The 130,789-nt window shown below is 34.6% G+C and overlaps 5 protein-coding genes and 1 long non-coding RNA gene across 37 annotated transcripts in view; 2 read left to right on the plus strand and 4 right to left on the minus strand.

Annotated features, from left to right (window-relative positions):
- Positions 1 to 953: 953 nt before the first annotated feature.
- On the minus strand, positions 954 to 29,495 carry LOC132702482 (cytoplasmic dynein 1 intermediate chain-like). 22 transcript variants are annotated; one of them, XM_060671120.1, is made up of 13 exons: positions 29,167 to 29,495; positions 28,919 to 29,052; positions 28,259 to 28,288; positions 27,872 to 27,904; positions 26,366 to 26,386; positions 24,780 to 24,827; positions 15,947 to 16,105; positions 14,890 to 15,094; positions 11,393 to 11,593; positions 8,339 to 8,456; positions 8,069 to 8,285; positions 4,541 to 4,983; positions 954 to 1,630 (listed from the first exon to the last, which is right to left on the minus strand). In XM_060671120.1, exons 1-13 carry the CDS (start codon positions 29,493 to 29,495, stop codon positions 1,499 to 1,501), a joined length of 2,070 nt encoding a protein of 689 aa, XP_060527103.1. In that variant the 3' UTR covers positions 954 to 1,498. The 22 variants fall into 22 exon arrangements, with proteins under 22 accessions (XP_060527103.1, XP_060527100.1, XP_060527110.1 ...); XM_060671117.1 differs by having other exon boundaries at positions 15,947 to 16,129; XM_060671127.1 differs by lacking the exon at positions 28,259 to 28,288.
- Positions 29,496 to 29,584: 89 nt separating this feature from the next.
- On the plus strand, positions 29,585 to 35,589 carry LOC132702485 (folylpolyglutamate synthase, mitochondrial). Of its 2 annotated transcripts, XM_060671141.1 has the most exons (9): positions 29,585 to 29,706; positions 30,529 to 30,691; positions 30,748 to 30,860; positions 30,917 to 31,300; positions 31,355 to 31,535; positions 32,378 to 32,498; positions 32,568 to 32,688; positions 32,745 to 32,959; positions 35,323 to 35,589. In XM_060671141.1, exons 2-9 carry the CDS (start codon positions 30,596 to 30,598, stop codon positions 35,556 to 35,558), a joined length of 1,467 nt encoding a protein of 488 aa, XP_060527124.1. In that variant the 5' UTR covers positions 29,585 to 29,706; positions 30,529 to 30,595; the 3' UTR covers positions 35,559 to 35,589. The 2 variants fall into 2 exon arrangements, with proteins under 2 accessions (XP_060527124.1, XP_060527123.1); XM_060671140.1 differs by lacking the exon at positions 29,585 to 29,706 and having other exon boundaries at positions 30,279 to 30,691.
- Positions 35,590 to 42,145: 6,556 nt separating this feature from the next.
- LOC132702355 (uncharacterized) lies at positions 42,146 to 42,782 on the minus strand. The gene is made up of 3 exons (XM_060670937.1): positions 42,631 to 42,782; positions 42,561 to 42,580; positions 42,146 to 42,282 (listed from the first exon to the last, which is right to left on the minus strand). The coding sequence occupies exons 1-3, from the start codon at positions 42,780 to 42,782 to the stop codon at positions 42,146 to 42,148; spliced, it is 309 nt and encodes a 102-aa protein (XP_060526920.1).
- A 1,644-nt stretch (positions 42,783 to 44,426) lies between these two features.
- On the minus strand, positions 44,427 to 64,431 carry LOC132701849 (S-adenosylmethionine synthase). 2 transcript variants are annotated; one of them, XM_060670090.1, is made up of 10 exons: positions 64,301 to 64,431; positions 59,447 to 59,791; positions 59,033 to 59,110; positions 57,443 to 57,565; positions 55,286 to 55,398; positions 53,067 to 53,210; positions 50,214 to 50,432; positions 47,886 to 47,992; positions 47,618 to 47,827; positions 44,427 to 45,475 (listed from the first exon to the last, which is right to left on the minus strand). In XM_060670090.1, the coding sequence occupies exons 2-10, from the start codon at positions 59,556 to 59,558 to the stop codon at positions 45,355 to 45,357; spliced, it is 1,227 nt and encodes a 408-aa protein (XP_060526073.1). In that variant the 5' UTR covers positions 59,559 to 59,791; positions 64,301 to 64,431; the 3' UTR covers positions 44,427 to 45,354. The 2 variants fall into 2 exon arrangements, with proteins under 2 accessions (XP_060526073.1, XP_060526074.1); XM_060670091.1 differs by lacking the exon at positions 55,286 to 55,398 and adding an exon at positions 57,163 to 57,275.
- On the plus strand, positions 59,865 to 62,289 carry LOC132702304 (uncharacterized). The gene is made up of 3 exons (XR_009618872.1): positions 59,865 to 60,272; positions 60,335 to 60,500; positions 60,556 to 62,289. It is a non-coding gene; the product is annotated as an uncharacterized LOC132702304 (long non-coding RNA).
- A 15,513-nt stretch (positions 64,432 to 79,944) lies between the features above and the next one.
- LOC132701744 (uncharacterized) overlaps positions 79,945 to 130,789 on the minus strand; it is a 190,533-nt gene continuing 139,688 nt past the window's right edge. For 4 of the 9 annotated variants that reach the window (XM_060669900.1, XM_060669907.1, XM_060669901.1 and 1 more), the window contains exons 15-28: positions 130,083 to 130,239; positions 127,555 to 127,672; positions 127,464 to 127,496; positions 127,245 to 127,310; positions 123,768 to 123,820; positions 123,530 to 123,702; positions 118,136 to 121,936; positions 117,192 to 117,260; positions 88,028 to 88,200; positions 84,210 to 84,509; positions 83,950 to 84,156; positions 83,781 to 83,889; positions 83,551 to 83,716; positions 79,945 to 81,071 (exon numbers count right to left, since the gene is read on the minus strand). In XM_060669900.1, coding sequence (XP_060525883.1) covers positions 80,903 to 81,071; positions 83,551 to 83,716; positions 83,781 to 83,889; positions 83,950 to 84,156; positions 84,210 to 84,509; positions 88,028 to 88,200; positions 117,192 to 117,260; positions 118,136 to 121,936; positions 123,530 to 123,702; positions 123,768 to 123,820; positions 127,245 to 127,310; positions 127,464 to 127,496; positions 127,555 to 127,672; positions 130,083 to 130,239 — 5,594 coding nt within the window. In that variant the 3' untranslated portion in view covers positions 79,945 to 80,902. Of the gene's footprint in view, positions 81,072 to 83,550; positions 83,717 to 83,780; positions 83,890 to 83,949; positions 84,157 to 84,209; positions 84,510 to 88,027; positions 88,201 to 117,191; positions 117,261 to 118,135; positions 121,937 to 123,529; positions 123,703 to 123,767; positions 123,821 to 127,244; positions 127,311 to 127,463; positions 127,497 to 127,554; positions 127,673 to 130,082; positions 130,240 to 130,789 lie in introns of those variants that run through there. The other 5 variants (XM_060669902.1, XM_060669903.1, XM_060669905.1 and 2 more) reach the window with 5 other exon arrangements.

Below are 130,789 nucleotides of genomic sequence, written 5' to 3' on the forward strand. Positions count from 1 at the left end.
CTTATTTGCGAATTTATAATAAAGAAAGTCTACACGCGTGGCGTTATCACGGCATCTTCAAATTTGTTATTGCACAAGAATTCCTTATTCGTTTTATAAATATAGTCATAAATGCCGTTGTATCCTTACATTTTTTTGTTTATAACTTTTATGATGACAGTGTCCATGATACTTAAATAATTCTTTTAATGTGCTATCTGAATTCAATCTACTTTAGGACAGCAATATTTTCAGAACGAAAATATTCACAAATTAATTTTATAAACGTTTGATATTCCGCTAACGAAACAATTTAATAGATGTTCTTAAAGGAATAACCTAACACCAGATAACACTAGTATAAATCTAATATGAAACAAATTTGTTCCATAAGCTAAAACGTCGTATAAAATTGTTGTATAAACGTTTATAAAATTTGTTTTTCATTTTCGTTTTAAGAAATTCTAACAACTACCAAATAAAGAAAAATAATTCTTAAAAGTTTAGTTATTGCACTGGCAATTTTAATAGAAAAAAAAATGCGTTCGTCAAGCAATAATAAATCAATTATAAAATAAAATAGCACGTTAGTTGGGCTTTAATTGTTGAACACCAATTGCTGGTTGCTGCGCAGTATGTTTTACGGTGTAATACAAACTTTATTCTTCGCTCATTCTGCTGTTCGCTGGTTTTTCTTTTAGCACCTACGTATGTAAGAATTTTATTGTCCACCTTTGGCGGAACTGTTAATAATTATTAAAATGTATTTATATTTTATTATTTTATTTCATCATATTTTATATTTTAAAAATGAACTACCCAAAAAAGATAATTACCTGCTATACAGCGCAACACAAAATATCAGCTAAAGATTTAAGCACATTGACACTTCCAGGTGTTCTCCCAGGACTATTGCGCGTAAAAAAGTCACAAATAACAAAACAATTCAATAAAATAAAAAGCGTATATTCTCAAATGCCGATTTATTTTCAAATACTTTAGTAATATGTACACGGAGGCACAGCATTATATAAAACAATAAGTATAAAAAAATCGGTAAATCATTTGTTAATACAAAAAATAAATTAGCTATGTACATGCACAGGATCAACAAGAAAAATTAAGTAGACCTTAGAAGAGTAACTGCCGACCAAATGGGAAATAAAGGATATCAATATTTGTTTTCAGTTGCCTGTTGGAATTTTTATCAGTGCTTTCTATGATAAAGCGTGGTACACATGACCCTTTATTTATTTTTACTTTATATTTTCATTATCTATTTAATATACACAACAGCAAAAGTAGTCGAAAATATTTCCTCCCGCGTTTAACAGCCTTATGTCGTGAGTACAAATGGGAAAGGGTGGTTTCCAAACGTCGAAAGCCACCCCGGCCCGGTTTTCTAAATATTCACCCTGGACATTTATTAAGCCTAACCTAGCGGCGCGATAATAGCTTCTCGTCGAGAGGGGAGAATTGAGGTTATGACACATCATGCTAGTTAATGTCTTCTAGAACCCTAAAATGTCGAATTTAAACTAGATATTGAATAATTCAATTTTTCTAGATCCTCGTCCACTTGGTTGTTGCGCAATTCCTGGGTGGTGTAGAGGAATTTGTTCCATTCGTCGTGTCTAGGATGTGCAAAACCCTAATAGAAATAAAGTAAAGCTTTAATAAAAACCCGTTTGAATAGGAACTGAATATGTAAATCTTTATGGCAAAATTTATTAATCCAGACATAAAACTGAAAGATCAATAACAATTCTTTATAGAAATCATCGCAGTTTTTATAATTTAAAATTAGAAAACCTAAATTCCTTTTGTTCTCGTGATGGCGAGCAAAAAATGAGAAATTCCGTCTTTTTCTTTTTGGCTCTTATTTGACCACTTATTACTTTATTTGATATATTCCTTTATGACGGAATTATACTTTAGTGACAAAAAAAAAACAAATCCTCAAATTTGAGTGGGACAACTTGGAATAGATAAAAAAAAGTGGCTTAAGTCACATCCAAAACCTAAACACTTTAGTAATGGATCTCAAAAAAATCAGTGAATCCAAGTTTTCATGTTGACATATCATGAGTTATAGAGAGCTAACAATTTCGAGAACTTCATTTTTACACATTGCATCTCACCAATGAGCGACTAACGCGACGCGTTTATACTAGGATTGCTTTTTCGCGCATTCATTAGGGACTACCCTACGATGTGCAATTTTTTATTTGATATTCAAAAAAGATTTTTAGTTAATCACCTAGTAAATTTAAATTATATTTGAAATAATTCATGCTGCACAAAACCATCATTTGGTTGTTTAAATTTGGTTATTTAGGAGTTTGTTATATTAATTACAGCTAATATTGAGTCTTTCACATTTATCAGATTAAAACGAATTATAAACCAATAAGAATAATCATATTGACGAGACCCGTTCCTTAATAAAGGGTTAATGAGATTTTATATCTCCACACCTATTTGAAATAGACTTTACTATAATGTTTAATAATAATAATTGCCTCAATGTACCGGGTATTCCATTTTGGACACTTTTATGGGGTATCTCAGAAAGTTACGATTTAAGCGACACTGTGCTGCTACTTTTTTGTGAAATTAAAGATGCCGTCAACAAAATTATCATGGCCCTCTTGGTTTTTGAGATACAGGGCAAAATCTAAAACTATCGCCTTTGGGATCACCCTCCTTTCTCCGTTGTCTTTTAAGTTATTGAAGAGTTATATTTTAGACTGAACACCCTGTATATTATTTTTTACGTTAATTGGAAATCATTTAAGCTTTTCAGAAATATATATTACCGTAAATTTGTTATGAAAATTAAGCTCAAAATGTAATTTTTTCACCTTTTACTTTATTTGTAGCAGTAGGTCATACTTAATCTATTAAGAACAATATCCAAGTAACATACAACAAACTCAATAATTTAAAATTCTATTATTTAGATGTGTTTTATAAGTTATGAATTTGTCATAATTTTCAATTTATTATATTTCATTATTACATTAAATAATACGAAATAACATTATATACCTAAAACTGTTTTTCAAATTGGAGACCATTTTGTCGAACGCAAAAATCGCATATTTTTCTTATTTTTTTAATGTCATTTAAAAGAATTATTGGTCTCCTTTGTAGAGTTTCTAAAGTTAAATTGCCCTTCGAAATTCTGCTTGTATCGTGTTTTATACTTTTTTGTTTTATACTTTAGTTTGCATATATCCCCATAAAAATAAATTTGAAAGATCCGGAGATTGCGGAGGCCATGTTACAGGTTCATTGATACCTATCCATTTTTGAAGGAAGTTGTCATCTAAAAGTGGTCTCAAAAGTCCAGAGTTATGACTTGGGGCACCATCTTGCTGAAGGTATATATCATTATATTATACTAAGGGACTAAGGGAATGTCTTCTGAAATGACCTCCTTAAGAATGTCTGGGTAACCTACGTGCTATAAGACCTCCTTCATAAATTCGTTGCCAAAAAAATAAATCACGATACCAGAACCCCAAGCCGTTTTTGTTGGGCCTTTCAAAAATTAAATGGTAGTTTTCTGTGGACCAGTTCCTCGTGTTATGGCGATTAAAAATTTCAGAACTTGAAGAGTAACATTCGTCGGCATATATTACAAGTCTCCCAAGAGAATCGCTGATTCGTATTTGTTGCAAATACCAGTGGTAAAACTGCGTCCGACACTCTTAAACTTGTATGGATGGTATTTGTATTTTTTTTTAATTCTTTGGGCAGTCGATTTTGGTACGCCTACTGCTTGTTCTATGTGTTTGCTTCTGTGTAACTTAATACATTGGTTTCTCTTTGCTCCCTATTCTCCTTCAAAACATAGTTGAATAAAGGATTTGTGTCTAACAAGATTTATTTTCAGATGAGCAAATATATATCCCGTAAAGCGTCCAAAATGGGATACCCTGTGCATAATACACATGGTGTGTACGGAAACGGTTAGTATCTCGAGAACTACACAATTGATAAAAAAAGGCCAGATAAATATGGAATAAATTATTCAGCAATGCCAAAGATGAGCCACTTCATCACAGCCCATCGGTGGTGAGGAATTTATCCTATTTGTCCTGTAGACGGGTAAATGTTATGAATCTGACTTTAATACTATGATATCTTCGTTTGATGTATGTTTTCCACGCCCTCCTCTAAAATATCGAATTATTTAAAACTGGGTGTCCAAAGAAGATAATTTTTCTACGTGACCAACAGAAATGACGTCGAAATGCCATCAGCGTTTACGCTGTTTAATGAAGTCGATGTTTGAAAATAACACTTTGCGCTCGATTGAGAATATTAAATAGGTTAAAACGAAAAAAAATATTTACCACAATAATAAAGTCAGATTGGAAATTGTATTGCGCCATCTATCGAGAATCCGAAAAAAAAAACTTTGGACTTTGTGGCGTAGAATCCGAATTTGTCCCCGCCCCCGATGGATTGGTTGCCGTTTGGTGTTACTGAAGAGTTTCTTTTTTTCTGGACGCTACGTATAACTTTGGGCGGTTAAAAATGGCAAAGTTACCTCAGCCACGTCGTAAACGTGGATCCTGCCGGTGTTGTCGCCAACGGTGACGTGCAAACCGGACGGCGTCCAAGAGACCTTGTTGAGGGCCGGCGAGCCCTCGACGGACACGCTCGCCGAGGGCACCTCCGTGTCCTGATTCAGGTTCCACAGGTCCAGCCGTCCACAACAGTCGACCGCGGCGAATAACGCGGGATGAACCGGCGACCACTTCACGTCCAGCGCGTAGTCGCCATTGTCGTCGAACGAGTAGATCGGCTTCGAGTCCTTCAGGCTCCACAGCTTGATCGTCCAATCGACGGACGAGGTTAAAAACAGGTGGGAAAAGTCGATACCACCCTCGACCGCGTTCGTACTGATGCCGGTGATTGGACCCTGGTGACCGTCGTACGTTTCCGTTATCCCAGCCTTGGTCCCGTGACGGCACGCGGCGTACGCTGCCCCTGAAAGGGAAACGTTTTCATTGAAATGTTCAGGGTAGATGACATTTTTTATGGATTCAAATGCTTGCTAATATTTCATTAAGCATTACCCACGACATGACAAATAATTATTTTTTAAAAATAGCGATATGGTTTGTAAAGGTGCGTGCAGACTTGTGACAGAACTCCGTGTCGCATTTAGCGGACGTAGCAAAACACTCCCGATACGTAGCAGTAACGATTGGGAACGTGTATGTAAAGGTTATGGTGTCTTATTTTTGTTTGGGTGTTGTTAATTTTGAGATTTATATTTTTTCGAAAGTGTATCTTACTTAGAGTTTGTGTGTAGTGCTGCTGATTTAACAAGATTGCTTTCGAAAAATCGTCGATGGGCGGGGCAAGTTCGTAGCACCTCGCGCGAAGCATACTTTTATTACAAAAGGAAAGAGTTTCGCGGTTTAGTGTCCTAAAGGAACACATTGTTTTACTATCGTGCTCCTGCGGACCACTATGGAACTTTCGCATAATAGATGTAATTTAATTGCGCAGGCACCCTGTATAAAATATCCTTCACATCTCGTCGAACTTCAAAGTTACAGCAAACATCGGTAAATATTAAAATTAAAAATTAAATTAAAATTTGCACAAAAACGGAAATTTTTAGGACCTTTTAGATTTTTTGCCCATAAACGACACACCCTGTATATGATTCAAACAATGTTCGAAGTAGAGGTTATAGCCCTGGATCTTCCACGTTGCCTGGTCCAAGAATTTTTTTAAAATACTAAATGGTTTTCGGGAAAATAAGTTTTTTCTGAATCCATGCGCCGTAATAATCAATGACGTCATCGGGTCTTGACAGCCCCCAAAATGGCGATGTCAATATGAAGTTTTTGAAATATCCCGAGCAGCGTATGTAAATACAAAAATTGCAGCTCTTGATACGGCCTGTGACACTGTTTGAACCCATTAGCCATATTTTTTACGATTTTTTATTTGCGGCTAATAATTTACTCTGTAAAAGTGCAATTTTCTAGGTCTTTTAGATTTTTGCCTATAATTTGAAACCCTGCATATAATCGAAAAAATGCCTGAAATAAATGTTATTCCGCGTCTGCCGGTTAAAGAATTTTGCCGACCGGGTGAACGATTATGGAGGAAAAAATATTTTTCTGGAAGCTAAAATTACCAAAAAAAAAAAATCAAACATTATTCAAAAACACTTGGTAAAATTTGGTTGCACCCAATTTCTACCGTTTAAATGTGGACACGGATTTTTACTTCTCTGCTAAATTTGAAGTTGATATCTGCAAATTTAGGACACTTAACATATTTCTCATTTCGCACGCAAGCTTAAATACAAAAGTTTTTGCTGTCTATGCGGGCTTTATCGCAATATAAAGGAAAGTGAGATCTGAATCATAGCCGCATCTTCTGCGTCTTTTGGTTAAAGAATTTTTTTGGTCTCGTAAACGGTTTTTGAAAAGTGATGTTTTTTATAGACCCTTGCACGCGCGATTTTTATTTTTTTGAATATTTCCCGACCCCCCCAGCCCCCCGATTTTCAACAGGTTCCGTCACGGGGCGAAGATGCATATATGTGCCATATATGAAGTCGATTGCTTCAAATTTTGGGCGCTTATTGTGTTTCATACTAATGTCCAAAAAACAGTCGAAAATGTGTTATGTGCCTCGTGGAGGGTTAAAAAGCTCCAACGGTTCCAAAGTAATTCAGGAAAAATCAAAAGACGAGAACGGAGAACGGACGAAAAGACGGTGATCATTTCTGTACCAACGGCATGCCATAGGTCCTACCGTTACCGAGATATAAAATTTTCATACGAGCGTAGATACTTCGATTTCATCGATTTTCGAAAGTAACAAGTATGGATAAAGTCTTTGTTCTCTAGTACCTAGTACATCAGAAATTAGTAGAACGTGACGTTATGGATATTTTAATTCAAAACGAAATGACGGAGGATAATTTGGTCACATAGCTTTAGAATTAGCAGAACCAATTCGAATATTTGAGGATAATGAAGGTGATAGACGTCCAATACCAAAAAATTGGAAGTATTACGAAGACTTTAAGGAGTTATGAAGGGAATTTATTCTTAGAATATTTTCCAGGTCTAGCACGTTTTGGGGCAGCGAGACATTTGATATATTTAAAAGAGGTGCTAGAAGAGGAGCTAGCACACCTAGAAGTAGATATTACGGGTGAGGGTGGAAATGAGGAGGAACCAAATAGCAAATATGCTTTCATAACAACTAAAAATATGTTTTTCAATTTTTGCTGTTTTTTTTTGTAATTCACCCAATAAGTGCAACATTTTATTTCTTTCCTCCTGGATTTTTTGCTTATTTCAATGGCATTTCATAAGAGGTTAATTTCTTGTACTCGAGCTTCCTCCATATTTGTCAGCCTTCTTCGTAGATTAAACATTCCAGTTTAATTTGATTATAGACTAGCGGCTAAAGAAGTAGTCAAACCTCACATATGCATAGAAAACTGCGGCATAAGTTATAAACTCTAAAAATTGTTAGTACTTCTAATTGTAGCATTTCAATTTTGTGCCTTTTAGGTCCTAAATCACTTCAATCACATAATAGAATCACACCAACAAAAAATACAGAGTATTTTGTTAGTTGGTATGTGCCTCACTTAGGTATGGAGATATTATAGAGCCACAACCCAACTTAAATTTCCATCTACTGCTGCTAGGCCATCAAACTTGTAAAACTACACATTTAGCCATAATTAGTGTTAGGGCTGGTCAATTGCAAAGTGTTATATACGATTATTTAATAATGATATGTATTTTATATTAAATGATTATGCGTTTGTGATGTCTAATTTACCTATAACTCTGTTCAAGGGATATCCGAATAGCGATTCTGGGAACTCCAAGAAAAATATTACCTCCAATTAGTTACGTCACTCACAACATAAATAAATAAATATAAATTTCATTATGTTATTAAAAATTATTGTTATGATCGCATCAAACTGATAGGTAATAGCTTTGAATGTACTTTAATAACTGACGTTTTTAATGACCCATCAAAAAGTTTCTAAATAAACATGGCGATAAATTTAACAAACCTTCCTCGGAGCCAACGACGAAATTGTTGACGTCGGAACTGGGAAAATCGAGACACGTCACGGCGACCGGTTTGCTTTGCATCCGATGCAGATCCAAGATCTCCTGCGGTTGACTGAGCATGTCCAGCGACCACGAGCACATGCGCCCGTCCGACGAAATACTGATCAGGTTATGTGCATTCTGTGTACCTACGACGCTCATACAATACACGGGATGCTGGAAAGCAAATTCGAAATAAAAATGATCGATAACATCCAAATCGAGTTTACCGTATGAACACTAGCTGATAAAGGGGTGCGTTGAATTGGCGTCCTCTTCTGTACCCTGTTATCCCACAACACGATTTGGCCAGAATACGTTCCTCCTAATATCAGGTTTGGGTGGAACCTACGCCATTGCAAACATTTGTTAACCGATAGGAACTGACATTTCACTGCAATCATGTTACAGGTTATTTGTAACTATGACCATTATTGATTCGATATATTTGGATATTTGAAACATTCCAATATAAATGTTAAAAATTTCCTAGGCATTTTATGAAAAGCCGACAACGCGCAAGGGTACGACGAATTTTTAGCTATCCTAAAACAAAATCCGAAAAATATAAATAGTTAAGCAACAAAGAATTATACACTCAGATATCAAGAGTAGTAGAAACTTTATAATTCGATTCCATTGGTTATTACATTTCAGCAAAGGTATCCGGTATGTAAAAAAAACCTAATTTATGTTTTCATATCAAAAAGAGTTATTGTGTTTACTTGTTATATTCATTATATTCATGTTTTGCGGACATTTTTCAAATTTGGCTGAATTGGTGTAGTCATAACGAAAAATACATTGTAGGCTAGAGTTTGGCCGAATTTTTATAAAATGCCTAGGAAGTCTCTAGAAACCCCTCCTCCCCCACACTTAGTAACCGTTCCATAGTTTCATATCTTTTTTGTTGTTGATTTTACTAGTTCCGCCTGTTGGACTATTGTATAATGAACGATGTGATTGTGACTAATAGCTTCCTTCAACACAAAGAGGTACCCAAATTTACTAGAGAAGTAGAGATGGAGAAAACTAACGGAAATGATATACTTAATACAAAAAATTACAAGAGGACCAGAAATTGGGAGCGATCACTATGTGGTGGTCTCAAACATGAATGATACAATTAATAATATCGACAACACATCCAGAAAGAACCATAAGTACAAATTAGGAGACAAAGAAATCACAGAAAGATATAAAATAGCAATAAATGAAAAAAAAATGAAAACAAAAGAGAAGAAATAGAAAACGCAAGCATCGAAACTTTATGGCATTACTTGAAAAACACACTATTAGACAATACCAAAGTAATAATTTTAAGTAGTTTAAAAAACAACAATATAAAACAAACAGCCTGGTGGTTGGAAGAGATTGAAGAACAAATTAAAAAGAAAAAAGAAACATGGAAAACAAATCTGAACATCAGAACGGAAAAACAAAATGATAAGGTCTTGAAGAATATATACAATATTAATATCAATATACCAAAATAAAATTCCAGAGCCATTCACAACCAAAGCAGGATTAAGAGAAGGGGGAGGACTAATCCCTTTGCTCTTTGCAGCCCATATTGATGAAATAATAAAGAAAAGTAGAGCAACCATAAGGAAATATAATGTCCCTTATAGATACATGAGAAATGTAAAAGTATCCGAAGGAGTGTTTATTGTGATATGGTAACAATAGCCGGAAAAGAAGTAGATTTACAGAATTGCATGGCGACCTGGAACAATGCTCAAGTAGACTTTGGAAAGAAATTAAATATAACTAAGACAAAAGTAATGGTGATAAGAAATGAACACTCAATAATTAAGGGCAGAGATTTTTGAGTCCATTATAGAAAGAAATCTTCATATGAACATATGCCGTAAACATCTTAACTTTTGAGATAAAGGGCTCTAAAGTTTTCAAAAATAAAATATATTTTTTTAATATCTATAATACCACATTAGATATTTTAATGAAACTTGCCACACATGTATTATGTATAAAGAGACATTATTTACTGTACCACCACAATTTTTTTTTAAATACGCCAGTGGCGGGGGTACCTATTCACCTGTCTATTTTGGCAGACATTGATGGTACGCCACTGATTTCTCTTAAAATAAAAATTACTCTTACAATCTCCAATCATTTCTAAAGGAATTTAATTTCTTGATTTTTTCAATCCGATTACGGTTTTCACTTAAAAAAATAAAAACTGCGTTTTCATAACAATATCATTAATATGACAGCATGCAGAGAATTATTATCATTATTATTTCTTACTTAAGTAATTGGCTATCTGTTTTATAAAAACACTTAAAAAAATCGAATTATGAATACAAACTACGTAAACTTAAAAAAATAAAATAAATTTAAATAACAATCGTTTATTTATCTTGTTAGGATGGTATGTTATTTCAAACTGTAAAACTAAAAAAGAACAGTCTTCTGATTTTTTTTTCTGAAGGACAATTGTTAGTAACTAAAAACTAGATATTTTGTTTTTCACAAAAAAAGTTCTCGATTTAACCAGTGCAAACTAATTATTAAAATCTTATTTGTTCATGTCAATGTCGCACGCACGCACAGTTTTCACTTAAAAATTAAAACTAATTCCTCTGCATGCTGTCATATTAACGACATTGTTATGAGCATGCAGAGAAGGTTTTTATTTTTTTAAGCAAAAGCCGTACATCTGCAATTAAATTTCTTTAGAAATGATTGGAAATTGTAAAAATAATTTTTAGTTTGAGATAAATCATTGGCGTATCATCAATGTTTGCCAAAATAGACAGGTGAAATTCTGTACGCTCGCAACTGGTCTATTTTTAAAAAAATGTGGTACACTAAATAATGATAAATAATAAATAAATTTTAAAAACATATTTCATTTTTGTAAGCTTTATCACCCTGTATTGACATCAAATTCGAAAACACCCTGTATATAGAGTTGGAATATGTAATGAAACAGCAGACCACGAGTTTCAATTACTTAGGAGTAAAAATAGAGAAAGGTTTTTTTAGAAGCCATGTAGTTAAAATTTGCGAAACATTTGTTAAAAATTACTCGAGTGTCCCGTAGTGTAAGTAGAGAAACAAAGGGACATTCAACCAACATAACCTCACTTTTGTCATCTTCTCGGCTGCGTGTATAAGTGCCCCCCACCCCGCGAGGCCACGGCAGTCAGAAAGGGGGGTGGGGGCACCTATACACCGAGATGACAAAAATGAGGTTGTTGGTTGAATGTCCCTTTGTTTCTCTACTAGTGTACATTAGCCTACAGACTATATACCTGGCAAAGCACGTTGACAGTACGGCACTCTGACAATGAAAAATATACTCCGGGGTGGTTTTCTTAAATTTCGTGTTCCATACCAACACCACCCCGTCGGGATCGTTCGGTGACTCGACATTCTCCTTATAAGCGGCGAGGAGCAGTTCGGGAAACTGAGGCGACCAATCCAGGGCGGTTATCGTGCGATTCTTAGACCACCTAATCACATTAAACATTAACCTTCATCGTACCGTGTGGGGTACAAATGTACCCCAATAACTCAATTTTCCTAATATCTTTTTAAAAACTTTACACAAGGGTTCCTCAATTTTATTTATCGTCATTTAGTATTCACAGATTTATTTTCTGTATATTTTAGTTATGACGTGCATCAAAAAAGTCAACAAAAAAAAATATTTTTAATGTGGGGTACCCCGTATGGTATGCCAAGATACTCATTTTGATTAGTCACGGTCATGCGCAATACAGTAAATATCAGCTGGTGTCAGACATTTTTAATTTTTGAAATCATAACGCTAGCGTGAAATGTTACCCAATGTCTGATAAAATAAATATTCGCAATCCAAATAAATTAACCGATTTAGAGTTAGAACAATTACTGAATGACGATATCGATGATGCTGACATAGAACTCTGTGATAGTGAAGAAGATAGTGATGATGTTGCGGAAATGATAGTGTCTGAAGATATGATTATAGAAGAAGAAAATGACAGTGATGCTGTGAGCAGTATAATAGAGACTGACGATAGTGAAGAAATCTTAGAAGAAGGTAGATTATTTTATTGAACCAAAGATAACACAAAATGGTATAAAATGCCACTTAAGACAAAAACGACGAACAGTTGCAAATATTAGGAAAAAGCCAGGACTAAATCAACACAGTATCAATATTGCTTCAAAACTTGATTCATTTAGACTGTTTCTGTCAGACGAAATTATAGAAATAAATGTCGGGCATACTAATGATAAGGCAGAACAGGTAAAATTATTGAATTATATATGGTATTTTTCACTAAGAATACCTATCCCTATACAATTTTTGAGACTTTCAAACTTTGGAATGAAAAACACCCAAATCAAACACAATCTCTACAACGCATATGGAAACCAACAGATGCTGCTAAAGGCATACATTGGCCTCATTTTGATCTTACGTGCCCTTCAAACTTCAAAAGAACCGATAGTAATGTTGTGGTGTACCAAGAGAGATTACAATAGACCAGTTATTCCTGCAACTATGTCTCGCTCACCTTTTCAATTGTTGACGAGTTTTTTTGGTTTTGACGATCCCAAAACAAGGGAAGCCGGTAAGAAAACTGATAAGCTTGCCCCGGTAAGGGAAGTTTTCAACATGTTTGTGGACAATTTCAAAAAGTGTTATAATCCCGGAAGCCATATTACAGTAGATCAGCAACTAGTTGGATTTAGAGGTCGTTGTTCATTTAGAGTTTATATGAAAAGTAAACCAGACACACATGGTCTGAAAATTTGGGCGGCAGAAGATAATGAAAATTCGTACGCTATAAATATGCAACCATACTTGGGAAAAATTAATAATACAGCAAAAAAGAATCAAGGCGAAAGAGTCGTCTTAGATCTTGTCGAAGATCTAGGAACCGGATATGGCATAACCACAGATAATTTATTTTCAAGTTTGTCCCTAGCAGCTATTAGAGAACGAGAACGAAAAAATAAATATTTTATTTACGAAGAACTCTTGCCATATCCTCAAAAAACCATTTTTTTCTCAATGTTGTCCTCTTGTTGTCTACGGAGCATCAAGATGAATCTGTTGCGGGAGAAAATATGAAATACAAGCATGACATAATACTTCATTATAATAAAACAAAAGGTACTGCAGACACTACCGACAAAATGGTAAAAGAATATTCAGCTTGTCAAATTAGCAATAGATTCCCGATGGCAATCTTTGGACAGCTATTAGACGTCGCGGCTCTAAATGCATTTATTTAATGGAGCGCAAAATTTCCAGACGAAAAATCAAAAAGTAAAGACAGCAGAAGAAAATTTCTTTTGAACTTAGGAGACTCATTGATTAGGGCAAATGTCATAAGAAGATTTAAAATAGAAACAAGAATTTCCAACAGTGTAAAATCATATGTGCTAGAAATGGTTTCAGAATTGGAAAAGCACCATGAAATCCATTCCGTAGAACCTGCACGACCTGTTTCTGGACCATGTTATTTCTGCAATAGAAAGAAACATCGCAAGTCAAGTCAATTTCCATGCACTGACCATAGTGTATAACAGATAATTTGCAGATTATGTATGGAAAAACGTAAGAATTAATATGAGTAGAGGAGTTCGTCTAATTTTTTTTTAACATTTTTGAGAATTATTTATTTTGTTCAACTTTTGCAATACATATAATATGCATTATACATATTCTATTTGCATTAACTATTTAATTTTGTTGTTACAGTGTATATTTACGAGAATTGTCGCATAAAATATCACAAAGCATTCAAATTAGAGTGGGGTGCAACTGTACCCCACATGGTGTTCTGAGTAACTTTTTGACCGCGGTACGACGAAGGTTAAACGGATTTTCAATTAGTACCCAGCATAGGAAAAAACTATTAAAAAGTAGGGGTACCATTATACTGTGCCTGTAGCGCCACTCAAAACGTTCCTCATTGCAACAAATCGAATTACGACTTATGTAACCATTTTCTTAATGCGAAGGGGTAAATTTGATTATCGTAATTGCAATGATAGTTTTCTGTATGTCGGTTTTTATTATTATACATGATTATAATTATGAAAATAATTGAAACTCCTTTAGTTAATAATGAATGTTAGAGAAAGCAATGAAAGATTTCAATTGCTTCTATAACATTCGTAATTCAATAAAGGAGGATCCCATTGTTATCCAGTTTGCTTATTGCCAGTATAATTGAGATATTAATTACTCAAATATCAAATATTTATAAATTAAAATAATAAATATTATCAATATTATCAAATATTAAAAAATGAACTATTTAAAATACAACTTCATTTGTAAACATTGGAGTCTTCTATTATTTCTCAGTTATATATGTAGCTATACTAATTTATTTAGGTTATGTCATATTGGTTATTAGGTTAATTGAAACTATGGCTTTAAGGGAGTTAACATGCAATTGCGTTGCTTTCCAATGAAAAATTCATACTATAGACAAATTACTAACACAGAATATAAAAATAAGCTTTTTTCCCGAATTCCAGATAAATACCCTGGACAATTAGTCCTAAAATAATGCATTTTGCTGAATCCAACAGAAGAATATATTTTTTCTACTTAATTTTATTAATAATTATGAAATAAAATAAATTTTAAATTTAAAATTTTAAACCTAATCTAACGTCAGAAAATTAGTTCGTTCTGTAACTCACGGTGGCGCTGGCGCATGCGGTTCCGATATTTACCACGGAATCTACAACTCTTTTTTTATTATTTTTCTGTATGGTACCATTATTGAAAAGTCACCTTTCGTCGAAGAAGGTCCTGTTAAACGATATCCTCTGGTGGCACTTCTCATCCAGCGCCTCTTCACCTATGCCGGAGTAATCCGTGTATATGTTAACGGTCTCGCACAGCGCCCTCTCCATTATACGACCCGCTCTGTCGACAAACTGCTGGAAATCCTCCGACAGGATGATCATTTGCTTCTCCTCTTCGCTCAGTTCTCTTACTGGACATCGAAATAGAAAAAAAAACGACAATGAGTCGTTTGCATTCGGGCGGCCAAAGGATCTTATTCAATGGAATTAAATTTAAACCGTGAACAAAAACACACTTCAATTTCAATTTTATAATGCACAAAAAATGTTTTAAATAATATCTTGCAATTGTAGAGTGTTTTTTATCATTATTTAATGATAATATGTATTTTATAATAAATTATTTCAAGTTTGTGATGTCCAACAGACCGGTCAATTGATACAAAAAAATTTAACCGGTCAATTCCACAACCCTACTCATGTATAACAGTTTAAAACAGTCATTTGAATGACAATTTTAACGACATTCTGGGATTTCAAAAATTATAAAAATAAATAGAATTGCGTTCACATATCTGCATTTTAAAAAATATTTTTTATTCACGTGGAGAGAATAGCTAAAATAGGAAACACGAATCTCTTTAGTGATTGTTCATGAGCTAGATAACTAAGCAACTTTTTTTTATAAATTATATATATTTATTATTATAATCAAAACTAAGCAAGTATCAACTAAAAACATTGAATGCTGGTTTTATCTGAGTGTTTCAGGCCATAAAGAATGTTGAAAGCTAAAGTTGATTTTCGTTTTCTGATGATAATTATGTTTTTGTTTGTTTTGCTTTGCGCTAGTTACAATGCCAATTGTTTCATAATTTGGTACTCGTCAATAATAAAAAGCTACATTTGGTCATTGTTTTCGGTTGTGGTTGTGGTTCAAAATAATCACGCTCCAATCGTGGCCCTCTTCAGCCCAATCTTTCCATACATGTTAACATAGTTTGTAGTTCATAGAGTCAGACAAAAGTCGGCGATAAACTTACTTTCTTTTTCCTTCTCCTGCTCCTTCTTGGACTCTTGCTCGACGGCGGTGACGGCCGGTTGGACCTCTTTGACCTGGGGCAGACCGTGGGGCAGGATGCCGGGAGGCAGTTTGCTCCCGTATACGCCCATATGAGGTAGCGAGTTCTCCTCGTCCTCGCCTTGCGGATCGTCATACGTCAAAACTGAGAGTGAATTTTTGGAGGGATCTTTTTGCCGTACATGCAGATACGCATATACGAACCGGGATAATTGCTTACACCCACTCACGCGCGCAATTATCGTCATATGTTTCGCATTCGACAACAATAATGGGCAAATAAAATTGTTTACTCTCTATTTATAACTAATTATTTCTATTTTAAAATTCATCATTTAAAATCTACTTTAACTGTGGGCAATCAGCAAAGATCATAATAACAATTTTCGAAGAAGCAATAAAAAATAAAATAAACCCTCACTTCTTTTTCTATAGATTTATAAATACATACTATATGCACAAAAATTCTTAATCTGCAAAACACACAAAAAAAAGAACGATCCTCCATATCGGAGGTTTTTAAAGGTCAGAACTTCTAAGATTGAATATATTTGATTGATGATTGAAAATTTGGCAAAATTACTAAACTCTATTGAACCTCACTCTTTATGGACGGGGTTGGGGAACCATGTTTTCCTTTTTTTTAGTTTTTTTTAGTTACTGCTGTAATTTTGACATGGTTAAAAACCAAATTTCGATAACTTCTAGATGTGAAAGTGGTTGAAAAATATCAAAGACCTGGGTAATTAATTTTTTTTATATTGAACCAAAGTTTTTAAGAACAATGTAATGATATGGTCTGTTCGTAGATATAAGAAAGTGACCAAATGCTTTTGAACGGATTATCCAAGGGTGATCATTAACATACAATGCAACAAGATTATTATTATTATTATTAAGATAATTATTAATTAATAATAATAATAATCTTGTTGCATTGTATGTTAGTGCAACAAGATTATTATTATTATTAATTAATAATTAATAATTATCTTAATTAATAATAATAATCTTGTAGCATTGTATGTTAATGACCACCCTTGGATAATCCGTTCAAAAGTAATACCCTTCGAGTCTCTGTATTAATGTCTTGCCTGCATATTCCAACATGGAAGCAGTTAAAGCAAAACAAAAAGGCTATATAACTTTTGTTTGCACCTACAATTTTCTAGGTCCTAACCTGGAACAACTCAGTTTTGCTTAGTAAAACTGGCTTTCTTTACACTGAAATATAAAATATAAAACGAAGAAGTTTTTTAAATTAAATCATATTAATTTATAAAAAAAAATAAATGTGAAAAATTTAATAGAAGATGTAACTAGAATGCAGCGAATAGAGTGAAATATTACACAATAAGTAAAATATCATCTGAGGAACTATTTCCTCTTTGATATTAAGACATTCATGCCACCCTATATTTTTCTTCTTATGCTATTTACTTTTTTTTATATAAATAAATTGATCTAAATAATAATAGGCTTCTTTTCTCTTTTTATCTTCTTTTGTGTTGCTTGTTTTTTAGTTGTATATTGTAGGCGCTTATTGCGCTTAATATACGAGAATTGTAGGCTAAGTGAGGAATTGTCACTTTACACACAATAAAGACCAACACGTTTAAAGAAAATTATAAATATGTCAGTTAAGGTTAATAGATTAGATAAATATAAATACGTAAAATATGATTAATTATACAAGGAAACTAAACAATATATATTGGCCCACATTGTATTAGAAACAAAAAACTGCATTCGCTGCTCAAACAATTTTTGGAAATTAGGCGCACATTATATTGTCAACAATTTTAATCTAATTGTGCACTGACATTTTTCGATGGCACGCTGGAGAGATAGTTACCAAAAGAAGAAATTAGAAGCTATATCTTTTTATAATCCTTAAATAGGTACTAAACCAAAATCTGCTTATCTAGATTTAGTTAAACATAACTAACCAAAACATAATACCCTAATAAAAAAAAATCGTTATAGTTCAAAAACATTAGATCGGCCTACTGAGTCACTTGTTGATAAATATTTAGAAACCGCTTTATTGACCTATGATAACGCTCGCTAAGGTTGATAAACTGATTTTGAGTTGCACTTCTTTTGGCCAATTTTTGCTACACGGTCCCCACTAAAACTCCATTCGCCAATTGCCTCAACTTTTTAAAATTTTACTATATATATAAAAAGCAAAAACTAGCTGAATCTACAACCGATTTTCCAAAATATTAAAAATGCGGAGAACGTGTGCGTGTTCGTAATCAAAAGAAGTTACTTAGTATTTTCCACTAGATATTGTTTGTATTGCAAGGATAAAAACTAGGTGAAAAACCTGTGGATCGTGCTTTTGCAAATTTTTGAGTAATTATTCTTTATTGAAAAGTACAAAGTAAAACTGGACCACAAATATTTATTAAACACTTACATCATAAAAGATAATTAGTAGAAAACAATTAATTAGATATAACACGATATAGGAGGTACAAAATGTGGATATATTGGACAATTCAATAAAGGTAGAATCGGAATTAAATGTGTCAGAAGAACCCTATGGAAGTGTCAAATAGATAGATTACGAAAACCAAGTCTAAACGCAAAAAATGCGCTTTTTCAAGGACAAGGTCAATTAATAAGTCGGATAAAAACTTTGGTTTCACTCAAATCATAATCGCAGAACAAGACAGACATTAAATAAAAGTAAAAGGATTACCATTCGACACCCGACGTAAATATGGATGGAAAAAGCATAAAAGATTCTTCTTGGATGGCCACGAAGACACTTCTGTTGAATTATTTTAAGATTAATACGAAAACAAACTAAATCCATAAAGGCATTAGTATCACGCTACACTGTAGTAAGAAACATTTCGGCCAAATTTGACTGCTTGTAGCATAATTGTATGTCGATTTTGTCACTATTGAGTGTCTGCCAATCGTGGCGGTTCAAGTTAACATAGTGATATGTGACGTATACAACTTTGTGAGAAGAGAGTAATATTTTTGTTTATTTACATACCGTATTGTATTTGCCGGCCTGTATAAACGGTGTGTTCGTTGTTCGTTAATATTTTTTGCCATTATTATTAGTAAAATTAAGTTGGAGGTAAAAAATCAGTTATTTTGCGAGGAATACATTTCTATGCTGTTTGAAGTTAAAAAACTTACTTTAAAAAAATTGTATTTTGGTAATTGATTCAAAAATTTGGATTTGGATCTGCTATATATTGAAAAAATGGAATCTATAAGGTACGTTTTTATCATTAATAGCGATTGCACGTTTTTTCTGATTTGTTCAGCATGGTTATGGTTAATGTGTGGCAATTATTAATTTGGAATAGAGTACCTACTCTATATAGGGTATTCTCCAAATATAACATTTTTGTATATCAAAAAGAATTATACAATTATTTTCTGCTGATGTCGTAGATTTCCAAGGGTATGATTCTGATGAAGATCCCGAATATCTACCAGCAGAGTAAGATAGTGACGAGGAGTCCAGTGATGTATCCGAAATAAATAATTCAAACATTGAGTATTGAGAGAAAAAGAAATCCAGATTTGTGGCAATGTAATATCAGAAAAGCTGCGCATACTGAATTTAAAGAACATTTATCCGTAAGAAAGAAGGTCGTACCAGCAAAAATAATAAAAACCGCGAAGGACTATCAAAGCAAGTGTTTGTATAAATGTCAACAAATTATTGGTGAAGATGAAAGAAGACGTATTTTTGATTCTACAGAACAAGGGAAAAAGTAACTTTTACTTTCGACAACTATAAGATACTTAGTGTTGAATGGCACAGAAAGGGTAATAATCACGTAAATAGCAGAAGAATGCAGCCCTTCAATTACTATTTCTCAATTGGAACGCAGCAGTTCCAGGTGTATAAACAATTTATCTCTGCACTTTGGCAATAAGCCAAACACCAGTATATACTGTACACTGGAACAAAGACATAGTCACAAATACACCTATGATTACTCAGGATAATCATACCAAACGTAAAACACCCGAAGAAAATCTTAATTGAGTCGTTTCCACCAGTTGAGTTGCATTATTACAGACATCAAATACAGCGAAAGTACTTACGAGGTTAGCGCTAAAATTTCCCGGCCTGATATAGATGCAGCTCCAGTATCACGATAAAACTTTGTCTTCTTTTAAATCTTAGTAGGCTGCGAAAAAAAAAATTGACAGCATTTTAAACAAGACCTGTCCGAAAAAATGTCGCAACTAACGCAAATTGAGTATAGAGCAGTCATAAAGTTTTTGACCAGTGGAGGTCATAACGGAAGATATTGTTGCGATTGTTGAAGAGGTGGTATTGAGTGATCGACGTTTAAAGGTCAAGGAAATCTCAGAAACTACTAAGCTTTTTGACACAGTGTTCGTCGAATCCTGTATATCATGTAGGTATGCATAAGGTTAGTGCGCGGTCTTTTTTGGAACTCTGTGGGTCGGAACCGAAGCCTGTGGTAGAAACTATTGTGACGGGAGATGGAGCTATGGTTTTCTATTATGACCCTCTATCGAAAAAATAACCAATGGAGTGGTTTCGTAAGGGTGAAGCACCTCCAAGAAAATTCAGAGTCTGCCAGTCAACAAAAAAGGTGATGGCCACGATCTTTTGGGATTGTGAAGGAATTCTTTTGATAGATTTTTAAGAAAGTAATACCACTGTCAATGGTAAATATTACGCAACATTGTTACATAAACTGTGAGACTTCATACGTGTAAAATGTCGAGGAAAATTGACCAGAGGCGTGCGTCTTTTGCACGATGATGCACCTGTCCATACTGCTGGTGTTGCACAAGCTGCCATTTTTGAGTGTGGGTTCCAACAGATAGATCATCCTCCCCCAGACACTATTATTTGTTGGATATTATTTGTTTGGATATTTGAAAAAGGACTTACGTGGACGGCGGTTTAACGACGAAGTTAAGTTAAAAGAGGCTGTTTCAACTTATTTTGCAGACAAACCAAAATAATATTTTTTTAAAGGGATTATATTGAAAAATAATAAAAAATGTTACTCTACTCTGTTTCTTTCATATTCAGGCCGGGAAATTTTGGAGCTGCCCTCATACATCTTTTTTTGAATATAAAGATGTATTAACTCTATACTGAGCTGTGTAAATCCTTCAAGATAAAAACCAGTAAAAGATTCGTTGTATATGTTGTGTTAACAGCAGTACTTTCGAGTACCCGCCAGGTATACTATTCATTGTGGAGTGAATCTCTGATGGGAAGAAGCGGCAACGATAATGTTAGTGCCCTAATCAAAATTTTGGAAGCACTTTTTGCTGACAATCCTCAGTTGACAAGCTTGATATTAAGGAGCGATAGCTCCGTTCCGCAGAACAACAACTCCAAACATTAAATCAGTCACAATGAACTTTTCAACCGTTCGACATTCCTGTAACCAAGAAATAGATGCTGCCCACAGTTGTATTACGATGGTGTTGAAAAAATCCGAGTATTACTCCCCACTTTCTCTCTTGCGCGTACGTTTGAAGGTAAGTATAAGTAAGGTATGTAAGAAAACACTAGAAAATAATGCAAGTGGGTTGTAACGACTTTCTATATTATAAGAACTCAGCAGCTATGTATAATTATTACAAGTTGGTACCTTTCACTCACCTAGTTGCACTTAGGTTCACTCATTAAGCACCACTCGAGGTAGACTATAAATTCAGCCAGTCTCAACAAGAATGGAACAAAGTATATATTCGTGAGTATAGAGGAAAACGATCAGACTCCAAAGGCACGGAGGGTTTAAAATACTTTAAAAACACCAACTCACGTATCTGTGTCCAAAACACTTCCTCAAAATAAGGTATCAGAAATAGGAAGCATGTACCAATGAATGCCAGTAGTAGACCAAACTTATTATAATGCAATGTTATTTTTAATATGAATTACTAAGTATAATATTTCGTTTTGTTCACTTTTTCTACCTGAAAATAATGTTTATTTTTGCATAGAATTACTTTTATACAAATTTACTTACTCTTTTTCTAGAAATACAAAGTTATATGTTACATTAATCCAAATAAAATGTGTTCAGTGTTGTAACGTAGTTGTATGTTTTTTTCTCAAAATATAAATAATCGAAACAACAGTTTTTAATGCAAGTTTTACTAAAACATTGCACACCCATATGACAAAAAATTTTAACAGAAATTTACAACAGTGTCCATTTTCAATTACGGCACCACAAAAAGGACCATTTTTTTGCGTTTTTCTCAACACTATACTAATTATAAATAGGATAGTGTAATTCTAGGATAGCGATCTGGCAAGCTGTATCAAAATATGGAAAGAGAACTCTTTTTTGGATGACCATGAACGTAATTATTTGTAGGTTGGTCCGAAATCAAACTAATTCCAAACACATTTTTAAACGGTGTTATTGTAATGGATAATTGAATGATTTGATAATTATTTCCACGCAATAAAACAAACAAAATTAAAAACTTAGTATGGACGTGTTTTGTCAGTTTTGCAGCTGGTTTACTAAGGATTAGTTGGTGACCATCTAATCTCGTAAAAGCCTGAACTTAAATAATTTTACCAAGTTAGCGGGAACCCTGTAGTAACGTTAGGGTCTCATTTGTGCCAATGACTCTCAAGAGTTTGTGTTAATGGTATCGCCTAGGCACGAAACATATTCAATAAAACACTCAAAACTCCAACGTGCTATCGAAAAAGACGTCAATTGTGAATGAGTTAAATCTCGACTTGACCACGCAAGTAAATCATTTTTTTAATTCATTCACGATCGGATAACTAGAAAACATACGGCTTATAAGCAAATGTGGTTACATTTCGGGACGGAATGCCAAAGGAATGTAGGAAGACGGTGGTGAAAAAAACAACAGTCTAAATCGCCCTACGCATGCTCCAATTTTATACCGACCCCCAATACAGTTTTAGCAAGGCTATGTTCCGATTAGAAATTAGTAACACGGTGGCTATAAACTACAATAATTAACAGAACAAGCGACAGGAAAAGCCTACTAAAAATTTGGCGTTTTAAATTTGCCCATAGTTTGCTGAGTGGTCTCAGTCAGACGTGCCTAAAGAATCCAATAAAAATGATTTTAATACAAAAATTAATAGAAAAGTGTCTGTATTAAAGTAACTGTGTAGATTGTGGATGATTGTCAACGGCTTTAAGAGATAGCGAATGGAAAATTTTAATTTTGGAGAATAAAAGTCACATTGGGTGTTGTTTGAAAAAAATTGATTAACTTTAGTCTTTAAAATTAAAAAATCATTAATTAAAGTCATAACAATCAAATTTCAAAAACTTAATGTCCGGTGACACACTTGAGGTGACCTAGGATAACAATGCGAGATATATATATGTAAGATATGTAAAGATAGATTTGCCACCCCCTGAGAACTTTTCTTCCATTGGCGGTCAGTGTAGTAGTACGTAGTAAAGAGAATAAATTAGAATGCATGAGAATAAATTTATAATTCAATTTTAGATTTCTAAGGAGTTTGAGACCTTAGAATAGAACAATTTGAAATCAAGAGTTATTTATTAAATATTTAATATTAATTTTTGAGACTTCCGCTATCATCTCAATTGTTGTGAATCGTCTCGTTAATATATTTAGTCAAAGAACATTTATGGGAGTAAAATAATGTTAGCGACGTATATCTCTTTTTGTTACATTTCTCCGAGTGTTCATTATTTTTATGCTTATATCCAAAGCAGATCGCGATAACTCACAATAACTACCGAAAATGTAAAAATTCCTTTAAAATAGCACAATAATAATTTATTTATTAATTATGGTTGCTAATATTTGTCACTTTAAAAATTCTTATCAATTAGAAATTATACCTAGTTTCTTAATGCGAGAGAGTAATAAAATGTACATTTGGAATGGCATGGATCATTAAACAGGGTGGGCAACTTAAAGGCAATGGATAGCTTCCGAAAAATTCCGTAGTTTAGTTTTAACAGCTACATTCCTAGAGTCGTTACTAGTTTAGGGTCACAATTAACTTGTTTGGTGAATGACAGCGGAGTTACCTTATTACAATAATTAGTATAATAATAATAATTCAGAGAGTACTGTACCTCTTGTGACTTGGCGACCTGATGGAACTAGGTTTACTTTTGCCAAGTACCGCAAAGTAAGTATAATTCTCAACCTACCAAACTACCTGTCCGTCTACCTTCCACTCTCGGGACCTTTGACAATCATCATAGGTACAATGTCATGCTTAAGGAATACGGCTAAGATCACTAAGTTTTTAGAACTCTCTCGCATTAAAAAACAGATCATAATAAATGTACGTATTATGGTGATGTTTGTTTGGGAACCTTTTTGCCAAACAGCACGAATAAAATCACTGACAGAACTGACAAACGTCAAAACGCGAGCGGTGGCTACAGTACAGGAAATGTCCGAATTGCCTCGCAACAATAGTTATTGCTTCATTACTACGGAAATAATGGTTTAAGAATCTTCTTGTGAACGACTCGTTTGGTCTAGTTTGGATATAATATAACTGACTGAGAGTTTTTGGTGGTCGTTTAATTTTTCTACTATTCTAACTAAATCATTTATCTTGTAAATGCAAGTTAAAGAATCACTGCTCATCGATATAAATGTACACTGCGTCACCAAACTTTAGTCTTGTGAAATATCAAATAAAGAGTTCACTATGCGGGTGTGTTAGGCCGGTGAGAAATGCGTGTTAAACAAAGACAAAAACGGTGAGAATAGTAGAGGAGACGTAACACGACACAAAGCGATGCTTAGCCACCTACCTGTGAACTCATCTTCCCACTCTAAACCTGGATTTAGGTTGTATTCGTCTGTTGTACATGGTGGGAGTAAAGAAAGAACAATTTCAGATTAGGGGTTTAAAAAAAAAATCTTTTTAAAAGAGATGTGCTGCACATCATATACTATATCATCATAAAATTTGACCGCGGCATAACCGAATTACAGAGATGTATATAATGTGCACCGACACAATTTAAAAATTCAAACTATTGAATTGCAGCATTTTCTGTCGTTCTAAAAATGTCCACAAATGATGGCTGCAGTGAGAACATTACAAAAAAAAAATCACATAAAATCGGTTAGAACATGCTGTTAGTTTGTTAATTTCCAGTTAATAATTTCGGATGCGACAATCACTGAAATCAAATCAATGTGATGCACTAAAAATGGTCAAAATTAAGACTATAACTGAAGAAAAGAAAAACACACTTACCAAAGCAAATAAAAGGAGACAAAAAATAATGTGAGGAAGTACCATACCATTTTTTAAGTGTATATTGTATATAATAACATTTTTGGGTTCAACAATCAAAATTTTCTCCTAATAACACTAGTATTTAAGTATAACAATAAACCATATTTCGTGTCCCAGTTATAAAAAAATTCCCATATCTTATGCAGGTCATCCAAAAATTTATTGTAATCTAATAAGAATTTTAGTTTAATACAGAAAAATCGAAACTAAGGTTTTTCGTACTATTTGTATTTGTAAATGTATCCGTAAGTGGAAGAAGGTAGCCTACACTACGGTACTTAAGCCTCGGTAGGCCCGTTGTGCTTCCTCCTGGACAGAGCACTCCGCTTTACCTCAAGCCTAGTTGTTGTTTGTTAAATAAGCAATGACCAGTAAATATACCTGCGATCATAGGTAGCTTTTTCCTGGGCACAGTCAAGTACTATTTGGTTGCTGTTTCGTTTGGAAAGCTGAATAGCTTTCTAGCTCGCCAACAGTTTTCTTTTTTACTGTAAAGTTTTGTCCGAAAACCCCCTACTTTTCTGAAGACTTATAAAAGTCTCGTCTCGTTATTATTCATAGTTATTGTTTAGATTAGACGCCTCTTTTTTGACTAGACACCCTGTATAAGGTATGAAATTGTTTATAATTGAGATATGAAGTATAGTTTATTATACGGCAAATATCGTTTAGATAATCTGATTACTTATTAAAGAAATTAAAAGGTTAAATTTAAAAAAAAATATATTTAATTTTGGAAGATCCATTTTAAATGCACCACACGTACGTACAACTTTGAATTTCGCAAACGACAACTTGTTGTGCCGTAAAAGCCTTGTATACAATTTCCAACCCCCACAGCCCCCAGAAAATTTTTATAAAAGTCTTAAATATTGAGCGAATAGGAATAACTACAAGCCCGGACGCGCGCTAAAAAGTACGCCTCAAGGATTCGAAGCCAGACTAGGTTTTGTTTTTTTTTCTTTAAGGGTCAAGTGAAGAATATACGAAAATATACATATATAAAGGAGGGAAGATGTTTCGTGATGGTATATCTAGTGGCCAGAAGCGGAAAAAACTAAATTAAACATACGCAGGAATCTGGAAACTTACCGTAGTAATCTGTGGCGTGCGCTTTCGTTTGCAAAAGGAAACAAAAAATATTTTATTAGAACATCTCATCAGTGCTTGAAATACTATAAAAATAAGTACAGACACTACATTAAACATATTAGGGTGTATGTAGTATTTTTTAGAAAGTTACATTATTGTTGGTAATTCTGTATTATGCATGTTGCTAAATCCCATATTTTAAGATAAAATTTCCTAAAATTAAATCGTAAAAAGAAAAATATTCAACCAAATAAACCCCAACAATGTGAAAGTTGAGTATTTTCTAAAAAAACTTATCTGGTCAAAAAATTCTTACATTTAAGCAATAACATTTTATTAATTATATCTGAGCCCATGATGATATGCAAAATTATTAAGTAATTTGTTAAAATAACTTTGGTTTGTCGTAGCAGTTGCACTTTATAACGGATAACTTAGTAAAAAAAAGCTTAGCTCTTTTCTTACACGCATATTTTTTTACATAATACTCTCAACTCGACATCAGATTGCGCAACGATATTTATTTTACTGATTTATAGCACAATCTACGCCTTAAGCTACTTTGCCTAGACAACTTACCCCAAAATTAATAAATATTTCGGGTTTAGTAATTAAATTGTAATAATTATGGGAATACATAAAACGTTAATCCATCTTTCCTGACCAGATACAGTAAACATTTAAATTTAAATTTAGTAAACAATTAACACAACAATGTATTTTCATAACTGCCACATCAGTGGGGTTATTGATTAATGTGTTTGCACCAAGCGTATACAAACCCTTAGTCGCGAGTACAATTTAATAATGGTGCTGCTGTCTAGAAAAACTGTATTCCACTTTTATAACCAGCTATAATGTCTAACTTTACAAAAGATCAAGCAAAGTTTAATTACAGTGCAAAAAATTTATGGAAACTGCAAATTAGAATATTAAGTGGTTATGGTATTGTATAAATAAGCAAAATCTACTAAACAAGGTGACCTCAACATAAACTTTCTCAAAATGCAATGCAGTTTTTCATGTATACGCCCCAAGACTCAGCGTTCAGGCGTTAAAGCAGCTATCAAGATCTAACTACCTCGCAATTATAAATTTAGTAGATATTTTTACTGCACTATGTTCAAAATTACCTTGTTTGCAGTAATAGTGGTGCAAAGGAAGTGCATGTGCAGCTATGTACAAGCTGGCAAAATAGACAAGGTAAGCAATTGCATCTCTGAAACCATTGGAAGTCCTTCCGTTCAAAAAAAAAAACCTACCTCAAATTTGCTAGGGCATGGAATCGATATAATTCAGAAAAGATTCAATCGATCTATTAGCAATAGGTGTTAACATTAAAAAGTTTTCAGAGACTTCTCTTACTGCCGAATGAAAAATATATGATCAGCTGCAGCTGCTTGCCTCGCACATTGTTCACCCTGTACAGCACGAAATACGGTGAGCCTGTGAGCCAGATAGAAATAAAGCGATATCGAGACATCCGTGCAACACAGAGCATCGTACCTTTGCGTGGTCTCCACCAGTCCTCCATATAACCTTTAAGCGGGGACGATGAAGTAGAAGAGGACAATCCTTGTTAGCATTTGCGATACAAAAATAATCTCTCTTACTTCTAATTTTTTAAATAGTTCATTAAAAATTTTTACTCGGCTCAAAGATTTTTGGTTTATTGCCGTTTTTTATTTACTGCAGGTAACTCCGAAGGCGTGTTCGCTTAATGAGAGGCGGAGCGAAATCAAGAAAGGTGTCAAAGATAATCTTAACGATAAATTATTGGAACCACATGCCGAAGTGTCAAAAAATACTACTCAAAAGCCTTCAACTAAAATGAATAACATCGAAACAACTAAAAAGGATGCACATCCATAGAGAACATGGAAATGTACTTACAGGACCTTTTCCAAGAATATCCAAAATAGTCTAAGGTTGAAACAAAAACATGGTTACATAATCATTTCAGTTAAAGCCTTTTATTTAAACGATAAACCTTTAGAACAAGCAAACCAAAAGCAATATAAAAAAACCGAACCATAAAAATCTACAAAATAACTTGATGTTAAAAAAAAAACAGAGAGCTATAGACTATTTGACAGGTTTCCGGAATTTTTTGGAGCACAAAAAAGGTGCTTACATTTTTCATTAGTGTATTCCTGATTATCCCAATCCCAATACACCAAGGAATATGAAACAAATGATATCAATTACTTATTTACTGATGTCATCACTGCAGAAAAAATTGACTCTTTCCATTATCCATTATTTTATAGTTTTCTTTGCCACTGTCAAATAAGCTACTCAAACTGGATCTTGTAAGGTTCAAACTACCACCTCACTTTCCAAACACACTCAATACTACACCGAACTAACAAAAGACTTACGTTAGAGAAAAAGGATTCAAGTTGGTGGTAATTTTTACCTTGTAAGTTTACAACCGCACTGCAGTGCTTCAAAATGGCAACAAATTAATACAAGCACTAGATCTGTTATGAATTACCAACAAATGAGCCAATAAAATTAATTATGGAGTGGTAAAAATAAATTTTAACTCACCATCTCGAAGCTCGTGGCCCGTGGCTGTGGTCTGCGTTTGCTTAGTATAAGTAACTATTTCTTTGGGAGGTATATTGGTAGATTGCACTGCCACAATGCTCAGTTGCGGAATTTTCTTTTTTACTGCAATCACACTGCAACAAATATGAAAAAATTGGTCTAAAATATCCATCCAATCTGATACACAGTATGTTGACAGGAGGTTAACTTATGTAGAAAATAAAAAAATATTTTGCAAAGCAGCTTACTTGTTGGGTAAACTGTTCATCTGCAATGAAGCATCGGGCGTGTGATTTCTACTTGGTTCTGGAGTAAGGGAATTTATACTTGATATACTGGAATACACCTCCGAGATGGTTGGTATGCCAATTTCCCTCAACATAACATCAACCTCTTTTTGATCGCCGCCAGCCGCCAAAACGGCCCTGTGTGCAGCCTCTTCCACATCTTTCTGCTCCTTCTCGCGCCTCCGCCTTTCCTTTTCCTCCCTTAAAGCTTGCAACTTCTGTTTTTTCAGTTCCAGTTCTTTCCTTCTTTCGGACATTGTGGATTTAGGTCTATCTGCAAGTAATTCCATGTTTTCCAAGGATCGGTAACGATTTTCGGCGAGATTTCCGCAACACCAGAACTAACAGTGAGTCATTGAGATGAAAAACAAATAAAATCGTAAATGACAAGGGACCTGCGTTTTCCGGAAAATCAATGAATTCCGTCGCCAGTGTCGTATCTTGAAAGTCGTGCTTCACAGGTTAATTTTCCATTGAAAATCGAAAAAATTATATGAAATAGTACGTCACTTTTCGATACCGTTATTTTAACACTTTCGCAGCGAATTTGGCAAAATCAACCTTTCTCATTGATAACAATCTCACCTTTGAGCTTTTATGATATAAGCGTTCTTTTTTGCGATATTGCACGGGTGTCTTCGATAAAAGAAAGAAATTGAAATTTTGGAATACCCTGCCACAATTTGGGCTTATTTTACTACGCCCGATACATCATCTACACCATTTTTTTCGCTCACTGCTGACGTAATTGACGTTTCTAAACCGAATAAATTAAATTCAAAGGTGATTTAAATAAATTATTGGGGCGTACTTGAGAACCTTGCGGTACACTATTATAACAATATTTTTAATAAATGATTCTTCAAATATTTTTTAAATCTATGTTTCATAGATACTAAAAAGAATTTTGATTCTTTCACTATTCAATCAATTAAACCCGATTTATTTTGGAAAATTCAGTTTGCACAATTCTATTTCTTATAAATGAATTTAACCAAGAATTATTTAGTTATGTCACACCCTTTTGGGTAAAAGGCCATTTACGACTTGCCCATTTGAACAAAAATCTGACATATCACAAAGAAAGTAAACAAAACGGTGGCGGTCTTTTTAAAAAGATTTTGTTAGCATTCTTGGAAACAAATTTTTCGGATTTGTTAAATATTAACCAATGTTCAGGAAGAAATGTAAAAACGATTAGAATAGTTGCAAGAAATGTTCAGAGAGAGTACTATGATTTTTTATTTAGCAATGCACACACTCCAAATTCTAATCTGAATTTCGCAAGACAAGTGGTCTAATTCTTTACGATAATATCTACAGGAAGGACATTAGCGTATTAAAACGTGCGCAATTACAAATTTACTTGGAAATTGTAATTAAATAGCTAATGATAGGTTATGTAACTCCATCATTTTTTGCCAAGAGGCAAGTTTACCGTCTACCACAACAGATTCATGCTGAAAAAGTAATGGATATTTATAAGGTAAAGACATTTTTTGATTTGATCTTTTTATTTTGATGATTTTATGCTGGTTCTAGGGAGCCATTGAATCCTTGAATAAACTTCAAAGCAATGTTCAGTATATTCAAAATGCTAAAATTAAAAACAACCAGGAAAATAACATGTCCGAAATGAGCAAATTTCTCGAAAGGTAATCTCTATAACAGCCGTTAGTATAAGCTGTTTATACAGACATCTTCAATGTAGATCTGGAGTAACTCTTGAAGTTCTTGACACCCTACCTATTATTCACGTTGCGGGCACCAACGGCAAAGGTACCACATGCTCATACTGCGAGAGTATATTGAAAATTCATGGTTTCAAAACCGGGTTTTACTCTTCTCCACACTTACTCGAGGTGCGTGAACGTATAAGAATTAATGGAAGGCCAATATCTCAAGAAAAATTTGCTCGCCATTTCTGGAGAATTTATAACACACTCGAATCCCAAAAGAGTACTCCTCACGATATGCCTCTCTACTTTCGGTTTTTAACAATTATGGCTTTTCATGTGTTTTTATCCGAAAAGGTGGATGTGGCCATTGTAGAAGTTGGAATTGGAGGAGAATTTGACTGCACCAACGTTATCAGGTATAATGTAAATCACACAATAATATATCATTTTATTAGCTTTTTATTTATCAGGAAAACTGTAGTGGGGGGTATTACTCCTCTTGATGTTGATCATACTACCTTGTTGGGAAACTCCATTGAATCAATAGCTTGGAATAAAGCTGGCATTATGAAACCAGGGGGTTATGTGTTTACTGCGCCCCAGCCGGAAAGTGTGATGAAAGTTTTAGAACAAAGGAGTATAGAACGCCAGGTCAGTTTCAGTTTTCGTTGTCTTTATAGGCAATTTGACAAGTTTATGGAAACAATCTTAAATTATATAGAAGTTTTTATGCAAATGACACAAGGTGTAGTTTTCATTCATTTATGTATTTATTATATGTTTTATTCAGATTTATCCTGGTTTGTTATATTTTTTCTGCCAGCTCCCTCTATGAACTTTACTTGGGTAAAAGTCAATTGTCAAAAATTGCATGTATCCAGTTTCCGTTTTTTAAGTTGTCTGTTCTGTTATCTCATACTAAGAACAAGAATGAGTAAATGAACAAAAAAAACTAAGATTAAAGAAATAAAGGCATGAAAGTCAGGCTTTTTACTTAGTCCATTTAAATATACAATATAGATAAACTCAAAACTAGGTATTTATCTGTACAAGAAAGCCTTTGTTGATGTTTAAATCAATGCATTCATGAATTAACGAAAATACGCTTAATTTTTTTAGTTCTTATATTTGTCATAAGGAAAAAAAACGTCTTTTATTTCCAATATTTGAACACAGTGTATCTGTATTTTGGGGCATAGGTTTATCTCAATTGTTTTAATTGTTTTTTTGAATTGGTGAATATGTTCTTAAAGTTTCTCCATTATAATTCAGACCATCCTGTATCACTAATTTATCGTTAGTAAGTTCACTATCTTTTAATACAAGCTCTGTAGGATATCTTTTATATTCGAGTAACATAACTTTTATTAACAATTTCAACAATTAATTTTTGAATTTTACTGGTAACATATTTTACTTGTTCTCTTCAGTCTCAATATAAATATTATTTACAACATTTGGTGGACCACGTTGTGTAAATATTGATTTTCCAGTGTACTCTCAATGTGGTGAGGGACCTTTATCCAAATTCAGAAGATGGTAGAATTCCGCAGCACATTAAAAGAGTAAATGCTAGTTTGGCCCTCGCTCTAAGCAGGAATTTTATGAACATAGGTTGGTAATTAGTAATTTAATTGAAATAGATTTAATGGGTACGGAAGTTTTAAGTTTTGGTATTTATAGTTTCAAGGAATAATAATAATAACAATGTTGAGGACGTATTTAACATAGAGAAAGCCCGGAAGGCTATAGAGTCCACTAGGTGGCCTGGTCGATACGAGGTTATAAAAAAAGGCAAAATAAGGTAGGATTTATTTTAAAAAACTTGTTTAAGTTTCGTCTAAAAAGATAGTTCTTTAGGTATTATTTGGACGGCGCTCACACGACGCAAAGCGTTGAAGTATGTGCCCAATGGTTTGTGTCAAACGTCTCTAAAAGTAATAGCAATAATCGTGTTTTAGTGTTTAATGTAACGGGTGAACGCAAACCCGACGACTTAATGAAGTTGCTGTTAAAATGTGGGTTCGCAACAGCTCTGTTTATACCAAATGTAGGCGACGACAACGACAACGATGGTACGTGTGACCATAGGGGGGGAAGGAGGGTGTAAGAGGGAGATAAATCCTTATTAATTACACAAATTAATTGAGCTAACTGCCACCAATGTCTCACCTATTATAATCAGATCTCTGTTTATTCATATATAAATATGTAGTATATTTGAGTTCATATATACTGGGTGTCCGCGGAAGACGTGGGTATTCTCTTCAATCTATGACAAGTTCCTACATTTTTTTTAACTTACAATCGCTTCCGACGGAGCAATAAGCACCTAAAGGATGCTCTGAAAATTGTTTTATTTTTAAATAGTTGCCTTAAATTTATTCCAGTTTATTATTAAAAAGTTTGTTTTCTGGTTTAAGCTCCAAAAACTTCAATAATGTATTGACACAATAATTTGTTTTTTGCACCATTATCAAAAGTTATTAAATTAATGAATTACACAGGTTTACAGTTATTTTGATGTTTGCCTATTTGCATATTTTTGGGGGCCCCATTTTTCAGAAAACGTCATATTTCTGCTCTATCACGTCATATTTTTCTATAACGCTCTACATCTTAAAAATGTTATTTTATTAGTATAAACACCTATTACATGAACGTGTTGTTTTATGAAATTAAATGTGATTTGGCAACACTGTATATTAGATTTCTCTGCAAAGCGCAGAAGCGTCAATACAGCGTTGTAACTTGCTTATGCGCAGTTTGGTTGTATTGGTCGTGGTGGTACTGTGTTCGCGATTGTTGTCTTCGTTGTTGTGTATTTCTAGTGTTCTAGAACGTGTAAATATGGAAAGAGGACATTGTATGAACATTCCAAATAACTTTTGTTATATCTGTGGTAGTTATGTCGTAATAAAGCAAAGGCAAACTATAACTTCTTTTAGTGTAAAAATTGGCGACTAAGACAAGTTTGCGTTGAAGCATTAAGAAACTGGCAAAAAGGTAGGAAGAAATGTTTAAGCTTTGGTGTTCCTATAGTATGGCGAGAGCCTAGCACAGTGATGATTGTTATTTTTTTTACGTGTATTGTTCAAGGATTCAACAGAAAAAATAAGAAACAAATTGTGTATCCCAATCTAGACTCTGCTCTTCGACCAGTTCCTCATGGACCAGAACTAAAAAGTGTATAACCGGAGCGAATTAAATAATTTAATCAGAAATTTGCAACTCCCAAAGGATGCATCTGAATTGTTAGTGTCCAGACTTTATTAATGGATGCTTCTAGGACAACAGGGGGGTTATATTAAATTTCCATGCTTTATTTGTGAGTGGGATAGTCGGCAAGAAATATACATTGGACTCAAATAGAATGGCCCTCTAGAACAAGTCTTACACTTGGTAGCAACAATGTAGGTTAGGTGACCCAAAAAAAAGTTTTACTGCCCCCCCCCCCCTTCATATCAAACTTGGTTTAATGGAGCAGTTTGTTAAAGACCTCGACAAAAATGGATAATGTTTCAAATATTTGTGTGAGAAATTTCCAGCTATATCTGATACCAAGATAAAAGAAGGTATTTTTGTTGGGCCGCAGATAAGCACATTATGCAAAGATTTTCAAAACACAACGACTATTGTCGAGAAAAACGCCTAAGTTTCATTTAAAGAAGTAATTGATAAGTTTCTTGGGAACTCTAAGGACGAAAACTACGAAAGTTGTTCAAAATATGTTACAACACTTTTATCGTCTAGGTTGTAATATGAGTTTGAAAGTGCATTTTCTGTTTCCACATTTGAACTATTTTCCTGAAAATCTTGGAGCAGTTTGCGAAGAAGAGGGAGAGAGCTTTCACCGGGATATTAAGGAAATGGAAAGACGAAACCAAAGCAGAGCATAACGATGATAATGGACTACTGCTAGATGTTAAAACGGGATATGCCCTTAAAAAGACACAACCGAATATCCCGACAAAATAAAAACATTTGTCAAAAAATTTGCTTTTATAGACAAGGAGCTCCCAAAATATGCAATTATATGGATGGCAACAAAAATAATGACATTTTTATTTTATTATTAATTTTGGATATGTCAAAATATGTGTAGAATTTTCCCGAAATCCAAAAAGGCAATATAAAATATGGTTTAATCCAAAATTTTCAGATTTTTGCTACTTATTGTTTTCGCATAACATATTGACGAAGTTCCCGGTATAAATAAAATCAAAAATAGAAAAAACATGTAAAAATTTCAGGAATTTGTTATTATAGTAAAACATGTTATATAACAACATGCTAAATACGCTCTTAATCAATTGAAACTCCACCTACATTAAAACCAAGGTGAAACATCACTTTTAGATTTATCTCCTTCTTGTACCCCGTAGTCGCGACTGATTTTTGAGTTGATGGTAATTTGCAAAACATTTTTCTATTATAGACAACAAAGATGAGATCCTAACCGTAAAACGACAGCTAGAGAAAAGCGAAATCAATCGCAGTATTTGGCTGGGTCTCGATGGTAGTGCGGATGCGAGAGCATTTCCCTCGTTCGCAAAAGCTATAGCCCATCTAAATAGTCAAAACAAAGAGTTCGACGTGTTGGTGACGGGGTCGATTCATTTGATCGGGGCGGCAATGTCACTCCTCGACCCCACTTTAGGGGGACTTTTGTAAAATTGTATTTGTCGAAATAAAACCGGGATTATTCATGATTTTTTTAATATGTTCCTTATTTTTTGTATCAAATTTTGTATTGATATAGTGGCAGAAATGCTATTCTTGAAGTATCCCACTTTTTTTGAGGAAGACTTAAAGTTGGAGTCAATATTGGATATTTACAGAATATTGTTGTATCATTATGAAGATAAGAACTACTCTCCGTCGGCAATCGAAAAAAAACATTTTTCCCTATTTTGATGACACTTGGTATGGGATTAGGATTTACGACTCGACATAGCAACAGTGAGAAACGGGGCGTCCCTTCTTGTCGATCAACAAAGTTTACGTTTTGATGTTTGATATTGCGTTGTATAGTTTACATTCATGATGCGTTAAAAATAGTTCGTTTGATATCCTTCGCAATTCTGTGCCTTTATGGATTGATCCGAGTGTTCGACATTAAAGGAAAAGCTATATAAGCATATATATCGTGATATAGTATATTTTAGTATCTGGTGGTTGGGGCAAATCTGGAAAGTCTCTAGCCCTACAGAGCAATAAGCCTCTAATGCAAATCTTTGGTTAGTTTTGGTTAATAGTCTTAATTCACTATTAAAACCGGGTTTCCTCCTTTAAATTACAATTTTTTTTTAATTTTTGTTCAATAACGTATTAAAATGAAACAATCATTTGTTTATAATTTTGCACCATTGTCATACATTATCCTGTCATTCCATTGAATTATGTATTATAGTCATATTTCAAGACAAGGAGGCAACATGTATGCCATGTTAATTAACGTCACGTAAAAAATATTAAGTAAGAATATCATAATTTTTCTACCCACCTAACATATTTGCAAGTTAGGGACATCCCAACTTAACAACTGGCCTATTATACTTGGCATTTTACAATATTTAATAGGATAAAAATAGATCTCGTCGCAAGATGTTCTGTTTTCCAGAAACCACACACCAAGAAAACTGATAACAGAGCCACAAATAATGTTTCATAACATGTACACATTATGGAATATTTCTAAACTCCCACGTCAATGTCAATAGAGTTTTGCATGCTACAAATAATGTAAAATTTGAAAAATCTCTTTTTGGGGACCCCAATGTGGCTGATTCACATTATAACAGCATATTCATCTGGAAAAAGCTGTAAAGTCAGTTTGATTTTACTATATTGTAACGGAAATATTTAATAAAAACTGGACACGTCAGATGTCAGCCAATTGGTCCTTAATATTGGCTCCACCCTTAAAATTTTTGTGTATATGACGTCACTTGATCCGCGGTATTAGTCTGTATCATTCTTCATCCTGTTGGCTTTCGATGGACCGTCCCCAGTAAAACTTTAAAACGATGTGATTACCTATTGTTATTGGGCAAAGCCATTACCAAAACAATTATTCTTACTTGAGTGACAAGGGGGTGAGGCAGGTATATTTCTTTCTTACTGATATATTTCTTGAGTGTTGACCATTTGTGACAGTCGTTTTTATTGTGTGTTTCGAGAAAGTTATTTTAGGAAAATATAACAATGCAAAACAAATTGTAAAAAATGTGTATGAAACATAAATCAGAGGACTTATTAAATAAGCATTATAAGAAATCTGTCCACTGACAAAAACTCCAATATCGTCGATAAGGGATATTATTAATAGTAGGGAATTGAAGAAAAGGAATGATAAAACTCGCCGTATAGACAACAGTCATCAGGACCTAATAAGAAGGAAAATATTATTATTATTATTACTAAGCATAAAGTGCAGAGGAAAACCTATTATGCACATTGATAGTTAGCACCAACACATATAATAAACATTTAGTTATTGCTGTTAAACAATACACTGTCCAAGCGACATTTAAATACAGACAAGTTCGGCGGACACACAACATCTGGGGGTAAACTGTTCCAGTAATTGAAAGTCCTGTTACTTATAAAATGCAGGCGATGTGAAGTCCTGAATTGTTCCTTCCTTATTTTAAATGGATGACCACGTAGGCGTTCATCATTGCTTAAGAGCACAAGGGGCACGTCAGATGGAAATTGGTCATGCGCAAACCTATACATTTGAATCAGATCCCCTCGCAGCCGACGCTGACTTAATGTTGGCAGACTAAGTATTTTGAGACGGTCATCGTAAGGTGTATGTCTAAGCTGAAGTGGCCAGCGCGTAGCGGCTCGTTGCATTTTTTCCAGAACATCACAGTCACGCAATAGCCATGGGTTCCAAACTGGGGAAGCAAAATCCAGGATGGGGCGAATGTAAGTGGTGAGAAGCCTGCAAGCGATGCGAGGACTAGGATTTTTTAAAGTCTTTTTTAAAAAAAATAACGCGCAGTTTGCTTTCGTTGCAATATTTGATACATGTGCAGACCACGCAAGATCTTTAGTTACTGTCACACCTAGGTGCATCTGAGAATCGACACTTGACACAAAGTTTCCATCGATATAATAATTCAAATCGGGATTGTTCTTGCCAACATGCATCACAGAGCACTTTTGAGCATTCAGCGGCAATAGTCAAGTTGAACACCACTTGGAAATAGTATTCAAGTTTCTCTGCAATACGTCCGCATGTGTTGAAGGATTTCCAAATAATTTAGTGTCATCAGCATAAGCGCTCACATGAGAATCAATGCTGGAGAGCAAATCCACGGTGTACACTAAGAATAGCACTGGTCCCAGCACCGAGCTCTGGGGAACACCACTAGACACGTTTTGTGGCAGTGAAAAAGCGTTACCAATTCGAACTCTGAACGACCGGTGGCCTAAGAACGCCTCTATCCACTCTAGCAGTTTACTCCCCACTCCAACCTTTTCAAGTTCGAATAATAAGCGTCGATGTGGCGTCGAAGGCTTTGCCGAAGTCGAGGTAAATAATATCTACCGGATCACCTGAGTCGAGAGATGATGTCCAGTGATGCAAGCATGTCAATGTATTTGATATGACAGATCTGCCGGGAACAAAGCTATGCTGCGATGTAGGTATAATAAGGCAGTCGATCAAAAACGGTAGCAGCTGATTTACTGTAAGGTGTTCAAGAACCTTACATGTAATACACACTAGGCTGATAAGGCGGTAATTTGAAACATCGAGCTTATCACCCTTTTTATAAATCGGTGTTACATTTGCGGATAGCTAGTGGGTTGGGAGTGTGGCAGAGTCCAAAGATTTTCTCAAAATAATATAAATATTCTCTGCAAGCACAGGGGCACACGCTTTTAAGATTTTACTGGAAATTCCGTCAGGTCCGGGAGCACAATATTCTTTTAACTCAGAAAGAGTTTTCTTCACGTCCTCTTGGTCAAAGTGAATGTCTTCTAATAAATTTGAATTTATGGGACCCTCATAGTGACATGGTAGATTAGCTGGTTCATCAGCAAAACATGAAGCAAATTCATTTGAAATGAAGTTCTGGTTATAGGAGACCTCTTCCGAGGTATCTCTAGTGACAGGAAGGGATAGCTTAGACGATACGTGTTGTCTGTCGTGTTGTGTGTAATAAAACGCTTTAGAAACTCTTCTGTGCAAAGCATAATCGGAAGCAGAGCCAGCCTTAAATCTACGCCACAGACCTCTCTTATGTTTTATTTGTTTGAACAGATGTTCAGTTAACCAAGGTTTCTCAGAATTGAACTTAACAAAATGAGTTTTGGAGCTTGTGGCTATGTAATAATCCAGAGTAGACAGAAAATATGTCCACGCACCATTAACGTCGGTATCAGGAAAGTTCCATGTATGGTGGGAAAGGTCTGCAGCTAATCTTGCATAATTTGTCCTGCGTAACATTTTTTGCGATTATTGACCTGCTTGGGATAACATAAGGCTTCCGATTGGGGAATCAAGCTCCAATTTGTCAAGTAAGTTGGGATCCGGAGTAATCACAAGATCAAGAGTTGACGGAGCGTCGTTCTCTCGGAAGCGCGTGTGTTCTTCAACAAGTTGACTAAGATTACAATCTGACAAAAAAATCTAGGATTATGTATTCCATGGAAGTGTGGACAAAGTCGTTTAAAGTAACAGGCCAGGATATTCTTGGGAAATTAAAGTCGCCAGCAATAACAGGGTTGACGGAATTTGTGACAAAATTGTTCATGGATTGTAAGAGCTGAACATTAGAATCATTATCAGTATCGCTCGGTCTGTATACACAGGCGAGTGAAAAACTAAAATCAGAACTGGTAAATGACAGACAAACAGCGTCCACCATCTGAGCCATCATTAAATCTAAGAGCTTGATCCTGTAAGTACCGGCAATATGATCAGCAACGTAAACACAAGCGCCGCCACCTCGCCTGCTAGGTCAATCGGAACGATAAATTGTATATCCTGGAATAGATATGGTGCAATCGGGAATGGAAGGCTTTAACCAGGTTTCGGTTATTAGAATACAGGCAGGTCTAACGGAACTCACATAAGCAACAAGAAGATCAAATTTGGCAGGCAATGAGCAAATATTGGTGTAAACAATAGGCACGGAAACGACGCTTACTTTTTTGGAGCCGAGATGTTGACGATTGAAGGCACACCTTTAATATATTTGATTGTTAACTGCTTTTCATCTCTCTCGTGTCTGTCCTTCAGTTCCTTCAGTTTTGAGATGATAATATTACCAGAGCGTTTAAGGTGCTCATACGCTTCGGATAAGATCCGCCCCTGTAAGTCAGGGTTGGGAGGAGAACTTATTCAGCTCATCCAACTGTCTATCTCTTGTCTCAAGTTTTTTAACTAGTTGATCAAGCTTGTCCTCCTGCTTGCTGCATTTACCGCACATTATTCTAAAAATTTTTAGTTTGCTGCGCGTCATACAAGACGCTGCTTGCTTCGACAGCCCCACACAGTCGGCATGCAAGTCCCAGTCGCAACCATTGCACTTAACACTGGGCCTTTGAGAAGACAGCGATGTATTGCACTCCTTACAGGACATCGCGTTTTATATTGATCGGTCCTGGTAGCGGCGAAAGTGAACGGGAGCCAGAAAAAGTTATACCTTTTTTGAAATGATGAAATATATCGTCTTTATGAACGCGAAGTTTTTCCTTCCTTGGATAAACTGAAAAATAACCTAGAAGATGAAACCAATATGAGCCGTGACACCCTCAATGGAGTTGTTTATAAAATGGGATTTAAGCACCGTGAAATAGACAAAAGGCAAGTAGTAATGGAACCACACAGATTACGCACTGGAGATTTAATTACCTTCCAGAAATTAAAAGATGTAGATTAGACAACAGATCCATCTTGATGAAACTTGGGTCGATAGACACGATACTGTATCCAAAGGAAAGGTTGATTGCACTCAAAACTGTCAGACGAAAGCGCCTTCAAATAAAGGAAAACGCGTGTACACGTTGGGTCAAAAAATAGATTTGTCTCAAACTGCTTGCTGTTATTAGCAAAGAATATTAAGGACTCTAGCTTGGATTATCATGGGGATACAAGTACCGAACTTTTTGAAAATTGGTTTCAAAACAATCTTTTAAAAAAAGTTAAAAAACTGAAATCCAGGAATATGTTAGAAAATGATATTTATTTTGAATTCAGTTATAAAAAAGGGCAACTTTTATAGCTTCTAAATTCATATGCAATTAAAAAAACAGTATGCATACTGTTCTATTTATGGAACCAAGTACACTCAAAGGTCAGAGACAATGTTACTCCTACTTTAAGTCCCAGTGTTATAAATTTGATAAAAAATTTAATTGAGACCTGGAAAAATTCAGTACAACACTTTATTAAAATTAAGCACTCTCACATTTCTAAACAAAACAACATAAATCTTATTAAATTAATCTCAATGACCATGATAGCAAAACAGAATTAGATTTTGACATTTACAACAAAAATGTAATTATTTATAGATGTCCCTAGCTATGAAATTATCGCATATAGTGTCATTGTTTTTTTTAGTGTAATTTAATAAGATTAAACCCACCTAAATAAACAATAAATTTTGTATTACTACCAGAACCTTTAGGAGTCCATCCCTAATGTTCTATGCTTTAATACCTTCCGGACGCGAGTTTTATTGCCGTCGGCAGGTAACTTTCATAATTGCAGGCAATAGCCAGCACTATGAAGATAGAGAGGCTATACCCTAGGTAAAATTGGATATTTAGGCGTTTATTTTGGGAATTTCTTACATCGGTCAATTAAACACAGTATTTGCCAGGATGAATATAATTAGAGTTGACAATTGAACGGTACGGTACAAATGCTTGCAAGTCAAAACTCAAACTGACTGAACCGTTCTAAGGGTAAAAACACTTTCCCAGCGAAAATAATCTGACAACCATAAATCTCAACTAATAGGTAAGATATATAGGCGATTCGGCATTTCCAACACTCGAGCGACAATGACAAGTATCGGGCATCACGGCCTAAAACACCACTTAAGAGGGTTACAAGTATACATTCCTCGATATGCCGAAATTCGTCCCGACGTTCTACTATAATTAAGGGCTATACATTACGCAAACAACTAGAAGAAGCATAAGAAGGAAAAAAAATAAAACATAACTAAACGTAAATCTAACAACAATATGAGACTTTTCGTAAAAATGGCTAAGATATGTATGGTTTCATGTTATCCGGTGCTACCATTATAAGGTAACTGTGTAACCTGAAACCCATCTGAATCTTCAATAACGTATCTGTCACAATTAAGTATTTTTTTGAGAACATACGGCCCCTTAAACTTAGGAATAAACTTTTTGTTAACACCTGGATCATTACGTAATCTCCCTCACTATACACCATATATTTTATATATATATATATATATATATATATATATATATATATATATATATATATATATATATATATATACTACTTTTTACATAAATTAATTATTTCTTTTCGTTTTGGACTTATTGGCGTGCGGAGTTTTAAGTGAAAAACCCTGTATATATATATATATATATATATATATATATATATATATATATATATATATATATATATATATATATATATTCATATTCATTACTCTTCTGAACTTTTGTTAATTGATCGACCGCTTTGTCCCGAATTTGCACTAAATCGCGCGCTTTTCCACTATTATCTTACAATATTAATCTAATACAATCATTAGTTTCACCAATTTGGTCAATTCCGAATAATAACTGACTTGGTGTATTATTTGTTGCTCGGGATACGGTGTTATTGCAGGCAAGTCGACCTTTCCCAACACGCGGTCCCAATTTTCCAGTGAATCGCATAGTTTCGCAACCATTGGGGTTATAGTTTTATTTAGGCGCTCGACCTGGCAATTTGCACGTGGCGTACCTACGGCTATCAAAACATGGTCGATTCCTTCTGATTTCAGCAGACGCGGAAGATCCTGTGCAATAATATTTATTTCAGGCATTTTTTCAATTATATACGGGGTTTTCAAATTATAGGCAAAAAGCTAAAACACCTAGAAAATTCTTCTTTACCATTTACTATTTTCAAAAAATTTTGAGAACAGTAAACGTGGAAGACCCAGGGCTATAACCTCTATTTCGAACATTGTTTGAATGATGTACAGGGTGTATCGTTTATGGGCACAAAATCTAAAAGATCCTAAAAATTTCCGTTATTCTGGGCAAATTATTGGTGATAAATGAAAAACCGTTAAAGATGGGATAATTTTATTTGAACAGTATCGTAAACTGTGTCGAGAGAGAGTTTCAGGTTTCGTCAATTATACAGGGGGCGAGATATTTGAAAAAATAACATTCGACAACGCTATTATTTGTGCAAATTTTAAAATTTACCGATGTTTGCTGTAACTCTGAAGTTCAAAAAGATATAAAGGACATTTTATACAGGGTACATGCGCAATGAAATTACATCGATTTTGCGAAAGTTCCATAGTGGTCCGCAGGAGCACGATAGAAAACCAATGCGTCGCTTTACCACACGAAACCGTGAACCTCTTTCCTTTTATGATAAAAAGCTGCTTCGTGCTAGGTTCTACGAATTCCACGATTTTTCGAAAGCAATCTTGTTTTTAACTATGTTGTGTAAAAAACCTTATTTTCCTCCACGAGGCGAAAATTCAATACAGCGTAAACAATTAGCCATATATTCTTTTACTTACAATATATTTTCAAAGTATTATTTACTACCTTATCATATCCGACATGCCCTAGGTTATCATGGCAAGTGCGAATCACATTATTTTCCTTTTTTTATTTTTTCGATATGCGAGACCATCGCGTAACTCGAAAAATTTATCGTGCTCATGCTCAAATACACTACGGATTTTACTTATTTCCGCGTCACGATTTTGACAAATTGCAAGAGTTTGATCAAAAGTGTTGGACTCGATAACTAAAACGCTGACACCGGATCAATGCGTCAACATGGCTCAAGTTCAAAACTATGATACTTTGGCTCCGCTGAGGTAGTGTGTTGGCTGAAGTGGAAGATTGGTTTGAAAACGCTATCTTCTTGTTTTTGCAATAATATTGCCCCAAACCCAGAGATGCTTGCATCGCAATGCAATTCGGTCAGCCGTTTGCGATTAGATTGCTAAAATAGGTTTACCCGCCAGGCGTTCTTTGAAGTTTTGGTAAAAACACTGTGCTGCTTAGCAGTGAATTCAAATTTGGCATTTTTTTTCTTACGACATCGTACAGGGGTTTAGCCAAAATAGAGAACGATTAGTGTAAGGGTATGTCAGTATAGAAATAGATTTTAATGGGTGTTAAATTAGAAAGGTTCTCACGATGTTTTAGTAAATGCAGGTTCCTAAAGGGTATAAAACGTAAGCTTATAGTCATCATGGGCTGCACTTAATGCCGAGGGAGTCCGCGGATATCCCGCGCAGGAATCCAAGGTAAGATCTTTTAACTTTTTTTCATTAAAACAGAAACTTTTTATTGTATATCTTTATTGGTAAGACGACTACAATTTTGTCTCGAATCACATAAAAAAAATATTCACAATGTACAAAGGGTTCTTTTCGGGATAAAATTTCAATTTCAACAAAGATCCGGTTTCGACATTTTTTTTGGTAAACCCTACACTTGATAACTCCATAAAATACGCTAGAACTACAACGTGGAGCGTTCCGAACGTCACTGTGAGAAATTGGGAACCCACCGACTTATCCATAGATTCAAACACCCAAACCATAAAAATCGATTATTTTTTTTTGCTTAAAATGAACACCGGCTCGTACGTAAATTTTTAATACGCGGCAACGGCGCTGACGTAAATCCGGCAACGTCGCATGGCGAAAACTAACCCTTTCGTCCCAAGAACGCCCGGTGTGGGTACGACACCGCTCTTTTCCCGTGTTTGTTTGTGTTCCGGTCATACGCACAACATAACCCCGACGTCGAATTGTTTTTCTTTCCTGATTTTCCGGCAAAGAAAAACGGTTCTCGGTCCGGTCGGTTACAACTACGATCGCGGCGCGATCCAGAGCGTGCGCATTCTTAACCTCGACGCGAGTCGATAATGCGCCGGCATTTTATTAAATGAGTCCTCGCGGTCAGATGTGCAAATTTTCACGGGAAGGAAAACTTTGTGCGGGAAGACGATCGCGCTGGCCGCGCGTAGCTGTGGTGTTTCCGAGGAAAAATTCCCGTTTTCGCCATGAGTCCGGACTCTTTCGGGGTCATCACAGAAAAAAATAAACTCCCAGATGTAGTTTTTTCACGCCAGACTGCGTCGTCTCTGTTCTCCAAACGTTCTTAAATTAAATTAAATAAAACAAAAAAACAACTGAGAGCGTAAAAAAGAACACTAATGAGGGGAGAAACGGATGGGGGGAAAATAAACTGCTTCGGACTACGATCACTTCTTCGTGTACGGACCCAGCACCAGCGGCTTGGGCTCTTCCCAGCTGAAGCCGTCCCTGCCAAAGTGCCCGTATGTGCTCGTTTTTTGGTAAATAGGTTGACGCAGGTTCAGCTCCCTGCAACGAATCGTAATGAGAGCGCCCTCAATTTTAATGTTGAAACTTTACTTGTATTATTTAAGATATTTAACTGTATCTAATCGGTACATTTGAACTACTTTATATTTCTTAATCGGGCTTGAGTAATTAGGTGCAAAATTTAATGCTGAATTGTATCGGTGGACCAATTAAGGAAAAAGAAAAGTAATTAATTTTTCAGAGAAACTTCCACAGAATACCTCCTGCGTTGGTGGTTAATGCATAAGCAAGTATAGGGTAGGACGCAAGCCAGTTTCAGTTAAGATGTGAAGAAGCCGACAAACGTCAGCAAGTTCGATTCACCAACAACCGGCGCAGGAAGAATCCAAAAGATTTGTAAATAGCAAAGATAAGTAATTGTCGTAATGATTTGGGGTGAAAAAACTTATGACTAAAGCTGACATCTCTTTTATTGTAACAAAACATAGCCACATAAGAGTCTAATGAAAACAGCAATAGGATACCTCCTTCCTAATCTATAATGTTAATAAAATAAATAAAAACAAAACAATGTGGCCATCTTTGGGAATATTTTCGGGATATCTACCATTATTACATACTAATTTTCGTTCTTTTTGCAAAATATATACAAATTGACAGTTAAAACGCTAATATTATATTTAAAATGTGAATATTAATTGATACATTTCCATATGATGAATATTACAAGACAATATTCTACAAGAATGGAAAACAACACTAAAATATTTGTTTTAATGCACGATTTTTTATAAATGAAGTCAACCAAATACCCTCTAAATTGCTGAAATCTAAATAAGATTGACACTTCACCACCATTATAATTTTTGGTATTTTGTTTTTCAAAAATGAGATTTAAAAAATTTCAACTATTCAACCATATGATTGTCATTTTAAATGTAATGTTAGTATTTTAACAGTAAATTTATACATATTTTGCGAATGTACTTTTTTTTTAATAATTTCATTTGTAGCACGTAAGACGCCCTCTAGCGGCGATAAGCGGACAGATTCATTCCCGCATATATAAATGGAGCTCGTTTGTGATTGACTTAGAAAACTTTGAAACTTTACAGGTCCCAAGTCACGCTCACTTAACCTCGATCAATATCGCGTAATGATGTATGATGTATAAGTTTTGTTCTATGTGATATTTAAAAAAAAAACATTAACGGCATCGAGTGATTTGGATCAATTTAATGAAATTCTTCACATTTTGTTCCTACTAAAACTCAAATCTCGGTTGCGTAAGATGTTTTCCTCGATTAAACGTTAAAATAAGATTCTTTCCTAGAAATATATGCCCCAATTTTTAGCATTAATTATTGTTTTAGTTTAATCAAAGCTTTGACACCCTGTATCTCGAAAATGAAAAAAGAACTCCTAAACGTTTCATTCACTTGGACCATCGCGTAGAATCCCTGTTACAAATTGATAATAAAATTACCCCCTTGTTTCTACCTTTATATCATATGCTCTGGAAAGTGTTTAATATTTTGTACATTTGAACTACCGCCACTTCGCTGCTTGAATATAATTATAAATTGTATTAAAACTTCGAAGAATACTGGGGTATAATCTTTGTTAACAGAGGTTTCAAATAATATCCGCAACATCTATAAAAGTAAAGACATTCTACGTAAGCACAGACATAGACATTCTAAGTAAGTACATGTTTTGAGCCATCTAAATTACTGTGTATGGACCCTGCTTAGATATCTTGTCTAAATTTAAATTACAAAAAAGTACAAACTTATGTAGCAATATAGAAATTTATAACCTCAAACAAATAGATTATTTAAGTTAGTCAAGAAGAACTTGCTTATTTTTTTTACAAACTACTTAAAGATGGATGTCCCTTATGTAGAAATTGTATTAAATGTCAGTATTACACACTCTAAATTAAAAGGACCATGACTAAAGGCTCCTTCTTGCACTGCTTAATCAATATCTTCACCTAGATAATTGAGAATTTTCCTTATCTATTATTATGATTACGTGTTTTTTATTTTTTGTTTGGTATCTGTATATGCGTATATTTTTGTAATGTAAAATTTCTATACCAACAGTTAGGTTTTGTTACTTGCTGGTTAGGTTAACTGCCCTTCGCCCAGCTCCAAATAAACGCCTTGGAAAACTCACTTGACAATCCTGCCGGGCCTCAGATCGAAGTTGTTCTGCACTATTTCGAGCAACTGCATTTGGTTCAGATGCGAAGTACCATAGTCGAATACTGCGATGGACAATGGTTCGGCGAGACCGATGGCATACGCGACTTGCACCAGGCAGCGTTTGCACAGCCCCGCCTTCACCAGCGATTTGGCCACCCAACGCGCTGCGTAGGCCGCCGACCTGCCACGAACGGAGCCCTTACGAGGGAACAGTTTGCCACGCGGGTTTCAACACGTACCTGTCGACTTTTGTGAAATCCTTTCCCGAAAATGCACCCCCGCCGTGGGCCCCCCAACCTCCGTACGTGTCTACTATGATTTTGCGTCCCGTCAAACCGGCGTCACTCTAAAAAATGCAAAATATTTTCATGGTAGTTCTTCTTCCGTGGCCACATATACACTAATGTTACACCAGATCAGCCTCAGTGCTGTATCCAAAAAATATTGTCAAAAAACATAAGATATACTGCCCAACAACACGAAACACGACCCCCATCCCATCCCAACCCATTGGAGGAAGAGAGCGGCAGCTTTGGAATCAAAATCCCTATTTTTTATTATATATTAACATTATATGCCACAAAAACGTCAAATTTCAAAGGAAGTTTTCTTTTGGATTCTCGGTAGATGGCACTGTGCTCGGAAGAAGGGTTGATCGCATTTGTCAAGGAACACTCGGGGAAATGTTATAAATTCGACATTAGTGTTACAATGCCTTCGTTTTCAAAAAATTATCCACACACTATGTTGTCCTGTGGCAACTGTTTAAATTATGCTACTACTGCTTGGGGTAATTGCTCCCGATCGCATGGAATATTTTTGTTCCAAAAAAGGATTATTCATACAATGCTCTTTAAACCGAAACATTATGATATATTTATTGAAACGCAAATTTTGACATTTTCCAGTATATACACATTGAATTCGGTAACGATGGTGAAATCTAATTATAATGAGTATATATGTAGGCGTGCAACCAATGAACATTATAGTTTCAGACAGAATTGTAGCCTAGATATTCCAAAACAAAGATTAAGTTCGGTAGCCAATAGCTCAATCGTCCTTCCTATAAAACTTGTTAATAAATTACCACCTGGAATGAGCCGGATTTCGGGCTGCGGTCAGTTTAAGGCTGAGGTGAAACGATTGCTTATCCAGAAGGCATTTTATTCTGTACAAGAGTACCTGCAGTGCACTTTTTTATTCGTGTTTTAACCAACGTTTGTCCATTTCAAATTGTGTTTGTTTCTTATAACTCTATGTGTTATTTTAAAAATGCTGTGTATCTTTGTTGGTTGTGTAGTTTGACATTATAGTATACTTACAATGTAAGTTGTATGGAAATAAAGTATATTTTTATTACTATTATTTTAACAAAACTTGTTATTCTTTATCTGAAATACTCATTTATAAGAAAGTTTCTGTAAAAGTTTATCCACGTGCTCCACAAATAACTGCCTCAAAAAGTTTATCAACGTGTTGCGTACTATACTACACCATTAGTTTTTGGTTACATTTTTGCAAAAGAGTGGCGTGCGACGTGACCATCAGAACTCACGTTTTAAACCGTGACTATAGAGCGTATGCTTGAATTGGCTGATGTTTTAAAGTGACACTTTGCGACCGATAAGAGAAGGGAGTAAAAAACTTGGTTAAAACGAAAATCTGGGTATTTCGATAATACGAAGAGTATTTTTGCGATTAGAGCGCCATCTACCGAGAACCAAATGAAAATTTGGAGAAAACTGGACGTTTTTGTAGCAGAGTTCTCTCCACCAACGGGTTGGAATGGGGACCACGTTTGTTGTTACTTAATACTTTTTTAATCAACACTTAAAGGCATTTCTTTTGTATTTTTGATCAATCGTGTAATTATAGAGATACTCCAAAATTCCCATACTTTTTGGACATCCGATTTATCATATAACCATTTTGAAATCATTTCGTTTAGATATAACGGGTGTTTCCGACTAATGGTACGAATCCATATCCGATTTTATGACGGAAAGTTAAAATAAACTTATGTCATAAAACCTTTCTACTTTTGAGTTATATGGTGTTAAAAGTTTACAAGGAAAAAATGTTTTCTGTAAGCTTCGTTGCCCACGTTGCGAGTTTAAGGTACCCTCTGCTAGCGCAAAAAAAAAAACTAGCGACTCAAATGTAGTTTATCAAACCCATTAAGAATTATAAAACTACAAACACTCCTGTGATAACGGGTTTTCACAGTTACCGTTCCTGATTTTGCTATTTCCGAAGCGATTTATGAAATAGACAATTATATAAAACGAATTTTACGCTGTTATATGCAATAAATTGACCCACGGGCTGGAGGCAGTTTGTCTAGAACCAGTCCGGTAAAACTCATTCTATCGCTATAAGTAACTGATTCCTATTTATAAATGTTTATGTGTGTCGAAGGTTTCAATTAAATGAAAATAACTTTTAGCACAGCAAAATTGGGGTATATTTACTTCACATACCAGCTATTTCTAACGGAAGTCGTGTGGATGTAATGTGAGCTTCCAAATGAGACGGCCATCACATTTCTAAAAAAGAATTCATACCTGAGGTCCACCGATAATAAACACTCCGCAGGGGTTGATGTGGATGACGGTCCTTTCGTCCAAGTACTTCTCGGGGATCACCTCGTTAATAACCTTGTGTTTGATTTCGGCCCTGAGCTCGTCCAAGGTAATCTTTTCGCTGTGCTGAACGGACACGACGATCGTGTGTACCCGTTGCGGGATGCAAGCCCCTTGGCTAAAGGTGTATTCGCAGGTAACCTATAAAAAATATACAGGGTCATCAGAAAACCGCGATGATCTAAACTGGAGTGGTAACGGCATGGTTCAAATTTTACAATCTTCTATATTAGTTATACGTTTATTTCGTTATCAGTTGTATTCAGGCTATTTCACAGAGTTCGTGGTCATTTATGTATAGTGTACTATTCAATAATTGCTTGTAAAATATTAAAATTGGAAATGGAACAACGAGTATTTAAATGAAAATTAAAATATTACAAACCTATTTGACCATTTACATAAAAAAAAAGTAGCTCTTGTGGTCAGTGAATTGTTCAGGCATCGAGATTACCTATCTAAGTATTTACTCTAAAATGAATATTTGCAATATATTTTTCTGACCTGACCAGAGGTATATATAATTCCTGCATGGGGAAAATGAGGTGTTCTCGTTTCATATGACTAGACATCCACGGAAGACATATACAACCAGTTGGGTGACCCGCGGTCAAGTGAAACATTGAAGATTGATGGATATAAATATACAATAATGCTTGTGTCGTTCTTGGATTGAGGTTAACAATGTGGTCCAAGAATCTTATATATTATATTATATATATGTTGACTTTAATGTATAGGTTTATTCTGCGCTGCTAAGACTTTGTCTATTTTCAGCACTAAAATATTATTATAAGAAAGTTAATTTGAGTTTTTATTTAGATTATGTTATTAAATTATATTCAATCTTTTCTACTATTGCCAATTTTTGATAATTATTCTCTTGCGGGTAAATTTTAGTTTCCTTAACATAAATTTATGGTTTATTAAATTTTCGTGTTGTGTAGAGCAGTTCATTATATATATCAAATTTAGAATGAATATGCTTTATTTACTTCTTTTAGATTTTTTTGGATAAATTACATATGTATGTATATGTTTGTATATATGTATATATGTTCGTGTATATGTATATGAAAATTTATAAATGTTTTTTTTATATTTTCAATAAACATTTGTTTTCCGGTACGATCTGTTAAACCAAAAAGAGCATTTTTGATATAATTAGAAATATAAATTAGATATCTTCCTGACCATGTATCTTGGTATACCATTTTGTTTTAATATTCATATTCATTTAACATTCATATTCAAAATCAGAGGGAAACACACAATTTTGTTATAAATGACAAGTAATATTTACTTTGTCAATAAAATACTCTTAACGCCGTTGTTTCATTTTCAATTTTGGTACTTACCGAATAGTAATTACCTTATTGATAAATAATCAGGAAATCCGTAAAGTCTTTAATACTTTAAAAAGGCACAAACATTGAAATACCTGTAGAAACTTATAGGCTAACCGGCTTGTTTAAATCCCCATTACCAATAAAATGGCCCCAGCTACATCATTACTAATATAGCGTATACCAAAAAAGCTACCAAAAAAATGGGGTCTGTCTTTCTTTGAGTCAATTATAAATATGGATGGAGAATGGGGCCTTCTTATTATTTATTATTATTTACATATTGTTTCCAAAAAAAAAAACAAACAAACAACTAGAGAAATTGAGAAATAATCTGACCATTAATTTTAGCCTGAAGATTTGTGATATATCTAAATCGTTTCATAAAACATGAAATAAAAGGCAGTTGTGTGGAAAATGCGTGTTTAAGTATTCAACAGCATATTACGCAAGGACGTGCAGTATCTACGTGTTGCGTATTATCCTTTTTCTACGCCCCTCGTAGTTTCAGGGTACGTTTTGAAAAACTGTACTAATACATTTAGAGAGTGACATGTGACGTGGCTGACAAAGGTCAAAATACCGTCAGTGGTTAAAGTTTACAGAAAATATCCGGTCGCTCCACGGTGACTAAAGTCATTAAGGCTTAAATCGGACATGTTCCTTAAAACAGCGAATTTTCAGAAATGAAAACTTGCAATTGCCAAAAAAATCAAAATGTAACTAGTATTTTAAAAGCCAAGCAATTTTATTATTTTGTTGTCGTTTTCTCTTTTTATTTATTTTAAATGATCGTCTTCAGAAGTGACACAACAATATTTTTCTGCAACCCACTAAACATTTAGAAATGCGTAAAATTAATCCACTAACAAATATAAACTATAGACAGATAACATTGAATAAAGTTAAATAAAAGAAACAATATTTTAATGATATTTTTTTTTGAGAAGAAATAAACCTTTTAACATAAAAACCGACTGATCAATTTAAGGTATCCAATTTAGTATTAATAAAGTATTAATTAGAGACTTTTTTCCTAAAATAATCTTCTAAAGATTAAAAAAAACTATATCTCTTTATGTAGAAAGATATAAGTATATTTCTTCTATTATATATTTCTGGCATTTGGTTGCAATTTTGAAAATGTGTTTTCTTTACCACCCCGAAAGTTTTTAATGTTCTGTTTCATATTTCTCTTTCATTTATAATGTTTTACTTGGCGAAACAAATCTTTACCATATCTTTTTTAGTTTTACACACCTTTGAAAACAGTCCGTCAATTTTTTTAACATCTCATTAATAGCTACAAAAATTAAATAAAACATTTATCTGGAAGAAGACAATCGCCATTACTACGCGTCTCACTCTAAATAAAATGTCTTTCCAGTTCGATTAGGTGCCGCGAAAGCAATAAGCCTAATTGGTATACCTGCGTTTTGGTGTCGGGCCTCGCCCACCAGAATTCCTCGGATCGTCTCAGGTCGGCAATCCTCTGGTTCAATTTGTGGGCCAGCACCACCGTGAGCGGCATACATTCTTCGGTTTCATCCGTCGCGTAGCCAAACATCAAGCCCTGAGAGATTACGTGTCGAAACAAAAAAAAAAAAACTACCCAAAAGTAATGAGATGAAGCTCGCGTACGGTACACGAGGCCTGGTTGAACTTCTTGAGATTTAAGCGAAAACGACAAACCAGGCGAGTTTAATGGCGGCCCCTCACATATTAGGAAAATTATTTTTTAGGACAGACGTCACAGTATGTTTATGCGGGCATGCACTCGAAATTGAAATTGTTATGTATATATGGTATAAGGATCCGCCCTTCAGGTAATTTCCCTAACTTTTTTATCCCACAGTTGCCATGTGAAGAAATTGTAGTACCACGTCAGTTTGCTTCGTTTTATTGGGCGATTTTCTTGCAATATGTGTGTTAAATTATATTCATGATAATTAGTTAAATATTTGTCCCACTTGCACCTACTATAAACCAAATAGAAAACGTTCCAATAAGTTGAAGACGCATAAGCAATGACATATAAACAAATTTGGATTTATATTTTATTAAAGCGGATATAGATAAATAAATAGACGTTACACAAACAAACCTAACTGTAAGTGAAATATTTCTTCTACTGTGCACACAAATGCAATTCTATCAGATCAGCTAATTTTTTTTATACTCAGAGAAAAACTGATCTGATATCCGGCTTTTATGCTTCAGCAGTAGGATTTTTTTTAAATTTCACTACAAACGTTTGAATGCGTTCATTGATAGTTTGTTTATCACAATATATAATAGCTAATAAGTGATAACTGCGATAGAGCAGTAATAAAGCAGAATAATATTTGTATTATTGAAAACAAGGAATGAGATTTAAATTCCACGTTTAAAAACGTGTTTTTATTTAAAACCTTTTTGCGGTTATTCTTATTTTAAAAAATTACACTCTTTTCGCGTCAGCAGTTTCAAGAACCTTTTTTCCTTAAGCACGTGTTACTACTATTACCTACTTTAAAACCTGAATCGAATTAGTGTAAAACAAATATAACGACTTTGAAGTTTCTTGAAAATTTTATAGGAATGGGTAGAAGCGTAGACTAAACAAACTTAGATTTCCACTCCCATGCTCGTTTTGTAAATAAATGAATCATTTATGCAGGGTACAGACAGCGATAGAAGATGCCACAGGCGGCATACATGACAAGGTATGCATGTATAGTATTTTCTCTTTGAAAATATTATTCCTTAGGATACCGCATATTTAATATTCTCACATTGGCAATTGAACCTTACAATGAGCATGCAACGATCACAATACATACTCTACGGTCTTGCCATGATCACCAGTTAAAACAAAGCGGGATTGAATAGACAATTATTTTTATTTTGCGATTTCAGAATTTTTGATACCTGCAATGCATAGAATAGTTTTTATGTCGTTTTAAAAAAAATGATTTTGGTGGCTATACAGTGCGATTCAAAAAGATGCGCCAAATCTGGACTGGAGATTTGTCATTAAAAAAAAGTTCATATAAACGTAGGTCGAGAAAAGATTAGTTTAAAATATACGGGGTTACTTATAAAAACACGTTCAATTTTGTTGAAATATGGCAACGTCATTTACAATGATAAAGGACTAATTTTGCTTCAATTAGATTAAAATTGTGAAGTCTAGTGTTATTTTTGTGAATATAATTTTTTTACCATTTGGTCACAATAAACTTAGTTCTGCAAAATTAACACCAAGGAAAATGTTGACAATTACCAGGCGTGTAGCCTATGACGTAAAGATTTTAATATTGAACCATCTTGGAAACTAGGCGTTTATTTGTAAATACCTTGTAAACACCAGAAAGGCATTTGCCTTCAGCTGTTTTTTACAACATAATGCCTTATTGAACTGCTTTATTGAAAGCGCGTTTTTTGACCTTTCGGTCTTGAAAATGGACGAAAAACATTAAATGTCTAAAAATGAAATCTAAACCTATTTAGTCTATAATTCTTTGAGACTTATCTAGATGTTTATTAAATAGCACGGACACGAGTACAAAACGAGGCAACGTTGCCTTTGCCTCAACTACGACCGGTGTCCGCAAATACGCCTGGGAGCTATAGAAAATCTACGGTCTGCTACGATTTAATGCTAACCTGGTCTCCAGCCCCAATTTCATCCTCGTTACGATGTTCGTGCACGCCGGCTGCTATATTGGGGGACTGTTGGTCTAAGACCAGCATTACGCAACATGTCTTGTGATCGAACCCTGCGGGTAAATGAATAAAATGATAATGAATGCCCGGTGATATTTTGAAGAAAAAGATGATCCACGTCAAATTCGAACCTTCGACTGACGCATCGTCCCAAGAATTGGAAACAAGACTTCCATCCAAAGCGATACAAATATTCCCGACTAACAATGTTACTTTATAATTTCAAGTCTACTATTTAGTTTTATTGTTATTGTGTTATAAATTTGTTTCGTACAACTTGCTACAGGGAGCATTTTGCTGTGCGTACCATTACGTCACATAGCTTAGCATTAAAAAAAAAGCAAAGTTGTAAAATCTCTTATAGAACAATATTACAACTATTTCACGAACGTTTATAACAACAATTCCTATAAAACACTGGGCAGCTAAAGGTTTTGTGGTAATATTTGAAGGTGCTTATTGGTTTTATAATTTATGCTTTACAGTAGCTCATATAATATTATTAAACGTTTGTAATGGTAGAGATTTGGGTGATAAGTTTAATGAAGTAGTTGATTTTACGTGGTTAACAATCTAATTACCAAGACAAAAAATGGATATATCCTTTTAAAAGTAAATTTATTCTATAGATATTTTAGTAGTTCTTTAATAGTGACAAGAACTGTTGGTTAATAAATTTTCTGTTGTTAAAAATTTAGAGAGAAGTTAAAAATAATTTTTAGAACATTTTACAACCTCGGTCCTGTTATTATAATAATAATAACATATTGTATCGGGCCCTGGAGTTTCTGCTTATTAAAATCAATGATTATTTCTAAGACTACATTAGAACTTGAGAAAATGAGGTTACCTTTAGCATCAAAACTATTCTTTAATTTACGGATCCCCAACGCAATAAAATAAAATAGTTCAGTTGTTTTACTTTTCTTAAATACATATGCAGAATTTAACACTATCTGATTTTATAAAAGCCCTGTTATAAGCTTTATCACTGTATAGCTACAGAAACATCATTTGCTGTTTAGTTGTCATCTAGCCCTATTATTTTGTCTTATATTAGAGAAAAATATCATTCGATAAAGGTTTATTAAGAACGATACCAAAATGTAACTAATATAATTTTAAAGTAAAAGTGTAGTAGAAAAATCGACCTCCCTCCTATATTATATTTTTCTCTTAAATCTATAGAGCAACTTAATAATAAATCGGTGACCATAAAACTGAAAATAAAAATTTTGTATGAGTTATGAGCAAAAAACTACTTTGCTATAATTTATATTGTTTTACGCTATGTGTAATATACATACCCCCTCTAAAAATGGGTATAAAACTATTGCGTAATGACTTAGTACTACGTTGGTAATGATTTTATACACTTTTCTACAATTATGTTGTCGTAGTCCTCACAGACCTTAAAGAATTTAGTAAACAATTTAATTTATAAGTGCTGCATAAACATTTTTAGAACATTTATATAGAGAATATTCTTTTATAAAAAATGATCTATTCTTATTCACACAGCTTTTATAAAGTATCGAATTGTTAGTTGGGACCGGCTCAAAATCAAGCAAATCATAACCAAAAAGCAAAAAGTCCGTCCGACGCTAATCAAAAGAACTTTACGTTCGTTTTAATCGCGCGTTCTTTCAATTCACGACGGACTCGAGAAACGACAAGCACAAAATAAGCGAAACGAAAGATTTTTTCCCCATTCTGAAGCCCCGTGTTAACGGGAGACAAAATCTGACGGATTCGGATTTAAGCGAAGAGGCGGACAAATTTTGTCTTCCGCTACCGACGAGTAAAGATTCCTCTACCTGGTCCCCGGCACCGATATCTTGTTCGACCCTGTTTTCATGGACCCCTTCGGCGATATTGGGCGATTGCTGCTCTATAGCAACGAGCAAGTTCAACGTTTTCCAGTCTAAACCTATTTCATCAAAACGGGGAAAAGTGTACAATTTCTAATCGGTCCAACCGCACTTTGCTGGCAGAAATAATGAAGAAAAATATAATAAGAATTTGCAGCGGACAGAAAAGCGTCAAAAAATAAATCTTGGTACATATTTACAAACCGATCACAATAAAACGGCTCACCTTTGGATGAATCGTCGTAGCCTATATGTTTCACGGTTTCCCTTACAACTTTCTGGTAGTCGATCACTGCTTTCGATGTTATTTCTCCGCACAGCAAGATCATTCCGGTTTTGGTCACCGTTTCTGCAAACGATTTAATCGTGAAATTATGCACTCAATTTTTAAAAAATCCAAGCGACGAATATCTATGGTTCGATCAACTTATCTTGGCATCGAACGTCACGTCTATACCAACATGAAAGAACCCACTTTAAAGAAATAATGTATGTAACGGCCACGGACCATGGATAATCGTGACGGGGGACAACTGTCAGCCGTCAGACAGGGTATCTTCGGTTCTCCATGCCTTATGGAAGTTATGTTATTTCTTTTGTCTTACTGGTTCCTCATTATGTAACATTTTATTTTGTTTTCCGACATAAATAAATTTGATATTAAACACGAATGTGTAGTGCGACGAGTTGCGTTTTCCACGCTGCAAGTATTTGTTAATTTGAGTATGCATTTATGATTTATTATTTGTTAGAGATGAAAATAAAGAAGAAGAAATGGAGAGGCGCAGACTGAGGTGGTATGGACATACCATTGGCAAATTGGCAACCACTATACAGAAGAAAGAGAATGAATAAAAGAAATTCGAAAGGATATACAGAAAGGAGAAATGGAAGAACCGGATTGAAAGTGATTATTATATATAATATTCCAAAAAAGTAATCGGCTATCTATAAAAATTAAATCCAAGGAAACAAAATATTTGTTGGCTTAAATAGAACTGATAATAAACGAAAAAATATAATTTTTGAAGCAATAAATATTTATTATTATGGTTGTTGGATATGCTTAAAATTATGTTATAGGTTAAGTAAATATCAACAAATTTCAGTTCATGTAAAATAATACTACATGAATCGTAAGTGAAAAGAATTGTAGCTGAATCGGAGTTTTGGTTAGTTTCGGTTAATTAGTGAGACATACAAAAAAGGAGGGTTGAAATGAAAATATATACTTGTTTTTAATGGCAAGTATGCGATTTCGGAGTCGCTTGGGGCGTGTCTAAGCGAGTCTTATAATGTTTTCCTTGACAACCACAACACAACTTATTGACACCTTTCCTCAATAATTTATATGTTAAAGTTATATGAGATAGACAACGTTGTTGAAAGCCTTCGTTTCCCACACTTGTTACGACTTTCGCAGTAGTTCAAGTTTTCGACGTAGGTGGAGCGCAGGGCGGATAGAAAAAACAACCGTCCTGTCAAGTGACGTCAGCAGGGCGACCAGAAACACACATGCAAAGGCGCGTGGCGACTCCCTCAGTTATTACGGCGCAGTTTATTTTTTAAATAATCAAACAATGACCGAAATACTTGGTCTTATCGATCGCCGCGCCGTCGAAACTCATTCAACAGATAAAATTGGCACGAAACGACACATACATGTGGAAAACCTGGCAACGTTGCCGCGTCGGCTATACTAATTTCGAGGCGGATCTGCAATAAGTTGTCAAGAGCCATCGCAATTAATTTAAAAATTGCGAAACGATGCAACTAAAATGCCGGTTCCCATATTCGAGGTATTGATTTGACTTACCGCAGGCGACTTTTGCGTTGGGATCTTGCTTGAGGTGTGCGTCCAGAACTGCGTCGCTTATTTGGTCGCACATTTTGTCTGAAAGCAAGGCGCAAATACTAAATGCGTTAAGCTAAACAAGAGATGCAAGTTTAACGAACGCTTCTGTCATCCATATAAATTGACTTTGACATCGACAATAATTTAACTTTCATTTTTAACGATAACAATTTTATTTGATTGAAAATGTAGCGCCTCTGCTGTTAGCACGTGTCCGCACAGAGGTTAACGTAATTAAATCAACAAACGTTAACGTAACGCACGTTTATTTTAAGTGTGCAATAAAGCCGTTTCCAAAAATAAGTGTACCTCGCACTAAAACGGCATCGAATCGAAATTTTGGCAGTGGCTTAAACAAAAACAAACGGGGCCTACCTGGATGGCCTTCTCCGACAGATTCGGACGTGAAAAGAAACACAGATCCGTCTTCCATGTCGTAGGGCTGCACGTGCCCGTTTGTGTATCCATTGGTTAGGGTGTCCGGCATTTTTCCTGTTTGTTTTGTTGTCGCGTCTTGTGCGGCTCGGCGGCTTGCAGAGTTTAGCACGAGGTCGTTTTCGAAGCACCGAATGGATCGAACCGAAGCAGTAACGACTCTTCACCAAAACGTTTTAGTTTGGGAAAAGAGGTCGAGCCTTGTCTCCCACTGGTTTTTATGAACGGTGCGGGTCACGTGATCGACTGGCGCCGGCTTAGAACGTGCACGAAATAGCTCGCAACCTGGAACGAGATGATTTTAGTTCCGATTGGGCTTAGAAATATAACGCAATTTGTAGCTCAAGACTAGCAGTTCGATACATGTCGTGTTTAATTAGATACATTGTAAAATTTTATTTAAAATTAACGATCGAACTGAAGTATATTGGGTTGCATACCTGCGACGTCCGCCTTTGCTGAATAATTAATTATTGTTTGTACTAGTACGTTTATTAATTCTAAAATTGAAGCGTTCTTGTATATAGCGTAGATCACTGTGGATGGACTGTTGGAGGTATTTGGGGAGAACGAACCAATGGATTTATTTTAAATTATTGCTCTGGATAGAGCAAAAAGTTTTGCATAATTTTGAGGAATTTATTTTCTGCTTAATTTTTGTATCATTTGTTTACTCTGTTAATTGAATTTAATTTGAGTTAATTTCCGTAAAATTTGCCCATATGCCTATATCGACCTATATCTTCAAGTGTATAACCTACTCAAGGTATCTGAGTGATTTGTAGAGATTGTATAAATTATTTAAATAAATAATATCTACACTTGAAGAAAAAACTGATTGTCATCGTGCATGTGTGTTAAGAAGTCCCTTTAGGCGTAAATAGAAAACTCACCAGTAAAACCCTTAAAACTATATAAATTGGGTAATATTTCAAATACCTGATGAACATGGATGAATAACTCAATTCTACAGGGTGTGATGAATAAAAAACCGGTAACATACAAAAGTCGTAGGATTTATTTCGTTATATTAATTACTTAATTTCAAGGAAGATGCTGGCAGCTCAGAATTGACCAAGTTTTTTTACTCCACATCATTTAGTTTCTATAAATATCTACACGAAGGTTTCAAAGAGAAATATTTATGTAGGCCTCGTGATAAGAAAAAGGCCCAACAGAAATCGATAGACTATTAAAAATCAATGAAATCCGGTAAAGGCTGCCAGGCTATTTTTGTTTATGGTGAAACATTTCTTATCGGTAAGGTCGCGAATCATTTAAAAGTTCACGATAAGGTCGGGCTCATCTGAATATCTTTTCTCGGATTGCACCAGTTTTACATGGAACACTTCGAAACGTTTTTAAATGCCGACTCATTATCGCCTATGTGAAAAAAATATACAGTTTCGTCACACTTTTCGTATTTTGGGTATTTACCAACAGATGCTGATGGAGACAACAATCAGTTCAGATTGCGCTAAATAACACGAGCGATTTTCGCAATTGCTGTTTTGTAGGTTTATTGCAAATAGCTGAGACGAATCAGCACATGCGTTTGGACAAAACAATTTGGTCATTTCTTGATGATGTGCATTTATTGCATCTGAAAGCATATCGGGTGTTTCAGTGGAAGGAAGGTCGCTTGGAATCAAAATATCTGTTCATCCAATTGTTGATAATATTTTATTTTGCTTTTCATTTCTCATTAATGAATGTTGCGTTCCATCAGAAAAACTGAGATAAATGCCATTTTAGTCACGAGTTGGTTTGGTTAGTTACGTGTTACGTGTTACTTTTTGTGCGATCATTAGTTTTTGGGTACATTTTTGCAAAACAGCACGAATATGTTCAATGTGTGAGTTGTGACTTGAACGTCACATATGCTAATGCCATTACGGTAAAAGGAAGGACTGTTAATGTAGCTGATAATAATAACATTGATACCTAAAAAATACATTTTTAGGTACAACGTTTCCACGTATCAACGTTCCAGGGAAAAATGGCAACATTTTACATAACTCATCCTTGGATGATATTTCAGGATATTAAAATTTCAGTGACCTTTTTAAGGAAATGTTGATTTGTCATATTCACAAAAATAAGATAGCTAAGAATTGATATTATAGGTGATTTAAAGACCATAGATCTAATGTTGGAGAAGTAAACATAACATTATATTTAAAAACTGGAAACTGTGAAAATATTGTTTTAGATCCGGCACTGTTAGTAAGTCATCCCGAATCAGTAAATGTTTTAGAGTAAGAAACAGACAAATTGTATTTTCGTAGCCTGGAAAAAAATCGCTTAATCGCGTAGCAATAATAAGCAATTATAAATAAATATAAAAAGACGATTTTGCCATAAATTAGCACAGATTTAGAACAATAGCATAGAATAATAAGAATAGACTTACCCCAGCTGAAAATTCATACATATGATTGCTTGGCTAAAAGATGCCATTGTTTGTGCCAGTCGTCAATCAAAAATTGTTAATATCAAGGTGTTTACAGAGGCTCAAATTTGAAATATGACTTTCATATTAACTACATGGTTAACAAGATTAGAAAAGCGATTTACAAATTCTGTCAACTGCAAGAATTCTTGCCTAGAAAATTAATTAAAATAGTTTATCAAGCACTGGTAGAATCTATTTTGCGGTACGGGATGACTGTACATGCGCAAGAGTAATTAAAACATTATTTATTATTTATAAAAAATTATGTAAATAGTACTATTAGGAATATAAAACCATAAAATAAAATAAAACACAACTGGAGTTATATTACCCATAAAATTTGTTTTCTGTAGAAAACCCGCTTATATTGTTTCCTTACTTTCCGTAATCATTTTATTTGTATATTTACTTCAAGAATGTTTTCACTATTTTTAAGCATAAAAGAAAATAGAAAACTTAACAAATGAAGAATTTAAATCTGTACGTTGCTAAGAATACTTATGAAGCTTTATGTTACATTTATTTTACTTTTAGTATATTTTTAAATTACAGCTACCTCACAGCTTACATAGCTGTTTAATTTAATTGACTTGTATCTGGTTATATTATGTACAGTTCAACAACAGTTCAAACGATTTAATGATTTTGAGTGGTTTTCACTCTTGTCAAAAACATACATGTTTAGTATATTCTGAAAATTGAAAGACAAAAATGTCAGTAAACAATAAATAAAGATTATTTCGTTTCATTTTTGGTCACCATTTCTGAAACACCCTGTATACAAAAGTGTTACTAGAACAATACCTAAGCATCTGGAATTCGATCAACCTTCTCATTAAAATCTAATTTTAACGTAATATAATCAAAACAAAAAAAAGATAAGAAGTGTCGCAAATGACCCAGTCTTTTTAATATGTGTGGTAAACGGCAAAGATCTAACACTAACGACAGAAATATTGCCCCCACTACTTATGTGTTGCGAAATGCTTTTCGCGTTCGTGACGTCACTTCATCAATTGATGAATCGATGGTTTCTATATCTTGCAACAGAATAACAGTATATGTGCCGCGAATGATGCAACATTGCATCAATCAGGCTGAGATGGTGAATATCAAATTACGCGTTCAATGAGATGAGAATCTCGATTAGTATTGTTGTTGATAATATTAAAATCGTAATGAAAACTTGGGGCAGAGCGTTCGCAAAATTTTGCATCAAGAAATGCGTTACTAGTGTAATTTTGAAGTCGAAAAATGCAGATTTTTGAGTTAAATAAAAAGCTTTTCATAAAAATAAAGACATTTTTCAAAAAGCCAAAGGTGATGATGAAAATTTTTAAATAAAAGCGTTATATAGAGGTTTTTATGTGAGACACCCTGTATACATTAACACATTAGACCTAGTAATCATTGAATACCGTGACGAAAGAAATAATTATTGAAAACCATTAAACATTGAAAACTCAATTCTTGTCGTGAATCAAATTGGACTAGGCCTGGAATGCAATTCTGCAAAACTAGTAAAAATAGTTTTTTTTTTGCCGAAATTTCTGAAATTTTGTGAAATTTATTAAATTTTACATCATGACGGAAAACTGTGAGAGTTTCGGTATTAAAAAAATTACATTTTTCGGTGCTTAATTGCATGAATAGGTATTTCTTGAATGTTCGATATTTTAAAAAATCTTTTGTCTTTTCTAATGAAATTTAAGTTATGTCTTTATTTATAACGATAGTAATAACGTTTTTTAAAAATTACTTTGTACCGTTATATTTATTTCTTTCAGTAACTGATTGACAAAACGTAATTCTACAGGTAACTTAGCCAGGTTTTGATTTAGTCCAACTTAGTTTTGGGTATCGCTTATATACAGGGTGATCGACGGAGAATTTCCCAAACTTTATGGTTGCGAAGATATTTTATTAGTAGGCTTGTGGTCTAAAATCCTCGAGTTTTTTATATTATTGCCTTTGTAATATTTTTAAGAATTTGCTAAATGGATATTTTTACTTTTTTTTCTGTTTCTGTTTCTCTACATTTTGTGTATTTTTAGTTTGTAATAATCAATCGTGAGTTGATTTATTTAAATTTATTATTTTAAATACATAAAATGCAATTACGCGAATTTTACTGGACAAGAACCGATGTTCACAAATGAAGTTGGAAAATCCACTTGCATTGAAATGCCAAATAATGAAAGTGCCTGAAGTATATTGAGGTTTAATTACATCTCTACATCTTGGTGAAATCGACAATAGTAATAAAAAAATCTTCGAAATGGGCTAACTCTCCGCCAAACAATTTGTTTTTGGAGTGAAACTTTCTTAAGGGTGTTTACCTAAGCTCAGCAATTGGCAGCTCCTATTTGGACCACCCCGTGTATATCTTGGGCTTGGAAGATACGGAAAGCAATGCCTAAAGCGCCTTACACCGCACAGACGCTGAAGCGACGACCAAAGCTGCTCGACTGATACGCTTTCCGAAATTATATATAGATTTTGTTTTCGACGCTATCGCAAAAGTTATTTCGCTTATGAGATGATGTAATTATTATTATTGTTATCGAGAGTGACAAAGAAGGAATCGATACTATATCATACCATTTCGCAACACGTCATATCTAATCGATTCTTGTTATTGGTTTTTCGATGCGATCTTCAACCAACAGCGTGTTAATTGAAATTAACCCTTTTTATCGAAAAACGTCGATGCTGGAAATGCTGCCAAGTCATTGCAAACTTATTGTTAAATTCATTCTTTCTCTTAGGGTAGGATCTCTTAAGAGTGCGCGATCTACTAAGTGTACGCAGCTGTCAAATTGCTACTAAAACATCTCTAAAGCAAAAGGGAACTGAAATTTACTCAGGATCTATTGGATGATGCAGTTAATCGTATTTCATTAGGTGAAAGTGAGAAATCTGTTGGAAAAGCTCTAGGAGCTAATGAAGGTTAAAAAATGTAAGCTAAGAGAGCCGTCATCTTTGGTTTTGTAGGGCACGGTACCCGGTATTTTGAGTAGATTCAAAACAACCCTCCCAGGGTCAAGAGTAGGAGTTGGCGGAACACATTCGAGAGGTTGACTTAAGATTTTATGAAATGTGCGTGAAAGGCGTCAGAAGTTTGGCTTATCTATATGCCATCTTGATCAAAATTACACATAGGTTTAGTGCTACCTCATAAATGGCAGGGAAAAAATGGACTTGTAGATCCACCATGTAGACTGGGTGATCCATTTTATTGGGGTATAATGTAAATGTTTCTTGGAACATTCGAAATCTGTTTACCAAAAAACAAAAGCTCCTCCGCACAGAATATTCAACATAGACGAGACAATAAGCGGAACGCGGGCAATTGGTTACAGCTGTGTGTTGCATAAATACAGAAGAAGAACTGTTTTATAGGGCACCACCAGGCACATTGAAAATAATCGCAGATTCGGATTACATGAAGTCCAAACTATTTTTAACTTGGCTTCGCTGAAGGATGATCCTATCGTTTTGATTATGGGCAACCATATGTCATATTGCTAGCCATTTTGTTCGTAAGGAACCACTGTATAATTATTTTCACCTTAAGTGACAAACAACAGAGAGTTGTTATTTTTTGCGTCCTTGATAAAACTGAACTGTCATTATGCATTGTTGATAAAACATTTTTAGGTTGCGTTAAATTTTGCTTGGCTTAGGTTGATTACTTTTGTTATCTATCGTTTACCGTACATTTAAGAATTATTCCTTTAAACATCTTTTCGTAAATTCGATTGTTTTTTTGAATATTTCAATAATTGTACGAGGTGTATTCAAAAAGTAAGGACTTTCAAGTTTTATCAAAAAGTATGTATTTATTTATTTAGCAAAAATATTGCTGTCCCCTTCAAAGTAATCCCCCCAGATATAAAACACTTGTGCCAACTTTTTTCCCAATCCTCGAAGCACTTCTGGTAAGCACTTTCTGGTTTGGCCTTGAGTTCTTCCAGCTATTCTTCCTTTATCTGCTCAATCGTTATAAAACCTCCTTCGTTTCATAGGTTTCTTGAGTTTTGAGAACAGGAAAAAGTCGCAGGGGGCGATATCCGGTGAATATGGTGCATGAGGCATGATTGTGGTTTTGTTTTTGGCCAAAAAGTTAGACACAAACAACAATTGTGATGGAAAATTTATTGACAACATACCTTGTGGTAAGAACTCTTGATGTACTACGCCACAATAACCGTCATCGGCGTGTCAGTGCAAAGTAGATTGACCATATGCAAGTGTTTTGTAGCACTGTGTTCCATTTTTTACGCAAAATTTTATTCCATTTTTTTACAGGAGAACACCGCCGAGCACGCAAAAGCACGTCTAACGCTTCTGTCTAAAAAAAAAAAATGTAAACGTGCAAACTGGCTGAAATTGTGAACACATGTTAGGGGCATGCGTACCAATATAAAAAAAATAGAAGATCGAATTTATGTTGGTGGCCCAATTACAAGTCACCTTAATTTTTGAACGCACCTAGCATAATCAATGATCATAAAATTAATTGCTCCAAAGAAGAAACTCGCTTTAAAATAATAAAAAGTTTTGGTTAGTTTAGTTAGTTAGTTGTATGTAAGGAGTAAATTAAAGTAAATCTATAATATCTATCTATGAAAATCATACTTCTAGTTTGGGGAGTGTCCTTTATTACTCTAACTATTTGACATTGACAAGTGAGACGGATTTGTTTATGTGTGAGCATGCTGTATAAACGTCTTAATAATTACACAGACTATCCATCCTTATAGGAGAAACCTTCCTATAATTTCAGTGAATAATTCATGCAGTGCTGACCTTTCTTGTATTTTTGAAGCGAGGACTAATGTTTAATGTTTATTTATAGACCCTAAATACAAAACAGAACAAACATAAAATTTACAACTCAATCGTCAAAAGCATTGTAACATATATTAGTGAACTTTGGTCTCTAAAAGAAAGGAGAGAGAATGCTCTAGGTTACAGAGATGAACTTTTGGAGAAGGGCTACTGGAAAACGAATAAAATAAGAAATGAAAGAATACGGGAAATAATGGCAGTTACACAGAACGTCATAGATAATATAAAAACAAAACAACTCGGATGACATGGCCATCTGTAATGAGTGACTACCAAAACAAAATCTAAGATGGACTCCTCACGGCAGAAGGAAGAGAGGCGAAGTTATATAGAAGGAATAAAATCAGAGATGATAGAAAGAGAACTGGAAGATGAATTTTGGAACGATAGGGGAAAAATGGCGATTGGGCATCGGAAGAAGTTATGAAAACGATATGTATATATCAATACAAAGCATTGAAAAAAAATCAAATAAAAATTTAAAAATCCACAGAAGCATGTATAAATGTTTGAAACTGGAGTTTTTCATGAAATACAACCGGTTAATACAAAATCAGTGTGTATGCGCCTAAAATTTAAAGAGTATAAAAAGTGAAAAAAAAATACAGATCAGATCAGATCAGATCTTTGAAAACAACTATCTTAAATTTTGTGTTTATAACAGCAATACGATCCGGAAGCATATAATATAGCCTCCCTCATTAATATAAAAAATAAAGGTGCCGCATGTCTAGTAAGATTACTAGGAATAGATACTCTCCCGAAACAAAGTAGTAACCGAAATCTTTCCTATATATTATTTTACTATCCATTTTTCTAGTATCTCTACGTTATTTAAGTGATATTGGGCAACTCAAGCAAGAATTCCATAAGACAGGTGACTGGACAAGTGCAATATATGTACAGTCAGTCAAGAAAGTCTTTTGACATAATAAAAAAGTTTTTATTTTACACTTCATTATTGATTTCAACAATAACTACTGCATTTTTAAAATTTTTCTTTATTAACTCATGTTTAGTCATATATTAGCTAACAAATAACGACAACGCGAAAAACCAAAAAATTTAAGATTAAGAAATAAGATCAAAAATCAAAAGGAAGTCTAGAATTTAATTGTCAAGAAAATGTTTTTACATACTAATATAAATTGCAAAATACGGGATGCATATTTGATTCTACGATGATCAATATTTTGTGTGACTGCCATTAGCATCAATCACGGCTTGAAGACGGCGTTTCATCGAATAAATTAATTTTTTCACATATTCTGCTGGTATTTTATTCCATTCCTCCAGAATTATAGCTTTCAACTCACATTGATTTTTCGGAAGTCTTTTGGCAATGTTTTTTTTCAAATCATTCCACAAATTTTCAATTGGGTTTAAGTCTGGACTCTGGGCAGGAGTATCCAGTACTTTACCACAGTTGTAAAGAAGCCATGTTCTCACTAAAGGAGCCTTATGTTTTGGGTCGTTATCCTGATAAAACTTAAAATTTGGTTTCTGATTAGAATAGAACCCAAACATGTTTGCACTGCCAACAAGATGAGACTTCAAGATATGCAAGTATTGATTGGCATCCATGGTGTTTTCAATAAAACAAATATCTCCAACTCCTTTACTAGATATGCACCCCCAAACCATTACCGAAAGTTTTCCAAATTTTACGGTTGGAATTATGTTCCGACTTTCCAATGCAGTTAACGGTTTTCTCCACACTCTATTCGGTCCGTCATTATAAAAAAGCATAATTTTAGTCTCGTCACAAAATATAACGTCATCCCAGTATTCGTTAGGTTTTGAAATATGCTCCACAGCAAAAGACAATCGCCTCTCTTTATGTTGCATTGTAAGAAGAGGTTTTTTTCGAGCTATTCTAGATGAATATTCGTTCTTCTTCAAAACTTGTCTTACCGTTTCGTGAGAGACTGTAATGCCACATTCTTCTTCAAGTTCATGTGCAAGCGTTCGAATGGATACCATGGGATTTTCATCTACTTTTCTTCTTAAAACACGTTCTGTTCTATCCGAAATCTTACGTGGACGGCCAGTTGGAAGCTTTAATGACAATCGTTTCTCGTTTTCAGAGCGATTTAAAATATTGTACACTGTCTGCCTTGTTATGGAGAACATTTCAGACAATTCTTGAACCGTTTTTCCTATCTGCCGGTTATAATAAACCAACTGGATGACGTCCATGGATGTTCTTTTGCCGGGCATTTTAAAATTTTGACAGTTTATTGTTTTTAGTAATAAAAAAAAGACACACATTGACTAAATAACTTTCAACGATTGCTTGACTAAGATAAATTGTATTTCAAAAAGTAGAAACTGCCCAAGGTGGAAAATACGGATAAAAAATAAATTGTAAAAACATTTTCTTGACAATGAAATTCTAGACTTTCTTTTGATTTTTGATCTTATTTCCTAATAAAAATTTATAGGGGGTTTCCGTTGGTTAGTAAATATGTGACTAAACATGAGTTAATAAAGGAAAATTTAAAAATGAAGTAGAAATTGTTCTCATCAATGATGAAATGCAGAATAAAAACATTTTTTACTATGTCAAAACATTTCCTTGACTAACTGTATAAGCTTTTAAGTTGGGAAGGAGAATGGATTAAAAATTCTCGAAGGTATCTGCAACGCAGCAAAGTTTCCCTGATATTTTTAACCACATTCTGTGTGTTCTGTGTCTGTCTCATTTGAGATGATTGTCAATAATTATTCCCAGATACTTTACGGATTGTTGCTGTATAACATAAATGGAAAGTATCCAGTTTTACGGTATACATCAACGTACTGACTTCTGTTAGCCAGATAACTTTTTAGTATATTGTAAATACATCCTCTAAACCCATAATATCTCATTTTATACAAAAGTCTACAGTGAGAACCGGTATCAAAGAGAAATCCAAAAATGCAGATATACTATCGAATCTAATTTACCATAAATTTGCGCTGAAACAGGACAAATTGCGTCAAATCACCAATATATCAAATGTACCTAAACTTACATATTCAAATTTTTGCTACTTATGGTTTTAATTATATGTTATACAAACCCTAACAACTAAATGTTCGGACGATGTAAAAAATGATAAAAAAGACATTTTTATATCTATTTAAATTTTTTTTTTTTGCTTTGTCGATTGAATAATCAATTTACGCACATTTCGATAGCACAGAAATTGCAAAAAAATTCAAATAACTTGAGTATTGCAAAATCAACAGTCGGGGATATTATAAAAAAGTATGGAGAGACAGCTAGTGTCAGCGTTCGTGGTAAAAGTTCAGGCCGACCCCGTAAAATCACTAACTAGCAGACGAAGCGTCTTACGACAAATTCAAGCCCAATGGAATCACGAGGCAAACTGAAATGTCTCCAGGGAATGTTGTAGACAATGGATGCATAAGTCTGGTTTGAGTTTTTATAAGGTAAGTTTACAATTTTTCCTGTTTCAATATAAAAATTATTAATATTCTATGATCTACTTTTGTTAAAGGCAAAGGAAAAACCAGTATTAACGTCTATTCAAAAGAAAAAAGTTTGGATTTGGCAAAATCTAAAATATCCTGGACAAGGGAAACGTGAGGTAACGTTATCTTCAGCGACGAATCAAAATTTGATGTGTGTGTAGGCGAAAGATTGTCTAAAGCGCACTGTAAAATTTCCCCAGAGTGTTATGATATGCGGGTGTATGAGTGGAAAAGGGGTTGGCAACTAAGAGTTTATTGATGGTACTGTAAACCCAGAAAAATACCAACAAATTTTACCAAGAAGTTTGATTCCATCAATAGAACGAACTTTTGGAAATGAAAATTTTATATTTCAACAAGACAGTGCGTCCTGCCATACTGCGAAAACAACAAAAAAGTGGTTTGGGGACCATAATATGAAAGTTTTATCGTGACTTGAATATTATTGACACTTTATGGCATCGGATGAAAAAGACTTTGCGTAACCATCCTCAGCGTACAGTTCCAGCATTAAAGGCAAAAATCACCGAAATTTGAAACACTTTCACCCCCAAATATTGCAAGACTTTGGTAGATTCCATGCCAAAACGCATAAAAGCTGTTATTGCTGCAAAAGGTGATGTCGGTATGTTTTTGATATTTTGTTATGTAATTTATGTGAAATAAAACAATAATTCATTACGATAGCACTTTTTGGTATAAAAATAAGTGCGTGGTTTCATTTTTCAATCGAAAAGGCAAAAAAAAAATTTAAAATAAGTATAAATATATTTTCTTATTATTTCGTACATCGTCGGAACAATTAGTTGTTAGGGCTCGTCTATTGATACCTATTAAAGACCTTTATTGTTATTATTGCCACTATAATAATAATAATAATTATTATTATTATCATAAATATTATTATTATTGTTATTATTATTATTTGTTATTTATTATTGTTATTATTTAAATACCACCAATTATTTTTGTCTTTGATTTTCTGTTTCGTATTCCGAATTGGCAATAGTTCCTATCGCACGTGTGCAAACAATGCTGACTGTTTAAATTTCCACCTTGGCCTTAGCCATGCTATGCTCCCGCCTGTCTGCGTCAAACGCTTCTTTGTTTATGTTATATTTTTAGTTCGAAGGCGCGCATTTTTATTGTTTCTTATCTTTTCTAGTCGCTTTCGTCGGCGGTTCTTGGCCGCCGCCGACACCGCCATTTGGCCTATTCAATTACTGATTCGTTTGATTGTCCTACTATATGTATCGAATTTCCCGTAAAGCTTTTCGCCTTTGGACTGCCTATAAATCAAATGAGTATCGCTAGACGCCAGACGGTATCAGTTTACCGTAAATTTAATAGTTCTCAAATGTTGTTACTTCTCAAGCGTTGTTTAATCTAAAGAATGTTTTTTTTTGTCTTTTAATGTCTCCGCACTTTAACTTGTTCATTTTAAGTGTCAAAAAAATCATTGGTATGGTTATGTGGGTAAAGAAAAATACCAGTTAGCTATGGGAAAAAACAGAAGTGTTCCAATTGATTTAATATTGTATTAAAATTTTAGTATAATATAGACTATGACACAATAACACAAACTCGCATCTTGGCTTGAAACAAGGTCCGATCCAAACGCACCAATATTCTTACTAATTGTCTTTTATTTTATTACCTAAAGCTAAGTGAAGCCAACTATGTATGATTGTTCGTTATATTTAAGTTGAGCGGTTTAAAAAGTTGGGTTTTATTTCTTTTCTAATGCGTGTTTAATTTTATTTAATTATTCTGCTAGGTCATCATTGTCATATTCAATTAAAGAAACTTTTTTTTAAATTTATTCTCAATGAAAACATATTCTTGTATTGTATCGTTGTAAATAAGAAAACCCGTTATTGCATTGCATTTGCTAGAAACTAAAAAAATCGAATTTTATAATCCACAGAAATAGTACATTATACAACAAGTGCGGTAAACGGCATTTGACTGACGAGTTTATTTGACACGAGCGGAACGAGTGTTAAATAAACAAGTGAGTTAAAAAGTTTTTCTACTTCTGTCTGTAAAATACCTAATTACCCACCGATCTAGCTTGCGGGAAGCGTCACTTTACCACGTCGGTTTCGTTTCCCACGAATCGGAGCCACTTCGGACATTTCCGAGATTTTAACACACGGGTTTGGCAGCAATCGGATGTTTTCGGAGACATTTTGACAGTCATGTCAGTGAATGTATTCGTGTTTTGCGAAAATGTACGCAAAAACTAACGGTCGTAGAAAAAGTATAGTATGCAACACGTTCGGTAAACTTTTTAACTCACTCGTTTATTAAACACTCGCTCGGCTCGTGTCTAATAAACTCGTGAGTCAAATGTCGTTTACCGCACTTGTTGCATAATGTACTATTACCGAACGTGTTGCATACTATACTTTTTCTACTACCGTTAGTTTTTGCGTACATTTTCGCAAAACACGAATACATTCACTGACAAGACCGTCAGAACTGACAAAGGTCAAAATTCAAAGCTTGGGAAATATCTCCGAAAATATCCGATTGCTCCCAAATCCGTGTGGTAAAATCCCGGAAATGTCCGAAGTGGCTCGGATTCATGGGAAAGGAAACTGACGTGGTGGGTAATTAGGTATTTTACACACAATAACAAATGAACGGACCATCACTATAAATTGTAAGGAAAATCCTGTTATATGTGTGTCATTATACTTTGAATGTTTTTCTTTTCAATTCAAATGCAGACAATACTTTTATTGTAATATTAATAAGTGATAAAAATTATCATTCACATGCTAATTTCAAGAAGGCATTATGGTTATTGGTTATATATTGGTTACTGATTTATTAAAAATCACCAATGAAGCAAAATCACATATGATAGAATCCTTAGCGCTTTTTTTAAATTTTACAATGTTTTTTCGCTGAGTGTATGAGTAAATCCATTTAATATGTTTATTTATATGTATGTAAAGTAATAGTGTCGATCTGTATGACAAAAATTTTAGTTAGATTTCTGTTCGAGCGTTGATATACCAGTTTAAAGCCTATTTTGTAATAAATAATAATTTTGTTTATGAATCTTTATCCTGTAAAGCCCCTAGGTTTTATTTTCAATAAGCTGGTATGTGGAGCGGCCCTTGTGGCCCTTATGGGCTTTATGGCGATGATACGTTAGGAAATTCGACACTTCAAGGCATATTATATAAAACCCATGTTAGGTCCCGTTCATAGATGTTTGCGTTCGTTTCAACTCCTTCTAAAATTTCATAGAAAATACCTTTAAATATTCAAGCACTTGTCGAGCAAAACCAAATCTGTCTATATGGCATATCAGACTGATTTGGATTTGCGAAAGAAATTGCCAGAGAAGATATTAAATTATTTTCGAGAAATTGTAAATATCGCGCTCCAGTAAAATTTTGATCGAAGAGATAAGGTCCAATAATGTTGTTATTCAAAATCCTTCCTCAAACATTTATTTTTTGTGGATGTTTTGTCGGATATTCTCTCACCCGTCCGTGATTATTTCTACTCCAATGCTCACAATTTTGTTTATTTACCGTACAGCTGTAGTAAGTAATGTAATCGTGTACGCAACATACTTTTCTTCTTTTAATATACTTAACCCTTCGCACTCGTGCGTCGCCGTAAAGGCGTCTTATCATTACAGCAGGTTGGCTGGCCTGTCATCCCCTAAGCTCATTTCTAATATTTCTAAATTGCTTTCTTGAACCTTCGCTGAGGACATCTCCAGCTGTTTACTTACTTACTTCAGTGCACATGTGCACCATATTTGCATTTTCAATATTTCTCAGTTTTATAACTAATACGAATTGAAAATGATTTGCAAAGTAGTGACGATGAATTTTATGTTGACGCGCATAAAAATCATAAATTGGATAGTGATAATATTAGTGACTCTAGTAGTGGTAGTGATATTATAGTTACAAAAAGACAGAGAACCGTACCTTCACCATCAAGTTCTAGCAGCAGTGGAGAAAACGATAATATAACACAACCAGCTAATTTTGGTCCATGGAGAGATATCGGTAAACGAATCTGTTGTTGGATTTAAGGGTAATATTAGTTTTTTAACTTACACAAGCCTACGAACTGGGGGTTCGAATTTATGTAGGTAATGGCAGATGCCAACACCGGATCTGTTTATTCAATTTGGCCTTACTACGGAAGCTTGACATCGGAAGATTTAGTGATTTACCTGTAAGCACAAGGACCGGGATGACGAGCATATCATTTGTATACCGATAGATACTAACGAGCTGGCCACTTGCAGAAGAATTGTTAAAACTAAATGTTCATTTGACAGGTACTATTCAAATCAACCGAAAATGTATACCTGATTCTATCAAAAAACCAACAATTGCGGAAGATAACACATTTGCATGCAGATCAGGTAATTTGATTTTATTGGCATATTCCAGGAACACAACCTATCAAAAGAAGAGTACGTGGAGGTAACTTACAAGTTGTAAATAAGCCAAATGTCAATTAAAATAAATTTATGGGAAGTGTTGACCGCACAGACCCTTATTCAGCGTCATACTGTTTCCTGAGGAGGTCTTTAAAACGGTGGAGAAATTTATTTTTTTGAGGACTTGAAATGTTTAGTGTCAATGCATATTTATTATAGAAAATTTCACAACGGGGCTAAATCAAAAAACCAACGACTCATCTAAAGTTTGTTCGGGAATTGGTTGTCGAGATAACAAAAAACTTTCGACAGGGATCCAAAATTTCTGGCAGACCATGATCTGTAGATACAAAAGGGCGGCTAAATGGTAAATTGTATATTTTACGCCAAAATGATGGAAATAAAGGAGACTGTGCGGTTTGTTCTAACCGTAAAGTACAAGGCATCAGGCGCGAAACTAGGTATATTTGTGACACATGCTTCCGTACACATTGGTGACTGCTTCGAACGGTACCATACACTACACATTATAGGATATAATTTTTTTATATTGTGTGTGAATTTATTTAATAATAATATTAGTGATTACGATAATAATAATAAAATATTTTTTTAAAAATCCGAAAGCGATTTTTTTTTAATTTAAGAAAAACAATATAAAAAAATCCGAGTAGACAGGAAAGTAAATATAATAATAGTTCGAATATATTGTACTCGCGAAAGGACATATATACGAGTGCAAAGTGTAAAAGCTGTTTGTTAGCTAACATCACAATTTTAAGCTACTTCTTCTACTACTTCTAATAACATGTTAAATCTTATGTTGTCATTAGTTTTTTAACTAAATGATAGAAGACAATCTTTGAGATACCCGGTTTCTATAAATGTTCTCCCAATTTTACTCACCTTTAGATCTTTCCGGATATTGTACTTTAAACAAATTACAAACTTCTTGATTTTTCATTTTGCCTTGAATCTCCAATCGAATTGGGCAGTCAAAACCACGTGAACATATATGACCGTCTAGGGCAAACAAGTGTTGTACATCATGGAGAAAATCGTTTGTGTGGTGAGTTTTAATTTGTTCAAAATTTTGAGATGGAGAGTCATTATTTATTCATTTATTTTTTTGAAGAGGAAATGCTTTATGCACACCACGCACTTGGTGGTTTGCATCGTGGTAGTGTGGGACTCTCCGCGGTTTCGGACTACCCACTAAAACCCCCTGTTGCTCCAATCGTTACACCCGGAACCGTTATCGACATATCTTCAGGTGCAACCAGCAGTGTTTGTTTATCCTTGTTCCTGCCTTGTTTGTTTTTGTCTTTTAAGTTCGTCTCTCTCTTTTACGCTCAAAATTCTTCTTACCATATCTTTCACAACCCGCCAATTTTCTGCGCTTTCCACCATCTTCGGTAGAAAGGAATCTAGATCTAGCATACAGCCTATTTCGCTATATGTTTCCTCGCTCAGCTCTCTCCATTTCGAACACTCGAACTGGGTGTGTTGGGCGGTATCAACCTCGGAGCAGTATATGCAGCGGTCCGTGCGCGCTTAGGGCCTGTGTTAAGTAGTAATCTGTACTACGATGTTTGCAATCTAGCCACATTTTCAGGTTCGGTATACGCTTTTTGGTCGATTGGGCCTTTAGAGTCTCGTTTTTCCACCTTTGTTGCCAGCTGTCTAGTGCATTTTCGCGTGCAGTAGCCTTTTTGATTTGTTGGTCTCCGCCTTTGTGTTCATTGACCATCAAGTCAATTGGTAGTACTCCTGCAACAACCTGCAGTGCTTTTAGGGATACAGTTTTGTAAGATGATGTCACACGCAAAAGCATTTTTCTTTGTGTTCTTTCTACCTGACATTTGTATTTCTTGATTGTTAGCACTTCACTCCAGACCGGAGCACCATACAGAATAATGTTGTGCATAGCGCTGCACAGTACTGCTCTTTTTTCGCTCTTGGGTCCTCTTGCATTAGGCATAATTCTGGCTAAGCTTTCACAGTTATACAGTCAGTTATGCCTAAGTATTTCACTGTTTTAGAGGGGATCACCCTCGCTCCTTCCAAGTTGAAGGCTATGTGATCTCGCTTACGTCTTCCCCTCAAAATGACTGCCTCTGTCTTGTCTGGTGCTAAAATGAGTTTGTGCGTTTTCATCCAAGAGGTTATTCTCTCCAGACACTCATTTGTACTTGATCAGAGTCCGCGCCTACAACAAGCGCCAGGTCATCGGCAAATCCGATGATCACGGCATCCCTAGTAAGTTCTAAGTTTAATACGCCGTCATATAGGACGTTCCACAATGTCGGCCCCAAGACACAACTCTGTGGAACCTCGGCCTCAGCATCCATGGTTTCATTTTTATCAATAAGTATTTTTCTGTATTTCAGATAGCTTGATGTGATGTTCACAAGGCATTTTGATATTTTCTTTTTCTTTAGTTCCTGGATAATTAATCCGTGGTTGGCCGAATTGAATGCATTCTTAACATCAATTGTTAGGAGAACGCACCAGAAAGTCATTATTGAAAGAAATTATTATAAAAGAATCCCGATATTGGTGAACGGTATCAGATAACACTACAATTAGTAGATGGTTTAGATTCATTTATTGTGGACATGGATATTTAAACTATTCAATTAATGGAGTTCCACCAGTCACCAATATTACAAGTTATTTGATGTTTTCAGACAGATTTCTGAGTGTTGGTGGAGATTAAAATATTTATATCAAATCTGCAATATTGCGATTTTGTTATATGGTCGCCGAATATATTCTTTAAACAATGAATGTGTGCAAGAAATATGTAGAACATGTGGTGTAAATTTAGAAACTGCATCTTGGTATTGCAACCAATGTTCTGATTCAAAATAGAATTTTAAAAATTAAATATTTTTTTTAGTAAAACACTGGTTTTGTTTTTGACTTCTACCTTTCATTAAAACAGATGTGACTATTCGGTAGTTGTTTGTTATACTATTATAACTTGTGTGTAATGGTTCAAATTGGAATAACAGACATCATTGTAATATTAATTTTATTTTACATAAAAAACTTTAGTCTTTAGATGATATGCCAAATCTTTAATGTGTGGATTCAGTCTTTATAACTGATTAAAGCAACTTAATGCTGTGGTACTCCTTTATGCTTTCAAATATTAACAAATGAACCATATTTCCATATGTTTATATTTGATGTATCAATAATTAATCTTCATTAATTCATTAATCTTCAATTTTTTTGACTTCAAAACTAAAAATTTTAGAGTCAACGTTAAGTCCGTTTGGGTAGATTTTCCAGTGGGTTGATTTTTATCTATTTCTAAAACCAGCCCTGTACATTTTCACTTTACTGAAAATCCAATACCTGATTTTTAAATAAATTTGTTCTGTAATTTGGCAGTTCACTGTATATCGGTCCGTTGTAGGCCGCAAGATTTATTCGTAGGTGTTTTGGTTTAGGTAGATCTCTGTTCGAGGGTTGGTATCCCTGTTGAAGGCTTATTGGTTTAATAAGCAAATGGTTGGTTAGTTTCAGTTATTCGGTTGTTGTTCAGCATAGTTTTTACGTATTTAGTAGATAGGATATAGATATCAAAATTATTAGCCGGCGCAACCATAGTTCCTTATAGTGTTTTTCGTCTCTTGTTGCCAAATATTCAAATATCATTTCTTATATAACACAGACCAACAATTTTTAAACTTTTGAAAGTTGATTTTGATCTTTTTTTGAAATAATCCTAACTAAATAAACAATGGATTAAGCATTGGCACCGAAAGCATTTTAACTGAATTGTCTAATAATAATCTAATATAATATGTTCGAGTCGATGTATTATTTCATTGCATAAATATTTTTTAACTTTTCAACGAAAATATTAAAAGAAGTCTCATTTTTCACAATTTTACGCAGAGACATTGGTTATTTTGATGTTGCTTTTAGTTTTGTTCTGTGCTATTTTAAAGATAAATTTAGATTGTTCAAATTCAAGGTTAAGTTCAAATTTTAAATTACAATCGGATTAATTGGAAGTGAATGATACAGCATTTAAGTGTGCATTTTGTAATCTAAATTAAATACAGTTTTAAGGAAAATACTGCAATAAGATATTTTATAACCGATAAGAAACACGCATTATAAATTTTATATCTTGTATAACGCAGCAACTAAGGGAAATATCTTGTTCTTTATATGACTAATGTAAGCATTCCAATTTAGCTGCTCGTCAATTTTAATCCCTAAACATTTTATTTTATCAACTCTTTCCAAGGTAAAATCATTTATCGTAACGCTGAAGTTATTTTTTTTTAATTTAATATTGTGCAATTAGAATTTAATTTTTTCAATGTTTATTTTTAAATTGTTATTTAATAGTCAGTTGTAGTACCCCATTGTTTGCTACATTTACCAATACTTCTGAATTTTTTGATGTATAAATTAAGATCGTAACATCTGCAAATGTATACTATTGAGCTTCCAAAACCCCGCACTTCTAAATTACAGAAAGGTGGAAATGCAGGCGACTTGCATTAAATATTTCAAAAGAGTATGCTACAAATTAAAAAAGTAAAAAAAAAAGGCATAAGTCAATGCAATAACATGTTTAATTTAAGTAACATAATTCGAAAATAAAAAATTACTGATAATAATCGGGAGTTAAACAGCATAAAACTCTATTTACAATTCATTTTCAAAATGCCCACCGTTCATTTCTAAACCTTTTCTTATACATTTTAAAAAATGCTTGTGAACACGAAAAAATACTTCTAACCTATTTCTAATGATTTCGCAATCGTATATTGTTTTTTGTCGTATAGGTGTTTCCTACACTAAAAACTTTAAGTGCCCCCAAAAAAATAAGTCTATCGGATTAAGGTCTGGTGAGCGAGGCGGCCAAGTTAGAGCTCCGCCCCGACCTATCTATCAATGTTCAAATGGCTGATGTAAATACCTTCGTAGACCCAATGTAAAATGGAGTGGAGCGCCATCTTGCATTAACCACATGTTTTGTCTCCACTCTTTCAGCAAAGGTGGTAGTTCCTCTTGGAGAAATTGCAAATACATTTCCCCCTTAAGCGATCCGTTAAAGAAAGATTATCTCCTATAATCCCTGGACATACACTTAAATAAAACCGGCGCTGAAAGTTCATTTTTACCTAGCCTGGTCATCCTGCCCTGCCTTTTCTTTGCTAGATCACAGGACAACGAATAGAAACAACAATCTAGTTTATACGCAATCTTTATTTAAACAAATTATGTTACATCGTGTAAATGAGAAAACGCGCGTTCCTAAGCAACGCCGAAATGAAACGTTAGGTCATCTAGACTAACAAAACAAATCGTCTCTATAGCGATTACAAAATCTGCAACAGAATTAAATAACAAATAACAGGTTACGACTACTACGATATAATAATATATACCCGGTGTTAATAAAAAGTATTGTATTCTCAAAGGCACTCTTCTAGAGGAATAAGTCTTACACGGGAAGGGTGTATGGTTATCGAGTTAAGGAGGAACACGCATCAACCAGGGGACGCCATCTACGCTCTACGAATACATGGAAGAACAAATTTCTTTTCCTGTACACGCGTCTACAGGCGGTCTGAAAAATATTTGGCTTCGGGACGTCCTGTGTGTTTGAGGCCTCTCTATCCTGTTTTACGATTAATACTAACTATAAATTACAACAAAAATATATATGTATACGGGGCGAATTTGGTGTAAATAAACTTCTACGATCGGCTAATGACTAGAACTCGCTTAACTATTTGCCTGCTCACGGGTGGTTCACTTTTTGGAGCGCGTAAAAGCTAATATTTTTTCCGAGAATTTGTTAAAAAGAGAAGAATTTGAGGGCAAAGTCTGCTAAAAAAGAGTGGACCACCCTGTACGGTTACACTACGGGAAAGCTATACGAGGGCAACTTCAAACTGTCTTCGAAAATTTGCAACACATCTTGTTTGTCGTAAGTGTTCTATTTATAATTAATGGGCGGGGCGAATGCTACGATCCCGTCAAGTGTTCTATATATATGGCAATGCTTTCGTTTGTTAGCTCGGTCGTGTTACTCAGTGGCGGCGGTTGCAAATTTTCCATCTCCAAACTCCGTTTGGCAGTTAGTAAACGTTAGGCACTCTGTGTTCGTCGTCCAAAGGCGATTTTGCGAGGCTCGTTGGCGCTAGATTTTTTCGACATAGTTGCCGGGGAACGTGCCGAAGGCGCCGGTCCGCACGCTCGACCCAACGTACCACCCGTCGTCGCATTTTTCTAATACGTAGACGGTGTCGCCCTCTAGCAGCTCGAGTTCGTCGTCGTTCTGTGGGTTGTACTTGTAGAGGGCTCGATATCTGAGAAGAGAGAAAAATATCCTATTGGTGGTGCGGATAAAATCCTAAACAAATATCTCAAATGTCAAGACGTTAGGAAAAGTTGGGTTAGCATTTGAAAACAGGATAGACAAATAACAAGGCGAATAACTCTGAGTTTACGTTCGAAATGCCTAGAATAAACGGTTGTTCGTATGAGTAGCTATGTGTCGTGAATCTTTTCAGTTTCTTCAATAAATGTTAACATCAAAGATGTTGATGGGTCAGTGTGGGTGTTTAATACGAGTCCGTGTTCTAGCCTTATCAAATGAAATCGCGATTTGTGAAATGTCACCGGATTTTTGTCAGCTTTCTGGCTGTTTGTCCAACTTGTGAACTTTAACTTACTACAAAGGCTTCATTTGGGGAAAACGTTTATGAGTTTGAAGAAATATCAGTTCTTCCATATTAGGTTCTATGTCATAAAATATAAATAACAAATATCAAACATTGGAGAAAGTTGGGTTAGCTAACTAAAACTGAACTTAACTAAAATGTCTTTATTCCAAGTGAACTCGTGAATATTGAAGGTGACCTGCTAGTAGTGATGGCATTTTAAGTTATTAATAATGTTAATTTTTCAAAGAAACTTCCAAAGGCTACTACGAACTAGCTAACGTTTCGCCAATCATCGTGTTGGCTTCTTCAGAGCTTGACTGAAACTGGCTCTCTTCTCTCTAATAATTTAAACATTAAAGATAATTAGAGCTCCATCACAAAATACACTTCACCACAAACTTCCAATAGCAATGAAACCCAAAGCAATCCCACACTTCCCACTGTTGTCCTTCCTTATATTCAGAACATCACTGACCACATATCAAAAGTTCTAAAGAAATATAACAGATTTACCACTTCTCCAAAAATCTCAACATCTTCGATCCGTACAAGACAAAATTCCATTTGAGATGCCAGGAAATTACAGCATTCCATGCATATGCGGGAAAGAATACATTGGAGAGACCGGACGAAAAATATCAACTAGGCTCAAAGAAAGTGAAAGAGCCTTAAGATAAATAAACTCATTTAGCTCTCCTTCCCCCAAACAATATATAAGCAGATACAGAGTACCGGATGATTGGCGAAACGTTAGCTAGTTCGACTCAACAAAAACCGACGCAGGAGGAATCCAGAAGTTTTATAAAAAGTATTAATAATGTTCTTTGGAAAGTGAGTAGCCATTGAAAAAATTTCCAAAGAGCCAATTAATTGCATTAATTGTACTATTACTGATTTAACAGTTTATGTCCAGAAACTGGATTTATTTTAACTGACGATGATTTTAATTTTGTAGGCGCAGCAGTTAAAATAGAAAAATTCCGCTTACGCTCTGGCGGACATCAGATAGAGTCAAAGCATTCAAGGTGAGACAGGAATTATTTTTAAAATAATAAAGAATCTATATATACTTAGAGTACATTTGTGTGACATACTTCTTCGGAGCCGTGTAAAGGTGCTGTTTGGAAAGTACTGTACACTTTCAAAAGTACAAAATTATTCCAAATAGGTGTGGGAGGAAAGATAAATAACCGCACCGCACAGTAGCCAAAAGGAAAAGAAAGAAAGTTCAACATTTAATTAGTTATTTATGAAATAATTAAATAGAAGAAAAAAGTTGTATAGGATAGATGGCACCTCAACCATTTAATTTAATGAAACAATCTATTTTATTTGTATAATTTTTTTTGCCACCCTCGTATATATTTCGTATTAACTCATCGACAGTAATTTTTACGTTTACAATTAATTTTAAACGAGGCAAATAAAATTGCGTTTTTGCAGGGTGCATAATATAGAAAAACTTAGCCATTTACTTTTCTTATATTTGGCTATACGAAAAGCCTTTAATGTTTCTAAAAACCTTAATCCGATCTGGATGACTTCGGAGGTTATCTTGAAATGCACGTCGCTTCAGGAATAAAATAAGGTATCCTTCAGACTAACGACCTTGAAAGTGTTTTTGCTATTCTCATTTGATCGGGTTTTGACGTTCGATACGGCAACGCAAAGCCACAATACGATAAAAAGTTTTAAAAAAATGCTGCGCTATTGTAATTACAAAAAAATGGCGGGTTACTAAAAAAAGTTAAGTAGGAGACGGCTCTTATCTACATGAGAAATACTCATTGACTACTTAAACAAAATTGTCCCATTTGACAACTGCTGGAATAGAGTTCTACAGTATTTCAGAATGAGATTTTTGAGACCTGGTTATATGAATGTTCAAACTGAAATATGGATTTAGAGAAGCGAATATTCGAATAAAAAGCTTGTAGTTTTCTACCCTAACATCTCCCCGAGTAGTTAGTTAGCTGCGCTAATTATTTTTCGGGTCTGCTCTCTATCTTAAAAAATGAAAGAGTACCTGACAATATTACCCAAAGTGGGACATCCGGTGCAAAAAAATACCCCAGCGACTTACTCATCGTAAATAACTCACAAGTGTGACATTAATACTTACGCTACGGGTTCAGACTGAGTCTCGATATGAAGAGCCTGACTCATGGCACCTTTGCTTGCCCTGGGCAACGTGGAGTATGTCCCGTTGCCGGTCAATTGGACGGGTTTCGCGTGGTAACTTGCCGACGTTTGTGAGTTCGAGATGTTCGGGGTGTAGAGGTGGCTCCCTGTTCGAAAAAAAAAATTCAAAACCCTCACTTTCATTAATTGATACTATTCTTAATTTCTTACCCATGGATTCCTTGCCTTGCGCGGAACCGTTCAAAAGCAAGGAATGAGCCGCGGGTGCCGCGACTGGTTTAGTGCTCGGCGGTGGAGGATCGCTGGGATCAATCAGAACCTGAAACCAAGAACCGAAATCCTGCAGAGCTTGGGTTAGATGAGAGGCTGCTCGACGTACCTCGACGTACGACACTGGGAATATACCCTTCCGACCGCCGATTTTTCCCTCGTACCAGTTGTCGTCCACTCGTCTGGTGATCGTCACCAGTTCGCCTTTGGCCAGCGACAGTTCCAAGTGGGTTTGAGCGACGAAATTGTATTTGGCTCGCGCTTGACCCTCGTGGGCTTTCCTGGGTGTGCTCTTGGCACCGTCGTACGGGACGATCTGCAAAAAATACTTTAGAAAATGACACCTCGAGGTGGTCTGTTGAGCACAACCTCGACGTAGTTGACCGGGAACAGTCCGACCATGGCGTTGAGTTCTCCTTCGTACCAGTTCTTGTCGACTTGTCTCCGAACGTAGATTAGATCACCTTTGCGGAAAGTGAGCTCCCTAGCAGTTTGGCCGACAAAATTGTAGAGGGCTCTAGCCACTAGTCTAGGTTCCGGAGACCTGGGTCGGACTTTGGGTGCGTTGGTGAGATCGTCAAAGTCGTCGTATCTATTTAACGGAATCGGGGATTTCTGGGAAGGAATGAAGTTGTCCGTATGCCTCCTCGACTTCATATCTTGAAGTTCCTGGAATAAGGAAGAGAGCGAAGGTTACATGAGGCGTGCCGTGAGGTTAATGCGTTGGTCCATTGGATTGCTAAACTATTAATCTACCAAATACAGACCTTATAGTGATACATGCGTTGGAATCGCGAAATATACGAAAGAGAGAGTTTCGTTGCTACGTTGAAATTTTTCTTATAGACGGGTACATAGCAGATAGAAGAATGTATGGTCTGTTCATAGATATAAGAAAGTGACCAATTGCATTTTAATGGGATTATCCAAGGGTGGTCATTAAAATACAATGCAACAAGATTATTACCTAAAGTTTCGGAATTTAAATTCAGGTAAAATTGTGGTCCGTAATAGAAAATAATTGTATACCTACCTGTGTTTAATATTCTTTGGTTTGGTATACTACTTAGTTCAAGTTTATTAGTAATCATTCTTATTTCGTGTGCAATACAGCGTGTGTTGAATCGTGTGCGAATTATGCAAAATATTTGCGAGTCTAGTGCATCTCAGGAGATGCTCCCGCCCAAATGTAGAAAACACTATTCTATTGAGACTAAGGAAGTTATAAACAATGTTTACTTGACTCTCATTGAACGTGGTGCCAGCAGCATCTTTAGAAGAAACGGCCACATTGAGGCAAATTCCAACATCCACTGTATGGAAAATTGTGAATAATCCCATTTCAGCGAAGAAAAAAAGAAGCGATGCTAACATTTTCTCGAGTGGAGATGAAAGTGATCAGTTATACGAGGAACAAAGAGTGGTGTTAAATGTGGCAGAACTACCTTATGGAAGTGTACTCAACACATGGGTTTTAGATTTAAAAAAATTGATAAAAGGTAAGTTTTAATGGAATCTTTTAGAATTCGGAAATGGCGACTGGAACATCTAGAAAAAATTAGGATTTACAGAGAACAACAAAGGCCAATTATTTACTTGGATGAAACCTTGTTCGACACTTATGATACCCCGCAAAAGGGTTGGGTTGACTCAACTGATAAATGTAAAACAAACGCGCCATCAAAAGAGGTGCATGCTGGATCTAAAGATGGTTGGATTCCAAATGGACTTTCTCTGTCGGCGAAAAGTATTAAAGAATCTTCTCTGGATTACCATGATTACCACCGCTGATTTATTTGAAAGTTGGTTCAAAAACAAACTAGTTCCAAACATTCCTCCTAATAGCGTTATTGTAATGGACAAGTTATTACAGTAGACAGTTGACTAAAACCCCTTCTTCATGTGACACAAAAGCAACAATCCAAAACTAAATGTATAATAACGACATTTATTTTCACGAAGATTATGCCAAAAAGCAATTAATTGAGGTTCTACAAAGCTTGAATATGTTTGGCACCAACTGAAATCTGCCATTTGTCGAGACAATGTTTTTCTCCGTGTTAACTTCAATGTCCTCAAACTTATAGAAACCGAAGTTTTTAACATCCCTCCACAGAGTTGGGCAAATTCTGTTAAACATATAGAAAAAGCAGAACAATTGTATATCCATATTGCAAATAATATAGAACAAATAATAATTAGAACAGGGGATGATAGCGATAGTGATACTGATATATTATGTGAATAATTTTAAGTAATTTAAATAGGTAATAAAAATAATTTGTAATTTTATTCCTAGATTTAAACATAATTACATACATAAATAAATAAATATTGTTTAGTATCTTTCGTAACGAAACCCCAAATAATTAAATTATAAGCAAAGTACGGTGCCCGGGTCTTTCCTTAATTCGTATCAGTTAGTCACTTTCTTATATCTATAAACAGACTTTACCCGGCAATTCCTTTTATTCTGGACGTCCATTTCGAATTTTTAAACTTTAAAAACTTTAAGACTGAGTTTCACTTGATTAATTGACACTAAAAGGTGAAAACTTGTTATAGTTCACTCAAAGGGAAGAGGTAACTGAGGTCTGTAGGCAATATCGCTTTGGAATTTCGCCACCTCATTCCTCTGTCTTTCATGGTTTCTGACAAGGTAATGCACGCAGTACCAAGTGTATTAGTTTCATGGTATCTCAAGATTGATGCTACACTAAAGCTCTAAAATTGTAAAGTTTTAGATCTCATTATCTTGAAAGTTGTGTTGTGCTTCTTCTTCAATAAATGTGAATGTTATCTAGGTCTCCATAGTGTCAGTATTCTGATGGTAAAACATTTGTCTATTAGAAAATTTGATGGAGTGATGCTACTCTGAGTTTTCAAGACATATTGTGATAGTAGTTTCTGTTGGCACATCCAGTTGCTGTCAGTACTGAGACAGCTTATCTTATTACATGAAAGTACCAGCAGTTGATTAACTAAGACAGGAATATCGAAGCAAGTATATCGTAGACAATTTTTTACTGAAAAATTCTGATAGTTTTGAGCTCAAGACTGCAAATATTGCAAACTTGGTAGTTTGTATATATTACATAAACAAATTAGGAAGTTGTAGGTCTCTTCTGGATTTCTCTGTCTGAAACTGGTTTCAGACAGTTTTATGTTTGGAGAAATAGAGTCAACATCTACAAGTACCTACAAGATTCACAGCCTACGGAAGTTTTTGAAAAATTAAGTTAAGAAGTTATTTGAATGAATACGGGAGTAAGTCAGTAAATGCCAATATCGACAATGTTAGCTGCGCATATTTCATGGTATTTAAGATGTTAATATTGCCATTATGGCGCGGAAGGAAATTTTTATAATAGAAGCGGAAAACTCCAAACAATTAGTGGCAAAAAGACACTAAAATTCTGCCGCAATTTGTTTAAGAATGAATGTTTATTAAAAATTAAGAACTCAAAGCACATAATACAATTAAACTTAGAAATTACAAGTTAAAATGGCAAATAAAATTCAGACAATCTTAATTTCAGTGAGAAAAATTTGTGAAATTTTGTGCTACCGATGTATTGGGTAAATTTGTGGTTAAGAAAAATCCGGGACAATGTAATAAATATATACCCGTGTCTCGATTTATCGTCAATGTCTTGTTTAACCTTGCATTGTGGTTGGTAACGTAAACAAACAAACAAGAAATAATTATTTAAAGATTAAGCAATATATTGATTGCGCAACGCAGTACCTTGAGAGTTGGATGAAGCTGCGGATCAGGTGTGTTAGGCCAGATTGGGAGATGATGCTTAATGACTGTAAACATTTTAATGGAATTTATAAGCCGTAGATAGTCTCTATTTTTGCTATTATTAACTGTGGATATCAATACTGTTGTTTTCGGTCAGTGTTTGATTTGGCCAAACGAAAAAGCCAAGAAACAAGTGAAATTCATTGCTGAAGAAAGAAATTGTATAATAAATGCTTTATTTCCTAAGTCTTATTTCACAAGAATACTTCAAATAAAAACCGTTGCTAAAAATAAAATAACCACCTTCTTAATTGCGCAAAAAAAAACATCAACCTTAAGGAAAAACACACGCGTCAGCCTAAGCATATTAGAATTGTAAGCAAATGGCCAGCCAAAACACCACACCGATCCGAACCCCTTCGACCAAATCCCAACTTACTTCTTCGCTAACCTGTAGATACTTTCGTTTTCTCTCTTCCTCGTAGATCTTCTTCATGGCCTCCGCCTGCCTGTAGGCCAGCTCGTCCTCCGATACATATTCCTTGATCTCCTGACGTACTGGTGTCTTGTAGTGTATCGTCACTTGATTTTCGACGTATTTCCTTGGCGATTCTGCGAAATAAACGACATCCATTGTATAACGATGTGGCTCAAAGAGTTTTTTTTATTTATTTAAGCGTTTATCTCCAAAAATGACCAAAATAATAAAAAAGTATAATACTGCTGCGCTAGATTTTTACAAGTTTTGTTTTAATTACGTATAACTATAAAGGTTCGATATCGAGAAAAGATGAGACTGATTCACTCTGTTTATTTGTTTTCAAACACTTAATTAAGCATATTCTGGTAAACCACATAAAAATAGTAATCGAAGAAACAACCAAAACCGTGATTGCTAAGCTCTTTAAGATTCTTTGCAGACCGGTAGAATCGGGCTTTCCCCAGCTTCCACCATTTTTAATAAGATACAAGTTGTAACGGTCGTTCAGATTAGAACCAATTGATTTCTGAAAGCGTCAATTAACTCAGCTACTTAAAAAATTATATACCACTGAAACCAGGATCGAAACAACGACCATGGTATGGCAGGAATTCCACTAGAAGGTTTAAAAGGAATTACGGCGGTTTACCTTTCCCAACGCACTAACACTGTTCACTTTCCGTGAAAAATGAAGACAGAATTTTTAAAAATAAATAATCTAAAATAATTATTATCTTTTCAAATACTCATTTTATCCCTGCCCAAGCCGCTGGTAGTGTAAGCACCCCTTTTTAATGCAGCCGTCAGGCCAAAACGAGTTTTCGTTGTGCCCTCTTATATATACATACATACTTTGGCTATCAACTTTTTGGGCACTTAACACCGCGCTGATCATCACTTAAAACGTCTAGGCAAACGTCCGTCCTTATTAAATTTCTCTGGGTACTGTTAACATGCCATGCACTTCGCAGAATGCGCGCTGTTTCAGCTTTCTTCGCCACTAACTGCCAGAAGAAAGTGACCATAATATAAATGAAGACATTGAAAAAAATTAGTGGTAACTTGGACGTGTTGAAATCCTGCAGATAATAATTGCACGGCAGCGTGCTTGCTGGGGAGCTGCGTTGTTCTTAATTGCATTTTTCTTTAGAGTCGTTCGGGGTCGTGTTAATGAGTTTTTATAAAATTTAATTAGTTAATGTATAGAGTTTCTCGAAACTATTCGAATTTTACTGAGAATGGAAAAAGGTGGGAAATTTAAATTTGAATTGCGGAGGCTATTCTAAATATTTGGAATTTTATTTTTTTAAGTGTATAATATAACATTTTTAGATTATATGAACAATTCTGGGAGTTTCTGTGTGATATATATTTGTGCTATACAGCTCTTGATATATGCAACAATTTCAGCTAAAAATATGAAGATTTGATTAAGCGTATACATGGATTTTAAAAAATTACTTCAATTCCATTTCATTAAAACAATGAAGTGCATAGTTCTGGTATTTTAAAAGTGGAGATCAGTAACTCTTTGCATGTCTTTTTCTATTTTTCGCGTACATTTAATAGCCCACCGAGTTTGGAGCACTATGTGGAGTCCTGAAACAATGTTTGTTTTATTTATTTGTAAGATGTTTTTTCATCTAGTCTCATTTTTAGGTAGAATTTTTGTGATTTATTGGTGGTGTCAAAATGTAATTTTGCATTATAAGATAAGATAAGATACATATATAATATATACATACATATATAACTTGGTAAACTATGTACATAATACAAGTAATTAATAAATAACCTAGTTGTTAAAGAAAAGAAAGAATTCTGTTTTTTGTTGTGTTGTGTTTATGTGTATTTACTTTGGTTGCTTAATTCACCTTTAAATAAAAAATATTTAAAATATAAATTATTACTCAGTTTTAACCTGTCTATCCACACAAAAATTGTTTATAGTTGAATGATATCAGAATATTTCTTTACATTACTTTAAAATAACGTATAAGTATATATTTTGTATTAATTATACTACAAGTTTTGTGGATAAATTCAAGCAGTTTTGGGTTTTAAGCATCTGTTAAGAGTGTTTAAAGCCAATAACTATTCATTTAGAATATAGCTATGGATATATCTGATATATTTGTCTGCAGAATTTACAAAAATAGAAATGTCACCTGATACAGATATGGAGTAGTTAGTCATATCGATAATTCAATTGTATTATGTTATATACTGCAGGAATTGTTTATTTGACTTCGAAAAAGTATGTTCAGTGTTTTGGCGTTTTAATTGTAATTAATCTAGCAATTAAGGCGTTAAAAGCTAAGAAGCTAAAAAATAGTATATAAAATTAATATTTACATCATTTCTGCACAATACACTTAGCATTTTTTGGATATTAATTATTATTCGAAATTCAGAATTAACATTGATTAAACATTGCTTTATGTCCATATCTCAACAATTGAGCTTCGAAGGAATTGTACCCACAAAAAATTTCTACAGAATTTTAATGTGCGCAATTTCGATTCTGTGTGCTTTCGAAAAACGGTTGATATAAATATGCAGATGTTGTTTTTTGTCAATAAAATTTGGCCAAGCGTTGACAATTTTGGCTATTGGGAACTTCACTCAGTAATATGCGGGGTGATTCAAGTTTTACGGCACAAACTGAAATGGGTGTTGGATCTGGTCACTTTAGCTAAAAAAGCTGATATAAAATCTACATGGTAGAGGTTTCTTTAACCTCACAAACTTTTTACTAGTATGCGCCTGACAGCTTCCAGTTACCAAATTGAGTGATTTGTTCAATTTAGAAATTTTTCTTGCTATTCAATTTTTTTCAACCAATGAACCGTTGTCGAGATTAATAAGAATATCCGTTCAAAAATAACTTCATTTTGCCTGTTTGCCTTACTCAAACTTTAGTTTCCTCTTTCGCTACTAATTTTATTTATATAAACTTTTTTACTTAAAATGATGAGATCCATCATCCGTTTCAGTTTGTGCCTTAAAACCCGGAATCACGCAGTATTTTGAAAACGCACACACGTAAGAAACACTAAAATGATCGGCGGAAACGAAGAGAAAATGTCCGGGCTAATGGAATCAAAATAGTGAAACTGTCCGGTTTCAAATTAACGATTATTATACAAACACACGCACCTGTCGCCGTGAGACAGTTGGACGTAGTAAAATGGTATACAAAGTATGTCACGGCCCGCCGCGGAATGGTGGAAGTGGTCGTGAATGGAATTAGACGATTATACACGATTATCTATTTGTACAGGGACTGATCGGTATATAAGCAAGCGTTATTTGACCCACGGCTTGTGATTCCTATTTACAAGCCAAACCATATCACAAATGAATAGTAATAGTGACAACAAAGATACAAAAAGAACAAATAAGTCGAAAATTGCTTCTTTTTTCGCCCTTTCTCCCTCTTTGTCGTCATTCAAATATTTTCGCTCGCTTTCTTCTGATTCTCTCTTTTTCTTCTGTTTTTCTGTTTTACTTCAATCGCCCATGTGTGAGCTGCATATTACTGTTGTAATTTATGAAACAAAACTTATCAATTATTACAACAATTATTTAATATTTAATACACCCGCAAATTGGGAAACTCGAGATATAAATATATGTGAGAAACAAAGTTCTAGTGGATTATGAAAATAAGTGAAACAAAAGCAATCTAGCGAATTACCTAGCTAATTAAATTGATCTGAGGGATCACTATATACAGCATCTCAATATAAATAATGGTGCATGGAAAAATGGAAATAAGTAAATTTATATGCAAATAACATAGGTATATCGGAAACATGGAGTAATATTACTGTATTATTGTACTAGCACTCAGTTCTCCGTTGTCCAACATACTAGAGGGGAACTTAAAGTTCAAATATATATAAAAAAATTATACCATGTGAAATCTCACTTAAAAAAACGAATACAAAGGTTTTACGGAAACAAGGAAAACGAAAAGGACGGGCGATCAAGTGATCAGCAGTATCAGGAGTCAGAGTTCTCCCAAACAAACAACCGAAGTCTTAAAAAAACCAGCCTATCACAATTCCTTATTAAGAAGCTTGCTACTACAAATTCTAAAGAGGGTAAATAATGTGCTGACTCAAAACGAACATGTGTTTCATGCGGTTGGTCGCTGCAGATGTCACTCCAGTCATAACCAATTCTGATCAGTAAATTTGGCTACATTGGAAAGAATTCAAATAAAGAAAAGTATACTGAAATGTTTTATGGCTCATTGAATTAAATACTGGGTAAAATGTTGATTGGTTTGCAGGGTATTAATATAATATACTGCTCAAAAAAATTAATGCTACATATTTCACCATTTCGTTTTACACTTTTATAAATCTCGCCTTCTCTTTCTTTTAGTTTCTATGGTTTCTTCTCTTGGAAAATCGACACTTTTTCTGTCATTTTAATCAATACGTCCCTCTTTGTCTTCATTTCCATACTTATACCGGACAATCAACTTTCTTTCTCTTCATTCTCAATTTCCAGTTGCTTCATCTGCTCAGTTGCCGATTTAAAATTAAATCCAAATATTGAACAATTGTCAAAATACTTTTTTTTGTTAAATTTTGTTTTATTGCCACATGAAACGTTTGAAAAATATCGGAATGTATCGCTGAAAACACCGACACCAAAAATCAAACCAAGACATAAAAGAAGTTCTAAGAATGTTATGACGAAAATGTGTTACCAATAGATTTTGTAACCCCTAAAGCCGGTTTTACACCCACAATTTTTCATATATGAATAAAAGTGATTGGGGAACCGGGGGAGAATGTTTCATAATGCAGCAGGATGCAATTCTTATGCAATTTAGGTCTATCGAATTATTTAGAAGTGCATAAATTGCCCGCGGTGAGTTAGGAAATGCAAATTTAAATAATCAATGTAACCTGATATTTGTAATTTTAAGTATTCTTTTAATGATTTTTAATTTATCGACCAGACAATTGTATGGATTCGTTTATTGGCGTATAAAAATCATGGGCTTGTGAATGCTTTTAAAAGTTTCATCCCATCAACCCAAATTATTCAAAATTGTGTTGCCGTTTTTTCATGTGTGGAGCATACATTGTAATTTCTAAATTTTCCACTAGCCATCTTTATGCAATTGTCATCATAGGCTTTCTTCAACAGTGTTAATAATAAAAGTACACATCATTTAATAGGAGTGGATGTTATATCGAATGGAGCTTTCTCAAGGTAAAAATAAAGAAAATTGGCTCCCGAAATCGTATATTATGCAACAAGTATAATGTATACTATATATAAAAAAGTAAAATTAAAATGTATGGTATTAAGTATAGGGTGGGCCGTTTATCTTATTACACTACCTTATCTCAGAAACTATAGGGCATGGAGCCAAAAGTTATATACAAAAATTAATTGGGAGATTACAAATCTTCAATTTATTTGAATGTTTTAAATGGTGTTTCATTTTTCGTGAGCAAGTATCAAATTTCTTATTTTAAATGAAATATTACTTTATTTTTAAATTCTATACAAAATTCTAGATATATTTTAATTTTAATATGCTGGTGCCATATAAGTTCAGTTAGTGTAAGGTGGCGTTTAAACAAAACAAGCGCTAGGACGCTGCCTCCTTCATCCTAATTCAAATTCAAATATTTTTTGACACATTACTAATTTATTTAATTATCGTTTATAAATTTAATTTATTCGCTGGCTTGGGTATCATGTTTACCACAGAGAAATTCTATGATATGTTACATATGTTACATATCGAACAATAACAATCGGACTCTGGTTTTTAGAGATTGTACAACAAAATTTCCATTAAGAAGGTGTTCAGAAAAAAAGATCTTCGACACGATTTACCAACACTTTAGATTAGGAACCTTGAACAAAGAAAAAAATAGGCGTTTTCATAGTTTCAACTTAATATTTTGTTGCATTTTGCAGATACTCCTGAACCCGAAATGCGTCTTTAGATCCAGATGTCAAAGGAACGACGATTTGAACGTGCCTTCAAATAAATTACTGGAAGTCCTATAAATTCTGTTCAGTTCAGAAATTAGAGCAACGGGATTACAACATCAGGTTTGATTTTTGCAAAAATCTTGTGGAAAGACACTTTTCAAAAAAATATATTTGCTAATATTATTTGGATAGATGAGTCCATATTTATAACCTCAAAGTATGGTGCGCCATTTGGAGGTTCAGAATAATGGGTCTAATATTTTTTGATGAGAACTTAAATTCCCAACGCTACTTAGAGCTTTTAAATATTATCCATCCCTTTGTTGAAAATGAAGTGCCTGAAAGGGTACGACGAAATTTGATTTGGCAGCAGGATGGCGCTCCTTATCACAGAAGTCAAGAAATTTGCACCTATTTAAATGCAAATAGAGAATGGATTGGGGAGAATGGTAGTTACGCCTGGCCTCCAAGGAGCCCCGACATAACTCCATTAGATGTTTTCTATGGGGTACATTAAAAGCTTTAGTTTATAAACACAAACCGTCAACTGCCGAAGAATTGAAACGACGGATAAGAGAAGGTTTCGGATATTTAAATGGGACTGAATCTGTTAGAAATGCCATTATGTATTTAGAAACCCGTTATACCACTTGTGTTGCTCAAAGTAGATGACATATTGAACAACTGTTACAATAATTATTATCCTTTTTAAGCTATTAATTTTTTATTGATTGTTCCTTAATAAAATATTCACCAACGTTATCTCGTATCCTTAGCCTTATTGTGTATAAATAATGCATACATACATTTACATAATCTTTCATCATACGCGCATCGGCAAGATTATGGTCGACTATGACATGGAAAATCATAACACTTGTTTTGTTCAAACGTCGTCATAGCCACCTAACACTAACTGAACTTATATGGCAACAGCATATTATTTGTGATTGACAAATGTTTAAAAGAAAATATTTCAAAAGGTAAAAATATTAGGCACATACAACTTTACATAAAATTGCCTTAATTTTTAATGTTAAATGACAAGATTCTAAAAATGGATAGTTTCCATTTAAAAAAAAAAATTTCGCAATTTTTTTAATTTGATTTTTAGTTTTATATTTCGCGTACCATGTATTAATATGAATCGAAATTTGTTATGAAATCCGTTATTCGATTCTTTTGTCTACAACAAAACTTACTCAAGTGAAACAATAAATGGCAAAAATTCGCAGATATTTTAAGTCAAAACGGTCAAAACGGTTAGACTTAGGTATAGGACATTATACACAAAATATGTCTGGAATTTTGTATAGGTGTTCCATTTAAAATAAGAAAGTTGATACTTTCCCAAGGAAAATATACAACATTCAAATAAATTGAAGAATTGTAAAACCCCAATTAACTTTTGGATATAACTTTTGGCTCCATCCCTTATAGTTTCTGAGATAAGGTAGTGTCCGAAGATAAACGGCCCACCCTGTACATTTATTTTAATATAACTTTTTCAATGACTGAACGTCTTTTATTTCAGCCACGTACATATGTCTTCATTGATAATGTCACATTTCAGATGTAGATGTAGACGAATTAATGCCTTGTTTTTTTCTAGCTTATATGACCCCTTTTTGGAAGATTCTTTAAAAAAGTTTAGAAGATAGACATACAGAGTATGTGAGTTTCTTTTAAATCTCCGTAATGAGTTGGTATTATCGGAAAATGTAGTTTGTACGAAAATTCTGTATGCAATGCAATTGGTAAACATTATATTGGTTATTTTATAAGCTTACCACAGTATTTATTTACTCATTGATCTCTTATGATTACAATATTCAATACTTTACTAGTTAAATAAACTATTCTGCAAAATTTAACAAACAAAATTGTTTCCACTATGCACAAATACACCATTTTATATGCTCTATGTGGCTATGAAATTAAGTTAATTATTCAATGTGACCCCGCATGTTTTTCTAATTAATGTCTTGCTTTTTCATGGTTATTGATTTGCAGAATCGTTTTGCAATGTTTTACTCCAAGTTATTGTGGAGTAAAAGTACATTTTGACGATTCTTTATTCTAAAACTTTAAAATCTTCATCAAATAACACTTGGAGTCCCGAACTGTTTTCGGCAAATCCTTTATCAATAACTTAAAGAAATGGGTCCAAGATTTGATCCTTGCGGAACTCCAGAACTTGTCCCACTCAGCGCATTTCTATTTTTTGAAAAAATTAATAATTAATAAAAACAAAAGAAAAACTGTTTTTGTAGCTCAACTTCACAGATGGTATGTTCTTCATTCCACAAAATTAGACATATTACAATGGCTGGAAAGCTCCTATATATGTATATATGTATTATGTAAGTTAAAATTTAAATTCAATAGGTTTTCAAATAATCATGAATCTCCAATACCCGAACTTTCCGAGTTTTGATAGAACGAAGGCATTTTTCGACATTGGTTTGTAACCAAAACTAATCCAGTTACGGAGATAAATTGGTTAAGGCTTTCGCGGTCCGTTGATAAGCTATTATCTTGATTCGGGTTTAAAGGCCGTCGTCGATTGGAATTACTTCCTAACGTTTCGCTAGCACGAGTGGCGAGCTTCTTCAGAGGTCCTTCTATCTCCGATGTTGGACGTAGACTGACGATTTCTCCTGCGCAGGTTGCATTTATGGTGATTGGTGGTGGGCGGGGCTTGTTCCGCTTCGGTTGGTCTCGGGATATCGATCGGTACTGCTCGGGCGTTCCTAAGGATCGGGTTCCAGATTTGGTTGAGTCAAAGGGTCTCCTCCTTTCGGTTGAAATTGTGTGGGTGTTTTTGTATCTCAATGGTTTCCCTGACTAGTCTGTTGGAGATGGAAGGACCTCTGAAGAAGCTCGCCACTCGTGCCTTTAAACCCGAATCAAGATAATAGCTTAGTTACGGAGATTTTGGTGGATTTCTTTTCAAATCGTGAATTGTACGTATTACCGGGGTAAGATTTACTGAGAGGGGGGGAGGTAGTTTGAAGTTAAAAGAAATATTGTTTTATTTTAAATATTTAACTGCAGCAATATTTACGCGAGAAAAATACAACGACAATTTAACGCTACTCACATGGGTTTTTTCGCATCTCAAGCAGTCCGAAACACTTTCCGCGATTAAAAGATGGACACTCTGTTGTTACGCGAGAGCCGAATGACTAGTATTAGCTATATGTGGCGTTTGTACGGAGTTCGGCACGTAAAAATACAGTTAAAACTACTGCAAGTGACACGACTGTTGTGCACGACGACCAAGAGAAACATTAAAACTGCGGGAATATAACATTGGATTTCAATTGCGATTCGTTTAAAAGTAATTTTACGATTTAAGTGGGACAACTGCTAGGCGCACATACCGGCAGTAATTAGTGTCATTAAAATGTACTCCATTTGGAATAGATGAGGCGAATTTAGAAATTCCGTTGGTAGAACAATTCGTTTAAGTATATTTGATCGCAAAAGTAATTCTTGATTTAGTTGGATTCATTCTGTGAGATTCCTACGATATACAGGGTTGACTGAAGCATTTTTGTCTCGCATTTCTCACAATATGAAACTGCCATCAGAAGCTCTTTGAAAATCGGAAAATGTGAAAATTTACGCTTGATATAACCTATCTACATAATTCCAGCTACGACGATGAGCCTCTCAATCCTTGTTGTTTAAGACGTCTTCCTCTTTTTTTGTATACCGTGTGTTTCAAATTAGACTCTCACCACTAGAATCTCTGGAACGGTGACCTAAATTAGGGCAAAGTTCAATAATGTTCCTTTTTGAAATTGATATTATTTTTGTTACCTCCGGAAATATGGAGGAAAATCTGAAACTTCTGTTTTTATTTTTTTATGTGTTTATTTTAAAAGTTAGCAAAAATCTGTAAATACATTCCCATTGGAACTTTTTAGGCTTTACCTTATGACCAGGCCAAAAATCCCTTACGACGTTTCGTTTTTCTCAAAGTACTTTTACAAATTGTCGTCAATTTTTTGACGGCACTCTGAATCAATTTTTGACGTCAACGCTTAAAGACCATTTGGATGATTTACCTATGATTCACTCCAATAGCAAGTGATTTCAGTAAGATGGCGTCTCGTCTAACAACACAATACAGGTATCTTATCATCTTTTTATCATATTTTTGGTAGGTACCAAATATGAAACAGCTCCAAAACATTAGAGAGTTTGGGAGATGCAGAGAAGAGTAGAACTGTGTTCTTTACATATAGCCATGTTTATCGTCAACTTTTATAAAATATCCTGAAGTTTCTCATTAATTGTAATAATTTAAACAATGTTCGATGAGGTTGTCGTCTTTCAGAATACATGTTCAAATATACTTTCGATGTCTTGACACTGTTTCTATCATTTTACAATAAAGTTTTTCTTCATTAGTAAAATCCATTTTTAACGACAATGACGACAATGTCATAGTTGTAATACACCAATAAAAAGGTAATAACAATGGCTGTTCAAGAATGCAAAAATCCAATATGGCGGTCAAAAAAAAAGTTGATTATGGTTTGAGAAAATCGAAACTTCGTAAGGGATTTTCCAAGTGCCAATGTATTTACAGATTTTTGCAAAGGTTTTAAAATAAAGAAATAAAAAGATAAAAACGAAAACCAGAAGTTTTAGATTTTCCGCCACATTTCCGGAAGTGACAAGATTAACTTCAATTTCAAAACGGAACATTATTGAACTCACCGATGCTCAACTTTTCCGAAATTTAAATAATTTTATTGTTCCTTCTAGTAGCCAACCCCAGCTAGCAACTACGCTAACTGTACGATAATTAAAAGTAAAATTGTGGAAAAAAAGCAAACAAATCTGTTAAATGTAAAATGCACTGCTGTTCACTTGAAGATTATATATAATATAAACATAATTTTTGACAAATATTTTGACCACACTTTAAGAAATTTAAATTTCGTATTGCAATTAGTTTTATGATATGTTGATTCAAATGTCATGTGGTAAACATTTGCAAAATAATTCAGTGACTGGTTACTTTAGAAAAACCGCTGAAATCGAATTTTTACTCAATTGAATATTTTTTCAAAATGCGTAAAAATTTTATTCTGGGCTATTTTGGGTTCCGAAAAAAAAACCTCAAAAACCATCTAATCCGAACAGAAAAGGCGGGAGGATCAGGACTATAGTTCGGTTATTTTTCAAGTAATGTACAGCGTGTCAGTTTTGGGAAAAACTGAAAACTGACTTTTTCAACGGTTTTGGCCAGTCTTACAGGATGAGCGGGATATTTAAAAAATCCTACTGCAAATCACTATCTAGAGTACACATTACACATACACACACACACACACACACACACACACACACACACACACACACACACACACACACACACACATACGATGTACCCTGTCATGCAAAGAAAAATTTCATACATAGTTTATTAAACGGTGGCATGTCATAATTAGAGTTTAAATTAAACTTAAAACAATTGTATAATAAGACGGAGAATTTAACATCAGAAACCCCAGATACAGTAATAGATGAAATATTAGAAATAAATAGTGAATAATTGGAAGAAGCATTTAAGAAATTCAAAAACCGAACATCGGCTGGCAAAGATGAAATACAGAATGAATTATTGAAGTACGGAGGTCCCAAGTTTAATAGAGAACTAACAGCGTTTATAAACAAGTTAATACAAAGATCACAAATACTGGAAGACTGGAGGATAAACATAATGATATCACTTTTTAGAAAGGGGTAGAAGACTGATCCAAATACCTATCGAGGAATTAGCCTCCTATGCACGACTTTGAAACTGACAATAAAGTTTATTACCAACAAAATAACTCCACTTGTAAAACTCCCTGAAGAACAACAAGGTTTTAAAAGTGGAAGATCTTGTAATGACGAAGTATTTGTAATTAGACAAATATTAAAACGAATATTCAGTGTTGTTATGGTTCAAAGACTTCAAAAAGGCATTTGATAGAGTGCAGCCTCAGGACGTGATACTCATACTTCACAACAGAAATATCCCATTTGATATAATAAAACTAATCTAAAATATATAGAAAACAAATAAAATAGACGCAAGTAGCTATAGGTATATTAAACGAAATAATTAGATAATTAAAAACAAAAAAAGCGTAGCGTAAAAAGCGGTAGCTGCGAATGAAGATGATTTGCGTCAGTTTAATATAAATGCAAAGAAGTTTAACATGAAAATATCGGATAAAAAACTAAATCACTAGTAATCTCTAAAGAACCAATTAGATGTCAACTGATTGATAACCAAATTATAGAGCAGGTAATGAACATCAAATATTTAGGAATTAGATTACTATATGATAACATACAGGATGAAATAAGAGAACAAACTGCAAAAGTCCAAAAAAAAATCCCGCATGTAGTTCGACCAGTCATGACATATACCGCAGAAACAAGACCGGAAACATCTAAGACTCTGAAATGCCTGGATACAAATGAAATGAAAACATTAAGGAAAATAGCAGGGAAAACACTCTGGGATAGAGAAACAAATGAAAACATAAGACACATATGTGGAATTGAAAACATTAACACCTGGACAAGAAATAGAAATGAAGAATGGAATCAACATATAGATAGAATGTCTGAACAACGGTCGGAGGAGAATAGGACGCCCACGAAAAAAGATCGAACGACAACTTGTGATAAAAATTACATTGAATCAAAACAGGCAGAAGTGCCTAATATAGAAGAAGAAGAAGAAGAAGAAGAAGAAGAAGAAGAAGAAGAAGAAGAAGAAGAAGAATTATTCACAAATGTTCTGGATTCCTCCTGCGTCGGAGGAGGACGAGGCAGGAATACAGAAGATTTGTAAATAGTATTATGGAAGTTTCTTTGAAGAAAAAAAGTGTTTAAATTGTTTAAAGGTTCTAAAATTCCAATTGAATTTTCGGAAATGTAGAAACGTGTTGGGCATAGACCCATCGGAATAATCTAAACGCCAAATAAAGTAAAAGTGATACGCTTCGGGGTATACCAACCGGCGAGACCTGCGGAATCTAATTTCACTTTTAGCTTTTCAAAAAAGGAAAACGTCATTGGAGGAGTTCCGAATCGCAAATACCGGTTTGCGATCGCGCGATGTCGATCCAATTTGAATTACACTTATGGTAAGCGGTCCATAATTTTCTAACAAATGCGCGAGTTAATTTTTCTCATTCTTTTTTGAATAATTATAGTTTTGGATTTCAAGTCTTAATGATTTGCAAAGGCGATGGTGGTCAAAATTCTGCGCAAATTTTTGTATTTTCATGATTTTCATGACAATTGATCCGGTTTTGAGAATATCCACTAATAATTTTTACATTCTACCTTAAACGACAATCATATTTTTCTACTCCCGTCTTTAAAATAACTAATTACTCATCGATCTAGTGTGCGGGAAGCATCACTTTACCACGTCAGTTTAGTTTCTCATGAATCCGAGCCACTTCGGACATTTCCGAGATTTTACCTCACGGATTTGGGAGCAATCGGATGTTTTCGGAGATATTTCCCACGCTTTGAATTTTGACGTTTGTAATTTCTGACGGCCATGTCAGTGAATGAATTTGTGTTGTATTTTGAAAATGCGCCCAAAATCTAACGGTCGTAGAAAAAGTATAGTATGAAACACGTTCGGTAAACTTTTTGCACTTGTTGCACAATATACTATTTCTTAATCTAACTGTTTTCCAAGGCTCCATCGAATGCGAATTTGTATTGACGATATTATTTGGGAGCAATATACTAATAAATTAATAAAATTGCATTTATGTCTAGTATCCTCAGAAAATACAGCATTTGCCTTTCTGACAATAATGAGGGATAAGTGCCTTAATTTTCTTTTGTCTAAATTATCAAGAAATGGTTCACTCTATTTTGGTGTAGTTTGATTTGATCAAACAATGGCACAATATGGTGCAGATGATTTGTAATTTTCTCGGTATTTTCGTAATTTGGAGAACAGTTTCTTTAATTTTTTTTATTTTTTACCATAAGGATCGTAATCAAACTGTTTTGTGAAGCTTATTCCTATGCGTTTACTTGAGTAAAGGTTCCATATATTTTAGTGTGACTTAAGACAGTCAGGTACTACTGAAGATGCTGCAGAGAAAACCGAATATAAATTTTGAAATTGCTCAGGTCGCAAGTTATGTTTTAACTAACACATTTTTCTTAAAGAGTAATATCATAACGGTAAAGGCTTAAGTAAATACCCTTAGCATTCATAAGTTCATAGTCATTCAATTAGGTATGCACATTACTTAATAGTGCTTAAGAGTGCTCTTAATAAATTAAATATCAATTTATACAATACTCTGGAGAATCGCTTCAGTAAAATCGTAGAATATGAATTTACGGAAACTTAAATACTTTAATAAAAATTACCTTAAAAAAAGATCGCTCACTAGAACTTCCTATATTTACTATTTAGGTGTAATTTTTCACAATATACGAGAATTCTGTGCGAAAATTTATCTGTACATATATAATTATTTTCATTTTTTTTTCTTTTGTTTATATTTTATTTTTCTTTACTACGGGTTTTCTTGTTACAAATTATATTGTTAAAAAGGTGTATAAGATACAAATGAATTGTGTTGGGTTAATGTTGAGTACTTGACTTAGTCAGCTAGATTTCGCCTTTTAGGATTTTAGTATCGTATACTGTCTATTATTATGTATCTCAATTCTCAATAAAGACTATTATTATTATTATTATTGTTATTAAATATTTCTTGAAGTAATATGCAGAACCAACTATCATGGTGGTGTCATGTAAATTGTCTGTCATTTCTATCATCAATATTTTATAGCTTTCCTGTCAGTGTCTAACGACCACTATGTGGATATTTGAAAGTTTCAAACTACTTTTGGGATAAAAAATACGGGGTGTTCCATATTAAAAATAATTTCTTTGGCCTGTTTGTTGATAACAACACTGGATTTTACCTAATAATATCTACATCTTTCCTTCTCTTTATCTTACGAGGTGTCTGCAAGACAACACAAAAACAATAAAACTTTACGGCAGTCACAATTTACCTAACTGATTCTAGACTTCAAATATTTAAAATTATTATTAAAATTAAAACTTTTAATATGTTGCAAGCGACTTACTGTAAGGTATCGGTCCGTATATCATCGGAAAGTTGGCGATGGTGTGACGATGAGCCGCCAATTCATTTTTCCTGTTTTGATCCCTGCTTTTCGCCCTTAAAACCGTATTAGCGGCCATAACTAGTTACCGGGACACCTTAAGCAAAACTCCAGTAAAAGTGATACTTCCATTCGAAATATTTACATTGTGATGCTTCGAAACACTATACAAGGCGTAACGTTACGGTTGGCACTGCGTCAGGTAACAGGTTTTACAATATTTTGTTACACTTAACGAGAAAAGGACGTTCGATGATAACAATCGTTTGGTTAATTCGTGGCTCGTTTGTCATATCCGTCATGGGTTAAGAGGCGATTCGAAAAATAGGTAAAACAACGATCGAGTTTATCTGGTCCCTCACGTATCGCCCAGTGGCGTAGTATAGACTTCGCGTGGTATAAGAAGAAAATGAAGATAGGTAAATAAGAAACAATGCATCATTGTCGCATATAACATCCTGTATTAAATAATAAATGTCAAATTTATTTCTAGTTTTGAACAACTGCAATTTTATGCGGAATTAGGTGGTGGAAGGTTGATTAAAGTCGCTCGTAAGAAAAATTAGCTATCATAATTTTACAGCTACTAAGAACCACAAATTAAAGTCTGTGGTGGGGGTAGAACCGAGAAGGAGCTATCGCTATTATTACAGCTATTCACTTTTATCATAATTACAAGATTTATTCGAATATTATACTTAAAAAATTAAAATGTTACTCACCACATGTTTATACTTACAGTCGGCACGATAAAAAACATTAGAATCATTTTCTTTTTTTATCTCATTTCGATGCATATTTGGAAATCTTTTTTATAATTGTTTTTTACCTTAAACGCCATCAGAAGATCTGGGATAGGGTTCTGGTTTAAGAGCATCTATCATCAAACATATCCATAAGCTCTTCGTTTTGGTATTATGATAGGGCTTTCAGCTGACTGTATATATAATTTATGGAATAACTATGGCAAATTAATTAATAACCGACGAAAAATATCAAATTAAAAAAAAACTCAAAATATGGTAAAGATAATCACTGTAATTTGTTTTCTCGTTTTAAAGTAACGTATTCGTTTCACCACTCGTCATGAAATAAATAATGCCATTTCAAAAAGGGCCATAAATATGGGACAAAGTTTTGTAAATATCTATCAAGTGGCCCGTTTGTTATGGAATGCCACCTTATCTCAGAACCTGTACAAAAAATTAAAAAAAAAACATAAAATATGAAAATATTAATTTTCTCCATTTACAACAACTTGAAATCGATCGATTTATGCTATAGAAAGCGTTTGTTTTATACTTGGGGTTGATTTACTAATTTAGCGGTCTATATTGACATTTTGCAACTAAATAAATACAGGATGGCCAATAAATAACTGAAGAAGTAAGAAGAGTTAAATCAAAAAATCATTCAGTCATTTTTCTTCACTTTGTATAATGTTTCCTCTTTCAAAAAGTTGTAGATTTTGCAACGTTAGCAATAAAATGTTTTCCTATTGTAAGAATCCCATATCGTTATGTTTTGTTGACTTTCTGTAAATTTCGAAATTAATGCTTGTCAGTTTTATGCCCAATTAGCATATTAATTTCTTATTGTTATTATGATTCTAATAAAAAATAAACTCGTTTCTGTACAACGTTTTTCTGACTAAAATGTAAACGGTGTAATAGTAAATAAAAGAAATTAAGAGCACAGTATATTATTTGCGACAGACATTATGGGTACTACCAAAAATATGTTTAGCTAAACTTTGGAAAATGTGAATTGTGTTTTTATATTCTTTAAGAAAAAGTAGAGGTGAGTGGGGCAAGGCGGCTCCCCTTATCAATTTTTTCTTCTTCTAATAATTATAAATTTTTAGCCCTTTGCGTAATAATAGGGGCAAAATGGACCGCATAAAAATTCAAAAAAAATTTTTTTCCATATTATTATAACCGAATTATAATTAATTTATTAAAAGTGTTATTTTATAAATACCAATAACAAATTTAATCGATACAAAAATAGTTACTAATCAGTAACTTTTTTTTTATTAATTAGTTTTTAAAAAATAATTATAATTATTATAAAACAAAATTATAAATAAGGGTGAGTGGAGCAAGACGACCAAAATTTGGGTAAGTTTAGTTAAAGTTAGCCAAAAATAAATCGACTCGATGGTTAAAAGCCACAAAAAATAATACCCGAGTTATGAGTATGTATCTTTAATGGTTATCAAGATACTTGAACAAATCAATGAGAACGATATCGAGATCAGAACTGAAAGATTTTTTTAAACACCCAAAAATCCCAAAGGGTAGAGTAATAATAGCGATAGTGCGTTTTTATAATGTAAATATATCTCCCTATTGGTTGGTTTTTCAGCCAACGTCCCCCAAATGGTTCCAATTAAACAAAATTGTTTATCTGTATTCTGAATACTCAACTCCTATATCTACATTTCAAGACTCCATGTATGTTTAGTGCTTACTCCTACTTATTGTTACATTTAAATGCTGAAATATTATTTAAAAAAAGAACTAATATCATCGATGAACTATTTAAACTAAAACACGAAACCTTAGAGGCTGCGCGCAATTCAATTATTATCATGCATTTTCATTCGTAAAGATGATGACGCATCCGTCGTCCAATATTATTTGAGATTTGGCGTGATTTCGCGCGATGTGACAGTATTTCGCGTAATGATTCTCCCGTTGATCATAGACAAAATATTTTTATCTATGCGGTCTATTTTTGACGTAACTAGATTTGAAGTTTGAACTGTACGAATGTCAGACATAATAGTAATCAGGGATAAAATACCTAGTAGCAGAAAAGCCACGCTAGTTGGCTTGTTCATCTCTTGGGGGATAGAATTGTCCCGGCCAATCAGGTTATATTTTTGAAAATAGAGGCGTAACTGTTTCCATTTTACTTCATCACATTCCTTATGAAAACTGAGGCTATAACGAACGTTTTTAAAAAATTACCTACCCCTATCAGTGGTCTTAATTTATTAAATTTTTCAAAACTATTCCAGATAATAAAGATTTAATACCGTCTAGGTCACGGACTTTTTTTGTATTGGTAGCTCGTAAAGTTACACTTTCTTATTTATTTATTTATTTTCATTTATTTTTCAATCATATTACCTAGAACGTCAAGACAGCATTGTAGTTACACATATACTGGACTTGCACTAATAATATGCAAAAAAAGCATTATACGTTATGTACCGTTTAAAACCTTTCAAAAAAACATGAAAACAAAAAAGTCGTTTCGAATCACTTGTACTTTTAAAATACCCCATTGTTTTGAAGACTTTCTGGTTTGTATTTTTTTCGACAAATAACAACTACGTATTTCGTATATAATAATCCATTTTTGAATTCTTCCGAAGTTTCTAGATACTGGGAGCCTTTGTTATATATTTGGTTTTGGTTTCCAGATAGATCTATTTTAGTGGCTTGTGTTGGTATTTCAAAAACAAATGAATGGAATTTTGCGAAGAATTAAAAAATTATTTAATCTACAGTGAAGTTCGTACTTATCCGCAATATCCGGTATTTTAAAAATAAGTGAACTCAAACAAATTTTATCCCCAACTTTTTTGATATTTTTTACGCACTCAACCCTATTTCGAAAAGTAATTGTAAATATTTTGTTAAAAGAATGAATATTAGCATTTAATAATGCATTCCTAAATATGCGACATTATTGCGAGTTTTTGTTTTTTATTATAGCTTACAGTTAATGAAAAAGAAAGCGAAATACGTTTTCATTAGCTTTTGCACTATCTTTTGTTGAAATAAAAGTGGTATCATTGCATTTTTAAGTTCCTTGACAAAATAATTTTTATTTCTAGTTCAAATTTAAATTTAAGCATGCCACTCAATTTGGCGCCTACGCCACTGGAGCCGTACAAACGCTATTGTTTACATTGATAATCCGACGCGAAGGTTAACAGATTGGTTAGATTGCGCCAATCCTCGATGTTTTCATTGATTTCCCGATTAGGTGTTAAATAACTGCTAAATTTAGTTGTGAAAATCTAGATATACAGGACGTTCCAAAAATAAGCGAAAAGACTGCAAAGTAGGCACATTCAACAACACAGGTGTTTCGAAAATGCAAACAGGTTTTGATTGATCAGAAGAAATTTTAGAGTGTGATTTTGAAAGAGTGAATTGAATTATTCTCTTTGTTTATGGAAGTTTAAGTTAACAGCTGTCAAAATATCTGATTTTGAAATTGTAGTCAGCAGGTAAACATATCACTATACTGATTGTTATGGATATTTCAGAAGTGGGATGAGAAACGAAAATTGTATCCGACGAATCCGGTTGCAGATGAATTTAGACATATTGTAGAGCTGTAGGTGCTATCTTTTCAAAATATTAAAGTTCTAATATGCTTAAGATCCTGAAAACTGTTCTCTTTAGTTTTTTAGACCTTTGCGTTATTCTAGAGAACAATGAATTCAAATGCAATTCGTCCATTTAAAAATTGTTTGCCGAGATACCAAGAGACGTTATATTTTCATATTGACTTTCAAAAAGCGTTGGCGTGTCATTCTTTGTTTTAAGGAATTTCGGATGTTTACCCATATCTACGCAAATGGTTAGCTTAAAAAGAGCTTCGAATATTGGAGCTGCAAATTAGGCACATTCAACAACACAGGTGTTTCGAAAATGCAAACAGGTTTTGATTGATCAGAAGAAATTTTAGAGTGTGTTTTTTTTATTTCATTGAAGGGGTGAATTGGATTATTCTCTTTGTTTGTGGAAGTTTAAGTTAACAGCTGTAAAAATATCTGATTTTGAAATTGTAGTCAGCAGGTAAACATATCACTATACTTATTGTTATGGATATTTCAGAAGTGGGATGAGAAACAGAAATAGTATCGGACGAATCCGGTTGCAGATGAATTTAGACATTTTGTAGAGCTGTAGGTGCTATCTTTTCAAAATATTAAAGTTCTAATATGCTTAAGATCCTGAAAAATGTTCTCTTTATTCGCTTCGAATATTGGAGCTTATTATTACTTTTGCATAGTTTCAATGTGATATTTTTAGGCATTTCCTGTGGTTTAAAAAACCACGAATTTCTTGACCCAAATTCAAATGAACTTTTTTTTTGGTGATATTAAAAGTTCTATTGCAATAAGTGATGAGTTAATAGAAATAATAGAATTATTTTTTAGACCATCGCACTCTAATGAAGAGACATTACTTTCCCAAAAATATGGTTTGACAATGAATTATGTACTAAAATAAATTGTAGATAAAAATTATTAATAGAAATTTGTTAAAGCAATATTTTTCTGATATGATAAGTGTTTATTTGGTATGGAGATAAGGGATAGGACGACTGATTAAATTTAAACATACTGGGTGTCCTCTGCTTTTGAACGTCATATAAAGACATTTTAGTAACTGCTTATTAACAGACAATAATAAGTTTGACAAATAGACGCAATACAAAATGAATATTGAACATTTTCGACAAATCTGACATGGAAGCAAACAATAGAGTCAATTTAATCACGAAGTTGGAAAGAAACGATTCGAGAAGATGGTGGATGAACGACATCAACGACCAACCCTTAGACTGATTTTTTAATTATATGAATGAAATTCGAATAGATTGATCATACATGTGCTATTTCTATATGGTTGTAAAAATAAATAATGAAAAAGAGAAGAAAAATAAAATACTTCAAGGAGGAAAAACAAAACAAAAAGTTTACCAATCAATATTGAGAAGCGAACCGACTAAATGAGAGTGTCTAACAGGATTATGTAATAAAATAAGTGTAACCTTACTATCGAAAATGTTGTAAAAATGTAAAAAAAAAACAACCAAAAGGGCCGACATTTAAGGGAACATGCGATCTATATGAAAAAGCGCATCTCACGTTTTGGAAAAGTGGCCTTTTTGTTTAGGGAATACCTTGCCCCAGTTGTATTTAGGGTAAAGTGTCAGAAGTCGAAAAGAAGAAGAGTTGGGACGGTGAGATGGGGTACTATGGGAAGTACCCAATACATAAAAGTTTAATTTGTTGTGGTTAGTTTTGGTTAGTTTGGCTAGCCGCCGCAATACAATGTGACTGGTAGCATTTGGGCCTGTATTGTTACATTACTAGGTAAAGTTTTAGGTAGTATTATGGCGAAGATCTCGATGATACCAATAATCAGCTGAGGTTGACAATAAACGTTTTGAAGATATCACACGCGCACCCTCTTGCGGCTGGTTTACAACCTCTTATTTACACTTTCTACTCAGCACTAACACTATAAACAGACAATTCGATCACTACTCTCTCGTTTTCATCTACTTTCTGTGCGCACACACTCTTCTTCACGGGACGTGGCCCATGACTAAAGCGGAATTCGGATTTTTCGCGTTCTTCACGTCAAGTTCATCGGGTATTCCAGAGGAGTGCAGAGATTCGCGCATACAATGCCCGATTAATAAAAGATGAACGTCAAGGTTATTATTATTAACGTTTGTGTATAGTGCGCGACCCGAAGCGTAATACATGCGAAATTGTATGGAGTATTGTGCGAGATAATTACCTCAATTTTATTTTGTCTTAAAGTAGGTCAGTTTGTTAGCATAAAAAATGACAAACTACGCACGAAAGGATAAATTCATACGGGATGTTTTCGAATAACTGCCATCGACACTCGAGTGCTAGATACAAGAGAAAACTGTTTATAATTTTAACTCCCTGGTGGGACACGTTCACAAACCAGGTTCTTCTAAATCATACTATGGTAAAAATCGTTATCTGGGATCGCTTAATTCCGAATTACCTTTACCTTTTTTGTTAATAAAATGAAACTTCAAAATCCAATTTTCCGGAACAAGGTGGAGATACTGTATACAAAATTATTTTACAAGTTGGGTCTGAATAGGATTTGTAGAATCATCGTTATTGTTATTATTATTGGGTAAAGCCATTCCCAAAAAATTTATTCTTACTGGAGTGACAAGGCAGGGATGGGCCAGGTATATTTCTTTCTTTCTGATATAGATCTTGAGTGTTGACCATTCGTGGCAGTGTTGAAAAATCGTTTTTACTGTGCATTTCAAAGATATATGTATATGAAACTTTATTCGGTGCAGGACAGCTTTTTATTACAAAAGGAAGGAGCTTCGCAGTTTCGTGTGGTAAAGGAACGCATTGTTTTTCTATCGTGCTCCTGCGGGCCACTATGGAACTTTCGCAAAATCGATGTTATTTAATTGTGCATGCACCCTGTATGAAATGTCCTTCACATCTCGCCGAACTTCAAAGGTACAGGAAACATCGGTAAATATTAAAATTTGCACAAATAATAACGGTGTCGAATGATATTTTCTCAAGTATCTCGGGCCCTGTATAATTGACGAAATCTGAAACTCTCTCTCGACATAGTTTACGATACTGTTCAAATAAAATTATCCCATTTTTAACGGTTTTTCGTTTATAGCCAATAATTTACTCACAAAAACGGAAATTTTTAGGATCTTCTAGATTTTTTGCCCATAAACGACACACCCTGTATATGATTCAACAATGTTCGAAGTAGAGGAATCTTCCACGTTTCCTAATTCAAGAATTTTTTGAAAAAAGTAAATGGTTATTTTTTTCAAATATCCCGAGCAGCGTATGTGATAGGCGAAAACCGCAAAGGCAAAAATTGTAGCTCTTGATGCGGCCTATGACACTGTTTGAACCAATTAGCCATATTTTTTAGGATTTTTGATATGCGGCTAATAATATACTCTGCAAAAGAACAATTTTCTAGGCCTTTTAGATTTTTTCCTATAATTTGAAAAGCCTGTATATAATCGAAAAAATGCCCCGAATTAATGTTATTGCACTGGATCTTCTGCGACTGCTGGTTAAAGAATTTTGCCGATCGGGTGAACGATTATGGAGGAAAACCTATTTTTCTGGAAGCTAAAATTACCAAAAAAAAAAAAAAAAATTCAAACATTTTTAAAAAATACTTGGTAAAATTTGATTGCGCCCAATTTCTACCGTTAAAATGTGTACACGGACTTTAACTTCTCTGCTAGATTTGAAGTTGATATCTGCAAATTTAGGACACTTAACACATTTTTCATTTAGCACGGAATATCGGAAACACCCTGTACAATAGGTGAAAACCTTAAATACAAAAGTTTTTGCTGTCTATGCGGGCTATATCGCAACATAAAAGAAAGTGAGATCTGAATCATAGTCTTTTAGTTATAACCAATTTTCAATAATATAATATAATATAATAACCTATTTTTAAGTTATTTTGAATTTGCGGCGCACCATGTATATTTTTGAAAAATTGACGAGAATGGAGTATCTGGTATCTTCTGCGTCTTCTGGTTCAAGAATTTTTTTGGTCTCGTAAACGGTTTTTGAAAAATGATGTTTTTTGTAGACCCTTGCACACGCGATTTTTTATTTTTTTAGACTACTTTCCGAACCCTCCCCCCATTTTCAATAGGTTCCGTCACGGGGTTAAGCTGCATTTATGTGCCAAATATGAAGTCGATTGCTTCGAATTATCGTGTTTCATAGCAAAAAGATGGATACCGGCGTCGGATCAGGGCCATTTCTTTCTCATGATATTATGTGCCTCGTGGAGGGTTAAAAGGTGGCAAATTTTAATTTTGTAGCTCCAACGGTTCGAAATTTATTCAGGAAAAAAAAAACAAAAGACGAGAACGGAGAACGGGCAAACAAACAAAAAAATTTTCTTTCGGCGGTGATCATTTCTGTACCAACGGTGATCCCATAGGACTTACCGTTACCGAGATATAGAATTTTTATACGAGAGTAGATACTTTCGAAAAATTCGATTTTATCGATTTTCGATAATAACAAAACGTTTTCAAAGAAACTTGCCTACTTATAAAAATGCCAATATCGTGGATAAGGGATACTAATGGTGGAGAATTGAAGAAAAAAATTAAACGTCGTTATTTTCAAAGTCACCGTGCAGACAACAGTCATCAGGATCTAATAAGAAGGATAATATATCGTCTTTGTCAAAGCGGAGTTGTTCCTACCTCGGATAAACCGAAAAAGAAGCTAGAAGAAGACGAAACCAATATAAACATAAGCCGTGACACCTTCCGTAGAGTTGTTTGTAAAATGGGATTTAAGTACCGCAAAATAGACAAAAGGCAAGTAGTAATGGAATCATCAAGGCATTAAAAGATATAGATTACATTGATGAAACATGGCTCGATATACAGGACACTGTATCGAAAGGATAGGTTGATTCTACTAACCAAAACTGTCAGACGAAAACACCTTCAAATAAAGGAAAACGCATCACCATAATACACGCTCGGATTTGTCCCAAACTGCTTGCTGTTTGAAAATTGGTTTCAAAACAATCTTTTAAAAAATAATCCCAATAACTACCACAGTCGTCTGCTATGCAAAGCACCAGCCTCATTCATTTCAAAAATTGAAATCCAGGAAAACTTGTTACAAAATGATATTAATTTTGAATGCAGTTGCAAAAAAGCCGCACATTTTCGAAGTCCTAAATTCATATGCAAATAAAAAACAGTATGTATGCGATAATTTGATTGAACAGGATGGGCATACTGTTTTACGACTTTCTCCATATCATAGCATGTTTAACCAAACAGAGTATTTGTGAAACACAGTAAAATTAAAGGTCAGAGCAGAAAATGTTACTCCTACTTTAAGTCCAAGTCTTATAAATTTGATAAAAAATGTAATTAATAACATACTCATTGGCAGCTGGAAAAATTTGTTTAGTGGAAACTACTGTAATTATCAGGTAATTGGTGCTATCTCTGTCGAGTGTACGACATCGGGGCGTAATAAAAAAAGGAAGAACACTAAGAGGTAAATAGGTGGGTTTTGCCATTTTTATTATACGAGTGGAGACAGGTAAATATACTGAGGCATCTTCTCTCTTGTTTTTATGAGCGACTATGCAATCGCAAATCGTATAGTCTATCGCAATCTTCATCGCGCTGGCTTTTGTCCGCAATTATGGAAGTTACCAGCCAAAGCAATAAAACTCGGGTCCGCTAGGTATTGAAGGGTAGAACATTAGGGACGGACTCTCAAAGGTTTTGGTTATAATATTTTTTTTTTATTTGTTTGAGTATAATCTTACACTAAGAAAAAACCGTGACATAAAATATGTTCATTAAATTCGTAGCTAGGAATATCTATACATAATTAAATTTTTATTCTAAATGTCCAAATCTAATTCTGTTTCACTCTCAGAGTCGTTATTGAGACTAGTTATAATGGGATTTATATTGTTTTGTATAGAAATGCAACATTCCACAACTTTCATACTAGAGCACATTATTTTGAATTGAATTTGTCCAGCTGGTACATAAAGTAGGAGTAAAATTTTCGGCCCTGATCTTTGAGTTTATCTAGTCCCACAATTGCTCTATGCGGTTAAACATGCAATGATATGGAGGAAGACGTAAACCAGTATACTATTTTTTAATTGTAGATTAATTTAGGACTTCCAAAAATTGCGCATTTTGTAATTGAATTCAAAATAAATATCATTTTTTAACAAATATTATTGAATTTCAGTTTTTGAACGTGATGAGGCTGATGCTTTGCTTAGTAAACAGCTACGGTAGCTTGCGTTATCCATAAAAATAATATTGTTAATGGGAATATTTCCTAAAAGATTGTTTTGAAATCAATTCTCAAAAAGTTTGGCACTTGTATCTTTATGATGATAATCCAAGCTAGAATCCTTAATATTCTTTGCTTCAACAGCAAGCAGTTTGTGACAAATCCGTTTTTTGATCCGGATAGTATTATGGTGATGCGTTTTCCTTTATTTGAATGTGAAGAAGTTTTGAGAGGAATCAACCTATCCTTTGGATGCAGTGTCTTGTGTATCGAGCCATGTTTCATCAAGGTAAATTATGGATCTGTTGTTTAATCTATATGTTTTAATTTTTTGAAGATAATTAAATCTCTAAATGCGTAATCTGTGTGACTCCTTTACTACTTGCCTTTTGTCTATTTTGCGGTACTTAAATCCTATATTACAAACAACTTTATGGAGAGTGGCACGACTTATTATTATATTGGTGGTTACATCTTCTAGCTTCTTTTTCAGTTTATCCAAGGTAGGAACAACTTTGTTTTGATATTTTCCTTCTTATTCTGCACTGATCACTCAGGTACTGATCAGGTTTCTTTTAAAGCTTCTTGTTTAATAGGTCCACTACTGATTAAAGTTTCATACACACTTTTCACAACCTCTTCCGCATCAAACGATACATCATTGACACTGCCACACATGGTCAACACTCAAGTAAAAATATTTTTTTTGTTAATGGCGGACACTTCTTTATTCGGATTTGGAGATACTTCAGATATCGAACTGCACTAGAATAGTGCTGTGAAGAGAACAAAAAAATATTGAGTTTGATAATAGTAGAAAAGAAGACTAAATATTGCTCAAATTCCAAGGCAAGTCAGCTTCCAAGCATGGTTGTTATCCTAAATTTTTTTGTTTTTTTTTTCATGAGAAAATAAATTTCTTTAAGTTAAAGTCGATTTTTCAATTAAAATAAAAATTTCATCAAATATGTGGATCTTACCAGTTACGGGTTAATATCGCTTTACATTGTTTAACAATCAAATTTAGTACACAACTTTTCAGCATCAAACGGCATTTTCCGGTACTGAAGATTAAAAAAAAAACCAATGGCATCCGTAAATAGTTTAGACTATTTTTGAAGGAAAAATGTACACTAGCAGTATCTTCGAGAATTTATATTATTCTTGAAATTCACATGTATTTCCTGCTTTTTTAGTAACTAATAAATCCATTAAAAAAAAAAACAAAATTTTGGACATTACTTTTTGACCATTTTCCATTGAAATCGGTTACTTAAAAAAACTTTTTAATTCTTAACTAGAATTATCAAAATTACTAAAAATTGTTAATTTTTCTTTTTCTTCATTTATCAAAAACAAAGCGCTTGCGGGGCATCTTTAATTACAAAATTTATCTTAACAAGACAGGTCAGAAAGAGACAATTTAAAGTTGTACAAGGAGCGCCACAAAAGTATGGTGCGAAAAAGTAAGTCACTTTATTTATGAATTCTATATGTTACTATAAATCTTTTTGATACAGTTGATATTGGGTAAACTAGTAGTGGTTTTACATGGTGCTATTTTCCTATATTAATATTCTTTTTCTTTTTTCCAAACCGCTTTTGCAGGTTGAGTCTGACTTTCGTTAACATAAAAGGTCTTTTATCAATCCGCATTAACAAAAAATCTCGGTAGTCACAAAATAGAACCTCTAGAAGGCACGTAGGAAATAGTGCGACCCAATATAGACTCACAAGAAAAAAGGTTCGGTATATCATCGACGAATGATGGCACAGAGTCTTGTAAATGAAATTATGTTTTATTATGACTATTTACGCAGTACATATTGCATTTAAAAATGTATGCTTTTTCAAGCCATACTTTTGTGACATTACCCGGTATAATCCTAAATATTTAAAGAGTGTTAAATTATTTTCTGGTTCTTTTCAGATATAAAAGTTCCACTTAATAAAAACATAGCACTCAAATTAAAAGCAGAAGATTTATAGTATTATTTATATTTTGATAACTATTATATTTTTCAAAATTTGATGATGATGGTCATCCCGGTGATTCTTATAAGTTTACAAATTTTACGAATTTAAATATAGGTACCTCGCTTTTTTAAATAATACAATCTGTTTTCTTATTTCTCATTTGCCCTATCAAAAGAATTCGATTTTGAACAGTTTTTACTTTCATTGAAAATTGCGTGAAAAGTTTTAAATATAAAAATCACAATTATTTTGAAAATGCAGTAACCGCTGTCTTGTACCAATTTTTGTAATGATTTTAATTTATTTATTAGGATTTTTGTAATGATTAACCACTACAGTTAGAAAAAAATCTGTAAAACAAGCCCTATATAAATAAAATTATGTTTAGTCAACATTAAAAAAAAAATCTATTACCGCAATGTTAGCCGTACGTCTTGTTTTTATTAATATACATTTAATATAACACATTTTCGTAAAAAAATCCTTAGTTGCCTGTTTGGCCACAACAATTCATCACCTTGTCAGGCACAGTCGAGAATATATAAAGATTTTATTATTTTTATATCCGCATTCCCGATTATTATAAAAAAGTTCCTTTTTTAAATTTAACTTGGTTTTATTTATAGTGTAATAGAGTATTCTAAAAGGAAGTGTTGTCGCTTGCCTTTTTAATTATTACTATTCTTATCATTTTGTAATTGCTTACTTGCTTGATGCCAGATTTCTCTAGAATAGTTTGTATTACACAAGAAGCATTCCTATTCAAGATTATTATTATTACCAAATTTGACATGGTAGAATCCAAATTGTGTTACGTTCGAAATTATAAATGAGACGATTTAGGAAAAAGTATATTAGAAATGATATATCTGGGCAAAGCATCAGTGCAAAAGTTCAGTTAATAATAATTTTCGAAAAAAGTCCACGTCATAAACAAAAATATTTTGGGCATCGCTCGCAGACGATTCCAAACTAACGTAGCAAAGGTCTACGGGGAAAGGCAACACATATTCAAAACAAAATTGTGTTTAAGAAAAAAAAACAACGCGTGACATTTATGCTTACTTGACTTTAACAGAGGTGAGTTCGGTTAAAACTGAATTCGTATTTACGTGGAAAAGTTGATAAAATCTAAACATAGATACGGCGTAAACTGGCACAGCCCGGCTCTTATTATAGTTACGTTAAGTAAAATATCGACTATTTTCGTTACAACATGGCACCCCACTCTCAACTGCCGCTATTAAACAATTTTATTGTCGTATGGTAAATAAGGCAAGGTTTTCCATCTCTAGATAACATCGGAGCGGGCGATAAGGTAGTTTTACTAAAAGCGCATGTTACCTGACAGTTCTTGGCTTCTTACTCCTCCCTGTCCTTTTGGGGGCGGCGGTGGTGGGGGTAAATCTGGTTCTAATCGGAATCACAAAATGCAATCGTGAGTCATTCGCAAAATACACTAATTTGGAGAAAACTAGTAGTAAGCTGACGTCACTTGTTACATGACTTAAATGTCACTTTGACTGCAACCTATTGCTAGCTGTCCTCCATATCGAACACTACGTAGCAAAGCGCATGCACCATGAAGCTTGGTGTGTTTTATGTAGGGTGTACGACTACGGTATGTGAGGGTGATCGTTACCTTCTTCCTACTTGTGCCGAAAATTGGTTGACTGAATTTCCAAAATTAGGTTTATCAACGACCAATAGCTTTCCAATCAACCGTAACCGGTATACATTGCAGAAAAGGGTATCCTTTGAGCTTGTGCGATCTCATTAAAAAAAAAAAAATAATAGAAGAATATTAGAAGAATAGGTAACACCTGTTTCAAGAAGTAATATCTAAATATGTTTCTTTAAGGCAGTAAAAACTATTCCAAATCAGCCAGAGCTGAACTGAAACGAGGCGTAACTGTTTGCTAAGAAGGAGTAGAAAAATCTCGCATAGGCAGGTAGTGCTTGAAATATTTGATCAAACGGCAAAGTTGCCTGGTTACATTTAATAGCAATAGGCATCGGCAATTAGGACCTATGGAATATTCCACGGACACGAACGAAAAAAGCTTTTGAGGAACGAATTTCCTAGCATTATTATTATGGATCTGATTAAGACTCACTAACTTAACAGTTAGTAGACTTGAATAGTTCCATGGATTAAAAAGGCAATAAAGGTTACATAACCATAGCACAAACGATACCCTTACACTTCTACATTGTTGCGCGTTTAATTTGGTGAAGAAATTCTACCACAAGAAAGTTCGAAATGTAACTGATCCTCAAAACCCCACCTTTAGAATACCTTACTGGCTCAAACCTCTTCAACTTATCATCGATTCTCTGTCCGGCTTCCCTGCGTTTAAGAATGGACTGTCCCTTTTTACTGGGAGACGTTGAACTGGACCGCAGTCGATCTCTTCTAACCAAAGACATATCTCTGGAAGCCAAAGAAGTCTCCGGAGAGGACAGCGACCTAGTGTTGTCTTCGGACCTAGGATATTTGTGAGCGATCCAGTTGGCAGTAAGGTAAGGGGTAATATCCCTCAGCTCTTTCAAACTAGGCGACGATGTATACATGTGTCCAATGAGCGAGATATCGTCCTGTCTCTCTTTTAGCCTATCAAATTTCTCTTTCATTTTCTCCACCTCGCCCACCGGACATCCAAGAATTTGAGCCAACTCTTCGACGTTCCGAGTCGATTCCTTCGTGTTCTTTTTGGTACGAGAATACAACGTGGCGATCTTGCTAATTATGTTGATATGGGGCATGTATCTGTCCTCCGCTCTCAAGTAAACCGGAGACACTACTCCTCCTCTTCTGGTTCTGCTCCGCCCCCTTCCCGAATGTGCCGGGTATTCGTATTTCCTCCGCATATCCTCAACGTGACCGTACATGCCCAGATCATTCTCGCTCCGCGATCTCTTTAGACTCCTTTCGCCAAAGAAGTCTTCGAGATACTCGAATTGCTTTTTGAGCCTGCTCACTTCTCCTTTTTTAGCTAGTGCCCTCGCCTCTTCGGAAAAAGGAGACACGGACCGACTTCTAATGAGGCTATCAAACGAGTTAGCCTCCGAAATCGTTCGGATGGGGCTCATGTCCAAAGATCGTAGGTTGGGTTTCTTGGTGTAGCTTTGATCCGCTTTTCTAGTGGCAGCCAACGGTATGGTAGCGAACTTTACAAGATCCGTCTGACCGAAATACTCCTTAAGATCTTGGCAAGAGTGGGAATGGACAGGCGACGCTGTTTCTTGGTCCTCCGCGGAGCTGCGGTCTTCATCCGCCGGCTTGTATACAGTGGGAACATAAGCTTCGAGTTCTTTGGCCTTCTCGAAGTACTCGACCTTTTGCTTGATGTCTTTGTTTTCGATTACGGTTCTCGTGGACTCGTCCGTGCTCCCGGACTCTGTCTCGCTCGCCGATGGTTGCCTTAGGGCGTCCGTTTTCACTAGAGCTCTCGGCGGTTCTTGCCGCTTAGCGGCGGGCTTGATCTTCGCTTCTTTGGCAGCCACAGCGCCTAGAATTTCCTTGCCCACCACCAAAGGCAAGGCGATCTTATTTTCCCTCCTCTTCGTCGCGATTTTCTCCAAAACTTCTTTGCTCAGAGTGTGCGAGATCAGTTTCTTCTCGTCTTCCGACATGAGATCGGGCTTCGCACTCTCAGAGTTGCGTCTGACCGTGAGTTTCGGTGCGTACGCCTCTCTCTCAACCCGCGGCACTTCGACGATGTAATCGCGAGCTTTTGGTATTGATTCCTCGCCGTAAATCTCCTGCAGCTGTCGTTTCAGGTTGCTAACCTGCTGGGTCGATAAGCTACTCCAAATCCGACTCCCGAATCCGTTATTTAGAATGCCCTCGTCATCTGCCAAGTGTTGCTTGGCACTTTTAATTCTGCCCTCGGAAAGGCTTCGCCTTTCGGTGAGAATACTTGCGAGGCTCAGAACCGAATTGCCCCGCCACAAGGGTTTGTAAGTGTCCTTGCTGTAAGCTAATTCACGTCGCCTCGCGTTTTCTCTCTCGCTGTCCTCTCTTTTGATACGTTCGAATTCCTCCTTGATGTTCTCCACAGACTTCTCCTTGATTCTTAGCCCGCCGTCTAATTCCCGTCTCCATTTGAACCTGTCCACATCTTTCGGGAGGTACAAGAAGCCCTTGTCTTTCTCGTCCTGTTTCAGGTGGTTGTACAAATGTCTAAGTTCATTTTCCGCCTTTTCCCTCATTCGAACCTCCATCCACCTGTCGTAATCTATAATCTCGCCCTCGCACCTTCGACGTGGCTTTAGCGAGAACGTCTTCTCCAATCTACCGACCTTTTCTATCTCGCTATAAAAATGGTTCAGGTCTTTAAACTTCTCGCTTGTCCTGGACCCGCCGAGCTCTCTCATGTAAATCTGATAGTCGTCGCTTCTGAACGAATCCAGAGACGTGGTGCTATAGTTTAAGGCGGGGCACGTGTACAAAGTCAACTCGCAAGATTTCTTTTCATCGGTAAGTTGCTTAATTTGCTTAATTCTTCGAGACGATGGAGACCGCCCCAGCATGGGCGATACGGGCCGGCTGGTTTCGGAGAAGAACAACTTCGTTTGGGGACTGGGACTTCGTTTAATGGTGACCAAGTTGTTCCTGTTCGGAGATTTGGGTTTCCTGGTGACAACGGGGGACACCGGCCTCGAGGTTTGCGAAAATACCATTTTTGCCGGTAGACTTTTGCTCCGTTTCGCCGCCACTGTGTCGCTGAACGTCACCGACTTGGGACTCGCGCTTCGCGACCTGATGACGTCTAAACTGATGAACTTGGAATCCGTGACCGGTTTGGTGTGTTTCAAGTAGATCTTCATCGCTCCTATGCTCGGCTCGGAAACGGAGTTCCTTCTCCTGATGAGTTGGTTGGTCCTCTCCGCTATCCACGAACTTCTCGGCATTACGAACGAAGCGGAGGGATGGACATTTCGCAGGAACAAGTGCCTGAAGAAATGGTCGGACTCTATAGCTTCTTTTTGCTTGACGATCTCGGATCGGTCGAGCTGTTTAGCTACTTCAGCGCCGGTCGCTTTGCTGAGGCACTTTGCGTCTGTTTTCTTGACGAGTTTCTTGGCGGATTCGGACACTTTTTCGATTTGTTTCGCAGCGGTTTTGGAGCTCGTCGGATTCGACGTTTTCAGCTTGCCAGAAGTACCTGCGGAAGGGCTGGGAGTTTTCCTCGTAGTCTTAGGAGAAAGCGAGACGGCCCTTTTCGTAGAAGACTTAAGTATGGTTTTACCTTTCTCGGTAATTCCCACCTTAATAGGCAGCACGTTGCTGGAGGACAAGGGAACAAACGACTTCTTGTAGTACGCGCTCGAGGGGATATTTCTCACGGCTTTCTGCACCTCCGTAGGCGACAAGAGCTCTTCCGAGTCGCATTTCGCCAATTTAAATTTGGAATTGGGCAAGACGAAATCGAATCTTTTCTTTTCGCTGCCGAACGTCTTGACGGGAGTCGAGGTACGAGACGATAGGCTTTCGGCGCTGCTCCTCTTGCTCAAACTGTTGAGGGACGAACCCACCGACTTGGTTCGCGTCTTGGAACCGTTGCTCACTTTCGTGGTGCTCTGAATTTTCCTCACGGACGACTTGGCGTCTTTGGAAGTGGTCAAAGTGGACGTTATTTTGGACTTTAGGTCCGGCGAAGCTGCCACCTTTTTCACCACGCTAATTTTTTTCTTGCTGGCGGGCGAAAGCTTGCAAGTGATTTTATCCCTGAGGTAATTCACTTTGGTTCTGTCGTCGCTTGGGCTGAAGCACGTTTCGTGTCTTTTGCACGCGGGAGACTTATCGGTCTTTACTCTCATCGTGCTTATAAGCCTCAAGGTCGTGTTGTTTCTCGAAGACTTTCGCTTCGGCGGCGAGGGGGCTCTTTCGAGGGGCGGCGTGGCGATTTTGGGTATCGTGATCGAAGATGGCGCGAGTCGCTTGTAGCTCGCGAACGTTTTGGGAGCGTTGTGTTGTACGGTCACGGGATAGCAGAATATTTCCTTTTGGGGGACGATGTTCTTATGGATCCTGATGCGCGTCAGAGTAGGCGACAGCGGGAAGAACTCGACAATGTCCGTTTCTGCGAAATACCCACATTTTTTTTAAACGGAAGCCTCTGGTTTTTGTTAGCCGTGCGCAGGTGCACCGTCCCGTTCGGATTGTGTGATGGTATGGATGTGAGTGACTATTACAAACCTTTTCGATTAAGTCGCGCCCACCACCTTAGCACAGGGTTGAGTAAAAAACCAAAAACCGCATGCTGTTAATTGAAAACGGATCGTTATCTGTTTTTAATTATTTTGTCATTATTTTATATGGACCTTAGATCATAGATGCGTAAATTCAGGACAAACACGGCTGTGTGGTGGAAGTAAAATTTAAACATTATTTAGTGAGCTATAGGCTATTTGGCAATTGGATATTCATTAATGTCCTGAAGGCTAATGGGTTCTGCATTATTAATTGACATTGGTCTAATTATATTTATAAAGAATTATTTATTAAAAAGAAATAGTTAAAGTTGCTGTCACGTGACCGAATAAAGATTGAAAATATCAATGATTATCAGGAAATAAGTTTCTAAGCATTATTATTATTATTATTATTATTATATTATATTACGTTATAAAATTAAAAAAATACGCTAAAGATTTGATGAAAATTAAATATGATTTCGCCTCATTGGTGCTTTTCAACAAGTCAATATTATTTTATAATATATTCTTGTGCATGATAATTTTTATTACTTATTCTTAGTAAAACAAAAGTATTGTATACAGCTGATTTGAAAAGAAAATCATTTAAATTATAATGACACAGATAATAAAATAAGCGTCACCAAATATTGTTTTAAATGCTTAAAATAACAATTTAAACATGTTTTAGATTCAAAACGAACAATTATAAATTCTAAGTAATATACCTTTTTCTCTTAATGCTCTTCTTAGAGTAGAAAGCCTTATTTTTTAGTTTCAGGAACATGCAATATTAATTTAGGTTTTTTTACAACGTACTGATTTTATAATCAAGTTTTTATAAAATATAATGATTGTAGAAAAGAGTTGATTTATTACAAGGTGATTTTTTGTTCATTTTAAAACGCATTATTTTTCTGAATACAGTTATAAAAAATCATGGTGAAATTAAACTTGAAATAAGTAACTCTTTTGGTAAGTGCCACAATATTAAGTTCAAATAAAATGTGTAATGTAAGTATCAGGTTTTTAATAAAACACTTATAAATAATAACACGAATAAGAATTTATATTAAAATCAGAAGCAGTGTACTAGATGCGTCAGCAAGTTTGACCATATTTTGATATTTTTTTTTAATTTTATATTAGACAACAAGCTGACTTTTAATTATTAACCATTATTAATCATTTGGATGTCTTTTGTTAGCAACATAACAATTTGAGTTCATTTCCTGCAAACTGCCAAATAGCCCATAATTTGCATCATAATGAGTAACAGAATATAGTGAATAAGTAGTGAAAAAGAAATAAATTTTCAGAAAACTGGCAACACTTAGACCCGTATTTGTTACTGACTTTCGTGTAGATAGCGAACAACAATATTTCGCCCTATACTTTGACGTTAGCAGAGACATTCAATGTTCTAAGGTACAGACAATCAATCTGAGATGGGGTTCGTCAAAATTCCGCTTTCTTACCTTTGGGTCTTTCCGGAGCTGGCTTCCTGAGGCCCTGAAAAGGCACGTCGCCCCCTTTCTGGATGATTTTGTAGGCTTCTTTTTGCTCCTTCGGGCTCAACTGGTCTCCCCTGTCCTCTCTCCTTCGAAACACCAACGTGGAATCGCTTTCATATCCGGATTCCTTCAGAGCTCTGCGGTAAAAGAAATGTTACACTTGGACTTCGGCCTGGCACTTGGAAAATATTATATTGCTTACTGATTAATAAAACTCCTTGGTTTGGTGGGGACTCGTTTTTGTTCTTCCAAGTGCTGCGAAAACAACGTATTTTAATCTGGGATAATTTTGATGGGGCTCGACGAACGTCACTAAAAGTTCCATTTTATCCATTCTCCACAAATGTACTTAGTTTGTGTTGAAACTATGAGGTTCATATAAAAATATTTTAGTTTTGCTGAGCCTGGTGCTAGGGTCGCCGTCAGACTGATCAAGAGAAAAGAAAAATATGTACATATTTGCAGCATTTGTTGATAGATGAGCTGGTAGGAGGTAAAAAAACGTTGATGTTTTCGCTGGGTGACGTCCATCAATACCCATTATAAAGAAAAAAACTGCAAGTATTCGTACAATAGTTATTCATGCCATTTACATGCTGTGAGAAGTGAGGAACCCATGCGAATTGTTTGAAATCTTTGAAATTATTCGATTTACAACTGTTATCATTCCGTATCTATCTTTAATTATCAAATATATCGTTGCTAAGGTCGGTTTTGTGTAGGTATTGTCCGGTTCAAATTACATTGTATATTTTAGATAGATAGTGCCTTAAAGTAGCATAATTTTGCGATGCTCCTTTTCAGCGTTTTCTGGAAACCATAAAAAATATTTTTTTTGGTTATATTGAAACCCAGCTTCTGATTTTACTGTCCTTTTTTAAATGTATTTTGCATGTCTATTTTTTTAATAACACAATAATTTGAAATCATTTTGCGATAAAAAAAATCAAAATAGTTCGTCGACTATACTTTAGCGTGATCCTATTTCACAAGACTTCGACAAAGGCAACAAAACATAAGATTTCCAGAAGAACTTCAGAATTCTTGGAGAAAAGGAAAATTTATCAAATGTACAAAGAGGCTAAACACTGCCAAAACAAAAATGTGTTCCACTCAGTCTAGTTTAAAAATAAAATGGATCTTAAATGTTATTGACAAAAACCTATACGTTTTATTTTTAATTACATATTAAAAAATAATGGCTCATGTCTCATGTTTCCAGAAAAGGGAAAAATTATGAGAATAACCAATAAAATAGTAAATAAAAAGCGACAAAAAGAAAACAAAATTAAAGGGTTGAGAAAAGGTATTTAAGAAACTTTTTCATTTCAAAAATATCTAACGTTTCGCATCATAAACGATATGTGTATCGGATGATTGCTATGGACACGTTTCACATGGAAAACTGGCAACACAGTTTTCGGGCAAAGTCTCTCATACCAACACAATAGTTGAACCGTGCAAGCATGTCCCAGCATGTTTTTCTTACGGTATACACATATTTACTCGCCATTAACCACGATAAGAAGAGACACTTTTCTTCCCCATCGATGTAGTTAGATTACACAGTTCGATGTGTTTTAAATCTCGATGGCAGATATTTTATCTACTTTTACGAGGGGTTCCTATATTCGTAACGCCGTCTCGTCTCTGTATACGAGGGATTTTTGGTGTGTTATTTTATTAAAACTGTAATATTATTTTAAACTCGTTTTTCAAAAACTTACGAATTGTACAGGGTGGCCCGTTTAAGAGGGGCCCTTATCTCGGAACCTACGGGGTTGCAAAAAAAAGTTAAATACAAAAATTGTTTCTATTAAAATGACCTTTATTTTTCTATTTTCCTTACCATCACTTTTTTATTTACAGGGTGGCAAAACAAAGTTACATTTTTTAAAAATAGAACAACCTCCATTTGATTGCATTTTTTATGTTTAAACCATCATTGTTGGGTTGCTTATGAACTTTTTCAACTTTTTTACATCTATTATTTTTACGAAAATAATGCTTTTCTGTAGGCAATGATCAAATTTAAAATATTTTCTTAAAATACGCGGGGTTGCCACGTTTCGCAAATTTGAAATAATTTCTCGTCAAAAAAATGAAAACAGTTCGTCGACTATGCTCTAACGTTATTACTTTCACAAGACTTCCACAAAGGATATGGCAACGAAACATACGATTTCCAGAAGAAATTCGAGATAAGTAAAGTTTATCAATTGTACAAAGAGGTTGTTGAGTGTTGCAACCATTTTAGTTTAAAAGTAATTTTCCTTAAAATGACTTTATGACATAATCATGGTAGTAGCTTTGAGAACAATAGTAGTTCTCTGTTGTAGTAATAATACTGCTTTTTTTGGCAGGTATCAATGTATTATAATATTTTAAGCGTATTTTTTCGGACTTCCTCTATTGTCTATTTATCTTATTAAGTTATGAAGCATTTTTGTTGAGTCTATTTTATATAATGTATACGACGGAGGAAAAAGTTGACTTATTAGAATGTTACATCGCCAATAACCAAAGTCCGGCTCTAAGATGAACCACACTTCAAACATGTTTAAAAATTAACAGTTATATGCCATTTCAATTTACACCAGTACAAAAACTACAAGAAGACTCGAATTTTTTAGATAACATATTTCAGAATATAATTTGGACCGTTGAATCAATATTTACTACGTCTGCGGTGTTATTAAATAGAACAAATGCGCGTTATTGGAGTTCAGAAAATAAAAAATGTGTTTTTGAAGTAATTTTGAAGATCCGTGAAAGTATGGTGCGCAATCTGGAGACCTAGAATTTTAGGACTTTTATTCTACCAACAAAATTTAACATCCGTACGATATTTAAACTTATTAAGGAATGAAATTCGGCCACCTATACATAATAATATTCCCCAAAGAGATGGTGCTCCACCTGATGGTTTTAAAATTTCAGAGAGTAGATTGGACAAAACGGAACCATCTCCTGGCCGGCGACGACTCCAGATTTGACGCCCATGAACTTTTTTTGTGGGGCAGATTGAAAGATATGGTTTACAAAGATAAACTGTCAACTGTTTTGAATGTGCAGCAACGCGTTTGAACGCTCTGTGTTAACTTTTAGTAATCATTGCACGTAGACATTTAAACGTAGAAATAAGTAATTTGCTACTGGTAGCTCGCGATCGGCAGGTTGGCGACCGCTGCTCTAAAACGATTGTGAACAAGTTGATAAGGAGCTGATTCCCAGTTTCATATCTTAATAATTTAAATCTTATACCCAGTTTTTAATTTTATCCGCCAATTAAGCCATAACGGTAAGTCAGAGACCAGTACTATGTTATATAATTGAAATTGCTATTAAAGTGGCTATTCGAAAATACAATAATATACAGGGTGTCTCATTTAAGAAAATTGAGAAAAGTATCATTTTGCGAAACGTACCGCGTACTTTAAGAAAATATAAGGTATAGGCCCCTTTTAAACGGTTTACCCTGTACATTATATGAAGTTTTTTAATGCTTACTGTCGAGTTCTAAGAAGTGCTATTATCGAGGGGTGTTCTTATCGCAGTTAATTGGGTAAACATCCACGGTGTAAGAATAATACGACTTCTCCGACCGCAAAATAAGTTTCAAAAATGGAATATATTATTATGCCATTTGAGCATGCTCGGTAAATATCCAAGTCCTTACAGAAACTGCCATAGCCGTTCGGAACATGACGTCGTAGCTGGGGAGTGAAGAGTTGGCGTCTAACCACTTCGAGAGATAAAAAATGATGCCACGTTAGTTACGGAAAACGCTGACGCGTTGGGGTTAGTAAACAAAAATTAGTAACTATACAAAAACATATTTCTAGTCCTGCCCTAACACGTGTACCGGTGTAGAATTTAGTAAAACTGACTTGCGTACCCCGTCAAAGATGTCCATCACTTCGTCCCACCACTGAAAGGGAATCGAGGAGTTAGAAAGGGCGGAAGGGGAGAGAATTGGTAGGACCTACCTTTTTGGCTTCTTTGTCGGATATCGATGAACGCCCGGGAGTGTAGTTTTCTATCCTACCAGGCTGATTTTGGTACTTTTCCTGAGTATTTCGGATGATGTCGGATGACGAATAGGATCTGAAAATTGAAAGAAATTTTGGTTTTCCGTCGAAACTAGCAAGTTCTCAATGTTGCAAAAGGTTCTTTCTCTCCTTTCGTTGTAAAGTTACAATCCCGTTGTGTGATAAGAATGTCGGCCCTAAAACAAAAATTCCTAAAATCTCAAAAAACTATAATTGTCAGAAAATATAGATACGAGAGAGAAATTATGGAAAGTAAGTGGTATATTAAACGAAATCAGCTTTAAGGCATAGGCGTGTATCTAGAAAATTTGATGGACATTAGGGTGCAGTATGTCGATTTTTTGTACAAAATTTACATGTGTAACCTAACCGCACGATAATACATATATACATAACAATATTATTTTTTAAATAAGGTTCAGATCTGCATTTTTAAAACCGAAAGTGAAAATGGAACACTGCATACTGAAAATTGCAATACTTTCACAATCTATCATATTTCGTATTTTTGATACGCCCTGTCTGTCTGTAACAGTACATGGTTTTGAATGCGTAGTTTCGCTTTCTTACAAATTGGTTGAGTTTAATTGAAATTTTGGAAAACAAACCAATAACAGAATGCTGCAGGGGAAAAACAGAACACAAACTAGAAGGAATAGATATGAAGGTTTGATTGGCCATTTGGATGAAAGGGGGACTGATTGAAAGAGGCAAGAACGTGGATAAACAAGGAAACATAGCGAAAATGAAAGAAGCGGGCACAAAAAAATGATGAGTAACAAAGTAACTAAAACAAAACGGATTTTCCAATGAAAATAAGAATTTTATGTTACATCTGGAAAGCTAATTCCAATTTGACACTTAACTGGCGGATTCACCGTAAAAAATACTAAAAATAAGTGCCCTACGAAAAATTATAATGAAAAAGTAATGGACAGATTTTCAAAATTTGGCCTTGAGAATCACGGAGCGCTCATATCAAGTATCAAGGTGAGGTTTTCATGTTCGAACTTTACCCAAAAACCGAACCCAGAACATCTCCTATTAACTGTTCGATATAATAATAATAATAATTATTATTATTATTATTATTATTACATACCTTTTATTTGTCAAAAAAAAGGCAATATAATTTCATGAATTATATTACAAATCAATTTTGACTCTCGATTATAATAATCCTTCACGGGAAGGCTCTAGAGTTTACAACAGCATCGCAGCTAGAAGGGCTCTAATATATCGCGTTACTATTAATTGTAGAGGGAATGAAAATAGCAAAAAAAGGATGTTGTAGAGCTCAATTTGCCTGCTTGAAACATGACTGAACGGGAGTTTGCCCCAAGGGGAGGGGAACAATCGGAGAAAAAGAGACTCAAAGCCAAATTGACGGTGAAGTTGTCATTGTCAATAGCTAGTGAATATTTAAATTAATTATTCTAAAAGTAGATTTTGTTCTGTAAGTAGTTTAGATTTTATTGATTTTGTGTAAACTTTATTGCCACATAAGTAAATGAGGAACAATGTAAGTTAGATTATTTCTTGTTCTTTGGGAATATGGAAGAAGTTGGAACATCTCATTAAGATAAGCCGGTTGAACTGATTTTATAACTTTTTAAACAAACTTGTAAAATATTAAAACTATTCATAAAAGGAGATATATGACTACGGTAAGGTATGTTATGGGCAAAACGTATACAAGATAGTTTGACCTTCTAGTTCCAAACAATGAACAAACAATCAATATGTTACACTCGCATTCATATCGGACACATATAAAGAAAAGAGAATTAGTGAAATTACTGACCCCTGTGGAACACCTTGCTTAATCAACTTAAATTGGAAAGTTTGTACCTAAGAGTTCGTTGTTGTACTTTTTGTAATTAAAACTAGACTGTATCTACCTGTTACCTAAGATTTAAGGAAATCGCTTGAGAGTTCAAAATACTTCAATTTTGCAAATAATAGATTAGGACTCAAAGTGTCAAACGCTTTACTCAAATCAAGCATAGCTAAGCAAGGACCATTTCCCTGCTCCTCACTATACCTTACATAATTTACTATGCCAACTGGTGGTGTTGTGGTACTAAAATGTTTTCTAAATCCTGTTAGGCAATTTGGTATAAGAATATTGTTTTCTAAAAACTTAGTAATTTGCTTACATATATGTTGTTCTAATATTTTAGAAACTGCTGGGGGTATGCCTACAGGCCGCAAATCTTGGCCACCTTGGCAATAGGTTTAATGAATGTTTTCTCCAGATTTTGTTTATTAATGCACAACAGACCAAAAAGGCAAACAGATTTTTATATCTCGAAATGAGGTTCCATCTTCTCCAGCCGCATTTGAAGTAATGCCTGTGATTATTTTTCAAGATCCTGAAGCCATATTACTGTTTTAAAAAATTTATCCTGGTATTGCACCACGGACTATGCGATGGTTATTAAAGAACACCTTCGACAACTTACTTGTCAGGTACATTTCGAGGCATAGTGGATGTTGTATAGTCGTACGTTTGGTGCGGACGTCTGCGGTCCAATGTGGCGTATTTGTATTCAGTGAAGTCGCTGTCGTACGCCCCTGGTTCCGGTTCCGACAAATATCCGGATGTGTAGGGATATTGTGCTGAAAAACATTTGACGTAATGCACTGGTTAACTCTAATTCCAAGACAACAGAGACCAGATTTTTTTCTGATAACTTTTTGCTCGGGCTCAGGTGGAAGTTATATTATGCATAAGGTAAGTGTACTTTACCGCTAACAAATATTCACAACGTATTATAAGATTTTAATTTATTTCGATCAATGTCATCAATCATAATGTATATTTGGTTTGCTTTTTCACGCAGTCTTCAAACCGGTTTGTGGTTTGACGTTGGAACGAACACATTATTTTAAAGGTCTTTTTTATATCCAGAGGTGGCAGTAGCTCAGATGAAAAGAATATAATGCCTTTTTATAATAACATTTTTTCTTGAACTATCCAACCTGCACAATCTCCTAAAGTTTGCTAACGCACCTTTTCAATGCTCTGTTAAAAACCAAATCCACTTTGGCAAAAGGCAATCGAAATGTTAACACTCAACCAAGCACTTTAGTTAACTACTCGGCAGAAAAACGCAAAAGTGACTACGAATCGCGTGGATATATTTCAGATTCATTGCGTAAAAAACGG

Source organism: Cylas formicarius, unplaced genomic scaffold (assembly GCF_029955315.1).
Source record: "Cylas formicarius isolate icCylForm1 unplaced genomic scaffold, icCylForm1.1 PGA_scaffold_5__7_contigs__length_24384050, whole genome shotgun sequence".
Taxonomy (NCBI): Eukaryota; Metazoa; Arthropoda; class Insecta; order Coleoptera; family Brentidae; genus Cylas; species Cylas formicarius.

What these genes read in the sequence shown, in the direction of transcription:
- LOC132702355 (XM_060670937.1), bottom strand. Translation starts at nt 42,782, where the DNA reads ATGCGATTCACTGGAAAATTGGGACCGCGTGTTGGGAAAGGTCGACTT. An exon ending in GATTGTATTAGATTAATATT is followed by an intron (nt 42,581 to 42,630) that starts GTAAGATAATAG and finishes TTCGGGACAAAG; the next exon opens with CGGTCGATCAATTAACAAAA. An exon ending in CGGTCGATCAATTAACAAAA is followed by an intron (nt 42,283 to 42,560) that starts GTTCAGAAGAGT and finishes GTAATGATCCAG; the next exon opens with GTGTTAACAAAAAGTTTATT.
- LOC132702485 (XM_060671141.1), top strand. Translation starts at nt 30,596, where the DNA reads ATGATAGGTTATGTAACTCCATCATTTTTTGCCAAGAGGCAAGTTTAC. An exon ending in ATGAGCAAATTTCTCGAAAG is followed by an intron (nt 30,861 to 30,916) that starts GTAATCTCTATA and finishes TCTTCAATGTAG; the next exon opens with ATCTGGAGTAACTCTTGAAG. An exon ending in GACTGCACCAACGTTATCAG is followed by an intron (nt 31,301 to 31,354) that starts GTATAATGTAAA and finishes TTTATTTATCAG; the next exon opens with GAAAACTGTAGTGGGGGGTA.
- LOC132701849 (XM_060670090.1), bottom strand. Translation starts at nt 59,558, where the DNA reads ATGCCGGACACCCTAACCAATGGATACACAAACGGGCACGTGCAGCCC. An exon ending in CAACGCAAAAGTCGCCTGCG is followed by an intron (nt 57,566 to 59,032) that starts GTAAGTCAAATC and finishes AATCGTTTGCAG; the next exon opens with AAACGGTGACCAAAACCGGA. An exon ending in TTATTATCGGTGGACCTCAG is followed by an intron (nt 47,993 to 50,213) that starts GTATGAATTCTT and finishes TGCATTTTTTAG; the next exon opens with AGTGACGCCGGTTTGACGGG.
- LOC132702482 (XM_060671116.1), bottom strand. Translation starts at nt 29,495, where the DNA reads ATGGAATTACTTGCAGATAGACCTAAATCCACAATGTCCGAAAGAAGG. An exon ending in CTGGTGGAGACCACGCAAAG is followed by an intron (nt 26,387 to 27,871) that starts GTACGATGCTCT and finishes TGCAAACGAAAG; the next exon opens with CGCACGCCACAGATTACTAC. An exon ending in CTGTCAACGTGCTTTGCCAG is followed by an intron (nt 8,457 to 11,392) that starts GTATATAGTCTG and finishes GCAATGGCGTAG; the next exon opens with GTTCCACCCAAACCTGATAT.